The 144,179-nt window shown below is 36.9% G+C and overlaps 1 non-coding gene and 2 pseudogenes across 1 annotated transcript; 1 reads left to right on the top strand and 2 right to left on the bottom strand.

Moving 5' to 3' along the window:
• The first annotated feature begins 60,159 nt into the window (after positions 1-60,159).
• Positions 60,160-60,246, top strand: TRNAS-GGA (transfer RNA serine (anticodon GGA)). Its single transcript has one exon. It is a non-coding gene; the product is annotated as a tRNA-Ser (tRNA).
• A 1,491-nt stretch (positions 60,247-61,737) lies between these two features.
• LOC149207387 (ADP/ATP translocase-like) lies at positions 61,738-111,381 on the bottom strand (annotated as a pseudogene).
• Positions 111,382-111,504: 123 nt separating this feature from the next.
• LOC149207386 (ADP/ATP translocase 3, mitochondrial pseudogene) lies at positions 111,505-112,206 on the bottom strand (annotated as a pseudogene).
• Between the last annotated feature and the right edge of the window lie 31,973 nt (positions 112,207-144,179).

Genomic DNA, 144,179 nt, shown 5'->3' with positions numbered 1-144,179 from the left:
CAACTCTAACTGGGGATGATGTTCCCCTGCGTAGCATCAAGAAATACAAAAAGCCTTCCTATTGGGCATGAAGTCAAAAAAGGAAATTGAAGAGAAAAGAAGTACTAAAAGGAAAATCTTTTGCATCTTAAAGTTTCAGTCAATCGATAACAAGAATGAAATAGGAATAAATGTGAGGTCCTAGTAGGTATATATTAACGAATTCAATGATTATTCACATATATAAGACGTTTGTTTGTATACTAAGTGTATTGGGGTAGTTATGATAATTATTAGAGACAGATGATCATAAATGATAAATGTCTCACTACGTAAGAGCATTCAACACCATAACAAGTCATACCTACTTACAGTTAATGATTAATAAATTACATAAACCATGGAGCTAATTAAGATTAATAAGAGTGACTTCCATTTTTGAGTTTATTGAAACTAAGGAAGCTAACCATCAAGGATTTTAGTTCCCTTTTGGTCAAATGACATGAGTTTCTAGAATCAGATATCACTCTACTGCCAGCAAGCATCCATAGCCCCGATGGAATCATCCACTATACTTTCTGGATTCTTGTTTTCTCTTTGTGTTAGAGACCCCTCTTTCAATTTCTTTAGTAACATAACATTCACAGGATGGGAAGATTATGCACTAGACTTAGTCTAATACCACTGACCTTGCTCCACTGCCAGCGAGTGTTCATAGCTTCAGTGGAGATGTTAGCATGCCCATCGGAAGTTACCTCAACAAAAGGAGTGGGAGGATTACACACTAGATTTTAATCTATTTCCATTGGCCTTGCTCTGCTGCCAAGCGAGCATCTATAGCCTCGACGGAGATACCAGCATGCCCCACCCAAGAAAACATTGGTTCCTATCCCTAGGTAGTATGGTGATAAGGGAAGGTCTCATGCATGGTTATAATGTAACTAGTGCTACCAAAGTTTCAATTGAATTTTATGAAAGTTTAATCTTATGGTTATAGGTCTAGCCCTTATGAGTTAATGCGATCCCTTGATATTTATGTGTAAGTAGTATGAAAGAGGGATGTGGTGAGGAATATTTAATATGAAGTTGACATTAAAGAAATTGAGATTTGAGCCCTTTAAAGATTGTTACCCCTCAAACATGATTTACAAACTAAGTCTTTAAATATGTATTTAAAAATCTCGTTAATATAGTTCATACTAAGGACTCATATATGTGTATTCCATTCTATTTTGATCGCATAAAGACTCTTCAAGATGCAAAAACCTTCATCTTTATTCATTCTAAACCTAAGAAGCATAAAAGAGTTTATTTATGTACAAGGTTTATATACAATGTGTCTCAATAACAATTTTTATTAAAGTAGTTGAAAATCCAATGTAACTAGACACAAATATTGTTAATAGGAAACCTCCCGATTCTTCACTTCATTTTGATCAATAATAGTAATATATTTAACTGTTGAAAGAAACAAGGGATAAATTGTTTTACGAGGACATCAAGAAATATATTCGCGTTTGATTGTAAACAAAAAGAAACCTTTTCGAAGTATGCGCTCATCCATGTTTTAACGATGTCTTGCAAGCCTGTATGAACATCTAATGAAGAAAATCTTGAAATATTAGTAACATGTTGTACCATACGGTCATCATAAACATGTTCGTTATCATGTAGTGATGTTAAATCGGTTAAATCATTATGTTCAATATATTCATTTTCATCAACGGAATTGAAATAACAACATGATTGTAAATTTATCCTTGTAATTTGATTGTTATTTAATTCAAGATTGTGAGAAGAAATTGATAAGTTGTCTTCATATGCGTTGTATATGGGTGGTTTTGAAAAATCGCCATGACTCTCACATACAACAGAATAAAAAATACTAAAGATATCACTACATGTCCTTTTGTTAGATAAAACAAGATCTTCCACTACTGACGATTCATCTACATAATCATACATGTGTGACAGTGATACAATTATAGGTATAATTTCTTCTTTAACATCATTTACTTTGCAAACTTTATAAACACTACCCTTGGGAGAATCAAAAGAAAATAAATCAGATTTATCATTGGTGGTTAAACTATTAGATTCTTCAAGGTTTTCTTGACATTCAACACTAGATGTTACACCTAGTCCATCTAAACATTCATTTGGTAAACCAAGAGAGGGTAAGCATTTTTCGTTAGAATCACCATCTTGCCAACTCACTATTTCATCATTAATATAAGATTCATATTCCTAAACACTTGAATGATAATCATCACAATGTTCTTCTAGTAAACAACAAAAATTTCCAACAAGTGAAATAGAGGGATACATAGTTGCATAATGTTCATAGAAAACTATATGGAAATCCTTTAAAGATAAAATACATGCGGGAGGAAGTTTCCAATACCACTGTTGAGCTCTACCTTCCAATGACATCATGAATAATTTCATTCATACATCCTCATGTTCGACCCCCATCCTAGGAAGGGAATCATGAAATAGGAGCAAATGTTCAATCAGATCGTCATCTTCATCTTCGCGAAAATGGGGTAGGTAGGTATCCCATATGTCTATATCTGGTAACTCATTTGGAAACCCTACAATCTGAGAAAAATCCAAAGGAGAAAAACGTGATGCAATCCAAGAAATAACCATTAGTAATTATAAATCAGGGAGTCACCAAGTGAACAAATAAGTAAGAAAGATATACACTTGAAACACTTTTAAGGTGCATGCTACTGTGACCCTATCTACCAATAGATCACAAATTTAATTAATAAATTAGTTACCAAAGGAAACAAAAACTATACCTTCATTCCTTGACAACGACGCCAAAAGATGTTAGTGCTCAAATTGTTTCAGTAACTGAGGACAACCTAAGATCACATCATTGATGATCCTAGATCCTCCTACTCTAGGTGATAATGGCTATCCTCCCTTTCACCACAAGGGGTATTCCCTGGCGATAATCAAAATCGAATATTAGTTGTAAAGTAGTGGGAATTAAATAATTTTCTAATTAAACAAATAAATAGGCCAAATTTTTGCATAAAGAGTGTTTTAAATAAAATAATATTTTTTGAGAAAAAACGATGGTAGGTACATAACTCATAAAAAAGTATTAAATTAAAACTTCATTAAAGACAAAAGATTGGTTATGTGATTTTGCAGAAGACTATCTTAACAATAATATATATCATTTCACAAAGGTTAGTGACAAATAAAATTAAAATTTAAGAAAAGAGAGAAATTAAAGCACACTAATGTTAAATACATCTAAGTGAACTATGTGGTTTAAATAACACAACATCAAGTATTATCATTATTCAACCTGCATAACAATTTGAATAATTTAATTTAATGATTTCCAATAATAAATATTATAGAAACATTAAATTAAATGTAATGTATGAAACATTAAACAATCTGAACAAGTCAAATAATGGCTAATTATTTGGTGTTTTCCACTGAGGGATAATAATGAAAAGAATAATAAAATAAAAAAGGAAATAAAATTTAAAGAACTGGTTTTTTTGGCATCTAAATTTATGGTGCACATAACCCTAAATATCATGTATTCATGGGATTAAACTTGCAACAATAAACTCAAAATATGATTTTAAAACTAGATATCAAATATTCCAAAGTATTTAAAATCATTTAATGTGTTCGAAAATAATGCATAATCAATTTAAGCCACCATTATGGAATAATGATAGAGTGCATCGAATTGAAATTAAAATAGAACACCATGGAAGAAAGTAAAAGGAATAAATAAATAAATTATAATATTATTAATAAAACCTCCATGTTAGAATGAAGGAGACCATTTGCAACATGTGTAAGATGGTTGATATGTTGGATTTATATTAATATGCCCAATTTATAATACGTAAATTGGTAAACATGTAACATTAATATAGAGCCCAATGGAGATGTTGTAGTGTCCTTAAAAAGTTACAAGTAATAAAAATAGTTTTTACTAATAAAATTAGTAATAACTTTTTAGATTAAAAAAATCATAATATACATATTACATTAAAATATATAAGTAACAACAATAAGTTAAGATCCATTTTACCTTATAAAATAGAATAATGATTATGTAACCATATTTAAATTTAATTAATAAGCACATAAACTTACAATATAACAATATGTTTAACCATGGATATTCATGTCCACTTTGCCATAGATATTATTAACTTGTAAATAGGTTTTGTTACAATACCATGGGCCAATATCATGGCTCATCAATACAACATGCCCAAAAAACATCCCTTATTTGACAATCAAAATATTTTATAAATATTTTATTTGAATTTAATTTTATAATATTTTTTTTATTATTATTTTTTTTTCCAGTGGAAAAATCGGTAACCTTTTATTTAAAAAATGAAAAGTTACACATTGCAGATGCATTGAAGCATTTCCATAAGCTGCCCATTGGGCACGAGTGCTTTCGCACCCCTCGCAACGTTACAAAACTAACGTGCAATTTGAAGAAAAAGAAAGGAAAAGAGAGAAGAAAGGAGGAGGCAAGAAAAAACCGAGTTTCAGTAGTGAGTAAAACTCACACTTCATGTTTTTCTTCCCTTTTTCTTTTCGACCTTGCGCCACTCTCCTTGGGTGGGCTCGATCGAAGCTATGACTAACTGTGTTTCTGCTTTCTGCAAGCCTATTTCCTTGTCTGAATCTGAAGTATCTGATTGGTGGTGCCGTTTGATCCCTCCCATGCTCTGATCCTCGTTTGTCTTCTCTGCCTGATTTGGGTGAAGCTGTGAGGCCTTGTTGTCTGATGTGGTTTCCTTCTGGGTCCCCATTTCTTGGGATACTGAAGCATTCTCTGTGGTGGTATCTTCCTCTTCTGCTTCTGATTCTTCATCCTCTGAGTTAGGAGGGGGGAATTGCCATCCTTTCCTCTGCTTCCCTTTCTGCTTTCTTTTACTGTTTGCTTTCTTGGCTTCTAGACATGTGCTTTGCAAGTGTCCTGTTTGTCTGCAGAGCCTGCATCTGAAAGCAGTGTTTTCATAGTCTAGTGCTTGCAACCAATTTTGTTGTTTGTAGATCAGCTTTATGTTGTCTGGCAGCCCTTTACTTAGATCTACTTCCACACAAATGCGTGCAAAAGTGTAGACCCTTTCGTCAATCATTTCCAGATCTGTTTTGATGTATTTCCCTATGCTGTTCCCAATTCCTTCCAAAACTAGTTCACTCCAAAAGTGAAGGGGAAGGTTATATAGACGAACCCAGACCGGCACTTTGGATACAGTCATTTTGTTTGGATCGAAATCTGGAAACCATGGAGTCATGAACAGCCTCGACGTTCCCCAGAACCAAGGCCCAACACTGATGATTGTATCTCTGACTTCCCTGGATGCAAATCTAACTATAAAAAACCCTTTGGAGCATAAATGTATATCACATTCCATGGTCCAAGTGGTGAATATCCAATGAAATAGATCCATTGGTTTTGGCCAAAAACTGTTGAAACGACATATTAGTGCCTGCGTTTCATAGGACTTAACAAAATCATCGAGCCCTGTAGAGTCAAAGTTAAGGGTTGGAGTTTGCCCTAGCTGATCTACTATGTATGGCCTGGGTGTATATCCACCTTGATCTGGGGAGGACCCTGAATCTCTGTTACCTTGAAGAATGTTTTTGTAGGAGGAACCTCCCTTGGGTTGATGCTGAGGTGCTGTCTTTTTCCCCTTGTCTCCCCCTGAGCTGCTTGGCTGTCCCTGAGGTAGGGCCCCTCCTCTCAGCCTGAGGTTTAAAACAATGGTTTTTCCTGGACTAATCTCATAACTTCCCAAGGTTCTGATGTCCTGGAGAGACCACCTGCCACTGACTAAATGTTGGATCTGACCAGGATATCCGGTCAATGCCCAAATTTGCTGTTTTAGCTGCAAAATAGTATTTTCTGCATGTACCCATACTAAAAAGGATTTCCCCTCAGGGGTTTTAATGAAAATCTGAAATCGAGTTGTTGTTACCTGGTGTCTGAGTTTTGGCTGAGTTCCCGATCTGCCTAAACCAGTGTCGCTGCTGATTGCCATGTGTTCTGGCTGTAGGCAATCTTCCAGATCTGACCTCTTATTGGGTCGTTCTTCCGTTTGCATGTCACGGTCTGTGTACCCTCTTCTCAATCGATGCATGTTTCCACCGATCTGCTGCCTGGGTTCTGGGTATTCTTGAATCTTGATCAGATCGGATAGATCCGGCCCGGATCTGTCGAGTTTGGGCCATGTAATTGTGTGATGGAGCAGATCTGCAACATGCAGTCCCCCATCTTTGCATGCAGGAGGCGGGGGTAAACGGGCAGTGTTGGCGTGAGCAAAAGCCTGATGAACAACAGACTGGCGATGGAGACGGCCACCTTCCAGTGCCCTGATAAGCCTGTACTTGGGTTCATATTTCTTGGCGTGCTCCAAGCTGTCATAGATCAAGCCGGAACCTGACGATTTTCCACCTCCGAATTGGGTTCTGAGCCCAAAGACAAATATTGTCTGCAGATCTCTGACCTCATACAACTTCGCGAGCTTCTCCTTCAGTTCGGCCTTAGATACATTTGGCCGTTTATATGACCGGGAGAACGAATCGGCATATCATCTCCTCGCACTTTCGACAACCATCGCTTTACATCTCTGAGTCTCAGGCCGTTTAAAGCCGTTTGTTGAACTTTAATCAAATGCGGATGCTCGACCTGGCCTCCTCTGCTCAAGAAATACACGACATGAACCTTTCTGACCTCTTCGACTCTGGAATCCATTGCAGAAACCCTCATGTTTGTTTGCTCTTGTGTCAACTCTCAATCAATATTTTTTTTTTTATTAAATTCAAAAGAAAAAATATTATAATTACTTTTGAGATATATCTACACCTCTATCACAAGAAACTATATAAGATATAAATAGTAGTTATAAATTAAGTTCCATTTCACCATATAAAATAAAATAATAATTTTGTAACCATATTTAAATTTTATTAATAAGCACAAAAAAACCTTAATACTTATAATATAACAAGATTATTAACCATGAATATTCACTACCACTTTACAATGGATATTATTAACCATACCATACCATGGGCTAATATGATGGCTCATCAATACCACATGCCCAAAAACCATCCCTCATTAAAATAATAATTTTGTAACCATATTTAAATTTTATTAATAAGCACAAAAAAACCTTAATACTTATAATATAACAAGATTTTTAACCATGAGTATTCACTACCACTTTACAATGGAAATTATTAACCATACCATACCATGGGCCAATATGATGGCTCATCAATACCACATGCCCAAAAACCATTCCTCATTTCACAATCAAAATAATACTTACAATTAACAAGACTTTTAACCATGGATACTCACCCCACTTTACCATGGATATTATTAACCATACCATACCATGGGCCAATACCATGGCTCATCAATACCACATGCCCAAAATCCATCTCTCATTTCACAATCAAAATATTTTATAAATAATTTTTTATAATTTAATTTTATTACATTTTTGGGCCAAGAGACACTCTCCATCTATGGAAGAGTTGTTGTAATGTTCAATGATATTACGTTATCTAAACATATTGACCTAGATAAATTACATAGAAATTAAAATTAATTATTAATTAAAATATTTTGACTTAGAGAAATTATATAAAAATAAAAATAATAGTGAGAAATACTTTTGTTAGAAATCACATCATGAATGTTTGGTCGACAAGTTTCAAACCATCTAGTGTGGTTCATGGTTAGGACAAGATGGAGAATCATATCATGGCATCAAATTAAATAAGGAGAGTGTGATGCAAAGAAACTTAGTTTTAAGGTCTAGATTACAACAATTACTTTTGAACAAGATATATATATATATATATATATATATATATATATATATATATATATATATATATTTTGTAAACTTGGTGGTGCTTCCTCTGTTAATATTAACTATTCAAAATCATGGCATCAAATTAAATAAGGAGAGTGTGATGCAAAGAAACTTAGTTTTAAGGTCTAGATTACAACAATTACTTTTAAACAAGATTTTTTTTTTGTAAACTTGGTGGTGCTTCCTCTATTAATATTAACTATTCAAAATCAGAACTTCCATTTGTTCTAGGTGGCTTATCTGCCCGTAGGAAACCACATAGCCACTTGTCTGCATTAAACCCTGTCCAAAATTTGAAAAGGCCTTTCTCTATCCATCTAGCAACATTGTCTTTTCTATCTATACTATTGTTCCAATTAAACAAGTAAAAGATGTTCATCGAAATTACCTCTGCTTCAATCCTTGTTTGAGGATATTACTGGGCTGGTGCTTTAGTACTAGAGCCGAGCATCTCGCTCCTCTTCATGTCTTGAAGTGTTTGTTCAATTCTTCCCAATGCCAAGTTGTTTCTGTAAGTTTGTATCTGGACTGTTGCAATCTCCCTGAGGAGTTCTGCCCTGACGAGATCCTTTTCCTTGGTGTCCTCCTTTACCTTTGGTCCTCTGCTTGTTGCTTGTTCCTGATTAAGAGTCATGGCCCGTGCCACCACGTTCTTCATGACCCAATACTGTTGTATTGTCTATCTGAAGAGAGAGTGTCATCCTTGAGAGTTCCCTGGGTCCAGAACCATACTCTCTCATTCCTCCATGGGGATGTCTTGGTTCCTTATGTTGTTGTTTAGTTCTCGCTCCCATCCAACAATTTGGGCTCTAATGTCTGGTGGGTTCCCTGCCATGTAGGCATCAATGAGGGTTTTCATATGTTCACATCCAGACTTTCTCCCTTTCTTTCTTTGCTCTTTGTTTGAGCTGCTCGCCCCCTCTGCCATCTTTTTGTCTCTCTTGCCCTTCTTGGTCGCCATGTTGTCTGCATGCTTGCTGCTGGCTGCTTCTTTTTGTTTGTTGTCCTCCTCACTGTGCTGGGCGTGGTGTGAGGTGAGACCTATCACATAACCATTACGATTATCAGTTTGATAATAAACAAACATCCAAACAATTTCCCATTTACCTGTGTCCCATTTGTTATCCCTTTCAGTGCCAGAACTAATGCTTTGCGAGATTTCTTTTAGAATTTCCCATCTCCTCTCATAGTTATGGGTTCTTCCAATTCTTACTTCTCTTATTGTTTTTCCCTCTCGGCAACATACGTCGCTCAAATAGCACGACAGAGGCGTCCGCTTAGGTTCGCCTCCAGGGTAGGCTGGTTTATTGTTTCTTGCATCGCAGGGAGTCTTGGTCATGGGAATGTTTTCCAAGGATCTAGGCCTTAGAACACTGACCCTATTTTCTTCCACCCCTAGAGGTATTATGTTTCCTTGTTTCCCTCTTTTCTCGGTTCTAATTGCTCTCCGAGGTTCTTCATTTTTTCCTTCTAGTTTTATCTCAGAGTCCCCAACAGGGGTCATTATGATCTCGCTCTCTCGCGTTTCGTTTCGAGAGTTTACTGTGGTGGAGACCTTTCCATTCCTAGCTTACTCCCCAGGATTTTCGTTACCCATTCTACAGTTTTCGGCCAACCAGGGTCCCAGGAATTCCTGGGTTCCTCCTTACCAGACTCATTCCTTCTCCTGAACAAATTTCCTAGATTAATGCAGAAAGACATCCTATGCCTTACGAAGATGAGGGCTAGAGGATTAACATACCAACTTATAGAACTGGTTCTGCTTCCGTCCGCAGGCTGCAACGTCGTTCTTCGACCACCTTTCCTCTCTCTGGTTCTTGTCTCCTCCCTCTGCATGCGTCTGTCTATGGGCTGTTTTCCCTTATGTTTTATTCCCCTCCCCTTTCTGTCTTTTCCCTTTTCGTCCACCTGTCTGTCATCATTCCCTTCACTAATCCCTACGCCGTCACCTTGGAATGGTGACCCTCCGTCCTGACTTCCACTTCCTCGCATTAACACTCACTTACTCCCGGCTACTCTTGCCGTATGATCTCGTCCCTCGCCCTGCCACTTGCTGGCGTCCTTTTGCCCGCCCTCCTGCTGGCCCCCCTGCCATCCTCGCTGTCCTCCTTATCCGTCTCCACCATCCTTCTCTCGGGGTCTGTTCCTTCCTTGCCCTGACCGTCCACTTGCCTTTGCCCCTGTCCTCTCACTCCATTTCCCTCACCTGTCCTTTCGCACACTTGGACGCTTCCTCCCTCTTCTCGGTCCCATCTCCCTTGACACTTTTCCTTCCTTGTGTTACACCCCGATCGGGGGAACAAGAATTATTTTATTAGTAAGGAATATTTTTTTAGAAAAAATGATTATTATTATTCCTATTATATTATTATTTATTTAATTTATTAATATAATTTATATTTTAAAAATAAATTAAAAAAGAAAGATAATGACCAACCAATTCTATGAAAATAAAAGGAGGTAAAAATTAAAGAAATAAATGCAGGTCAAGATTTAAAAAAAAGTCTAGATTAAATGGAAGAAAAAAAAATCAAATAAATTATAATGGGCAAATTAAGGTCAAAATTAATGAACAAATGAAAAACAAATACGAAAAAATATAACATATATAACATAATCAAAAGTCCAGTCAAAATTGATAAATGCGGAAGAGACTAAAATATTAATTAATTAGTTAATTTTAATAATTTTAATTTTAATTATTATTAATTTTTATAAAAATTATGAATAAAAAATAGTGAAGAAAATAAATGAAAATTTGAAAACATATCGATATATAATGATGGCTGTCCTCACTGTTGGTTTGACAAACTGAGTTTGATAGGTTTTTCCACCTTTTGAAAAAAAAAAAAAGAAAAAAAAAAAAAATAATCATATAACTTAAAACATAATATAAACAAAAATACATGTTTTAACCAAAAAAATATAAATAAAGAAATAAGTAATTAAATAAAATAAATAAATAAATAAATAATTAAAAATAAATAAATTAAATAAAAATAAAAATAAAAATAAAAATAGATAACTAAATAAATAAATAAAATGAAAATATAAGTAAAAACAAAAATAATGGAAAGGAAAATATAAGCGATAAAAATTTCTTAGGAAGAAAGGGAAGGGACCTAACAACTACTAATTTTCCATCTATCATCTCTATTCTGATTACTTGGCCTCCAATAAACTAATCTAGATCCATCTTAACTCTGGATATGTCAAGCTTCGAGAGGGATCAAATTTCTCAAAGTGCAAATCTTTCTTCAAGTTTTGTAGTTCGAAAATATGTTTGCACCTTGAGAGATTTGATCTCTCTTGACGCTTGATATATCCAGGGTTAAGATGGATCTAGGCTGGTTATAGTTATAGTCTTCTTCCTTAAAGCTACCATTCTCTAACCTGCCAAAAATTTCTTGCCAAAAAGCTCTGGAAAAATCTTTTACATCTTCTTTTAAATGTCTGGAAATTCATTTCATTTTTTAGTTCTCGTAACTTCCTGAATGAATTACATCAATGATAATTATTTTGATTAAATATAATACATGTTCATCATTTAAATGAACTACAGCCCAGGTTAAAAATCCCATTAAATATATATATATATATTAATTCTCTAATATAAAACATTATAATAAATGAAATTAAAATATAATTCACTCTTTCATAATGTTCTCCTCGTAATATTGTCTTACGTCATTATTAATGAAATTTATTTTTTACCTTAGGTGAGGCCCAATAATTTTTTTTCTACTATATAAAACATTAGGTCATAAATGATGTATTTAACATGAATGTATTTTCCAAAAATGCAAGATAGAATCCAAAATATTAAATTTAATAAATTTAATGTGATTTTCCCTTTTAAATGCTTTCATTTTTACAAAATCTACCGTGAAATTTCAATGCTCCTTCCATGCTAACTTGAAACCTGCACAATAATTTTTTTTCCACTATGTAAAACATTAAGTCATAAATTATGTAATTAACATGAATGTATTTTCCAGAAATACAAGATAGAATTTAAAATATTAAATTTAATAAATTTAATATGATTTTCCCTTTTAAATATTTTCATTTTTACAAAATCTATCATGAAATTTTAATGCTCCTTCCATGCTAACTTAAAACCTGCACAATTTCTTCACTCAATAGTTAAAAATAATTTTTTTAAATTTAAATGAATAAAATAATATATATAAAACATTTTAGCTATAAGTTTCAGATTTGTATTTGATATTAGTTTCAAGTTAAATACATAAATAATATAATGTTGTAATGTATGCATAATAAGATGCATTTAAATATAAAATCTAGATTTCAAATAATATATATGTAAATTTTAATCATATAATTATATAAATATATGTGTAAAATATATCACATATTAAAACATTTATACAACAATATATATTATATATCAAAACTTATTATATACCATGCAACCCATATATATTAAACTTAATTATATATCATACAAATTCGAAAATCAGTTAGAGGAAACCGTTGGCATGGCATATTATATCTGATGCAATATGATCCGTCGAAAAGTTTTGATTTGACAGTTATCGGGTCAGAACATTTCATTGACAAAGTTAAAAAAAAAAAAAAAAAAACAAAGTTTTGAGAATTAATTTAATATTTATTATTATTTCATATCAATTTTTTAATATTCGTTGTATTAATTCACATGTTATATTTAATTTTAATATTTAATTCATTTATATTTTGTCTCATTCATAATTATTTTGTCTTTTTTTTTTTTTTTCTGAAGGTGGCAAAACCTATCAAACTCAGGTGTCAAACCAACAGTGAGGACAACCATCTCTGGCTGCTATCCGCGAATGTCGATTTGACTCATCACCCTTATCAAGGAAAACCATGCCACCTGTAATAACCCGTCGATTTGACTCATCACCCTTATCAAGGAAAACCATGCCACCTGTAATAACCCGCTGGTGGTCCGTAAGGGAGCAGGCTTTCACTCCTGCCAGATGCCTCTGGGTCTTGGGCCGTTAACCTGTTTCCTTACGTCCGAGGAAGATGAGCTCTTAGCCAAGCAGAAGCAGTTTTACGGCATACTCCAGGCCGATCATAATTATTTTGTTTATTTTATATAATGTTGTATTTATGTTATATTCAATTTATTATATTTATATTTATATTTAATTTATTTACATTTTGTTTCATTCATAATTATTTTGTTTATTTTAAAATTGGTTTGTTTTGGTTTAATTAAAAATTAATATTTTATTTAATTTTTATTTAATATTTTTTAATTTAATTATATTTTATTTGATTTTTTTTTTTAATATTTAATATTCAATAAATTATATTTTTTTTGAATTCAGGTTGGTTGTCAATGAATTATATCTTATTTAATTTGTATTATGTATTTTAATAAGTTCATATTTATTTTATTTGATTTTAATGCATTTTATTTGATTTTTTAATTTTTGTAATTATATTGATAATAATGGTTATTACAATGATAATTATACCTTATAGTTAGAGTATTTCTTATGCAAAAATTATTACAATGATAATTATACCTTATAGTATTTCTTATGCAAAAATTAATTTAAGATTAGAATTTCAAATCTTCATTTAATGTAATAATTTCTATAAGTTATAATGATTACTATAACAACCAACTTAATGCAGGGCAAACAAGAAAATTCAAGGGAACAATTTTCGATCACGAGAATATGAGAGGAAGTCATATGACGAAATTGACATAAGGAGCCAATATCTATTTGGGGTCAAATAGGAGACAACAAATTAGTAAATGAATGGTTAATGAATGTATGACCTAATAGGTGATAATGCAACTATTATGAGAGAGCATCAGTCCTTCTTGATGATTCTTAGATGAGTATGAGATCCCTATGTTTAGATATGTAACTATGACCTTTTGATTACATGTTCATGTAACTATGACCTTGTATGGACCAATATTTACGGGATGGGGTGAGTTCCTTGAAAGGGAGAGGTGTTGTAGTCGCAATAACACCACTTGTGGAGTTTGGAGGTTGGTTCTCTACGGGAGGGGTGGAGTGAATAAGAGGGGTTGGCTCACCAACCAGAGTTGCTACACGGTGAAGTATTTCAAGTTTGAGGACACAAAGCAACCTGCAAGAAAGTCCATTTGTGAGTGAAGAGGGGGAATAAAATGCTAGTAAAGCAAGTAGATTTCAAAAGGGACATAAAAGGAGAGGAAGGTGAGGGAGGTGGGGGGGAATGTGGAACATACAAATTTTGATGTACAAATGTGAATGAGCATTTTTTGAGGAGTACATTGGATCCTACTTGTAGGCCCTCAACTGTTGTAAAGGAATTGTGTGAAGAAGGAAGCAAGACCGCATGGTTGTGAATTCCATCAGAAAGTGAGAGCAAATAGCGAGGGGTTGTAGCCCTACCAGGGCAAATTTGTTTGATGACAATGACTTGGAGGAATGCTTGCATCTTGGTAGAACCAACAAACATCAACGAAAGTGCATTGCTAGTCAAGGTTGTATCCATTGTGATACAACTTTGTTGTTCGAAGAGAGGAGCTGCAAGTGAATATCAAATGTAAGTGCATAAAAACAAAAAGAAGGTTTTGTAGTAAAGTGAAGGAAAAGGCTAAAGAGTTTATCTTAAAAGACACGAAGGAACAATAGAAATTGAAGGGAAAAGTGTGGAATATCTAAAAGCATGAGAAAAAACAAAATGGACAGGAACGAAGGCGATATCACTAATGAAGAGATTTCTAGACTACTCTCCTTTTGATTTGTCCAATCTCTATGTGCCAAAGTAAAATGTTTCACGGGTAAGAAAACAAATTAAGGAAAAAAACGCGTATCATGGAATTAGTTTCTTTGAGTGTAGGAAAGTTTTGGAGGGAACAAAGGAGGGGTTAGACAATTTGAATGAGTTACCTAGTATACAATGAGGTCTTGCTCAATCAAAGAGGCCCTAGTAGTAGCAAGGAAAAGGAGGAAGAATAGTTTCAATTTTGTTAGTTGTTTGTGAAATAAAGTGCTTTTTTTTGCATTTATGTCAATTACAACTTTCTACCCTATTCAAAAGACCTTGTAACTTTTCTCACGAACTTAATTCATAGATTCAGTCTGTTAATATTCTATAAGAAAAATATAGGCTAGTCATTTTTGTGAGATCAAATCTCTCACTATATTAAATATACAAGAGCATGTGGCATTCTCCACAAAACAAAGTGTGTGAAGGAAAATATAGGTTAGAAATAAGGGATTGAAACGTGTCTTCAGATAACATGTAACATCACATAGATAACAACCATAAATTATGTAACATCACATAGATAACAACCATAAATTAAACACTTCTACAATAGAAAAAAATCCATTTAATTGTGAGGATAATAAGTTCATATGAGAAAGCCCCAAGAGTTAGCTCAATCGGTCAAATCAAGTGTCTCGCCAATGGGAGGTCACAGGGTCGAATCCCGAAAGCTCTTGGGGTTAGGTCAGTAAATAGGTCGAGGGGTGTTGATTCCTTCGGGTGCGTCCACTCAGTGTTGAACAACCCTGGATGTAGCGGCTACCCATTGACCCGGGTATCCGTGAACCAGAAGTGAAAAAAAAAAAAAAGTTCATATGAGAAGGGCGTATTTCAAGTAAGCTGAAATTATTTTACATTGATGAAAGGATTTGCCAAGTTCTACCAAGCTAGAGTTTTGCTACATATGCATCTATATGGTATTGTTAAAATATGATACTCATTTTTTTAGTTTTCCTGTATGGTTGATTAAGATGATTTAGAACATATTTTCTACATGATTGATATTAAGACGATTTGGAACATGTATTTGGATCAATATTTCCATAATATAATTAGAACATTAGGATGTTAGAGAACAATTGCCTGAAACTTCTAGTTGACAATGAAGTGACTATTGATGAAGTGGGTTGATATCTAAATGTTTTTCTAAGGAGAGGATTAAGCCGGAGCAAGTTGTTTAGAGGACAACCAAAAGTTTGAAAAAGACGGAACAAGTTGCAGAGCGTTCAGATGATACACATACCATACTTGCAATTACATTGGATATTGAGAAAAGAACTGAGGATGATGCACATACAACTATTTAAATAGACAAATGACCTGGTAAAACGTTGTAGTTTATTTCTACTTGTTTCTGAAATTAACTTCAACATATAAATGAATTGGAACTGGCCACCTAGAAAATTTGCTAATATCTTGCTTTTATAAATGTTGTTTATGTTTTCATTTCTTGATTTTAATTGTGTGCGCTCCCAGACGAAGAACAAAATGTTGAAATGTTGAAGAGATCTGAAATGTATCTTGCTAAATACTTAAAATGCTCTAAAGGAGTCATGTATCATTTAACTCCCTCATAAAAAAAATTCAAATGCACGTAAAGTTTTATGGAAAAATCTGAATTTGTTTTTTTGTATACAAAAATTTATGTTGAACAATCTCAAAGTGGAATTTAGAATATATATATATATATATATACCCCTAAAGGGGCCTCCTTTTTGTAAACCTTTGAGAAAAAAATAACTAATAAATCAATGTTAAACTAATTTCATAAGGATTAAACACTTTAGATGCATACCTCTCAACATGTAAAACACAATTTACTAATGATTAAGAACTTGAGATTCCTACCTCTCAACAGGGAACAACATAATATATCCTGCCAAGTTAACACAAATCTATGTTAGTTTATTATTATTTAAATATGATAAGTAAAATGACTAATCCAACTTTCCCAAGACATGGCTCTATTTTTAAACTTTTTAAAATACCATGACATCATCCCAAGACAAACGGGCCTAGAGTAATGTATTGTTATTTAAATATAATAAGTAAAATAAATAATTCATCCCTAGCAAGATATGGTTTTTATTTTTCACTCTAGTAAAATACCATCACATTATCCCCAGATAGGCCTAGATTACCTCCTTTCTCTATGTGCAATAGAAAAAGAAGAATTAGGCCTACAACACCTCCCTTGTCTATATGCAATAACAATTTCAATAAAAAATTAAACCCCTTGCTTAAGACAATATAGCTTCAGACCATTTCTCCATTGAAATAGGTGAAAAGATTAAGCAAAATCCTTTGATTCACACTTTAGAAAATTTACTATATCTCAATTGAAAGCATGTCAACAATAGTTTTTTTTGACAATGTTTCAATTGTATACTCTTTTATATTCCATCACTTGTTGGACTCCAAAAAAATGGTGAACTAATGTTCATACATAATCAATGGAAAAAAATTAGAAGATCTGATCCGTGTTATCATAGTACCTTATAAAAGTTTTCAGTGTAAAGACCTAAATATCCCATTTCACTGAGACCAATCAACATCAACATAAAATTTCCTCATCATGGAAGTTTTTTCAAGAAGGTTAGACCCATTGCAAGCAGATTGTGAAAATGTTTGGAAGAGCTTAGAGTACATGTGGGCAGAATCCCTAGCTAGAGGTGTTATATTCTATTACTAGGACATGAGTTCACTAATTTTGCTTAAAGGTTTTAATATCCAAATGACTAGTGCATATGCTTGCCATGAGTTACATTGCATATTCAGTGTTTCGAAGTTGAGACTAAGGTTTATGAAGATAAGATTAATGCTTTGATATCTTTTCTAGAGAAAACTTCCAATATGAGGTCAAGGTCTTTGAAGACAAGATTAATGCTGCGACATCTTTTCTAGAGAAAGCTTCAGTAAGGAATGAAGAGATGGAGCAAAAGTTGAAGTCGATTTAAGATAGCTCCTAAGAACATGAGTTACAAGCTAGTGCCTCGAGGTAAAGACACCTTGAGATTGAAGATTTAATTTCCAATTTTCATGATAAGGACGAAGAGACTACAAAGAAGTCAACGGAATTGGAATCACTACTAAAATTGGAAGAGAAAAGGAGTTATGATCTCAAAGAACAACTAACGTTGGCACAAACAAAGTGCAGTGAGGGTGAAACTGAAGAAAAACAATTTTCTAAGTAGGCATCTGAACTTAGAGGGAAGTTTGAGGACACTTTAGTAGAAGTTGAGGCAATTGTATGCGGTTCTTTGTCATTCTTTCCAATCCTTTTATGTGTTGGTATATCTACCAGGCTATTCTCGTATTTCATTTTAAACTTAAACTCATGTATTGCAAGTAACAAAGTTTGTTTTCCAAGTGTGCTACGTTGAGATGGAATTTTAATTGAAGGTCATTAAAATCTATTTGCTTTGCCATGCACCTTGTTCAACTTTAGCATACACAATTGTGAAGTTTCTATAAAATGTTTTGTAGATAACTTTAACATGTTCAATGCACACTAATTCTTTTTGTATCCATAACACAATTTTGACCAAAAGAAAGGTATTAACACCTCAACATCTAGACCGTACTAATAGCAAATCCTATTGTATTTTCCACTTTTATATTTAGAGTGGAAGGCTATTTATTGCACCATTATTTGTATTTATAGATAAGACAAACATTTTTTATCAGGTCGTATTCATTTTCAGCCCAATATAAAACAAACAAATGAGCAAAGAAAAAAAACGGAATATCATAGCTACTATTAGCTTAATGCGGCCGAATAGAAGTTCCATATTAAAGTTGACTTTGCAAAACATGAAAGAAAAGAAACCTACCATAACAACTCTTAAAAACACTAGTTTTTGTGCCACCTCATATATCAGAAGTGACCTGTTAAACATGAGATACATAGATACATAAATGCCATCTCTCTCACATAAATGTTTCAAATTACTTGATAGATGTCACATTTTTAGATCATTCTATAGACTGCACATATATCTAGAGGTCATTTCCTACAACAAATAAAGTAAGGAAAATGCAGTGGATTGAATTAGTTTTGGTTTGGATTTTCACAAGAGTTGCGTTAAAGCTAAGCCAACTAAATTTGACTGAACTCCGACACTCCTATTTCACAGGAAAACCACAAAGCATAATACACTGGATTGAAAATTCGATAAATATCATGGATTGAATTGAGTAAGCTCTCTTTCTGACTCGTTACTATCGAGTATCGAAATAGATTTGCACTAAAATGAAAATTCTTATTAGTTTCTCTCTTCTGGTAGACAATAGTTTTTTATGAACTATTTGCAACTAACATAGTGTATAATATAGATAGATTGACTTCAGGTCATAAAATTCAAATAATATTGATTCGGGTACACTTAGAGAAAAATACTGGCATGCCCCACCGAAGAAAACATCGGTTCCTATCCCTAGGTAGTATGGTGATAAGGGAAGGTCTCATGCATGGTTATTATGTAACCAGTGCTACCAAAGTTTCAATTGAATTTTATGACAGTTTAATCTTATGGTTATAGGTCTAGCCCTTATGAGTTAATGCGATCCCTTGATATTTATGTGTAAGTAGTATGAAAGAGGGATGTGGTGAGGAATATTCAATATGAAGTTGACATTAAAGAAATTGAGATTTGAGCCCTTTAAAGATTGTTACCCCTCAAACATGATTTACAAACTAAGTCTTTAAATATATATTTAAAAGTCTCGTTAATATAGTTCATACTAAGGACTCATATATGTGTATTCCATTCTACTTTGATCGCATAAAGACTCTTCAAGATGCAAAAACCTTCATCTTTATTCATTCTAAACCTAGGAAGCATAAAAGAGTTTATTTATGTACAAGGATTATATATAATGTGTCTCAATAACAATTTTTATTAAAGAAGTTGAAAATCCAATGTAACCAAACACAATTCTTGTCAATAGGAAACCTCCTGATTCTTCGCTTCATATTGATCAATAATAGTAATATATTTAACTGTTGAAAGAAGCAAAGGATAAATTGTTTTACGAGGACATCGAGAAATATATTTGCGTTTGATTGTAATAAAAAAGAAACCTTTTCGAAGTATGCACTCATCCATTTTTTAACGATGTCCTGCAAGCCTTATGAACATCTAATGAAGAAAATCTTGAAATATTAGTAACATGTTGTACCATATGGTCATCATAAACATGTTCATTATCATGTAGTGATGTTAAATCAGTTAAATCATTATGTTCAACATATTCATTTTCATCAACGGAATTGAAATAACAACATGATTGTAAATTTATCCTTTTAATTTGATTGTTATTTAATTCAAGATTGTGAGAAGAAATTGATAAGTTGTCTTCATATGCGTTGTATATGGGTGGTTTTGAAAAATCGCCATAACTCTCACATACAACAGAATAAAAAATACTAAAGATATCACTACATGTCCTTTTGTTAGATAAAACAAGATCTTCCACTACCGACGATTCATCTACATAATCATACATGTGTGATAGTGATACAATTATAGGTATAATTTCTTCTTTAACATCATTTACTTTGCAAACTTTATAAACACTACCTTTGGGAGAATCAAAAGAAAATAAATCAGATTTATCATTGGTGGTTAAACTATTAGATTCTTCAAGGTTTTCTTGACATTCAACACTAGATGTTACACCTCTTCCATCTAAACATTCATTTGGTAAACCGAGAGAGGGTAAGCATTTTTCGTTAGAATCACCATCTTGCCAACTCACTATTTCATCATTAATATAAGATTCATATTCCTAAAACCTTGAATGAGAATCATCACAATGTTCTTCTAGTAAACAACAACAATTTCCAACAAGTGAACTAGAGGGATACATAGTTGCATAACATTCATAGAAAGCTGTATGGAAATCCTTTAAAGATAAAGTACCTGCGGGAATAAGTTTGCGATACCAATGTCGAGCTCTACCTTCTAACGACATCATGAATAATTTCATTCATACATCCTCATGTTCAATCCCCATCCTAGGAAGGGAATCATGAAATAGGAGCAAATGTTCAATCAGATCGTCATCTCCGTCTTCACGAAAACGGGCTAGGTAGGTATCCCATATGTCTATATCTGGTAACTTATTTGGAAACCCTGCGATCTGAGAAAAATCCAAGGGAGAAAAACGTGATGAAATCCAAGAAAAAACCATTAGTAATTATAAATTAGGGAGTCACCAGGTGAACAAATAAGTAAGAAAGCTATACACTTGAAACACTTTTAAGATGCATGCAACTATGACCTTGTCTACCAACAGATCACAAATTTAATTAATAAATTAGTTACCAAAGGAAACAAAAACTATTCCTTCATTCCTCGACAATGACGCCAAAAGATGTTAGTGCTCAAATTGTCTCGGTAACTAAGGACAACCTAAGACCACATCATTGAGGATCCTATATCCTCCTGCTCTAGGTGATAATGGCTGTCCTCCCTTTCACCACAAGGGGGTATTCCCCGGTGATAATCAAAATCGAATATTAGTTGTAAAGTAGTGTGAATTAAATAATTTTCTAATTGAACAAATAAATAGGCCAAATTTTTGCATAAAGAGTGTTTTAAATAAAATAATATTTTTTGAGAAAAAACGATGGTAGGTACATAACTCATCAAAAAGTATTAAATTAAAACTTCATTAAAGACAAATAAGGTAAATTAATATATATCATAATTCACAAAGGTTAGTGACAAATAAAATTAAAATTTAAGAAAAGAGAGAAATTAAAGCGCACTAATGTTAATTACATCTAAGTGAACTATGTGGTTTAAATAACACAAAATCAAGTATTATCATTATTCACCCTGCATAACAATTAGAATAATTTAATTTAATGATTTCTAATAATAAATATTATAGAAACATTAAATTAAATGCAATGTATGAAACATTAGACAATCTGAACAAGTCAAATAATGGCTAATTATTTCATCTTTTCCATTCAGGGATAATAGTGAAAACAAGAATAAAATAAAAAAAGGAAATAAAATTTAAAAAACTGGTTTTTATGGCATTATGGTGCACATAACCTTAAATATCATGTATTCATGTGATTAAACATGCAACCAATAAACTCAAAATATGATTTTAAAACCCTAGATGTCAAATATTCCAAAGTATTTAAAATCATTTAATGTGTTCGAAAATAATGCATAATCAATTTAAGCCACCATTATGGAATAATGACAGAGTGCATCGAGTTGAAATTAAAATAGAACACCATGGAAGAAGGTAAAAGAAAGAAAGAAAGAAAGAAATTATAATATTATTAATAAAACCTCCATGTCACAATGAAGAAGACCATTTGCAACATGTGCAAGATGGTTGTTGCATCGAGAGACACTCTACAACGCAGTATAGGGGTAATGTGTAGATGTAATGTAAGAAAGCTTATAAACATTTTTATATGTCAGCTTAATATGTTGGATTTATATAAATATGTCCAATTTATAATACATAAATTGGTAAACATGTACATGTCGGTTAAAATTAATATAGAGCCCAAGGGAGATGTTGTATTGTCCTTAAAAAGTTAAAAGTAATAAAAATGGTTTTTACTAATAAAATTATGAATAACTTTTTAGATTAAATAAATCATAATATACATATTACATTAAAATATATAAGTAACAACAATAAGTTAAGATCCATTTTAGCTTATAAAATAGAATAATGATTATGCAACCATATTTAAATTTAATTAATAAGCACATCAACTTACAATATAACAATATGTCTAGCCATGGATATTCATGTCCACTTTGACATAGATATTATTAACTTGTAAATAGGTTTTGTTACAATACCATGGGCTAATACCATGGCTCATCAATATGTTAGGGTCCCACCCTAACCCCCTTATTTATGTAATAGGATCGAGTCATAGTTATAGTTAAGTAAAGAGTCAATAAAGCCCATATTAATAATTGTAAGTGGTTAACCCGCATTTAATGACGAGACCACAGTTAGTTGCAAATGGGCCATGGTATTAGATAGATGGTATTAATAAGAACCATGGTATTTCCCCATGGTATTGCATGTATGAATCCTATATAAAGGATAGAGACTCCCTGCGAGGGGCATTGTGTCTTATTTTGTAATCGAGCTCAGCTCTATTGGAGGTTGCCCCCTCGAAGAGGCAAGTGAACTTTGCTTTCTGAATAATAAAATACTTGCTGTTATTGCTCTTGTTCTATGTTCTGGGTATATTTTTTCGCATATTTGGTATTTTGGTATCATCTTGCAGGATTAAGAGCATAACAATTGGTATCAAAGTGCTTTCCAGGCCCGGTGGGATCTCCATTTTTTAGCAATTTTTTTTTTGGCTAGAGACGTGTTCCGGCGTCTTTAAACCACGAGATTTGTCATTGAGCGCATAAACCTACGGATTTGGGGAGGCATGCACGCAGGAAATACAAGAGGTGGTCATGCTTGTTGGACTCCCTTGTAACCCCTGTGGGTACCCCTTCGAGTAGTAGTGCATTAGACAGAATGCACACAAACTATCTTCCAAGTACCTTCTAGGTATATCAGAAGCTCCCTAGCTCCCTTGAAACCTCGCCATAGATAAACCGTTGGTCATCTTACTGCTATAGTAGACCGAGAACAGCACTCAGAGAGATTACTCGCCCGTACGATAGGGTAATCGGGTTGTACGACTAAGGGTACGGTTGATCCTCCTTGGTTAGTGCCTTGAAAAATTGGGTTGAGTACTACTGTCAGACCCTTATGTATATTGCGATTTGTAGCACTTGACACTCCTGGAGACCATAGTTCCCTGATCTCTCTCTGGATCATACATAATCTTTGCCAGATCAGATCTCGCAAGTGGGGTTTTTGCCGCCGCAACAACAATCAGTTTCGCAGTTCAGATCTATCAGATCAACCATCTAGATCTCTCAGATCCATTAGATCCACAACAACAATTAGTTCCACCATTTAGATCCATCGGATCCACCATCTAGATCTGAGTAGTTGTGTGGGTTCCTATACCTGGGCGTGATTTTCGCAGGACTTTTGGCAACATTGACATTTCAGGGATTCGACGACTGCAGTATTCCTAAGAGAGGAGTAAAACTCCGTTAGGAGACCCCCCGGGGCGCTTATTGGTGACTTAGCCCATAAGAATCAAGACGACGAGCTGAGAAAGGTGGTACCATTCAATTGTTAATGCCAAAAAAATAATAAAAAACAAAAATAAATAAATAAATAATTTTCAGGCAGTCCCAAATTTCAAGTAAATCGGCTCAGTGCATGGTAGAAACTAGAAATCAAGCTATGGCGAATGAAAGGATGGACAAACTTGAAGCATCCTTGAAAGAAATCCAAGATCAGCTGACGAAATTAACTACAACACTCTCTATGGGCAAGGTGGAAGCCTGTGAGGAGCCATATATTGGCAATGAACACAGTAAGGGTGAGTCTAGCCACTCTCTTCACCTCTAGGGCACCCACCAACAATCCCGTCTGTGACCTCCCAAGCTGGACATGCATAAATTTGATGGCTCTCACCTGGCAACATGGATAGCACAACTGGAGCAATATTTCAATCTGAATTACATCCTCGATAATGAAACTCAGCTTAGTGTGGGGATCATGTACTTGGACAATGAAAGATGGGAATGTTGGCAATGGCATCAATGTTGCTATGGAAGGCCCTTGACCTGGGACACATTCAAAAAAGCTCTTATGGATCATTTTGACCATGACTCTGCTTTTTTGGGTCGTCTCACTAAGCTCCGTTAGACTGGAACAATGGATGAATATATTACAGCCTTTGAAGCCTTAGCTTTCTACACTTTAGGTCTACAAGATCAGTTCTACACGGAATGCTTTATCAGTGGTCTTAAAGAGGCCATACAAGCCCACGTCTGATTGCACCACCCTCCATCATGGCTGGAGGCTTGCAAGATAGCTCGTGAAGTAGAACGTGCATTAGCAGCCCAGTCTAATCGCCCAAATTTCACCGCCAAGGGTCGCCCCCCACAGGCTCACAACACTACCCAAACACTCAAGGTTCAAAAGGTGTCACCTGCAGAAATGGCGGAAAAAAGAAAGCAAGGATTATGTTACTACTGTGATGAAAAATACTCCCCCGGGCATAAATGCAAGGAGCCCAAATTTTTTCAAATTGATGCTACTGATCACAACTCATTGGAGGAAGCCCCACCACTTGAGGAACCAGAGGAGGAAGAAGAGGACAACCAGAAGGACAATGTACCTAAAGAGCCAGATATTTCGCTGCATGCTTTGGCAAGGATTTCTTCACCTCAACTCTCAAAATCAGAGGTTTTATTAAGCATCGCCCAGTAGTAGTCTTAATTGATAGTGGAAGTACACATAATTTTATCCATCAAAGAGTCGCGAAAGCAGTGCATTGTTTTGTATGAGCAGTTTCTAACTTCCAAGTCCAAATTGCTGATGGGGGCACAATGAAATGTGAAGGCCGCTGTGAAAATTTCAAACTTCAAATGGGGGATTATCAGTTAAAGACCCACATGTTTGCCATACACATGGGAGGGTGCGGCATTGTCGTAGGTGCTGAATGGCTTGGCACACTTGGCCCAATCACAATGGATTTCCAGGAGTTATATATGAGCTTTAAGCAGAACAACCACACACATACCCTCCGCGGACTCCAGGCGGGAGCTCCCTCTATCATCAACTTACATCGGATGGAAAAATTGTTAAAAAAGGGCCATCATGGAGTTATAGCTCAATTTAATGCCATCCAGGCCTTCAAACCCAATTCTCTTCAAATTCATCCTGAGATGCAACAGATCTTAAATACCCATCAACCAGTCTTTGAAAAGCCTCATAAGCTTCCACCCTCGAGAGGGGAACATGATCATAGCATCACTTTGGTCCGAGGGGCATAACCACCAAATGTGCGCCCATATAGATATCCGTTCGCCCAAAAGAATGAAATAGAAAAAATAATCAAGGAACTTTTGGAAGCAGGCGTCATTCGTCCCAATATTAGTCCTTATTCATCACCAGTGGTCATGGTGCTCAAGAAAGATGGGGGATGGCGTATGTGTCCAGACTTCAGGGCCCTCAATAACTTGACAGTCAAGGATAAATTTCCCATTCCGGTTGTTGATGATTTGTTGGATGAACTAAATGGGGCTCAATTCTTCACTAAGCTTGATCTTCGCTCAGGCTACCACCAAATTCGCATGAAAGAAGTCGACATTCCAAAGACTGCTTTTAGAACTCATGAAGGCCATTATGAGTTCCTGGTCATGCCATTCAGTCTTTGTAATGCCCCATCCACTTTTCAGAGCCTTATGAACCACCTGCTCAAACCATATCTCAGAAAATTTGTCCTTGTTTTCTTCGATGGCATCCTCATCTACAATCGCACTTGGGCTGCACATCTTTAGCATGCAAATCTCCTCTTGCAACTGCTCCGCGAGCATAAATTGTTTGTTAAGATGTCCAAGTGTTCTTTTGGCATGGAAGAAGTTGAGTATTTGGGCCACATTGTGGGGTGTGAAGGTGTCAGGGTGGACCCCAAAAAGATCCAAGCAATGCAGGATTGGCCTCAACCTAAGAACTTGAAGAGCCTGAGAGGATTTTTGGGTCTCATGGGCTACTATCGCAAATTTGTCCGCAATTATGGTCGCATTACGAGGCCCCTCACTCAACTCCTCAGGAAAAATTCATTCCTCTAGAATGATGAAGCACAACAGGCCTTTACAGCTCTCAAAAATTCCATGTGTTCCACTCTAGTCTTAACACTACCCGACTTCACCAAATCTTTTGTCATTGAATGTGATGCTTTGGGTACGGGTATTGGGGTAGTCTTAATGCAGGAAGGTCGACCCTTGGCCTTCACAAGCCAATAACTAAGTGGAAAGAATTTGGGACAATCTACCTATGAGAAGGAGATGATGGCCATCTTACATGCAGTAGATACCTAGCGACCTTACTTATTGGGGAGACGCTTCCAAATCCGCACAGACCATCAAAGCTTTAAATATTTTTTGGAGCAACGCCTATCCTCACCACAACAAAATAATTGGCTCGCCAAAATGCTGGGATATGACTATGAGATAATTTACAAGAAAGGGCGCGAAAATATTGTAGCAGATGCATTGTCTCGCCAATTTGAGGAGGAAAGTACTCTGCTCACAATTTCCCTTCCCATTCCAGAATGGATTGAAGAGGCTCGCAAGGAATGGTTTTCACATCCCTGGCTCTCCAAACTCATTACTCAATTGTAGGCGGATCCAAATTCCACCGAGGGCTACTCGTGACAAGATGAGATTCTTCGCTACAAGGACTGAGTAGTAATATCACCAACATCCACCCTCAAAAGCCACATTTTGGCGGAGTTGCACTCATCTCCCATTGCAGGACATTCAGGCTTTCAGAAGACGTATGCTCGCACTCGAAGATCATTTTTTTGGATAGGCATGAAGAAGGACATTCTTACTTTTGTAGCTGAATGCGACGTATGTCAGCGCAACATAGGAGAGACAATCAAAGCACCAGATTGCCCATCCCGACATCAATATGGACAGAGGTTTCTATGGATTTCATTACAGGTCTTCCAAAGTCAGGAAACAAGTCAGTCATCATGGTGGTTGTGGACAGACTTTCTAAGTATGCTCATTTTTGCGCCCTACCCCACTCTTTTACATCGACTTTGGTCGCTTAATATTTCATGGATCAAATATTCAAATTGCATGGCATGCCCACTTCCATTGTGTCTGATTGTGACTCGATCTTCACCAGTAATTTTTGGCAGGAACTCTTTCGGCTACAAGGTACCCAACTAAAACTCAGTACTTCGTATCATCCACAAACTGATGGTCGAACTGAAGCAGTCAAAAAATCTTCCGGCTACAAGGTACCCAACTAAAACTCAGTACTTCGTATCATCCACAAACTGATGGTCGAACTGAAGCAGTCAAAAAATGTCTGGAAACCTACCTTAGGTGTTTCACTTCAGAAAAGCAACATCTCTGGGTACAGTGGTTACCTCTAGCTGAATGGTGGTATAACACCAACTATCATGCCACCACCAAAATGACTCCATATGAAGCAGTTTATGGTCAACTCCCTCCTTCCCCTACTTCTTATATCAAGGGGTGCTCAAAGGTAAAAGCAGTGAATCAACTCCTACAGAATTGCAAAACCATGCTCGCCCATCTTAGAGAGAATCTTCATCAAGCTCAAAACCGCATGAAGCAACAGGTAGATCAACATCGCTCAGAATGCCAATTTCAAGAAGGGGATCGGGTATTTTTGAGGCTGCAACCATATAAGCAAACATCACTCAAAGACAAGGGTTGCCAGAAACTATCTCCAAATTATACAGACTATTTCAAGTACTTCAGCGCATTGGAGAAGTGGCCTACAAGCTAGCTTTGCCACCCACTGCAAAAATCCATCCAGTTTTCCATGTCTCATGCCTCAAGAAAGTGATTGGGAACAATTGCAGGATTCAAACTAGTCTACCTGAACTGGAAGAAGAAGGGTCAATATGGCTCCAACCTGAACAGGTCCTGGACACACGAGAACAACACCTGCATGGTAGCCTGATCAAGGAAGTCCTCATCAAGTGGAAAGACACCTCTCCGGAAGATGCAACCTGAGAACCAACCACTATTCTTCAGCAGTTTCCGCAGTTTCAGCCTTGAGGACAAGGCTATTATTATGGGGGAGGGCATGTTAGGATCCCACCCTAACCCCCTTATTTATATAATAGGATCGAGTCATAGTTATAGTTAAGTAAAGAGTCAATAAAGCCCATATTAATAATTGTAAGTGGTTAACCCGCATTTAATGACGAGACCACAGTTAGTTGCAAATGGGCCATGGTATTAGATAGATGGTATTAATAAGAACCATGGTATTGCCCCATGGTATTGCATGTATGAATCCTATATAAAGGATAGAGACTCCCTGCGAGGAGCATCGTGTCTTATTTTGTAATCGAGCTCAGCTCTATTAGAGGTTGCCCCCTCGAAGAGGCAAGTGAACTTTGCTTTCTGAATAATAAAATACTTGCTGTTATTGCTCTTGTTCTATGTTCTGGGTATTTTTTTTCGCATATTTGGTATTCTGGTATCGTCTTGCACGATTAAGAGCATAACACAATACAACATGCCCAAAAACCATCTCTTATTTCACAATCAAAATATTTTATAAATATTTTATTTGAATTTAATTTTATAATATATTTTTATTAAATTCAAAAGAAAAATATTATAGTTACTTTTGAGATATATCTACACCTCTATCACATGAAACTATATAAGATATAAATAGTAGCTATAAATTAAGATCCATTTCACCATATAAATTAAAATTAATAACTTTGTAACCATTATTTAAATTTTATTGATAAGCACAAAACAAACCTTAATACTTATAATATAACAAGATTTTTAACTACGAATATTCACTACCACTTTACAATGGATATTATTAACTATACCATACCATGGGCTAATATGATGGCCCATCAATACCACAAAACCAGAAACCATCCCTCATTAAAATAATAATTTTGTGACCATATTTAAATTTTATTAATAAACACAAAAACCCTTAATACTTATAATATAACAAGATTTTTAACCATGAATATTCACTACCACTTTACAATGGATATTATTAGCCATACCATACCATGGGCTATTATGATGGCTCATTAGTACCACATGCCCAAAAACCATCCCTTATTTCACAATCAAAATAATACTTACAATTAACAAGACTTTTAACCATGGATACTCACCCCACTTTACCATGGATATTATTAACCATACCATACCATGGGCCAATACCATGGCTCATCAATACCACATGCCCAAAATCTATCTCTTATTTCACAATCAAAATATTTTATAAATAATTTTATTACATTTTTGGGCCAAGAGACACTTTCCATCTCTGGAAGAGTTGTGGTAATGTCCAGTGATATTACTTTATCTAAACATTTTGACCTAGATAAATTACATAAAAATAAAAAATAAATTATTAATTAAAATATTTTGACTTAGAGAAATTATATAAAAATAAAAATAAAAAAATAAAATTAATAATGAGAAATACTTTTGGTGGAAATCACATAGGAATGTTTAGTCGACACGTTTCAAACCATTAGTGTGGTTCATTGTCAGGACAAGATGGAGAATCAGATCATGACATCAGGAGAGTGAGATGCAAAGAAACTTAATTTTAAGGTCTAGATTACAACAATTACTTTTGAAAAAAATATTTTATTAATAAGGAATATTTTTTAGAAAAATAATTATTATTATTCCTATTATATTATATTATTTATTTAATTTATTAATATAATTTTATATTTTAAAAATAAATTAAAAAAGAAAGATAATGACCAACCAATTATATGAAAATAAAAAGACGTCAAAATTAAAGAAATAAATGCAGGTCAAGATTTAAAAAAATCTAGATTGAATGGAAGACAAAAAAAAGTCAAATAAATTCTAAGGGACAAATTAAAGCCATAATTAACGAACAAATGAAAAACAAATACGAAAAAATATTAAATAATGAAAAGTCCAGTCAAAATTGATAAATGCCGAAGAGACTAAAAAGTTAATTAACTAATAGTTTAAATTTTATTTATTATTATTATTAATTTTTATAAAAATTATGAATAAAAAATAGTAAGGAAAATATAGTAAGGAAAATAAAAGACATTTTGAAAACATATGGATATATAAATATATAACATAAAACATATTATAAACAAAAATACATGCTTTAACTAAAAAATATAAATAAATAAGTAATTAATTAATTAAAATAAATAAATAAATAAATAAAATAAAAACAAAAATAAAAATAGATAAATAAATAAAATGAAAATATAAGGAAAAATAAAAATAATGGAAAAGGAGAATACAAGTGATAAAATTTTTTTAGGAAGAAAGGGAAGGGACCTAATAACTACTGATTTTTCATCTATCATCTCTATTTAGATTACTTGGCCTCCAATAAACTAATCTAGATCCATCTTAACTTTGGATATGTCAATCTCCAAGAGGGATCAAATTTTTGGAGTCCGAAAATAGGTTTGCACGTTGAGAAATTTGATCACTCTCCACGGTTGATATATCCAGGGTTAAGATGGATCTAGTCTTCTTCCTAAAGCTACCATTCTCTAACTTGCCAGAAATTTCTTACATCTTCTTTTAAATGTCTGGAAATTCGTTTCATTTTTAGTTCTCGTAACTTCCTGAATGAATTACATCAATGATAATTATTTTGATTAAATATAATACATATTCATGATTTAGTTAAGATGGATCTAGTCTTCTTACTAAAGCTACCATTCTCTAACCTGCCAAAAATTTCTTACATCTTCTTTTAAATGTCTGGAAATTCGTTTCATTTTTAGTTCTCTTAACTTCCTGAATGAATTACATCAATGATAATTATTTTGATTAAATAAAATACATATTCATGATTTAAATGAACGTTAAAAATCTTTTAAATAATATTTCTTGCATTAAAAGAAAATATATAAATTAATTCTATAATATAAAACATTATAATAAATGAAATTAAAATAAAACTCACCCTTTCATAATGTTCTCCTCATAATATTCTCTTACGTACCTTAATAATGAAATTTATTTTTTACTTTAGGTGAGGCCCAATAATTTTTTTTTCTACTATATGAAACATTAGGTCATAAATTATGTAATTAACATGAACGTATTTCAGAAATGCAAGATAGAATCCAAAATATTAAATTTAATAAATTTAATGTGGTTTTCCCTTTTAAATGCTTTCATTTTTACTAAATCTACCATGAAATTTCAATGCTCCTTCCATGCTAACTTGATACCTGCACAATTTCTTCACTCAATCGTTAAAAATAATTTTTTTAAATTTAAATAATAAAATTATATATATATATATATATATATTTTGTAAGCTAAAATTGGTGGCCTCAACTCGCCCCGAAGGAAACAGAGTCTGTTGACCACCTTAGGTTTTTATAAGCCAACCAGTAACAAAAAAGAATAAGTCTGCTTATCCATGCCAAATAAACGATACTGCCAAAAATACTAATCTGATTTCCTATCGACATAATGACCTATAGACAGAAAAAGAGAACTTGTTCTCGGCGAACTAACAAGGAGAACCATAAGCATAGCTAGAAAGATTAATCTACCATATTTTCAGGTGGAGTGTCTTCATCTTTTGTCACTGGAACTATCTTCTTCAGTTGTTGTTGAATCTCCTCTAGCTTGCTGTCCTGCATGAGCAGAGTTATCTGAAGGTTCTTCATTTCTCTCCGCAAATTAGGAATGCCCTGAGCCATCTCTGCCATTTCCATCGCCACCTGTTCCATTGCCTTTGCCAGTAGTCTCTTCAACACCCAATATACATGTAAGGCCTGCTTGTATAAAGACAGGCGTCCCCTAGTATTACCTGGGTCAGGAATCAGGTTACCCCAGTCTTCCATCTCTGGATCTGAATCTTCCTGCATAGCAGTTGCTTCAAGTTCTTGGATTATCCTGCGGATATCAGCGTCGGTTCCTTCACTATAGGCTCTTTCTGCCCCCTGCACCATATGTTTCATAGTTTTCCTGCCGCGTCTCTGGCCAACTGGAGATGGGGTTCTCTGTTCCTGTCTGCTGGTTTGGCGACCTCTTCCTCTGCCTCTACACCCCTTTCCACGACCTGGGCGAACTGATTTATTCCTGATCGCTGCCTTGCTTCCCTGTCCAACGTCGAAGGAGGCGGTCCCTGTAAATCCTTCCCCTCCATGCCCCTTTGTTTTCTTTTCCAGGTTCATTTCCTCCCCTTGATGGTCTCCTTCAGGATACCTTACCTTCCCCACTCCTCCTTTCCTCGTATGGATTTGGTAACTCTGCTCAGGAGTTTTCTCCTCCTCCCACCTCGTCTGCTTTTCCATCTCCGACTACCCCTGCTCGTTAACCACCGAGGATCTTGCGTGCTCTTATCCTGACCTATCCAGGGCCCTTCCTTGCTCAATTCGGCCCCAGCCTTTCTCATTCTCCCACACTCTGTCTACTCACTGATATTACTATGGGTGAGTTTCCGGTCCCTATCCTTTCGCTGATCTTCTGCAACTGTTAAACCACTTCCCGTATCCTTAATCTTGCCGGTGATAGTACTGAGAGCAATGGACAATCTCACGTATTCATGCCTCTTTTCATGCCAAGTTGCAGAGTGTGCTAGCCAGCCTCTACCACCCTGTGCCTCTTTCCTTTGCCGCATGCGTTCTGCAGGTCCGCCTTCTCCTACCCTTATTAATCCTGTGCCAGCTACCCTGCGTCCCATCATTTGATCGTTGTCATTCTCACCACCTTCCTCCTTCATTAATCTGTCTTCTCTACTCCTCGGGATTCTACCTAGCCTGCATGCCGTCCTAACGTCCTGTGTAATTATGCTGTTGCGTGGTGACCTGCCTTGCCACCTTCTTACCTTCATAATGATCCCACACGTTGCCGCCTCTTCCACCCCGATCGGGGGTATATATATATATATATATATATAGATATATAGATATATATCATTTTAACTAGATTTATATTTGATATTAGTTTCAAGTTAAATACATAAATAATATAATGTTGTAATGTATGCATAATAAGATGCATTTAAATATAAAATCTAGATTTCAATAATATATATGTAAATTTTAATTATATAAATATATGTGTAAAATATATCTATATATTAAAACATTTATACAACAATATATATTATATCAATATATTAAAACATTTATACAACAATATATATTATATATCAAAACTTATTATATACCATGCAACCCATATATATTAAACTTAATTATATATCATACAAATTCGAAAATCACTGGAGTTAGAGGAAACCGTTGGCATGGCATATTATATCTGATGCAATATGATCCGTCGAAAAGTTTCGATTTGACAGTTATCGGGTCAGAACATTTCATTGACAAAGTTTAAAAAAAAAAAAAACAAAGTTTTGAGAATTAATTTAATATTTATTATTATTTCATATCAATTTTTTAATATTCGTTGTATTAATTCACATATAATGTTGTATTTATGTTATATTTAATTTTAAATTAATATTTAATTCATTTACATTTTGTTTCATTCATAATTATTTTGTTTATTTTATATAATGTTGTATTTATGTTATATTCAATTTATTATATTTAATTTTAATTTTAATTTAATATTTATTTCATTTTTGTTTCGTTCATAATTATTTTGTATTTATGTTATATTCAATTTATTATATTTAATTTTAATTTTAATTTAATATTTGTTTCATTTTTGTTTCGTTCATAATTATTTTGTTTATTTTAAGATTGGTTTGTTTTGGTTTAATTAATTTTTATTTAATTTTTGTTTATTAAATTTTATTTGAAATGTTTTTTTTTAAATATTTAATATTTAATGAATTATATTTTTTGTTTTTGTGATTTATGATAAAAAAATATTTTGGTCAAAATCTGGTTCCTTAGTTTGTCCTGATGATGAACTACACTTACACTGGTTGGTTCGAAACTCCTATGTGAATTATATCAAATTTAATTTGTATTTTGTATTTTAATAAATACATATTTATTTTATTTGATTTTTAAATTTTTGTAATTATATTGATAATAATGTTTATTACAATGATAATTATACCTTATAGTTAGAGTATTTCTTATGCAAAAATTAATTTAAGATTATAATTTCAAATCTTCATTTAATGTAATAATTTCTATAAGTTATAATGATTACTATAACAACCAACTTAATGCAGGGCAAACAAGAAAATTCAAGGGAACACTTTTCGATCACGAGAATATGAGAGGAAGTCATATGATGAAATTGACATATGGAGCCAAGATCTAATTGGGGTCAAATAGGAGACAACAAATTAACAAATGAATGCTTAATGAATGTATGACCTAATAGATGATAATGCAACTATTATGAGAGCACCAGTCCTTCTTGATGGTTGTCAAATGAGTATGAGATCCCTATGTTTATATATGTAATTATGACCTTTTCATTACATGTTCATGATGTGTTTGACGTAATGTCTATCATGGCTAAGCCTTGTTAGGTCAGTTCTTATCTAAGTTTTGTATGGAAGGTCTTATCCTTGTGTCATTTATCATTTCTGAGAGTTTCATTAAGTTTTGGGTAGAGGTCTCGAACCTAGTCCTAAAAAAGTGGCTTAGATCTTGCAGTCGTTGGCACAGAACTTAGCAAAAATTTTTGGAGTCACTCCCTTATAGGCTTGTGCATGCGACTAGAGAGTTGTAGTCGAAATCAGGCAGTGTAATGCCAGCGTTTAGGGGTCCAAATAAGTGAAAAAGAGGCTTAATTCAGGGTTTGGGCACCTGGAAGGGTGGGTTAGCCCTTGGGAGTCCTGTATCACTTGAGGGAGGTCAGTAAGGTTTGGTTGAGTCAATTCCACTTCCTTAAGGTGATATGGGAGGTCGAGTCATATCATAGTAACTCTTCATCACATATTTACCCCGGTGGAGCGATAATCTTGGGTTAGTGTGAGAGGAGGGTGTTACAGTGCATGAGGGTTGGGCGGAGGTGATCAATGCCATTGAAAGTGTCTATTTTGAAAGAGAGTGTGAAGAGGAATTGCCGCTCTTTGATCCTGTTGGGGATGTCTCTTATAGTTTCCAACTCTCTTGAGAGGAGGCAAAGGTCCTTTGCAGATATGCCCAAGAGTTCATTTGCAACATCCTTGAAAGCAACAACATTTTCAAGGTGGCCAGCGTGGTCATGCAATTCTACCCGAAGTACATAGCGATAGTCACATTCGAGGAAGGAGCCCTCACACTTTGAAGAATTCCACGTGTTGTCATCTTGTCGAAAATCCTTCTTCATACATTGCATCCCATTAATGCTAAGGGGGCATGCAAGGAAGTAAAAGTAGGCCAAGTATTGTTGTAGTAGTAGCACGAACGACAATTCACAGAGTTTTTTGTCGCGGGGGGGGGGGTTGTATGACAATTTCAACAATTTTTTTTTCTTTGAGGGACCTATTGGATGCACTTGAGTATTTCTGTCTTAATGATGGCGAGGATGAGTTGACGCCTTTTTTTGAAACCATTGTTTGAGTTGGCATGTTTCAATAATATCTGGATTTATAACAAGGTAGGTGGTGGGGATAGTTTCGATAGTTTGACCATTGAACTCGACGATCCAACCCCCTTTGATTGCAAGGATTGGAATGACACGTGCCATGGAGAGATTGGAAAGTTTGTGCCCTTAGGCATGGCATTGTGTGCCCCACAGGGTGACATCGATGTTGCTACCAGACATGTCGTGCAACGAGAATTTTTTTTTTTGGAGTCTTAGAGCCGTCACGCCTTCATACGATGGAGGTAGGAGAGGTTGAGCTAACACCATCAATAACATCAATAATTGAGTTGAGAGTCACAAGGTTGGGTGAACTTATTGGCAAAAAATGGAAGGTATGGGAAGGTATCCTGTGATCGTCATGTATGAACTGAGACACAGTCGATGCAGAGAAAAGGAGGATTCTGAATGAGCAGTTAAGATGATTGTAGGCATGGTTTAGAACCTTTATGGTGCCGTTTGAAATTGTGTAGACCTACCCAATTTGAACGAGACCATGAAGCGAGTCTGCCAAGTCATTGAAGGAAGATATGTGGATCTTGTTGCCATCACGGTTAACAAGGTCAAATATAAGCAATTTCCCAGTGTACTGTGCATTGGTGTATTCACGAAGGGGTGTTTTTGCGAGCACTCTCCCTTGTATGGACCAATTTTTACGGGATGGGGTGAGTTCCTTGAAAGGGAGAGGTGTTGTAGTCGCAATAGCACCACTTGTGGAGTTTGGAGGTTGGTTCTCTATGGGGGGGGGGGAGGGGTGGAGAGAATAAGAGGGGTTGGCTCACCAACCAGAGTTGCTACACAATGGAGTATTTCAAGTTTGAGGACACAAAGCGACCTGCAAGAAAGACCATTTGTGAGTGAAGAGGGGAAATAAAACACTAGTAAAGCAAGTAGATTTCAAAAGGGACATAAAAGGAGAGGAAGGTGAGGGAGGTGGGGGGGGGGATGTGAAACATACAAATTTTGATGTAAAAATGTGAATGAGCATTTTTTGAGGAGTACATGGGATCCTACTTGTAGGCCCTCAACTTTTGTAAAGGAATTGTGTGAAGAAGGTAGCAAGACCGCATGGCTGTGAATTCCATCAGAAAGTGAGAGCCAATAGCGAGGGGTTGTAGCCCTAGCAGGGCAAATTTGTTTGATGACAATGACTTGGAGGAATGCCTGCATCTTGGTAGAACCAACAACCATCAACGAAAGTGCATTGCTAGTCAAGGTTGTATCCATTGTGATACAACTTTGTTGTTCGAAGAGAGGAGCTACAAGTGAATATCAAATGTAAGTGCATAAAAACAAAAAGTAGTTTTTGTAGTAAATTGAAGGAAAAGGCTAAAGAGTTTATCTTAAATGACATGAAGGAACAATAGAAATTGAAGGGAAAAGTGTGGAATATCTAAAAGCATGAGAAAAAACAAAATGGACAGGAACAAAGGCGATATCACTAATGAAGACATTTCTAGACTACTCTCCTTTTGATTTGTCCAATCTCTATGTGCCAAAGTAAAATGTTTCACGGGTAAGAAAACAAATTAAGAAAAAAACAACGCCTATCATGGAATTAGTTTCTTTGAGTGTAGGAAAGTTTTGGAGGGAACAAAGGAGGGTTAGGCAATTTGAATGAGTTACCTAGCATACAATGAGGTCTTGCTCAATCAAAGAGGCCCTAGTAGTAGCAAGGCAAAGGAGGAAGAATAGTTTCAATTCTGTTAGTTATTTGTGAAATAAAGTTTTTTTTTTTGTATTTATGTCAATTACAACTGTCTACCCTATTCAAAAGACCTTGTAACTTTTCTCATGAACTTAATTCATAGATTCAGTCCGTTAATATTCTATAAGAAAAATATAGGCTAGTCATTTTTGTGAGAGCAAATTTCTCACTATATTAAAGATACAAGAGCATGTGGCATTCTCCACAAAACAAAGTGTCTGAATGAAAATATAGGTTAGAAATAAGGTATTGAAATGTGTCTTCAGATAACATGTAGCATCACATAGATAACAACCATAAATTATGTAACATCACATAGATAACAACCATAAATTAAACACTTCCACAATAGAAAAAAATCCATTTAATATGTGAGGATAATATGTTCATATGAGAAGGGCGTATTTCAAGTAAGCTGAAATTATTTTACATTGATGAAAGGATTTGACAAGTTCTACCAAGCTAGAGTTTTGCTATGTATTGTTAAAATATGATACTCATTTTTTCAGTTTTCCTGTATGGTTGATTAAGATGATTTAGAACATATTTTCTACATGATTGATATTAAGACGAGTTGGAAGATATATTTGGATCGATATTTCCATAATATAATTGGTACATTAGGATGTTAGAGAACACTATCCTGAAGCTTCTAGTTGACAATGAAGTGAATACTAATGAAATGGGTTGATATCTAAATGTTTTTCTACGGAGAGGATTAAGTCGGAGCAAGTTGTTTAGAGGACAACCAAAAGTTTGAAAAAGACGGAACAAGTTTTAGAGCGTTCAGATGATACACATACCATACTTTCAATTACATTGGATATTGAGAAAAGAACTTAGGACGATGCACATACAACTATTTAAATAGACAAATGACCTAGTAAAATGTTGTAATTTATTTCTACTTGTTTCTGAAATTAACTTCAACATATAAATAAATTGGAATTGGCCACCTATAAATTTTGCTAATATCTTGCTTTTATAAATGTTGTTTATGTTTTCATTTCTTGATTTTAATTGTGTGCACTCCCAAACGAAAGAACAAAATGTTGAAATGTTGAAGAGATCTGAAATGTGTGCTGCTAAATACTTAAAATGCTCTAAAGGAGTCATGTATCATTTAACTCCCCCATAAAAAAATTCAAATGCACGTAAAGTTTTATGGAAAAATCTGAATTTGTTTTTTTATACAAAAATTTATGTTGAACAATCTCAAAGTGGAATTTAGTGTGTGTGTGTGTATATATATATATATATATATACCCCTAAAGGGGCCTCTTTTTTGTAAACCTTTGAGAAAAAAATAACTAATAAATCAATGTTAAACTAATTTCCTAAGGATTAAACACTTTAGATGCATACCTCTCAACATGTAAAACACAATTTACTAATGATTAAGAACTTGAGATTCCTACCTCTCAACAGGGAACAACATAATATATCCTGCCAGGTTAACACAAATCTATGTTAGTTTATTATTTTTTAAATATGATACGTAAAATGACTAAACCAACTTTCCCAAGACATGGCTCTATTTTTAAACTTTTTAAAATACCATGACATCATCCCAAGACAGACGGGCCTAGAGTAATGTATTGTTATTTAAATATAATAAGTGAAATAAATAATTCATCCCTACCAAGATATGGTTGTATTTTTCATTCTAGTAAAATACCATCACATTATCCCCAGATAGACCTAGATTACCTCCTTTCTCTATGTGCAATAGAAAAAGAAGAATTAGGCTTACAACACCTCCCTTGTCTATATGCAATAACAATTTCAATAAAAAATTAAACCCCTTGCTTAAGACAATATAACTTCAGACCATTTCTCCATTGAAATAGGTGAAAAGATTCAGCAAAATCCTTTGATTCACATTTCAAAAAATTTGCTATATCTCAATTGAAAGCATGTCGACAATAGTTTTTGTTGACAATGTTTCAATTATATACTCTTTCATATTCCATCACGTGTTGGACTCCAAAAAAATGGTGAACTAATGTTCATACATAATCAATGGAAAAAAATTAGAAGATCTGATTCGTGTTATTATAGTACCTTAGAAAAGTTTTCAGTATAAAGACCTAAATATCCCATTTCACTGAGACCAACCAACATCGACATATAATTTCCTCATTATGGAAGTTTTTGCAAGAAGGTTAGACCCATTGCAAGTAGTTTGTGAAAATATTTGGAAGAGCTTCGAGTACATGTAGGAAGAAGCCCTAGCTAAAGGTGTATTATTCTATTTCTCGGACATGAGTTCACTAATTTTGCCTAAAGGTTTTAACATCCAAATGACTAGTGCATATGCTTGCCATGAGTTACATTGCATATTCAGCGTTTCGAAGTTGAGACTAAGGTCTATGAAGATAATATTAATGCTTTGATATCTTTTCTAGAGAAAGCTTCCAACATGAGGTCAAAGTCTCTGAAGACAAGATTAATGCTGCGACATCTTTTCTGGAGAAAGCTTCAGTAAGGAATGAAGAGATGGAGCAAAAGTTGAAGTCGATTCAAGATAGCTCCTAAGAACATGAGTTACAAGCTAGTGCCTCGAGGCAAAGACACCTTGAGCTTGAAGATTTAATTTCCAATTTTCACGATAAGGACGAAGAGACTACAAAGAAGTCAACAGAATTGGAATCACTACTAAAATTGGAAGAGCAAAGGAGTTATGATCTCAAAGAACAACTAACGTTGGCACAAACAAAGTGCAGTGAGGGTGAAACTGAAGAAAAACAATTTTATAAGTAGGCATCTGAACTCAGAGGGAGGTTTGAGGACACTTTAGTAGAAGTTGAGCAATTGTATGCCCTTCTTTGTCATTCTTTCCAATCCTTTTATGTGTTGGTATATCTACCAGGCTATTCTCCTATTTCATTTTAAACTTAAACTCATGTATTGCAAGTAAAAAATTTTGTTTTCCAAGTGTGCTACGTTGAGATGGAATTTTAATTGAAGGTCATTAAAATCTATTTGCTTTGCCATGCACCTTGTTCAACTTTAGCATACACAATTGTGAAGTTTCTATAAAATGTTTTCTAGATAACTTTAACATGTTCAATGCACACTAATTCTTTTTGTATCCATAACACAATTTTGACCAAAAGAAAGGTATTAACACCTCAATGTCCAGACCGTACAATTCTAATAGCAAATCCTATTTTATTTTCCACTTTTATATTTAGAGTGGAAGGCTATTTATTGCACCATTATTTGTATTTACAGATGAGACAAACATTTTTTTATCATGTCATATTCATTTTTAGCGCAATATAAAACAAACAAATGAGCAAAGAAAAAAACGGAATATCATAGCTACTATTAGCTTAATGCGGCTGAATAGAAGTTCCATATTAAAGTTGACTTTGCAAAACATGAAAGAAAAGAAACCTACCATAACAACACTTAAAAACACTAGTTTTTGTGCCACCTCATATATCAGAAGTGACCTGTTAAACATGAGATACATAGATACATAAATGCCATCTCTCTCACATAAATGTTTCAAATGACTTGATAGATGTCACATTTTTAGATCATTCTATAGACTACACATATATCTAGAGGTAATTTCCTACAACAGATAAAGTAAGGAAAATCCAGTGGATTGAATTAGTTTTGGTTTGGATTTTCACAAGAGTTGTGTTAAAGCTAAGCCAACTAAATTTGATTGAACTCACACACTCCTATTTCACAGGAAAACCACAAAGCATAATACACTGGATTGAAAATTCGATAAATATCATGGATTGAATTGAGTAAGCTCTCTTTCTGACTCGTTACTATCGAGTATCGAAATAGATTTGCACTAAAATGAAAATTCTGATTAGTTTCTCTCTTCTGGTAGACAATAGTTTTTTATGAACTATCTGCAACTAACATAGTGTATAATATAGATATATTGAACTTCAGGTCATAAACTTCAAATAATATTGATTAGGGTACACTTAGAGAAAAATAAATGCTTGCTGAAATTTACCCTAATTTATCACACAGAACCTGACAAGTTATTTTCTCACATTAACCTCCCGGAAGGTCCACTTTATTATTGGTTAGAATATATACATAAATTTATCTTAATCTATCAGGCAGAACATGACAAGCTTTGTAAACACATTAAGCTCCCAATAAATCCATTTTATTTGTAGTCCATTAAATTTTTTTCTGTAATTTCTATCAAAATACCTCATAAGCTATTTCAAGAGAAAATCCAAGTCATTTGTGGAAATCAAATAAACTTTAAAATGTCCCCCACCATACTTGATCAACAGAATGCACGTCGATGTTGGATGTTGAATTTAGTCTTATTTTTTTTTAATAAAGTCACCTGCCTCAAGTATTTTCCAAAAAAACCTGTTTCGATAGAGAACGCTGTGCATGGAAAGATTTGAATAAGAAGTCGCCTGCACAGAGGCTGCTATACTTTCGTTCGAACTAAAATTGAAGAGCAACAATGGTACTAAAGCTAGATCTAATTGGGATGACGTGGAAGGCTGACTACCAAATTTCAAACCTAAGCGTGGCCCATAAACAAGTGTAAAGCTGCATCAACGGGGATGTGGTTAGACATGGTTAGATAGCAAGACAGGGTACCAAAGTTCAAATATCTTGAGGCATGTTTAGTTTTTAGTGGCCTGCCTTTCTTTGGAACTGAGTTGTTTAAAGCGTTGAAGAAAAATGAAAATAAGGGAAAACTTTTCCATAACAAATGCCATGGAGACTACACATTCCCCTAAAGACTTCTTGACTGAAGATCTTTGTAAAATTCTATAAACCGATTGCAACTTATTGTAATATTCCCAAAGTAAAAAAGTTCAATTGACTACACTACAACGCGATAATCACATATTAGAAGAAGGGTCACATGCGGCATAGTGATAAAGGAAACATCCGGCATAGTGATAAAGGAAACATCTTGTAAAGGCAAGTTTGAACTCGTAAACAACTAGCACGCCATGTATCTTCGATACCACAATCACATTGATTTAAGAAACAAACCAAAATAGTTATAGATGTTATCTTTCTGACTACCCAAAACAACCCCTGAGTTCAAACATAAACCCACATTATACACTTTACACTAAGCACAAGTTTAAGGCAGAGGATATTTGCATCAATATTTAGCACAGACAAGTTACCTGGATTATTCAAAAAGTAATCCCTCACGTCCTTCAGTTTAGATGGTTTGATGTACCTCAAATCGGATGGTGTGAAATTTGAAGTCCGATGCTGTCAAATTTACCTCTTGAAACAATAATAGGTAAGAAGGAACCCTTGAGTATATATTGGTAGCTTAAAGTCCATCCAAAGCACTAAACACAACAGACAATAGTCCAGATGGGTTGGAGGTGGAGGTGAATATTGAATGTGAAGTGACCAAATGTGGGCAGTGAATGGCGTGTGAATACCCAAAGCTCAGTGCAATTCAATGTTGTAGAAATTGGCAGGTATGGTGGAGGGGGCTCGACTGACCGATGAGAAGGAGAGGGGTACAACGCTCTTTAAGACTAGTAAGGGGATGTGATGGAGATGGTGCCAGAGAAGAGTAGATGGCGTGGAAAAGTGGAATGATAAGTGAATATTTCTAAAGGTTCCATAGGGTGGGAACTAATGGGGGCAGTGATAGAGGGAACAAAGGGCAATGTTTAGGGGAGATATAAGAGAGAGTGAGCTCATGGTTTTAAGATCGACTACAAGGAGCATTAGGAAGAATAGTGTCTAAAGACCTAGACTGGGCATAAATGAGATCGAATTACTGATCTTTGAGGATAAATTCTTTCTCAGTTTGGGGCATGGTGATGTCATGTGAATTCCAAACACTCAATGCAATTCAATTTCGTAGAAACAGGAAAGTATGGCATGTGAATACACAATTGTCAATGCAATTCAATGCCGTAGAAACAGGCAGGTATGGCATGAGAACGTGGACACAAGGCAATAGTCCAGATGGAAAATTTTAATTAGTTGGAGGGACGAACAAATGGAATTTTTTAATTAGTTAGAGGGGTAAAAACCAAACTCTTCCATTAGCTCGGGTGAACAATGTTTGTCCCCCCAAGTCGACAAAGAAAACACCTATTGATGTGAATATTTAGTTGAATAAAATTAATATAGTTGGAGGGACGAACAAATGGAATTTTTTAATTAGTTAGAGGGGAAAAAACCAAACTCTTCCATTAGCTCGGGTGAACAATGTTTGTCCCCCCAAGTCGACAAAGAAAACACCTATTGATGTGAATATTTAGTTGAATAAAATTAAAATGATTATTAGAAATATTAGGAAGATAAAACTAATTATTACAATATTTATTTTATTTTATTTTAATTTTTTAATTTATAGTTAAAAAAGATGTTGATTAATTAGGCCGATAGGCCTTCCTATGCATCAACAATCGTCAACACTTTTACCCTGCTCCGTTCGATCAGGTGAGACACTTTCAACCGTTGATTTGAAGTGTGACTGCTTTTTCCAAATATCGGTTGAGTTGCCTTCTTTTCACCTCCGAGTTCTACTGTGCACTCCATGGCATGGCAAGATATTTTTATTGCTTTTTCCCATTCTTTTATGTCACTCTTGAAGATATTTTTACTGCTTTTTCCCATTCTTTTATGTCACTCTTGGCCTCAGAGTTAATCGTTTCTTTGGTCTGCCAGTTGTTGTTGCTGTTCTTCTTCCCTGGCTTTTGGCAAGCACTGATTAGTATTAAATTATATACCCCATACACCAATTAAAACTACCTGCAGCCAACTCTTTAGCTGTATCTCCGCAGACTTAATCCCCAAACCCCCAAAGCCGTGATCTGGTGCATCTTGAAGTAATAACTCTTTCTGATGCGGTGCCGATGTAACAATCCCTCGAGCATTCTAAAACACATAAATGTCGGTTTGAATCTCTGTAAAGAGCTTTTTGAAATTTGACTTCCATTCTCTGATTTGCCTCGAGAGGCTGGGCTTGCAGAGGAGACAATCAACGCAATGCTTCGGCGTTAGCGAGCGATCGATCAAATCTGTGGCCTTCCCAACTTCATTTTCCATCCTTCAGAAACAATTGTGTAAAGCATGGTTTGAGTTTGACAGGCAGTCAGTTGTGCCCTCCCATGCGCCTTCAAAATCTCCAAGGTGGAAAGCATTTTGGAGTGATTCTACATAAGAGAGGTCCAATTCTTCTCTCCACATCAGTCTTGAGACATCTGGTAGCTTTTTTTTCCTTGAGCTTTACTGTGTTATAAAAAATCCCTATTTCTTTCAAGATGAGTTTTTCTCAAGCGAGCGTGTTCGAAGATATCCACATGGATCTTTGGACATGGTCTTCAATTCTCTAAATTGGCAATTGGCTCCATGGTATGTTTGCATCTTCAAGATAGGTTTCTGAGCAAGATGAGCTCTTCGTTTCGTCATTTTTCCAGGGGAGCGTGAATCATTTCTTGATTGCATATCTGCTTCTAATCAGCAGATATGTTTGAATGTCTTCCTTGCCATTTTTATTGGGCAAGCGACAAGACCTTCCTGCCATTGTGAGACACAGCCTTCGATTATAAAGTAGAGGGTGCATAAAGTACCTGGTCCTATTATGCAAAAACTCTGATCAGATTGCCACTGGGGGAAATCTTAGGCAGATCCTATTTCCGGAACTGGGTTGTCCAATTTTGTTCCGCTGCAGGACAACGTTGCAGCTTTTGAAGTTGACATTCTTCTTTATGTGTGCGAGCATGAAGCCTCCTGGGCGAAAGGCGGCCGAAGAAGGCCAGAAAAAGGGTCACTATCATCTCCTTAACTGGTCATCATCTTTATTTTCTTGATTTTTCAGATGGCAATGATTGGTTTGCACAGTCAAGACTGTGGAACACTGGTGTTTATATTTGCTACTTCTTTGTTTTTGAATGGGGATAATGCTCTGGCATTGCAGGGCTGGGTTTTGTTTTTTGTGGTTCTGTTATGGCTCATGAATGGATGTGTTTATGGATTGAAATTTAAGGAAAATATGGGTTTACTGTAACATATGAATGGGATGCATCCAAGCATTAAAAATTCAGAAGTTGGGTTTATTGTGCATATGAAATGGCATGTGTTCGTTCTTTTGAAATTTTACTCAGAGAAAAGAAAAGATGGATTTGGTATTGCATATGAATGAGATGTATTCTTCGTATATGCTTGGCCATCTATAAAGGTTTCTTGATTTTGGGTAATTAACTTAACCTCTTGATTTTGGGTAATTAACTTACTCTAAAATGAAATAAGACATTCAATGTGTTCCTTGTAATATAGATATAAACAAAACATCTAGAGAAAAGTAATTGCACAATGATCCAGTCCAATAAAACAAGGATTTCCACAAACCAAATAACTCTTCTAGAAAAATTCAACAATTCCAATTTAATAATCCTATCGGCCTCTCTTTGTACCTTTTGGGACAATTGCTAGTTAATAGATGAAATGGTATTTTTCAAATACTTTTTCTAGTTAATTTTGTTCAAAATCCAATAGAAATTTTTAAAAATCAAAAGTTTTTTTTAAGGTGTTGAATCCATTTATACATTCAAAAGTGTTTTGTAAATAATAAAAAAATGCAATCTTTTTAAAAATTGTATTGTTGACTAGGCCATTAAAAAATGATGTAGTCTAACTTACGAAATGACCTTTTTTTCATGACATTTATTTTGGTTAATTTTAATCAAAATTTTTATAAACTTGAGTTTAAATTGTTTAATCTATATAATTTGAGTGCCCTAGGGTTTTTTAGGATTCTAAATCCATTTATACATTCAAAAATGTATTTCAAACAACAAAAAATTACATTCTTGCTTGAAATTGTATCACTAGATTTTCCTAAATTCTGGTACAAAAAACTATTTCGTCTATAAGTTAGACTACGCCTTAAAAAATAATTAAAAATATAAATACTTTATATTTAAAAATTATAATTTATATATAATAATTTGTGTAGATGTCCAAGTTAAATATTTATTATATATTAACTTCATGTTTTCATATTTATAACTTAAATACAAAGATTTATATAAATATTAAAGTTAAATATAAATTATATAAAGCTCGTTATTAAAGATTTGAATCTAATTAGTTTTTATTTTAAATATATTATTAGTCTCTGCCAAGGGAGAACTCTAGCAATCGTTAGTCTTATATTTGATTTGCATTGCAAGTTATAATGTTTGACTTTGAAAAAAAATATATTTATTTTACAATATTATCGAATTAGTCTTATATTTGATTTGCATTGACCAATGCAAGTTATAATGTTTGACTTCGAAAAAAAATTATTTATTTTACAATATTATTGAAAAAAATATTTTTCAAATAGATGATTGGATAATAACTTGAATTTTGCAACCTTTGCTAACACAATGCCATATGGATAAATGCCTCAAATTTTTTTGCCATATAGTTATCCCATGATTTTTATGTATTTTTGCAATGATTTTTCATTATTAAACCACCTAAAACTAAAATCAGTTAAAATAGCTCATACTCACATAAATAACATATTTACCATAATGTAAGCAAGTATTTGCCTGAAAATGGATGAGAACAAGATGTTTACTGCCCACCATTATTTATGTATTCTTCAACACTTTAACAAGTAGGAGTAAATGTGAAGACTCACTAGTGGTTATTATCCACCAAAATTTATGCAAATCCTTGTCCTTAGTAGGCAATTAATTTTTCCCCTTCATATATCAATTTGCAATTTTTTTGAAAGAATAATTTCTACTTGAATGACATGGAATAATTTTTACTTGAATGATAGGGAATACATGGCCTTGCAAAACTTGTTAGATTTTGTATATATTATGAATATGAACATCTGTTGTATGAATGTTTAAATGTAAGAAAATAAAAGGATTATAAAAATCTGTTATAAAGATTAAGATGTTTTTTTTTTATATGTTAATAATTTTTTTTAGGTAAGGTATTTTGGAATGGAAAATAGGTAGTATAAGTGTCAATAAACACAAGGGTAAGTGAGTAGAAGTAATGATCTTTTCACTCTTCGGCTACTTTTTACCAACATAAACTTACACCAAAAAGCTATACCAAATCCATGGAGGAGGCTTATAATTATTGACCAAAGCTGGATTAAACATTGAATTGGTTCAAGTGGAAATCCTAAACATTCCAACATGGGCTCCCATGTGCCCAAATTGACAAAAGGAGGGCCAAGTCTCCTTCCATTGATGAGAATGGCCAACTAGAGAATATTTGTGTTCATCCTCTAGTTGTATTAGATGACTTTGAGGACAAATGCATCATGGAAATTGTTATAGGTATCGCATGCCTAACGAAACAATCCCAACACAATCATATAACCAAATACAAAACAATTGTTTTGTGGTCATTCAATCAAATAAAATATTAGTTGTGCAACTCATGTGATGGTCAACTTTGTTAATTTTTGCGACCACGGTAAAATTCCACCTTGGAAAAATCAAATGACCAAGATAATGATTGCATTGGATTCCTATTTTCAAAAGGACCAAAATCGACCTAAATATCACCCAATTTGGTTAAGAAGAAGTTGAGTTATGAATTATTTTATTCATACATGTATTGTGGAATGGGTTGGCCCTAACCACATGAGTAATTGCTTGGGTCAGTTTTAATCCCAAGTGACCCCTCAAGAAAACCTATAAATAGAAGAGACCTCAATATCATTTGGACACATCTTCTCTTCTCTTTTTTCTTGGTTCGCACAGGTTCAACGGAAGGAGTTCGCTCAAGGGTCCGAAAGTACAAGCAAAAGGTTAGCTCTAGGTTAGGGTCTTCTGGATCTCGGTTGCTGGCACATAACGGGGCAATTTGGTCCCTGAACGTTGGCACATAAGCCTATGAGAGTGACTATAGACCCTTGGATGCTGGCACAAAGTCTTATGGGAGTGACTATGGCTTCAGATATGCATATGGAGGTATTGGTCCCCAGTTGCTCGCATAGAGTGGTCCTAACAACGACAAGGACATCTTGGTTGCTCGCACAACAACAGTAAGGGAGCGACTCTAGGTTTTAAGTGTATTGCACCCTGGTCACACACACAGAGTCTTATAGAGAGCGACCAAGTAATCATAGTCTCTCTCACACAATATCCAAGAGAGCGACCATGAAGTTTTAGTCGCACACAAACAATTTTGATGAGAGTGACCCGAGTTCAGATCTAAGGTTTGATATCTTGGCTTCAGTTGACTTTAGTGATCTGGTAGATCTGGGTTTCTCTCTACAGTTATACAATTATGTAGATATGATTTGTTAGTATTTGGTGCAAACATATGTATTGGGCTCATTGACAGTAACAACAATGCTCAGCAATGATCGACACATTGACAACAATATACAACAATTGACATCAGTTTGTGACAGCACATTACAACCATCAGTATGAGTATTCTTATTCCTAACATTCATAGATATCATTATTGTTTTGCTGCATAGACAAAGCTATGGATCATTGTACTCTCTTTTGCTGCATCATTTGATGACGATGTAATAAGAAGAAGAACAAGATTTGCAAGCGTTTTCCCCATAGTGGGTTTTGCCCTGGTCTTGGACCAATCCTGGTGTCCCTATATGTGTGCATGATTTCTTCTACTATTCATTTTATGTTCCACTGCATTGATGATGATGGTGATTTTGTTTCTTTCTATGTTATTGCACATGTTGATGTGTAATGGTGTAGATATGAATAATGTAATGATGATATGGGGTGAACTTAATGTATTAATGACGAAATGTAACTATAATAGCAAAGAACAATGTCACCTTATGAAAAATTAACATGGTACTAGAGATGGGTTGAAGAAAAGTCATGGAGATCACCCCGATGATGACACCTTTGATGGAAGCGAGAAGAGTATGGTGGAGACCTAAAAGAATTCTAGGGTTTGAACATAACCCTAGGCATATTGATGATTAGGTTTTGATGGATTATATGAGCTTAGGGTTGGAGAGAAAACCATGGTTTATGGAAAAAGCTTGTGATTTTATGTATGAAACTATAACATGATCTATGTAAAGATGCTCAAGCACTTGACGAAGATTCGATGAAGCCCTAGATGAGATAATCCCTAGCACATTTGTTGGACACTCAAAAGAAATATTGGCATATGGACCATGGACATTGATGGCTCTAGAAGATTGGTTCAAGAGGGAGAGGATCACCTCTCGTTGAAGATAATTATTTCTTGACTTATGATGCTTCTTACTTATTAGAATTATAGATCTGATGATTATGGTTATTGCTTGTACTTCCTACATATATCGGGATGTTTCTAACCTCCCGATGAGATGTGATGAGTAGATCCTTCTTGAGGATCATTGTGAGATGCAGATCTAGAAAGAGACAAAGAGGTACTTGATGAAAAAATGACAAAGTGCTTCAAGCAGTCTATGTCTAATAAAAATATTCACAGGTAATACCACAAGGTATGCATGTTATGTTTCATCTATTGGCTCGGTAAGCCCTAAGGTATGATGAAAATGTCTCTTTCTTCAATGGCTTATACATATATATGAAAGTGACTTGGATCTATGTCTCCTATAATGAAATGCTACTCCTAGTGTTGAATTATCTGAGGCTATATAATGTTGATACATTGATACACTTGATGCTTTTGCTAACATCTATGATGTATCCATTGGACATCTTGATAGAAAATGCTACTGTGTTCATAATCTTTGCGATATGATGTTGCATCTATATGCTGCTTTGAGTCTAACCTTTGATGAATTATTGATGTCATGATGCTAATAGCCATATGTTTATGATTTAACATATCTGTTGTTGCATGACTCAAGTAGAGACATGTTGCTTACATGAATGAAGATGGATGATGCAAATCCCCAGTCAGAGGGAGAATATCTTCTCAAGATTCTTACCCTTATTACTATTTTTATTCTATGCTACCGAAGTATGATTTATGTGTATTTGACATTATTGATCTACAACATAGTCTCAACCCATATAGAAATTAAGGTTTTCTCTCTGGACGTAGTCACAGATCTAGGATATATTGTCCCTAGAGGCATGCATGGTAAGGCCTAGACAACATCTAGGCAACTAAAGTCACTCTCATGCTAACCTTAGGGGAGTGATCAAAGGTTTAACTATTGTTGACCATCATCTGAAGCTTTCCGAAGTTGTTTGAATTATGAATCAAAGTATCTCTAACATATTCTACCACTATCAACTAATTTATGAAGTTGTCGGGTTCAATCGCTAATCATATAATGAAGTTTGTGCATGAAATCAGATAGTCACCTCGAAGATGTAAGTACCATAGTTGTATTGTAGATAACAACAAGATATGCTAGCAATAAAAGCTTGAATATTTTTCATAACACAAACATGCAGACTGAACTTGTGTTTGCAGGTGATCGGGACATACATATAAATATGTCACTATGTTTGTACTACATGAGGTTGGCATGATTCGTCTTACTGATATATATGAACAATGTTTTGTCATGATGCTTGAAAGATAACTCTGAATTGGTGATTGAGATGTGCTTTGAATATAGATCTCTCTACAATAGTAATTTGGACTCAACCTAATGTCTAGTGATCTGATTTGACGATTGTTGATTTTCTGTGATATCAAAGCTATGTGGGCATGACGACTTATGTGGAAATTGACCTCCTTGTTCTTATCACAATGGTTGAAAGAATGATAGTTATGATTATGAGAATGAATTGATGAAGCCTCAGAATTATATTGCATAATCGAATTCATACTTGATATGAGCTCTACCTGTCTCCTGGTTGAAAGTATTAATACTACGATAATGATGACTTTGATTATGGTCGTAATCTGGCTTCTAAACTCTGATGAGATGATTTTGCTAATATGATGATACAACATTGATTTATGTAAGGATGATTATGATGGCTTAGCAAGGCATTATGCTTAGAATCCAGATATGTCTATATTTGATAGTTATCTGATGAATTCAAGATGATGAGTTACAAGATATGGCTTTGATATTGATTATAGTTTTGATTTTATATCTTGATGATCTACTTGTGACAGGTGATGAGCCTCTGATGATCTAAATCAGAGGGAGATGGATTTTGAAGCCCGAAATGATGTATCATGGCATGATGAATTAATGTCTGGAATTTGATTCCATATTGCACAACTATTGAAAAATGTTTTTGTAAATCCTCGATACTTTGATTTGAAGTTGTTGAACTCAACATGGCATCCAATGGTTTATTGAAGTATTGTTGATTCCATTTTTGAACAACCATTTGTATATAAATGATGTGCATAGAACCCAAATAAATTAATGATTGAGCTACTTCACTCACATATAGTTGTCACTGAGCATGATTTGAAATATCTGCATGAGATATTATATTTTTAGAATGAGATATTTATCCTATGGTATGTGTCTGCATAGATGTATTACTGATATTTGAGATTATTGTTGATAAGCATATTTGGATGCTGCTTTAGTATGAGATCTGCCATGATTTCTTAGATGATAAGTCCATAGCATCCCATTTGTCATCCAATGATGACACTTTTCTTTTTTCCTCCAAAGATTGACGAAGTAAATTTATTTCCATTCCAGTGCTTGTCTCTTCTTCTCTCTCTGAATGAGACTCTTTCTCACCATAATAGTTCAGTCGGTACTATTACCTACCAGGAATCAAAATATAGATCAGATTTTAGATGGAGTAATATTATGTTGATTACTTTTTCTCTGTGGGGTATTATCATTGATACAATGACAATACCCCACAGAGAAATTGATGAAGAAGAATTAACCAAATTACTTGATGTAGAGGCAATTAAAAAAGCTGCATAAGTGAATATATAACCTACGGAAAAGTGAATTAATCTAACTAATCGTGCTTGAACAATGGAAAGGGCTACTGGCTTGTCTCTCCATCGAACTAAATTAGCTAAAGGCGTGCATTCATGGGCCCATGCAAGAGTTTCGATCAGTTCCTGCCAATATCCATGCTAGGAAATAAGGAACATAAATCCAGTAGCCCAAACAAGATGCCCGAATAAGAACATCCACGCCCAAACAGATAAATTGTTCATACCAAAAGGATTGTATCCATTAATAAGTTGTGAAGAATTTAACCATAGATAATCTCTTGACCATCCCATTAAATAAGTGGAAGACTCATTAAATTTTGCTACATTACCGTGCCATAATATTATATGCTTCCAATGCCAATAGAAAGTAACCGATCCAATAGTATTCAACATCTAGAAAACTGCTAAATAAAAAGCATCCCAGGCCGAGATATCGCAAGTACCACCCCGTCCTGGACCATCGCAAGGAAAACTATAACCAAAATATTTTTTATCTGGCATTAACCTGGAACCACGTGCATCCAAAGCACCTTTAACTAGGATCAATGTAGTTGTATGCAAACCTAGAGCAATAGCATGATGAATCAAAAAGTTTCTAGGACCAATTGTTGAGAACAATGAATTATTATTATCATTAATAGCATTTAACCAACCGGGTAACCATATGCTCTTACCTGCATCGAATGCTAGACCACTTGTTGAAGATAGGAGTATATCGAAACCATATAACATCTTACCATGAGCAGATTGTATCCACTGAGCAAATATGGGCTCGATCAAGATTTGTTTTTTTTGGAGTACCGAAAGCAAGCATGACATCATTATGGACATAAAGTCCCAAGGTATGGAAACCTAATAATAAACTAACCCAACTAAGATGAGATGTTATAGCTTCTTTCTGCTTCAACATTCTCGCCAATACATTATCCTTATTCTATTTCAGATTATAATCCCTAATGAGGAATATAGCTCCATGAGCAAAGACTCCTGTCATAATGAACCCGACAATGTATTGATGATGATTATATAATGCAGCTTGGGTGGTGAAGTCTTGGGCTATGAATGCATAAGCGGGTAAAGAATACATGTGTTGAGCTACCAAGGAAGTTATAACCCCCAAAGAAGCTAAAGAAAGACCCAATTGAAAATGAAGAGAATTATTGATTGTGTTATAAAGACCCTTATGTCCGCGTCCTAATAGGCCTCCTGGAGGAACATGTGCCTCCAAAATATCTTCCATATTGTGACCAATCCCAAAGTTGGTTCTATACATATGACCAGCAATTGAAAAAACAAATGCAATAGCTAAATGATGATGAGCCATATTAGTCAGCCATAAACTTTGAGTTTGTGGATGGAATCCTCTAAGAAGAGTTAGAATAGCAGTTCCCGCCCCTTGGGAGGTACCAAATAAGTGACTACTAGAATCAGGATTTTGAGCATAAATATTCCACTGACCTGTGAAAAGTGGTTCTAAACCTTCGTGATGCGGTAATACATCCAAAAAATTATCCCATATGACATGCACTCCCCTTGATTCAGGAATAGCGACATGAACTAAATGCCCTGTCCAAGCTAGAGAACTGACTCCGAAGAGTCCTGATAAATGATGATTGAGACAGGATTCGGCATTTTTGAACCATGAAACACTTGGTCTCCATTTAGGTTGTAGATGTAACCTACCCGCTACTAAAAAGATGACAGAAAGAAATAGCAAGAAAAGAGCTCCACTATAAAGATCTTCGTTAGTGCGTAAGCCAATTGTATACCACCACTGATAAACACCGGAATAAGAAATATTGACCGGATCGGGAGCACCTCCTCAGGTAAAGGCTTCTATAGCTAGTTGACCAAAATGAGGATCCCAAATTGCATGAGAAATGGGTCTTACATGTAAGGGATCGTGTACCCATGCTTCAAAATTGCCTTGCCAAGCCACATGGAACAAATTACCAGAGGTCCACAGAAAGATTATTGCCAACTGACCAAAGTGGGAAGCAAAATTTTTATGATAAAGGCGTTCTTTGGTAATATCATCATGACTCTCAAAGTCATGTGCAGTCGCAATACTAAACCAAATACGACGAGTAGTTGGGTCCTGGGCCAAGCCTTGGTTGAACTTTGGAAATCTTGATGCCATATACTTTTCAAATCCTCCTAGCCTTTATCCTACTACAATAATTCTTGCCAGGAAGAACGCCCATGTTGTGACGATTCCACCCAGAAGGTAATGAGCTACTCCTACAGCACGTCCCTGTACAATGCTCAAGGCTCTGGGCTGGATAGAAGGAGCAACCTTCAATTTGTTATGGGCCCAAACAATAGATTCAATGAGTTCTTGCCAATACCCACGACCGCTGAATAAGAACATTAAACTGAAGGCCCAAACAAAATGAGCACCTAAAAAGAAAAGACCATATGCAAATAATGAAGAACCATAAGATTGGATCACTTGAGAGGCTTGTGCCCATAGAAAGTCATGAAGCCACCCGTTAATCGTAATGGAACTTTGTGCAAAGTTTCCTCCCATAATATGAGTTACCACTCCCTGATCACTTATGTTACCCCAAACATCGGACTGCATTTTCCAGTTGAAATGGAATATTACTACCAAAATTGCATTGTACATCTAGAATAAACCAAGGAAGACATGATCCCAGGCAAATACTTGACATGTTCCTCCTCTACCAGGTCCATCACAAGGAAAGCGAAAACCCAGATTCGCTTTATCAGATATTAAACGGGAGCTACGGGCAAATAGAACACCTTTAAGTAGGATTAAAACAATCACATGGATAGTAAATGCATGAATGTGATGTACCAAAAAATCCGCGGTTCCTAATGGAATTGTTAACAAAGCCACTTTGGAACCTACTGTCACCAAATCACCACCTCCCCAGGTTAAGCTGGTACTCATTATTGCACCAGGAGCTGTTGAACCAGGTGCTGAAGCATGAGTGTTTTGTATCCTTTGCGCAAATATAGGTTGTAATTGTATAGCAGTATCTGAGAACATATCTTGAGGACATCCTAGAGCGCTCATAGTATCATCAGGAATATACAGACCAAAACTATGGAAACCTAAGAATATACATACCCAGTTGAGGTCTGATACAATTGCATCACGATGTCTAAGAACGTGATCTAATAAATTGTTGTATTGAGTAGTTGGGTCATAGTCTCTTACCATAAAAATCGCTGCATGTGCAGCAGTGCCAACTATGATAAACCCACCAATCCACATATGGTGTGTGAACAGAGAGAGTTGAGTACCATAATCAATAGCTAGGTATGGATAGGGAGGCATCGAATACATGTGGTGAGCTACAACAATAGTTAAAGATCCTAACATAGCTAGGTTAATAGCTAGCTGAGCATGCCACGAGGTAGTTAAGATCTCGTAAAGACCTTTATGGCCCTCCCCCGTAAATGGACCTTTATGAACTTCTAAAAGGTCCTTGAGGTTATGGCCAATGTGCCAATTGGTCTTATACATATGACCAGCTATCAGGAAAAGAACTGCAATAGCTAAATGATGATGCACAATATCGGTCAACCACAGACCCCCTGTTACTGGATTTAATCCTCCACGAAAAGTCAAAAAGTCTGAATATTCCGACCAATTCAGGGTTAAAAATGGGGTCAATCCCTCAGCAAAAATGGGATTGACCCCACTCCCAAAACTGGGATTGGGTCTGGGATTGAGCCAAAAGATCGCGATTGAAAATAAATTCATGAGGAAGTGTATCTCTTTAGGATCCACTCCAGCGTCTAGAAGTTGGTTAATGGGTAGAGAGACGTGTATTTGGTGTCCTGCCCAAGATAGAGATCCAAGTCCTAGTAACCCTACTAAATGATGGTTCAACATGGATTCTACTTCTTGGAACCAAGCCAATTTTGGGGCAGCTTTATGATAATGGAACCAACCAGCAAAAAGCATTAACGCTGCAAAGATCAATGCACTAATTGCAGTGCAGTAAAGTTGTAATTCACTGGTTATTCTAGATGCTCGCCAAATCTGGAAGAACCCAGAGGTTATTTGTATCCCTCAAAAACCTCCACCTACATCCCCATTCAATATTTCTTGGCCTACTATTGGCCAAACTACTTGGGCACTGGGTTTGATGTGAGTGGGATCAGCTAGCCATGCTTCATAATTGGAGAAACGAGCACCGTGAAAGTACATCCCACTTAGCCAAATAAAGATGATGGCTAGTTGACCAAAATGAGCGCTAAATACTTTGCGAGAAATCTCTTCCAAATTATTAGTATGGCTATCAAAATCATGAGCATCAGCATGTAAGTTCCAGATCCAAGTGGTAGTATCAGGGCCTTTAGCTAGCGTCCTTGAGAAATGACCAGGTTTGGCCCATTTTTCAAAAGAGGTTTTTACAGTATCTCTCTCCACTACGATATTTACTTCCTTTACTTCTGGTTCTGGTGAATGAATGGTCATTGAATTCTCCCCTTTTCGGATGGGACTTAAATAATAAGAAACCTGCCAATAGCAATTAGTGAACTTACGAGAGATATATCTCAACTCGTTTCTCCCTTTATTTTCTAGTTTATGACTGGAGCAAATATGATACGGGAGTCAATCTGAGGTAGGTGTTCAATTTTATTATGACATATCTTTGAGGTGCTCAATGGACTATGGGCTTTTATCATGCAAAAAAGCCTTTTTTTGTAATTTTAAAAGCAACAGTGATTATTACATTGTTTCTAGATGGATAAATAAATAAATAAATAAATATATATATATATATATATATATATATATATATATATATTTATTTATTTATTTATCCATCTATTGATACTCCTTCGTATGTCCCATATAAAAGGCCATCCATTATAAATCGTTATTCATGGATCATTAATGAAAAACATCTCCGGATGGATTTTCCCCTATTAAGAAGATCCATCAACAATCCAGAATCAGAAAATGTATTCTTTTTATATTGTAAATATATTCCTATAAGATGTCGACGAAATAGAATTTAATTTTTGGGAATATTCTGGAAAAATCCCATTGATTTCGAGTCAAATATTCAATAATGAAAACGATTTCCCAATAATAGAAACTCTCATTCTCCAAAACGTCCTGTAATCTTTAACCAATTTTGTGCTTTGATGTAATTGCGCGGAGCAAGTGCTATAGCTTGTTCCCAATACTCAGCAACTTGATCGAACCAAGCCTCCGCAGTTTTAGGATCTCCCTATTGAATGGCCTGTTCTCCTCGGTTGGGATAGGTAAACTTGGAAAATTTTTCTTCCCTCAGAACCGTACTTGAGAGTTTCCTACGACTCAATCCACTATTCTTTAGTCCTCTACCAAAATTTCCAAAGAATTGGAGATGATTCATTGAGAGTTCATATTAACCAAAGGACCAAAAAAAGTCAATGACATGAGTTTCTGATTTCACTTCCAATCAATTCAATGATTAGGTTCTATCTTTTCTCCTACCCTCAAAAAGATGAAGTATATCCCTTTCTATACTTCAGATTGATTGTCCAAATCAAAGTCTTTTTGCAAGGTAACTATCTCAGTTTCGTATAGAATTTTTGGAGAGTACTCTCTGGCTGGAGTACTTCACATCTTTAGGATATGATGCTACATCGCTGCTCAATAGCTTAGTAGATCAACTCTAATACATAATTTGATTCCTGATTCTTGTCAATGAGCAGATTTGATCGTATCAGTCGGAACCTTCTTTCAATAATTGATCTTTATGGTGCTTCCATCATCATTTGAATTTATTATCCATGGAATATTTAGGCTCTATATATTCATATTCGGGCTCCTATGAGAGATGCTTTTTTCGCTACAGCTGATAAAAACCGTTACTTGGGACGGTGCATATGTAGAAAGCCTTTTCTTTTGTCCTTACTCATAGTATTTATTAACTAAGTTATTCTATGGTACAGATATTCGCACGTAATGACAGATCAAGGCCATATTATTAAAAGCTTGTGGTAAGGATGGGTTCTGTTCTAATGCTTGGAAATAATACTCCAAAGCCTTCGTATGTTCCCCATTACCTGTATGCACAAGACCTATATTATATAGTATATAACTTCGATCATAAGGATCAGTTTCCAGTCGCATAGCTTCATAATAATTTTGTAAAGCTTCCACATATTCCCCTTCCGATTGAGCTGACATTCGTTACGATCGTTCATTCCATTGAAATGATCTCCGCTTCAAAACCGTACATGAGATTCCCACCTCATACGGCTCCTCCTTTCTTTACAGTAGGTAATATGGGGAGTAATCTGTGGAATTGAAAAAAAAAGATTCTGACCCAATATTATGAATTAACAGGGGCTATTATATTTCCAATGAATCTCTAGCCATCCTTATTGCAAAGATTCTTTTCCAAATACCAAGGATCTTACTACTAGGAATGGAACCTCTAACAATTTCTTTGTTCTTAACGCCCCGTATTCTCCGGGGATTAATCACTTCAACAATCTCCGATGGTTCCATTATAAGGGTATCCGAAGTACAAACGCGATGGATGTTTGTTGTCCCAACCATTCTCACTACCCTTCAGAAAAGGGTAATGCATATGGGCCATAACGAAGCTTTTGTGTTGTCGATTTCCATACGTAGTGCTTTCTCCCCTCATGCGCGCCTATCAAATAGGTTCAACTATACAAGCAAGGCCTACTGCATAGGTGTAACCTTTCACTCGGTACTAAAATCCTTAGGAGATGAAAGCATCTAAAGGTGCATTGACCAGGGATACACAACAAAAGGAATTGTTCTATCTCCAGAACTCACCTTCACTGAGCGTAAGTTTTATTTTACCCAATTTTTATTCCCAAATACCTTACCTTTTCTTTCCCCAAAAAAGAAGAACGGAAAAAGTATCAAATCACACCATCTCTGTAATAGGTAAATGCTTCTTTCTCCCCCGAAGCCATCGGGATTATTTGCAATAAGATATCTGCTACAGTTGTGAAGGTCTTATCAATAAAATTGTCATTTCTCCGAGATCTAGGCATAGTCAATTACAGATTTGATAATTTCCTTCATTCCCTTATGCAAATGATTCCATGAACGATTTTTTTTTTTTTTTCCTGGTGCACAATACCATAAAATGGATTTCCTTACAATCGTAAATATGTTCTCATTCTATCTATTCCAATCTATTCTTTAAAATTGGAATAGATAGGGAATAAATTGAATAATTGTTCATTAGTAATATGAATAACAATGGAAAAAGGCTCGTATTGAAAGAATAATAGATTGGGTAAACTCGGGAAGTCCAGTTCGATTATGATCCGAACAAAGAAAGAGTTAAATGATCAAGCATTGCATAATGAGGATGAAATTCCTACCCAGCAACCGTGTGCTTTATCCATATAGATAAAAGAATATCGGGAAAATATAGTCATCATGACACAGGATCATTGCCAAAGGATTAGTTCTTATACAATTGATAAGATGATCACTACAGATCTATATATGATCATAATATGGATTGGATCAGTTAATTCGTCTTAAATTATTGATTAGGCAATCCGAATAGGTCAGATTAACCTGGATGATTGAGGATTTCCTAAAATAAGAGGAAGTTGTAAAAAATGTCCTTTCGTCTTTCCGGGCCGGGGGGGGGGGGATTGAATCATTACCTTATTTATTATCTATTTATTTATGAAAGATTGAACTGTTCGTACCCGAAAAAAAAAGAATTTGTTTCATAAGGAAGTTGCTATTGACTCATTTTCTTAATTAGAACCAAGAGATCTCATAGGAAAGATGGCCGAGCGGTTCAAGGCGTAGCATTGGAACTGCTATGTAGGCTTCTACTTACCGAGGGTTCGAATCCCTCTCTTTCCATATCTTCGCCCTACTATCTATTTTATTCTCATCCATTGTTTTTCCAATCTATTGAATCCCAATAGGACTATTTCCTAATTCCAGGGTCAATCTACCTGTATTTGTAATAGAGAAAATATAATGAACATTGGTTCGTGGTATGGGAAAAGTCAAGACTATTTTAAGAAGCAATAAAAAAAAGTATCGCAGATAACAAGTAACGTACGTAAGGATTATAAAATGTCTCCTTCGGGGAAGGGAAAAAGAAGGGAGAAGAACATAATTTCCAGATGGCCAGCAACAAACCCACCCCTCTCTTTCATTTCATTCTCAATTCAAGCTTGACGGGAATAATACTCTACAACCAACAATTCATTAATCTTCAAATTGATCCATTTACTATCTATTATTTGATTGATGAATCCTTTATATTGTAAGGAATGAAAAGTCAAATGATTTTGCAATTTATCCCTCTGGAACAGATCTATATTCTTTTTAATGATAGTTCTCAATCTTTGTTGATCTCTTATAGTAACCACATCTTGAGGTTTACAAGGGTAACTTGGTATCTCTACCATATGGTCATTGACCCAGATATTTCCATGATTCACTAATTGTCTAGCTCCGGGAATGGTGGGAGCCATACCCAATTGAAAAAGAATATTATCCAAACGCATTTCAAGTAATTGCAATAGGACCTGACCCGTTGAGCCTTTGGCTCTTCTAGCAATACGAACATATTTAAGCAATTGTCGCTCCATTAGTCCGTTATGAAAACTCAATTTCTGTTTTTCTTCTAGCTGGATATGATATTGAGATATTTTCTTGGAAGAAGACCAGTTCATAGAATCCTTTCTGTTTTTGGGTCTTTTACTAGTGAGACCTGGTAAAGTTTTCAGATGACGTATTATTTTTAAATGAGGTCCCCCATAACGGGACATAGAAACTCCTTATTCAATTAACAAATAGTGCTAGAAAGAAGAAAGAATAGTATAACCCGTATGAGTACTACTGGAATTCTTTTATATGCAAAACGAAGATCTTTCTCCAATTTGTTATTGATCCTAATGGCTCCAATCATTTCATTCATCCCGTTCCTAGTTGGGAGTAAATGATCATGGCATGACGGACCCGACAAACGATCGTAAGAGTCTTCTCCATTCCATCTTGATCCTAACAAAACTTTGTGGATTATGGAACACTTTTACCCTGCTCTGTTCGATCAGGTGAGACACTTTCAATCGTCGATTTGAAGTGTGACTGCTTTTTCCAAATATCGGTTGAGTTGCCTTATTTTCACCTTCGAGTTTTGCTGTGCGCTCCATGGCATGGCAAGATATTTTTACTGCTTTTTCCCATTCTTTTATGTCACTCTTGGCCTTAGAGTTAATTGTTTCTTTGGTCTGCTAGTTGTTGTTGCTGTTCTTCTTCCCTGGCTTTTAGCAAGCACTGATTAGTATTAAATTATATACTCCATACACCAATTAAAACTACCCGCGGCCAACTCTTTAGCTATATCTTCGCAGACTTAATCCCCAAACCCCCAAAGCCGTGATCTGGTGCATCTTGAAGTAATAGCTCTTTCTGATGCGGTGCCGACATAACAATCCCTCGACGTAACAATCCCTCGAGCATTCTAAAACATAGAAATGTTGGTTTGAAGCTCTGTAAAGAGCTTTTCGAAATTTGACTTCCATTCTCTGATTTGCCTCGAGAGGCTGGGCTTGCAAAGGAGACAATTGAGGCAATGCTGCGGCATTAGCGAGCGATCGATTAAATTTGTGGCCTTCCCAACTTCATTTTCCATCCTTCGAAAACAATTGTGTAAAGCATGGTTTGAGTTTGACAGGCGGTCAGTTGTGCCCTCCCATGTGCCTTCAAAATCTCCAAGGTGGAAAGAATTTTGGAGTGATTATGCATAAGAGAGGTCCAATTCTTCTCTCCACATCATTCCTGAGACATCTGGTAGCTTTTTTTTCCTTGAGTTTTACTGTTTTATAAAAAATCCCTATTTCTTTCAAGATGAGTTCTTCTCAAGCGAGCGTGTTCGAAGATATCTACATGGATCTTTGGACATGGTATTCAATTCTCTAAATTGGCAATTGGCTCCATGGTATGTTTGCATCTTCAAGATAGGTTTTTGAGCAAGATGAGCTCTTCGTTTTGTCATTTTTCCAGGGGAGCGTGAATCATTTCTTGATTGCATATTTGCTTCTAATCAACGAATATGTCTGAATGTCTTCCTTGCCATTTTTATTGGGCAAGCGACAAGACCTTCCTGCCATTGTGAGACATAGCCTTCGATTATAAAGTAGAGAGCGCATAAAGTACCTGGCCCTATTATGAAAAAACTCTGATCAGATTGCCACTGGGGGAATCTTAGGCAGATCTTATTTCCGGAACTGGGTTGGCCAATTTTGTTCCTCCGCAGGACAACGTTGTAGCTTTTGAAGTCGACATTCTTCTTTATGTGTTCGAGCATGTAGCCTCCTGGGCGAAAGGCGACTAAAGAAGGCCATAAAAAGGGTCACTATCATCTCCTTAACTGGTCATCATCTTTATTTTCTTGATTTTTCAGATGGCAATGATTGGTTTGCGCAGTTAAGACTGTTTAACACTGGCATTTATATTTTCTACTTCTTTGTTTTTGAATGGGGATAATGCTCTGGCATTGCAGCGCTGGGTTTTGTTTTTTGTGGTTATGTTATGGCTCATGAATGGATGTGTTTATGGATTGAAATTTAAGGAAAATATGTGTTTACTGTAGCATATGAATGGGATGCATCCAAGCATTGAAATTTTAGAAGATGGGTTTATTGTGCATATGAAATGGCATGTGTTCATGCTTTTGAAATTTTACTCAGAGAAAAGAAAAGATGGATTTGGTATTGCATATGAATGAGATGTATTCTTCGTATATGCTTGGCCATCTATAGAGGTTTCTTGATTTTGGGTAATTAACTTAACCTTTTGATTTTGGGTAATTAACTTACTCTAAAATGAAATAAGACATTCAATGTGTTCCTTGTAATATAGATATAAACAAAACATCTAAAGAAAAGTAATTGCACAATGATCCAATCCAAGAAAACAAGGTTTTCCACAAGCCAAATAACTCTTCTAGAAAAATTCAACAATTCCAATTTAATAATCCTATCGGCCTCTCTTTGTACCTTTGGGACAATTACTAGTTAATAGATGAAATGGTAATTTTCAAATACTTTTTCTAGTTAATTTTGTTCAAAATCCAATATAAATTTTTAAAAATCAAAAGTTTTTTTTTAAGGTGTTGAATCCATTTATACATTCAAAAGTGTTTTGTAAATAATAAAAAAACACAATCTTTCTAAAAATTGTATTGTTGACTAGGCCATTAAAAAATGATGTAGTCTAACTTACGAAATGACCTTTTTTTCATGACATTTATTTTGGTTAATTTTAATCAAAATACGACAACGATTTTTATAAACTTGAGTTTAAATTGTTTAATCTATATAATTTGAGTGCCCTAGGGTTTTTCAGGGTTCTAAATCCATTTATACATTCAAAAATGTATTTCAAACAACAAAAAATTACATTCTTGCTTGAAATTGTATCACTAGATTTTCTTGAATTTTGGTACAAAAAACTATTTCGTCTATAAGTTAGACTAAGTCTTAAAAAATAATTAAAAATATAAATACATTATATTTAAAAATTATAATTTATATATAATAATTTGTGTAGATGTCCAAGTTAAATATTTATTATATATTAACTTCATGTTTTCATATTTATAACTTATATACAAATATTTATATAAATATTAAAGTTAAATATAAATTATATGAAGCTGGTTATTAAAGATTTGAATCTAATTAGTTTTTATTTTAAATATATTATTAGTCTGTGCCAAGGGAGAACTCTAGCAATCGTTAGTCTTATATTTGATTTGCATTGCAAGTTATAATGTTTGACTTTGAAAAACAAATATTTATTTTACAATATTATTGAATTAGTCTTATATTTGATTTGCATTGACCAATGCAAGTTATAATGTTTGACTTTGAAAAACAAATATTTATTTTACAATATTATTGAAAAAAATATTTTTCAAACAGATGGTTGGATAATAACTTGAATTTTTGTAACCTTTGCTAACACAATGCCATATGGATAAATGCCTCAATTTTTTTTGCCATATATTTATCCCATGATTTTTATGTATTTTTGCAATGATTTTTCATTATTAAACCACCTAAAACTAAAATCAATTAAAATAGCTCATACTCACATAAATAACATATTTACCACAATGTAAGCAAGTATTTGCCTAAAATGGATGAGAACAAGATGTAAATAAATATACTTACCATGAGTTACTGCCCACCATTATTTATGTGTTCTTCAACACTTTAACAAGTAGGAGTAAATGTGGAGACTCACTAGTGGTTATTATCCACCAAAATTAATGCAAATCCTTGTCCTTAGTAGGCAATTAATTTTTCCACTTAATATATCAATTTGCAATTTTTTTGAAAGCATAATTTCTACTTGAATGACAGGGAATAATTTTACTTGAATGATAGGGAATACATGGCCCTGCAAAACTTGTTAGATTTTGTATATATTATGAATATGAACATTTGTTGTATGAATGTTTAAATGTAAGAAAATAAAAGGATTATAAAAATGTGTTATAAAGATTAGGATGGTTTTTTTGATATGGTAATAATTTGGTAGTAATTTTTTTTAGGTAAAGGTATTTTGGAATGGAAAATAGGTAGTATAAATGTCAATAAACACAAGGGTAAGTGAGTAGAAGTAATGATCTTTTCACTCTTTGGCTACTTTTTACCAACATAAACTTACACCAAAAAGCTATACCAAATCCATGGAGGAGGCTTATAATTGTTGACCAAAGTTGGATTAAACATTGAATTGGTTCTAGTGGAAATCCTAAACATTCCAACGTGGGCTCCCATGTGCCCAAATTGACAAAAGGAGGGCCAAGTCCCCTTCCATTGATGAGAATGGCCAACTAGAGCATATTTGTGTTCATCCTCTAGTTGTATTAGATGACTTTGAGGATAAATGCATCATGGAAATTGTTATAGGTATGGCATGCCTAACGAAACAATCCCAACACAATCATAGAACCAAATACAAAACAATTGTTTTGTGGTCATTCAATCAAATAAAATATTAGTTGTGCAACTCATGTGATGGTCAACTTTGTTAATTTTTGCGACCACGGTAAAATTCCACCTTGGACAAATCAAATGACCAAGATAATGATTGCATTGGATTCCTCTTTTCGAAAGGACCAAAATCGACCTAAATATCACCCAATTTGGTTAAGAAGAAGTTGAGTTATGAATTATTTTATTCATACATGTATTATGGAATGGGTTGGCCCTAACCACATGAGTAATTTCTTGGGTCAGTCTTAATCCCAAGTGATCCCTCAAGAAAACTTATAAATAGAAGAGACTTCAATATCATTTGGACACATCTTCTCTTCTCTTTTTTCTTGGTTTGCACAGGTTTAACGGAAGGAGTTCGCTCAAGGGTCCGAAAGTACAAGCAAAAGGTTAGCTCTAGGTTAGGGTCTTCTGGATCTTGGTTGCTGGCACAGAGCGGGGTAATTTGGTCCCTGAACGTTGGCACATAAGCCTATGAGAGTGACTATAGACCCTTGGATGCTGGCACAAAGTCTTATGGGAGTGACTAGGGCTTCAGATATGGATATGGAGGTATCGGTCCCCAGTTTCTTGCACACAGAGTGGTCCTAAGAGCGACAAGGACATCTCGGTCGCTCGCACAACAATATAAGGGAGCGACTCTAGGTTTTAAGTGTATTTCACCCTGGTCACACGCACAGAGTCTTATAGAGAGCGACCAAGCAGTCACAGTCTCTCTCACACAATATCCAAGAGAGCGACCATGAAGTTTTAGTCACACACAAACAATTTTGATGAGAGCGACCTGAGTTCAGAGCTAAGGTTTGATATCTTGGCTTCAGTTGACTTTAGTGATCTGGTAGATCTGGGTTTCTCTCTACAGTTATATAGTTATGTAGATATGATTTGTTAGTATTTGGTGTAAACATATGTATTGGGCTCATTGACAGTGACAACAGTGCTCAGCAATGATCGACACATTGACAACAATATACAACAATTGACATCAGTTTGTGACAGCACATTACAACCATCAGTATGAGTATTCTTATTCCTAACATGATTAGATATGTTTCATAGATATCATTATTGTTTTGCTGCATAGACAAAGCTATGGATCATTGTACTCTCTTTTGCTGCATCATTTGATGACTATCTAAGAAGAAGAAGAAGAAGATTTGCAAGTGTTTTCCCCATAGTGGGTTTTGCCCTGGTCTTGGACCAATCTTGGTGTCCCTATTTGTGTGCATGATTTCTTCTACTGTTCCTTTTATGTTCCACTGCATTGATGATGATGGTGATTTTGTTTCTTTCTATGTTATTGCACATGTTGATGTATAATGTTGTAGATCTGAATAATGTAATGATGATATGGGGTGAAATTAATGTATTAATGATGAAATGTAACTATAATAGCAAAGAACAATGTCACCTTATGAAAAATTAACATGGTACTAGAGATGGGTTGAAGACAAGTCATGGAGATCACCCCGATGATGACACATTTGATGGAAATGAAAAGAGGATGGTGGAGACCTAAAAGAATTCTAGGGTTTGAATATAACTCTAGGCATCTTGATGATCAGGTTTTTATGGATTATATGAGCTTAGAGTTGGAGAGAAAACCCTGGTTTATGGAAAAAGCTTGTGATTTTATGTATGAAACTATAACATGATCTATGTGAAGATGCTCAAGCACTTGATGAAGATTCAATGAAGCCCTAGATAAGATAATCTCTAGCACATTTGGTTGGATACTCAAAGGAAACATTGGCATATGGACCATGGACATTGATGGCTCTTGAAGATTGGTTCAAGAGGGAGAGGATCACCTCTCGTTGAAGATAATTATTTCTTGACTTATGATGCTTCTTACTTATTAGAATTATAGATCTGATGATTATGGTTATTGCTTGTACTTCCTACATATATCAGGATGTTTCTAACCTCCCCGATGAGATGTGATGAGTAGATCCTTCTTGAGGATCATTGTGAGATGCAGATCTAGAAAGAGACAAAGAGGTACTTAATGAAAAAATGACAAAGTGCTTCAAGCAGTCTATGTCTAATAAAAATATTCACAGGTAATACGACAATGTATGCATGTTATGTTTCATCTATTGGCTCGGTAAGCCCTAAGGTATGATGAGAATGTCTTTCTTCAATGGCTTATACATATATGTGAAAGTGACTTGGATCTATGTCTCTTATAATGAAATGCTACTCCTAGTGTTGGATTATCTAAGGCTATCTAATGTTGATACATTGATACACTTGATGATTTTGCTAACATCTATGATCTGTCCATTGGACATCTAGATAGAAAATGCTATTGCGTTCATAATCTTTGCGATATGATGTTGCATCTATATGCTGCTTTGAGTCTAACCTTTGATGAAATATTGATGTCATGATGCTAATAGCCATATGTTTATGATCTAACATATCTATTTTTGCATGACTCAAGTAGAGACATGTTGCTTACATGAATGAAGATGGATGATGCAGATCCCCAGTCAGAGGGAGAATATCTTCTCAAGATTATTACCCTTATTACTATTTGTATTCTATGCTACCGAAGTATGATTTATGTGTATCTGACAGTATTGATCTGCAATATAGTCTCAACCCATATAGAAATTAAGGTTTTTTCTCTGGACGCAGTCACAGATCTAGGATATATTGTCCCTGGACGCACACATGCTAAGTCGCTCTCATGCTAACCTTAAGGGAGTGATCATAGGTTTAACTGTTGTTGAACATCATCTGAAGCTTTCCGAAGTTATTTGAATTATGAATCAAATTATCTCTAACATATTCTACCACTATCAACTAATTTATGAAGTTGTTGGGTTCAATTGCTAATCATATAATGAAGTTTGTGCATGAAATCAGATAGTCACCTAGAAGATGTAAGTACCATAGTTGTATTGCAGATAACAAAAAGATCTGCTAGCAATAAAATCTTGGATATTTTTCATAACACAAACATGCAGACTGAACTTGTGTTTGCAGGTGATCGAGACATACATATAAATATGTCACTATGTTTGTACTACATGAGGTTGGCATGATTCGTCTTACTAATATATATGAACAATGTTTTGTCATGATGCTTGAAAAATAACTCTGAGTTGGTGATTGAGATGTGCTTTGACTATAGATCTCTCTACAATAGTAATTTGGACTCAACCTAAAGTCTAGTGATCTGATTTGACGATTGTTGATTTTCTGTGATATCAAAGCTATGTGGGCATGATGACTTATGTGGAGATTGACCTCCCTGTTCTTAGCACAATGGTTGAAAGAATGATAGTTATGATTATGAGAATGACTTGATGAAGCCTCAAAATTATATTGCATAATCAAATTCATACTTGATATGAGCTCTACCTGACTCCTGGTTGAAAGTATTAATACTACGATAATGATTGCTTTGATTATGGTCGTTGTCTGGCTTCTAAACTCTGATGAGATTATTTTGCTAATATGATGATACAACATTGATTTATGTAAGGATGATTATGATGGCTTAGCAAGGCATTATGCTTAGAATCTAGATATGTCTAGATTTGATGAATTCAAGATGATGAGTTACAAGATATGGCTTTGATATTGATTATAGTTTTGATTTTATATCTTGATGATCTACTTGTGACAGGTTATAAGCCTTTGATGATCTAAATCAGAGGGAGATGGATTTTGAAGCCCGAAATGATGTACCATGGCATGATGAATTGATGTTTGGAATTTGGGAAAGAAATTCCATATTGCACAACTATTGAAAAATGTTTTTGTAAATCTTGATACTTTGATTTGAAGTTGTTGAACTCAGCATGGCATCCAATGGTTTATTGAAGTATTGTTGATTCCATTTTTGAACAACCATCTATATATAAATGATGTGCATAGAACTCGAATAAATTAATGATTGAGCTACTTCACTTACATAGAGTTGCCACTAAGCATGATTTGAAATATCTGCATGAGATATTATATTTTTAGAATGAGATATTTCTCCTATGGTATGTTTTTGCATAGATGTATTACTGATATTTGAGATTATTGTTGATAAGCACATTTGGATGCTACTTTAGTATTAGATCTGCCATGATATCTTGGATGATAAGTCCATAGCATGACTGAGGTTGATCATGATGCTGCTAGCATGGCTAGCTGTGAGGCATGATACATAAGCTACTTAGAGATTTGCTTAATCATGATCTCGATATGACATGGTTACATATGGGACCAAGATACTCTCACATATTGAAACAATGCAAGTGCGCAAAACAAACTAAAGATTTTGGTTGGCACCTCCTTGAGAGGGAGGATGATTATGGTATCCTTTTTTGATTTATGTGATTATACATAATCTGACATGATATTTTATTTGATGTTTTGTATGAACAAGAAACAACTGCTATTGAGACAAGCAGATTACAGATATTCTCACAAAGGCATTACCAAAGAGAAAATTCTTAGTTTTTAGAGAGCATCCCCTCCAGATGAGTAGCACCACTGATCGAGGACACCGAGCCAACTCTTCCTACTTTGTTTTAGCTCCCAGGGTGAGGAATCGAGATGGAGGGCTCCTAGGGTTGAGGTAACTCTAGACAATAGGGTGTTACCCTATCTGTCTCTGGACCATAGGGAGTTATCCCTATTTGTTACACATATGGAGTTATCCCTATTTGTTACCCATAGGGTTGGAGTTGTATCTCACCCTATCTTAGTATTTTCAAAGTATACCCCAGTTGGAATCATACCCACAATCTGGGATTGTTGGGAGTACCGCTCCTCATTTGGACAATGAGTCGAGAGTGTACTTGGTGGTGTATAACCCAAGGTGATTATGATGCAGGTGTTCTACCACATGACTATTCTGGGTCATCAATGGGAAGATTAGTAGGCAATAGGATGGGTTGAGATGACCTGATATGATTCTGGGTTGAGGGTATAGCTCCCTGATGAAATTCCAGGGTTGAGAGTTTACTCCCCTATGTGATAAGGTATCCTATTGCTTGGTATGGGTGGAAGCTATTACTCCCCATTGTGATTCCAAGTTGAGATGCGCTCCCTGATGATATTCTCTCCAATGATTGTCGATGATGATCCGGGTGGTAGCCCACTGGCAGAGATTCCAGATAGCAACATAATGGATAGAGGGTGGTAGCTTGACCTCCCCTCTGGTATCAAATTCTTCTTCTTCTAGATCCAAGAATGTTCAACATTTGAGCAAGAATAATTAAGAGATAAGCATGAATAAGAAAAGGATTGATCGAGAGGTACAATGATTTTTTGTGATAATGAGACACTTGAGATGGACATGGCATGATTACTACATGAAATATATGATACGTGATGACACTCGAAGATTCCAGAATGGCATATTGTTCGATGGATAAATATTGGCAGATGGAATTCTCGCTAGTTGGGAGGGAGTGTTAATTTTGGCAACTTCGGTGAATTCCACCCTGGAAAACTCAAATGATCGAGATAATGATTTCATTGGATTCCTATTTTCGAGAGGACCAAAATTGACCGAAAGATCACCCAATTTTGTTAAGTGGAAGTTGAGTTATGAATTATTTTATTCATACATGTATTATGGAATGGGTCGGCCCTAACCACATGAGTAACTGCTTGGGTCAATATTAACCCCAAGTGATCCCCTAGGAAACCTACAAATAGAAGAGAACTCAAGATCATTTTGACACATATTCTCTTTTCTTTTGTCTTAGTTCGCACAGTTTCGACGGAAGGAGTTCGCTCAAGGGTCTGAAAGTACAAGAGAAAGGTTCACTCTGGGTTAGGGTCTTCTGGATCTTGGTCGCTGGCACAAAACAGGGCAATCTGGTCCCTGGACACTGGCTCATAATCTTATGAGAATGATTGTAGACCCTTGGATGCTGGCACAAAATCTTATGGGAGAAAGTATGGCTTCAGAGACAGATTTGAAGGTATCAGTCCCCGGTCGCTCGCACTGAGTGGTCCTGAAAGTGACCATGACATCTCGGTCAATTGCACAACAACAATAAGAGAGTGACTCTAGGTTTTAAGTGTATTGCACCTGGGTCACACACACAAAGTCTTTTAGAGAGCAACCAAGAAGTCACAACCTCTCTCACACAGTATCTGAGAGAGTGACCAGGGAGTTTCAGTCGCACATAGATAGTTTTGATGAGAGTGACCTGAGTTTAGATCTAGGGTTTGATATCTTGGATTCAGTTGATTTCAATGATTTGGTAGATATGGGTTTCTCTCTACAGTTATATCTGATTTGTTAGTATCCACTACAAACATATATATTGTGCTCATTGACAATGACAATAGTGCTTAGTAGTGACCGACACAGTGAAAGTAGTATACAACAATTGACATTAGTTTGTGACATCACATTACAACCATCAGTGTGATTATTCTGATTCCTAACATGATTAGATCTATTTCATAGATATCATTATTGTTTTGCTGTGTAGAAAAAGTTATGGATCATTGTACTCTCTTTTGCTGCATCATTTGATGACGATCTAAGAAGAAGAAGATTTACAAGGGTTTTCCCCATAGTGGGTTTTTCCCTAGTCTTGGACCAATCCTGGTGTCTCTATATGTGTGCATGCTTTATTCTATTGTTCCTTTTATGTTCCGTTGCATTGATGATGATGGTGATGTTGTTTCTTTCTATTTTATTGCACATGTTGATGTATAATGGTGTAGATATGAATAATGTAATGATGATATGGGGTGAACTTAATGTATTAATGATGAAATGCAACTATCATAGCAAAGAACAATGTCTCCTTATGAAAAATTAACAAACTTAATGTTTGATTGGATTTGAGATGTTTAATTGTCCTATAGTTCACGTGGTGGGTGAATTAACTATAGAATATGTTGGTTTAGGATGTCTTCTATTGAAATTGAATAAAAATCCTAGGCAAATGAAATTGGTATGATAACATATATCCCCTGATGTAAAAGGTTAGGAGCACAACGTGTAGTTGAAATACATCACATTTTTCTTTATAACTATGAGAGAAAGATCCTAAACTCAAAGAAGAAACCCCAATGAAGACATAAGAGATCCCACCTACAAAACAAACAATAATGATGCGATATATGTATGCAATATCTTTATAAATGAGGTGAACATACCATGCTTATGAATAACCAAGAAAAGTACAATGTGGGACCATGGATAACGAAGCCAATTAATGATACATCTGAAAACAAATGTTTCTTAGGTTCAAAATGTGATGGAACAATGTCACATGGTGGAAAAGAGCTACAACGAATGTATCCCACTAGAAAGAGGCCAAAACATGTATATAACCAACTATATGTAATCTCATACTAGAGGCTCAAAGAAAATTAATGTTGTAAAAGGACCATGGCACCATGCATGCCCCTTGTCTTCAACTGGAAATGTTACCACCAAGTACGAAGCTACATGATGCAAGAATAAGTTATGGTCGAACATGGGAGACACCATTTGGCTATTAGATATTGATAAGAAAAATACCTATTGATTGTGGGGTGGAACCTTGATAATGATAACAAGTAGCACGATATGAATACAAACCATTGTGGTGCACATAAATGTGTTTGAAGTCAAACATTAGAAAGAAATATTTCATTAGGGATCGATGATGAAAATTTATTGTGACATGTAAGGAAAACAACCAAACATGAAAATGATAACCAAGACACTAGGCCTCTAAATAAAACCCCTTGAGTAAATGCATTGGTGTCTATTGGGGTAGATCCATTAGATAAAACAAAATAATGGTTTCCTATAAACTATCAAAAGAAGTAGAAGATACATATAATGATCCCAAACTTGACAAAATGAGACAAGGCAATGGTGTGAGACAAAACATTCCTTGAATGAAGCATATATGTTGGATGACCTAGGGAATGACCATGAACCAAGAAGATAATTTAACCAAATATCAAGGTTTTTGGATTCAAAATTATATTGAAGAGGAGGGGGGTGAATTAATATAAGACAATTTCATACTTATTTAAACATTCAAGAATCATAAGCAAACAATCTCACACGTGGAACACAAGAAATAAATGAAAACTTCTTTATAGAAAATATTTGTAGGTACCAACCTACAAGAGACACCAATCCCCTTTGTTGCAAGATTTGTAGGCACCAACCCATAGATGATTTAGATTGGATCATTATATTATTTTTTATCCAAATTAATGTTTTTAGAGTGGAAAAAGTGGAGGAATCAGCTCAGAGGACCTTTTTTACTGGTGGATCGGATTTAAAACATTCCAAAAGTATTTTTAGGCATCAGACATCTTTTTTTGATAGTAAAATTTTGTCTCTTAAATATTGTACCCCTAGCACTATTCTACACATAGATACCTTTCCAACATTGTAAGAATCCTCCCAATCAGAGTCTGTAAGTAAAAGTTATGTCATTCAGAAGTTGACCTTCCTATTTTGATCACCATGATTTAAGAGGATGCTATGTTAGCCCCCATTATTCATGGAAAAGGGGCTAATCATGTGATCACGAAGAAAAAGACTCTATAAGAGTCGATATTGCAACTCTAGTTAAGAGTTGAAGGATTTAAAATTAATCACTAGTAGGCTATTAGGTTGTGTTATGACTGGGCCACTCAGAGGAAAAGGGATTCCATTCTATTTGAGTGTATTTTGTTCCATAGATCAATAGAGTAGCAAAGAGGGGATAGGGAGAGAGCGAATATAGATGGTTTGTGCATTGTAACAACCCATGGGCCACAAGTTTTACTTATTTTCACTTGCATCCATTTTCCATTCAGAGAAAGAGAGTAGAGCAACCTCACTTCCCAACTAGGTTTTCTTCCAAATGGGTTTTGCAGGTTAGATATTGTGGCAATTGTTGTTTATTAGTTTTATTTTATTTTTATATATTTTCTAGATATTTTATCTATTGCATGCATAAGCATAACACATTAATTAATGAATCCGTATATATAAAGAGAAATTAATACCCATTGTGTAGATTTCATATTTTAATTATAATTTCATTAGATCTATTGTGATGAAATATCTAGTGGAATATCCATGGCAGTTTACGAATCGTATTGGCATCAAAGTAGGTTTCCTTGGGTATATTTTAGGGATTTGTAGGGGATCCAGATCGGTTAAGCCAAAAGTCATAAAATCCCGACCATGGCTGACAAAGATGTTAATAACCCTCAAGATCCCATAGAGGTGAGGTTTGCATTGTTGGAAGCACAAGTCATAGATATAAACCTTAATGTGAGCCTCTTCATGATGGCCCTAACTAATATGTTCTATTTATTTGGAGAAGATGGCGGTTCTAACATAGAGGTTGGAGGGGAGGGGAAATTGACAGATTGAGAATAAGCAAAGAGGGAATCTAAGAAATAACATGAAAAGGATCAACAGAGTTCAAGTGTTGTGAACCATTCACAACCCCTATTGAAAATGGAAGCAAAGGTTGACATCAAGATGTATCAAAGTGATATTGATGTTTTGAAGTTAAATAAATGGTTGAAACAATTATAAGTCTATTTTAGTGTCCATCAAATAGAGGAAGAATAGAAGATTTCCTTTGCTCGGTTGAAATTAGAAGGCCATGCCATGACCTAGTGGGAAATCCACATGAATACCTTTAGGTTAGAGGGAGATAATATAGTGACTAAGTGGGAGGATTCAAAAATCTTTATAAAGTCACAATTTTACCCTATCGGGTGTGTAGAGGACTAGTGGATTTGGTGGCATTACTTCAAGCAAAAGCAGGGACAAAGTGAACATGAGTACACCATAGAATTTAGAAATATGACTGTAATGTTAGGTATCTCCCCAAAGAACCCATATGTACTCATCAAGCATTGTGGGGTCTACATAGAAATCTTCAAAAACAAGTGATGTTATTCAAACCTAGATCAATGGATGCAGCTTGTGTAGAAGCATAATACTTAGAGGACATAGGCTAGAAGAAAGGGAGATAAATTGGGTCAAAGAAAAAGGAGAACCATGAAGCTTATAAGGAGGGGAAGAATAAGTGGAAAGTACAAAAATAAATTAGCCACAACACACCATTACAAATATCACAACAATCACTGCAACCACCATAACAATGACAGTGATACAAAGGAGAAGTGTTGGAAGTTGCATGTAGAGGTCAACCCAAAGGAAAAAAAAAGAGACTAAGAAGAAAAATATCATGGCCACAGAATAATCAGGTGGAAAGGAACTTAGACATGGATGAGAAGATTGTTTGTATATCAATGAACAATGGGTTGAATCTAAGTAGATGACTCTTCCATATTAAGATATGGGTCAAGAAGACAAAAATTGATGCCTTGTTCGCACATGATTATATGAAAACCTCATTGCAGTAGATCTAATCAACAAATTGGGATTGGAAGTTCGTGATCATCCAAGCTAATATCTATTGGGATGGGTAAATAAGCATACAAAAATAAAGGTAACTAAATAGTGAAAAATTATGTTTGCCACTAGTGTTGATTTTATTGGTGAAGTAGAACTAGATATAGTTCCCCTTGATGCATGTGAAGGGGTGTTTGGAAGTCCATATATCAACATGTGGGATGTAATTTTCATGCGAATATCCAACTAGTACCACCTCATCTAGGATGGAAAATCCTTCATCATCAATGCTTATAAGGGAAAGTCCAAAATATCACTATAAGTGTTAACCAAGCCAAGAAATTGATCAATTCTAGAAAGAAGTATGTTTTACTTTTTTTGAGAGAAAATTAGTTTGTAGAAGAGTTAGTGAGAGAAAATTCATCCCTGGTGTTGTACCTGTTTCTCGTAGGCATTTCCTGGCTGTAAAACAACGTTGAGAAACAAATTTGACTAGTCTTTAGGTTCAAGCTGGCCCTTGAACCAGAGGAGGCTCCCTCAAATGTCACGAGGTCTTTTTAACATTGTTCACTGTCACTCGACAACAACCTATGGAGCACAATGGACATATCTATAATTTATTGTGGGTGATTATTGATGATTAAGCAATCTCTATCCATGAATAAGTCACTCTCTTTCAGAGTCCTTGGTTAAAGTGCTAGCATCCAATTTGACAGAATAACATGATTTTAAAAGAATTTGAAAGAAGAATATAAGAGAATTCATGATAATTAAGCAGTCATACTAAATACTTAATCAACCAGACATAGTGGATGCATATAGAATATTTCTACAACCAAACAAAACACATTCAAGAGATGACAGAAGGCAACAACTAATAGATGTAGAGGAATTAACCAAGACAACCACTTCAGTGAATTAATCTCTTTAAATGATTATAAAAGTTAGAGTCAGTTAGTTTCCAGTTGTCGAATATCTTCAAATCCATAATTTTGCTGTCATGGAATAAGTCAAACTCACAAACATTTTTACTGTCATGAGTTCAACCGATCACTGTCTGAAAATCACAATGAATCTAGTCGTCAAAGTTTTTGGTTGATAACGTGAAGTGGTGTTGAGTCTTTGGGAGTCGTCGTCATATATTTTTGGGTCATGGGGTATATTGTCAAAGTGAAGGTTTGTTAAAGTTTTCATTTGAAAATCAACTATAGTCAAGGGTTTGTTGTTCAAAGCAACATGGTTTTTGGGACACTACACTTCTTTTCCTCTTCTAATATTCCTCATTTGCTCTATCCACCTATTCTACCTTTTAATCCCACCTATTCCATCATCCCTCATTCCATACAATTGTTGTATTTCCTATCATACTCTAAGCTTAATCCCCTTTAAAAAACCATCATGCATGAATACTACCCATTTACCCTAAGTCTCCATCCCCTCTATCCCCTAATGGTCATCATTTCAAATCACACTCGCATGCCTCACACTCACCTCCACTACCCAATAGTCATATCATACCTATGATTCGAAATCATTACCTAAGTCATCATATTGTTATATGCATGACTTACATCACTCAACCATAATGCCAAATTTTGAATTAAAATGGTATGCCGCCATTCCATCTCCATCATTGCCTGTGAAATTGTTTTCCAAGCTCGATTAAGTGTTTGTGGTTCAAATTTGAGGATGGTTCACAGTTTAACTGAGCCTAAGATTAGAACACATCACCATTAGCAGATACAAAGCAATGCACTATGCAAAGGTGCTATGTAGTTACACATAGAGCACTGTGCAACTTGCTATGCAACGTCTTCCTGGTGGTCACCCCAACATGGACATTGTTTAATCTTTTTTTTTGGAGGTAGGTTCGTGTCACTCAATTATCAGGCTATGTTTTGTTGCCTACTTCAAGTCTTGGTGAGCTGTGATCAAGTTGTGTTATTAAGTTGCTGCACACATCCTGTCTGCTACACACATAGTCACTTTTAATCTCAGAGTCAAGGTTATGTACAAATGTTGGTTGATTTTGAATGCTGAGTAGTCAGGGTGATTGTTAGTAAAGGTCATAAAGCTTTCCACTCACCCTGCAAATTGCTAAAACGCCCTGTCAGCACTGCAGATTACCCCTGTTTGTTGAATTTTGGTTGCTGGCATGAAAAGTGAAATCTCTCGCCTCTATTTGTGTACACGTAGTCTGTTACAGAAGGGAAAATTTCTAGGTGTTTTTAGGTCAAATGGCTCCCACTACAAGTGGGGGGGGGGTATGTTGTGCGTACAGAGCCTCAAACTTTGGCCCTTGTTAATTCTTCCCCATCCATTAGGGTTGCTTTTGAGAACATTGGGTGCATTCCATTTTTTCAAAAGGTCTAGAAGGTAGGTCATCACACTCGGTTAGCTAGCATGTTTTCTCTAAACTTTAAGAATGACAGGGTCAAATTGGGATATTTGGAGATAGTGGTCACAAAAAAACTTATTACCAATGCTACAGGGCTTCCTACAGCTGGTGAGAAGTGGTTTAAAGGGGATGATATGGATGTCTCAACCTTTAAGGATTTTGTTAAACCTAAGTTTAGCAACAAATTTGCTACAACCTTCCCAACTGTATATCTTCAAGACCATTATAGTGAGTTGTTGAAGGTAATACAAAGATATTTTACATGTGAAGGTAGATTTAGCCGGGCTTACCAATACCACCTAAGACTCCTGTTGCATTTCACAGATAAGAAGCCCATGAATTTAAAATTTTTCTTGCTTAAGAGTTAGGAAAGAATAGCAGGGAATGTTCAACTCCAAAAGGATAATCACATGTCAAGTTTGTTTCATTTTTCCCTTATCAAAATTCTTGTTAAGTTTGTAGTGGACAAAAAGAAGGTTCATTGGTCTGATTTTCTGTCTAGTCTTGGTATATCACCTCAGAAATACTCTTCATCAATCAAAATTTGTGAAGAAAAACAAGAAGCTCCTGGAATACATGAAGAAAAAGTAACTTAGACAGTGGAAGAGGCAAAGATAGGTGAGGAAATAAGTGAACAACCTAGTAAGAAACCTAAAGGAAAACCTGGCAAGAAGTTGAGTAAGGGACAAAGCACAAATCGTAAGGAGAAAGACTAAAAGCCAAAGGTTCATGTGGCACCATCCAAAACAAAGCAGATTTTAGTGACAACAGAGGAAACAATCAAGGATGAACAGTTTGTGCTAAGCCCTAGAACTAGGTCGAAAGTTAAGAAAGCTATGGAGGATTCAACTCCTGAAACAACTGTTAAGGTCTCAGAGGACAAACAAGAAAAGGAAGTGAAGGAGATTGAAGCAATGCAATTTAAATAAGAGGACCCCAAGATGGAAAAACGAAAGAGGCACATGCTAAGTACCAGTTGAGGATAACAGTTTTGAAAAGGCAAAACAAAGAGTTGAGAAAAATAACACAACAAGAAACTAAACAAAAGGAAAGGCCAATGTCTAAGGTTCAACCTGAATCAAAACCTCCCCAACTAGTGTCTACTAAAGAAAAAGACCCTCCTCCTAAAGTCATGGAAGGCAAAGCAGCCACTAGCAAAGCATCCAACAAGAGGAAAAGGAGGTAAAAATCGTTTGTCTGAAATTTTGCAATTTTTTTCATGAGTGAAAGTTGCTTATTCTGCATAGGAGGGGTCCATTTTTATTTATAAGCTGTAAATTGGTTTTTTTTTTAGCACGTTGGGATGGTTCTGGGTGTATGAAGGGTCCTACAATACTGTCGTTTTGTTTCATGAAGTCTAAAGATGTGAATAAGGTAGGGTGCCTATTTGAAATTCAGGTACGCAGCCAGTGTGAAACTGTTTCACACAGGTTGTTACAAGCTCTTGGAGACTTCCAGCTGTCATAAAGCTGAGTGGATGGATGTATACTGGATTTGGGAGCCACGTCAGACTGCCAGTCAACAACTAGGTGTCAACTTTGGAAGGAAAACATAACAGTGCAACGTGCTACCCAGCCAATGTGTAGCAGTCCCAGTTCACTGCCAGCGTTCTACTTTTCCAGTTTTTGTTATGCAATGGACATGTTTCGATGATTTAGACAACTGTTAGGACAATTTGTATTTAGAATAGTGATAATGATCATGATCTTTTTGTTTTTATCATTTAAGGAAAAGTACTGTAAACAACATTAAGTTTCCTCTTTTTTAGTTTGGTTTGATCCACTTCATGGATTGAGGGTGCACTGCATCCAGACATATTTTGATTTCCTAGTGTATGTCTAATTAAGATGGAAAACTGGAATGAAAATTGGTTGGATAGTATTGCAAACTAGCTTTCAGAGACTTGTGTAATGTGATCTAGTTTTTCATGAATAAAGGTGTTTTGTGCTCAGTGTTCCAGTGGATATTCATAGAGATACTTATGGTACTGTGCTTCAGATTTTTTTCATTCTTGTGATAATTATATTTTTATATTTATTTTACAGTCTTTCATCTTATGGGTATGTTGATTCAACTGTGTTAGAATTCAGTCTTGCATTGGTTTAATTAATATGTGCTAAATATTTCAGTTACAAATGGAATATATTATATCCTTGTTTTCTTCCCTTTCCTCTTAATACTTAGTCTCAAATATGAAGCACGAGAGCTTAATAATTTTTTGTTATGTGTGAACGAGTATTTTTCATATTCATCTTCAACTATATGATAATTGGTTTCCTATATCTGAGGTATATGCGAGATAAGCATATGTGTGTGTTATTAGTTGTTAAATGCATAAACATTAATGGTGAGTAGTATTGGGATCACAAATTTTCACTTCTCAGTAATCTTCGTTTACTTCCAGCAAACATTTTATCAAAGAATCCTTTCAGATATCGTCTTTGTCTTCTATTTACATTCAAAGTCCCCAATTTTAAGTTTTTTTGAGTGAGGGAGCCCCCTCTGGTTAGAGAAGACTAGTTTCTAATAAACCGGTCTGTGGTTACCTTCGTGGCCCTTTTCCTTCAACATAAAAGGAATCATGGAGTGCTAACATAGTGGCACTGTTGCCGGGGAATGAATGAAAGTGTTAATCTTCTCCGAGAAATATTGTCAAAGTTCGATATTGGATTGTTGACAGTGAGCAACAAACAGACGCAGATAGGCTGAATCATTCACTTGGCGACTCCGAGTTCAAAGGATCCAGTAGATTGAAATTTCACGGTGACTCCACTGGTCAAAGGTCAGTAATTTCAAGAATTATTGTTAACTGATTTCAAGATGGGTGCAAGAATGAATCCCAGGTATGCTCCTATGGAAAGATATCATATTCCTGGTTTTCTGAATCCCATGCCTCCTGTTGATTGGTCAACCTATCTCCCAATATTCATAGATGGAAAGGGAGAAGATGTTGCTCTACATTTAATTAAATTCCACAAGCATGTATGTAGACTAGAAGTTGTATTTCATGAGGATTCATTGATGAAAATGTTTATGGCAACTTTAGAGGGTAACATAATATCATGGTATAAAGGGTTTCCTATTGCTAGTCTATGTTATCTAATGGATTTTCATTCAGTGATGGATTTCTTTTCAGCATTTTGTATAAATTTTAAACAAACTCATCCTTCTATAGTGCTAATAATTTTTTTTTGTGGAAGATTTAATTATATGTTTCAGCTCATGGGTATTGACATCTATGATTAGGATATAATGACTGATGAAATTGAATAAACCTTTCCCGAGCTATCTTTTCCTCAAGATGAAACAAGAGAAATATAACAAGAAGTAGCTGAAAATGAAACTGACCAGCAAACAACAATTCCAACAGTTGAAGATGAAACTGGTCAGCTAGAGGTTGATGAAGAAATGCAACAGATTTATCCTCTTAAGCCTGATCAAGAAGAGGAGAGCAGTAAAGAAGAAGAGGTGATTCAAGGGCCTCTTGCAAAAGAAGATTTCATTCAGGGATATCTGCCTCCAAATTCAGAAAATGAAGGGTCTGCTGAAGAAGAGCAGGTTGTTTCAGATCTTGTGGATGTGCACATTATTACTGTGGTTGCCTCAATTTAAGAGGGAAAAATCAAAGAACAAAGTCCTCTTGTTGATCATCAAATGAACGTAAAAAATCATTTGTGTGAAGATCCTTTTACTGGCCTCTTGCAATCATTGAAGGAATAGGTTTCTCTTCCCATGGACATTTTACTGCAGGAATTATGGGAGGTTGTGATTTTTTTAGATTTTGGTTCTCAACATTAGTGGAATTTTGAGTTGCTAATCTCTTTTTCTTGATGCCTTCCTAAGGGAACTATGAGAAACATTCATTCAAGTAGACATTTTATTCACTAGTTACATTGGAGAGAAGAGGTTACCTCGTGTATATATCTTTAGCAGGTGGGTGGTTATCATTAGGATTTGAAGCCTGAAGTGAAGGCCCTAAGATCCTGATGGTTTGTTGCCAGAAGTAAGTTCATTTAGTAGTTAATTTTCAGTTTGTCAGTTAAGTTTCAGTTTTTAATTTTGACTCCATTGCCCAATGTTACGAAATAGACTAGTAGTCTGCGTTTTTGTTCTTGGAACCTTGCTAGGAGGCTGCCATCCCCATTGGAGACAATGTTAGAGTCAGTTAGTTTCCAGTTGTTGAATGTCTTTGAATCCATAATTTTGCTATCATAAAATAAGTCAAAATCACAAACATTTTTACTCTCATGAGTTCAGTCGATCAATGTTTGAAAATTGCCATGAATATGGTCGTCAAAGTTTTTGGTTGATAACGTGAAGTGGCGTTGAGTATTTGGGAGTCGTCGTCAAATTTTTTTGGGTCATGGGGTATGTTATCAAATTGAAGGTCTGTTAAAGGTTTCATTTGAAAATCAACTACAGTTAAGGGTCTGTTGTTCAAAGTAGCATGGTTTTTTGGATACTACACTTCTCTTCATCTTCTAATATTCCTCATTTTCTCTATCCCCCTATTCTACATTTTAAGCCCACCTATTCCCTCATCCCTCATTCCATACAGTTGTTGTATTTCCAGTCCTACTCTAAGCATAATCCCCTTTAAAAAACCATCATGGCCCATCATGTATGAATACTACCCATTTACCCTAAGCCTCCGTCCCCTCTATCCCCTAATGGTCATCATTTCAAATCACACTTGCATGCATCATGCTCACCTCCACTACCCAATAGTCATATCATACCTATGATTTGAAAGCATTACCTAAGTCATCACACTGTTATACACATGACCTACATCACTCAACCATAATGCCAAATTTTGAATTAAAACGGTATGCCGCCATTCCATCTCCATCATTTCCTGTGCAATTGTTTTCCAAGCTCGATTAAGTGTTCGTGGTTCATGTTTGAGGATGGCTCACAATTTAACCGAGCCTAGGATTAGAATGCATCACCATTAGTAGTTACAGAGCAGCACACTATGCAAAGGATATATTCAGTTTCACACAGAGCGTTGCACAACTTGCTACGCAATGTCTTCTCGGTGGTCACCCTAGCATGGACACAGTTTAATCTTGTTTTCTGGAGTAGGTTCATGTCACTCAATTCTCAGACTGTGTTTTGTTTCCTAATTCAAGTCTTGGTGAGTTGTGATCAAGTTGTTGCGCACACCTTGTCTGCTACAAACATATTCGCTTTTAATCTCAGAGTCAACGTTATGTACAAATGTTGGTTAATTTTGAATGCTGAGTAGTTAGGGTGCTTGTTAGTAAAGGTATGTTGATGGTGATGGACCCACCAACATTCAAGGGATCACCCCGGTATGAAGTCCCAACTAGAACTCACACCATTTGGTGTGGGAGTCCCATCCAGTATGATGGATCAGTTTCCATTATCTTAAAGATTTGCCTCAGCTCTTGCTTTTCAGCATAGGAGAGTGGTCTGCTTTGTCTTCGAGTAGTGAGGTTTGCGTGCCTGGTGATTGCTAGTGTTACTTGTGTCAATGGTTCTTTCACCGTAGAGGGAGAAGGTGGGTGTGAGTCCAAGTCGGATGGGAGGAAGCCCAAACTCAGTTAGGAACACACAACACAACAAGACATGCACAACTTCCAGAGGAGAAGTCCACATGGATGCGGAAATCACCACACACAAAGAAAGATAACACGTACAACACACAACAAAGGAGACCATGCGAGTTCATTATAGCAAGTTTTCGTGAATGGTCTGTCTGATGTCTAGAGAGGTAACCAACACGGGCAGGACAATGTTAACGACTCATACAAAACATTTTTATTAACATATATGTATTACAAAAAATGAATGAGCTCAAGTGTTAAACACAGGTTAAAGCAACATGTATTACAAGTGTTCAAGATTAGTCTTACAACAGTTACAAAACATGTGTGAAAATGTGTTGGCCTGTTAGTAGGATTTTGAATTAAGTGAAAGTTTCAAGACACATCGTTACACCATACATCACTAACCCCGTGGGCAGGGCGTTGGAGCCATTACTTACTCCTCAAATAAAAGTTTACAGACTCTGAATGCTATGTGGGAGAAGCCGAGTTGAAAAGTCCTTTGCATGTACAAATGAGGGGGTATTTATAACTAAGGGTGACACTGACCCCTTGTGGCTGTTCGACTTCCCTCATGACCATTTGACTTTCATGACCTTTCAACTTTACATGACTCTTCATATGACAAGTGGGTCTCTTTTCCACGTTACATTACATTGATTGACAATATGGCCCATAATAGAGATGTGGACGACATGAATCAACACAAGACTCGACATGACAGTACTGGTACATCAATGCTGCTACTAGTGTGCATGTTGAGCTACAGTGTTGCTGGGTGATGGATGTCCTTATGTTGTGTCACAACTTCACCTCTGCGTGGTAGAATGCGCGGAGTCTTCGATGGTCATTGGGTTTGCTTGATGTTTAATTCACACGTTGCTCCTTGCTTGTATATTGGCATGCTTGACAGGTTCATTTGTTTGCCAAAAGTGCATGTTGCTTCATCCGTTCGTCCATGAACACATCTTTGCATGATCGTCCATTTGCGAGCACATATTTTTCCATGCATCCTTTATTTATCCATTGGTAAACATGTCCTTCTGCATGTACTCCCTTTGTTCATCCCATCTGTCGTCACACCATGTTTGTTTGTGTACCTGTATCTGCAGTCACTCATGACAAGACGACATCAAATCCATAAAACTCCTACTCTACCATGATGCATGATCGTATCAGATGTAGGTGATTAGGAGAGAAGACAAGGTTGTGAGCTTTGAATTGGGATGGAGGCTTCAGGCACTACTGGTGAGAACTGCGCAGAAGTCACTGAGAGGTGGAGACGGGAAATCCAAATCAGCAGTGACTGTCTGCGGGGTCTAGGTCAGCTGGAGGAAAAAACTGCACAATTTTTGGGAGGAGTAATCCAGGCTGCGGGAAGGTTGGGTAGACAAAATTTGCACAATTTTTGGAGGGAGCAGGTAGTGGTAGCCTGGAAGCAAAAACTGCACAAATCCTTGAGGGAATTGGCAACTGGCTACAGGGACCTTGGCAACAAAAACTGTGCAATTCCTAGAGGTAACCGACAGTTGGCTACTGGGACCTTGGCAACAAAAACTGTGCAATTCCTGTAGGGAATTGGTAGTCAGCTGCTTGGAGTTGCTGGCGGGAAAAACTGCGTTGATACTAGGAGGTTGGCCTGTTGATCACCCCTGCGAAATTTCTGAGCTAAGCGGACTACTGGGTAGCAGAGGGCTTGCTCATGAAACCTGTGTAGTTTTCCAGGTGAGCAGTCGGCCGACTGACTGGTGGGCTAGCTGGGAAAATTGCACAATTTTTTGAGGGAGAAAGGGATGGGAAATGGGTGTCTATCCAGCCTGTCTGCTCAATTTTCTTACCCCATGGACATACATGGCTTGCCTTTTTCCAACTCATCAAACATAACAAAAGTTTAGCTTGATCATAGTGTTTCAAAATCGGGAAGGGTAGTTTAGCTCGCGAGTTGAATATTTTCAGAGTATAAGTTTTCATCTCTTGTGTTGCTCCATTGCCAGCAAGCCTAGACAGTACCCTGGTGGAGTCACGTAGGAACACACACATTTCTCCACTGCAGGCGAGGCTGGTCTATACCCCGGTGGAGTTGCATGCTTCACCTCTCTCCGTAGGAAGCCTTTCTCTTCTTTCGCCTTTGTATTTTTTTCAATAGGATTGTGCATAGGAACTTATTTATTTTTGGGGTGGAAGAGGGATCCAGACTTATTGAGAGAAAAAGAGGTTGTTCCTTTAGAGAAGCATGTAAGACTTCTGACACAGGTTTGCTCGTTTACATTTTCCCCTTCTCCATTTATACTAGTTGGATGAGCTTGAACACACATAGCAGAAGGCTGAGTACAGGCATAAGGCTTCCTAGTGTGGACATAGGTTCATGGTTGGACAAAAACTCCCCTTGTAGATGACTCATATTTTCCGTCAAGACTTCATTAGCCAAAGTTTATAACCAAGCACAGAGAAGACGAACACAAGATTGGCCAAGTGCTGCAGTGTCACAAATATCTTCATATCTCAACCACATACTCATTCAAAAGCCAAAACTCAGTAGATGGCAACACTTATTTCCGGAAACAAAAATAGAAAGGTATTAAGCAAACAAAACAAACTAAGATAGAAATAGTAAGAAAGGGAAACAAAATGAAAACAACAAGCAACAAGTAGACTATGTACATGGCACGGGACGTGGGCTGACCTACTGGAAGTAGTGCTTGAGATCTTGGCCGTTGATAGGAAGGTTGTCAATCCTCCCATCAAGTGACTGCAGATGGTACGTGTGTGGGCCAAGCTTCTCGTGGACTATATACGGACCAATCCATAGGGACTGGAACTTCATATGCTTTCCTTTGTCTTCATGGGACTTATCCCATTTCAGAACCAAGTCACCGATATTGAAGTTAGCTTTCCTTGTAGACCTCTTATCGAACCATCTCTTGATACGGTTCTGGTGGAGTGTAAATTTTTATTTTGTTTTCATCCTTTCTTCCTTAATCTTGTGGAGTGTATCCATCCTATGTTGAACTAGTTGGCAACTTGCCTTGGGATTCTTGGGATAGCTGAAGTGCAGGCAAGTAGATATTAGGTGGAAGGATGGCTTCTTTAACATAGACTACGAAGTACAGTGAGGTATTAAGAGTTTAGGTGTTACGCGGTCAGCCTATAATGCATTTGTTAGGGAAGAATGCCAGTTGCGCTACTCAGAGAAAATGTCTTTTTGATTATGCGGATAAGGTTTTTGCTGGTTTCATAACACTGTGAGACCGTTTCCTTGCGGGTAGTAGTTAGATGAGTGTTTCAACACAATACCATTCTATAATGAAAAATCATAAAGTTTCAAAGACGAAAAGTAAATTGCATTATAAAAAACAAGTGATACCGGAACACTGAAGCATGAGATGATGTTCTGTTAGAGGAAGCTGATGACCTCCTGGTCATTCACTTGTTTGAGCGGAACTGCTTCTGTCCACTGTGTGAAATAGTTAGTCAGTGTTAGAATGCAGTGGTGCTATTTTGATGAATGTGGGAAAATATCCCCAATGATGTCCAGGCCTCATTGTTGGAATGGTTCGGTCACTACAATAGGGTGTAGTGGGGTTGCTGACCTTTGTGCTCTACCGGTGCATCGCTGACAGACTGGGCACTTGCAGGCATAAGCGTGTGCATCCTTGAATAATGTGGGCCAGTAGAAACTAGATTGCATAACTTTGTGTGTAGTGGTGTTTCTCGCAAAGTGACCCCCAATAGGTCCGTCATGCAGATCTTGTAACACCTTCTTTGATTCATGTGCCTCGAGGCACCTGAGAAAAACTCTGTTGCTATGCTTCTTGTAAAGCACTTTGTGCGATATGCTAAATATTTGAGGCGCAATGCCCTCTTCTATCTGATGGAAAAGTGAGAGGGTACAATGCCGTGCTCAAGGTACTGGCACACATCTGTATACCAAGAGGTTCTGTCTTCAGTGGGTGTTGCTCGCCTTATATCATACATCTCAACTTCCTGCTCCCAGCCGATGAGCTCTTCTTCTCCCTCCAGTGCATGTACTGCTTCAGCTGCAAGTCTGCAGATCCCATGTCCTTTGACTATGTGAACTGGCTTGATTTCAAGATCATACTCTTGCAAGCCTATCATCCAGTTCACATGTCATTCACCCAGTTCTTATTGTACAAGCAGTGTGCGGACTGCTGGGTGAGGGACGTAGACTATGCAGTGGTTCTTCAGAAAGTAGGGCCTGAAGTGTTTCGCCGCCTTGTAAACTGCATAAGCTTACTTGTCAATGACGGGGTAGTTAAGCTCTAGTACCTGCATGCTTGCGCTCATGAAGGAGATGGGACATTCACCATTCATCTCATCCTTCTGAGTGAGTACTGTAGTGAGTGAATTATCGGAGGCAAAGGTGTATAGCAAGAAGTCCTTCTCGAGGTCTGTGTTATAGAGTGTAGGTGCTTTTACAATAGCCTGCTTGATACAGGTGAATGCATACTTTTCCCTCTTTCCCCAGCTGTAGACTACATCTTTCTTGATCATGTCCTACATGGGCTTGACTATCTGCGCATAATCTGAGATGAATTTCCGGATGAAGTTAATCTTTCCCAGGAAGGACTGCATGACTTTCTTGTTGGATGGGTGAGGGATATATGTAATAGTCTTGACCTGGTATGGATCAACCTTGATCCCAATTTTGGCAGAAATGTGTCCAAGAAGGTTCCCCTTAGACACTTCGAATACACTCTTTTTGGGATTAAAGGAAATCCTGTATTTCCAACATTTCTCAAATTTTTTCTTCAGATGGTGTATATGGTCCTCACATCTCCTTGAGAACACAATCACATCATCGAGGTATACCACTATGCTCTATCTGATGAGTTCGCGAAAAGTGATGTCCATGGTGCACTTAAAGGTTGTGCCTACATTCACAAGCCCAAACAACATTTGTCTGTATGTGAACATACGCCACTTGGTACAGAAAGTAGTCTTAAGTCTGTCAGGTTCTACTACCAGAACCTGATTGTATCCTGAAAAACCATCGAGTAGGGAAAACATCTGTGCCCCAGATACTGTTTGCAGAATGTGGTCCATAGACAGCACGGGGTAGTTGTCTTTGTCTGAGGTGTGGTTCACATTCCGGAAATCAACACACAAGCGGATTTCCCTGAACTTCTTGCGTACAGGAACAAGGTTTGAAACCCACGTGGAATGATGAACTTTGTATATGATCCATGCATCTACCAAGTTAGTGATCTCTTTATGTATGAGGGGTTCAAGTGACAGATGTAATTTCCTCAGCTTTTGTTGATATGGCTTGACCCCTTCTTTGATCGGAATGATTTGTTGGATTATTCACGTGTCATAAGTTTTTAGATCATTGTATGTCCATGCGAACACATCTCAGTACTGTTTGAACAAGCGGACAAAGGCTTTTCACTCTTTCTGTGTGCAACATGTACCGAGATTGACGAACTTCAGATCTTGTTCTGTTCCAAAGTTGATCAGGTCGTGCATCATGGTGGAATTGTGGGTTTTGCTGTTCCTCGAACCTTGAAAGTGTTCTTGCAAGTCATAAAGCTTTTCTAATGATACCACTCCCTTCTGGATGGGGTGGCCTTTCTGTCTACCAGATTCTTCTTGCAGAGATTGCTCGTGCTTGTATTCTTCTATCGCTGCATCCTTGAAGGTGTCAGTGTTGGCCATGAAATGCAGTTACTGTTGATCATCATCAAATACGAGTAAGTTAGTTATGTTATCCGATATAGATGGTCTATACAAAATTTCAATAGTAAATCTATCCCCAATCGGTGACATCCTAGAGGCTGCGTTTTCAAGAGCATTGGCAGTTGCATTACACGTACATGGTACAACAATGATGTTAAATTCTTGGAAGTTAGAGATAAGTCACCATACCTCTTGCTAGTAACTTTTGAGATGCAGTGACAAACAGTGAATGGTGTTACGTACTTACCATACCACTATATTTGAATCACCTACCACTTTGAGCGTGACCACGTTGAGGCTGATGGATTTCTGCAAGCCTAACACGAGTGCTTCACACTCAACAATGTTGTTCGTGCACTCGAACTCCAAGTGAATTGAAGCCAGATGGTTCCTGTTGTTTGGGTCGATAAAGACACACTCGAATCCTGAGCCATCCTATGTCCTTGATCCGTCAAAGTACATGGTCCATAACTCGTCTGTCTTGCTCCATTGTGCATTGATCCTTTTAGAAATGGAGAGCGGCATGACGTTGGATGCCGTGCAATAATCAACCAAACAGTTGTGAACATTACAGTTAAAAAATTCAAATGAGAGCAGGAATGGAGGACAACCCGAGTTTTCTTCTTCCATCTGGAGTGTGTTTAGCACAGTGGAAAGTGATCCTGTAGGTGTGTTTGCTCCCTTGTTGGTAGAGGCCGTGCTGTACATTACTGTCTGTCCTAATGTGTGTAGTAGGATGTCTCATTAACTCTGGATCTTAGTTAGCTCGAACAAATTGAGGTTTGCACGAGTTTTCTTCATGTCATCCATAATGTTGTAGTCTAGAGGTGGTAGACACATCGAGGTGTCCAGGGTAAGACTAATGTTCGTGTTGTCCGGTGGAGTGTTCTGCAGTTTGCTGCTCATGGACATACTCTTGTCCACCGCTGTCTTCCCGGACATGTTCTGTGTTTTCTGCTTTGGGGCTGCTGTTGGATACAATCTTAGGGGTGCCCCTTTACTCCTAAGATTGTAACGACCTTTTTGCTTTGGGTTGTTTCTTCGTGTTCACCTTCAACGCTGCTTTTGAGCATTGATACATGTCACCGCATGCCCGAAACTTGATGCTTCATTAGGTGCAACATCTTCATCATTATCTATGTCTTCCAGCTGTTCCTGCTTATTGTTTTTTGTGTCAAATGTATGACTGCATATAGATCTTGCGACTCGCTTCCCGTCTAAACAAGAATTCTCTAGGTGATGTTCTTTGTGGAATGAACATAATTCAGAGTTTGCACACTAATCGAGCTGGAAAACAGAGCTCTATGTAGTTTTTGCAGGGTACTTATTACTACTTGATGACATGCTTCCTTGCCTTTGTCTGGGTGGATGGTTTCTTGCAGACGTGTTCGTTTTCCATTGTTAAGCTCAGACACTTCTGTTGTCAATTTCTTGATGAGGCAAGTGAGGGTTTTAATATCATTTGTTTCCTTGTCTCTACCTTTGCTCGCCATCACCTGGGACTTCCTGCTTGATCTTTGGAGTCCTTTGCTAGTTCATCATCCTTGATGACTCCAATTGCGCACAGATCTTTCTCAATAGCAATAGCCTCTTCGCAGTTTTCCAATAGTGTTGGTTTCGCAGCTCGCTTGACGAACTGCGCAATGCTGGTCGGCAGTGCAGACGTGTAGTAATCAACAGTGATGGAGTCATGAGGTTTGGTGTCCACTGCAAACTTGTTCAATATGCGTGTAAACCTATTATTGAATTCTTTTACCTTTTCTTTCCCCTCCATCTTCAGGCTTCCCAATTCTTTGAGTAACATGGCTGGGGTCTTGTCGTTAGATTTTTTTTTTAAGAAACATGTGTTTGAACGCACCCCAGTTATGTATGGAGTTGGTTGGAAGGCTGTGATACCATGCAGCTGCACGACCGTCCAAGGTACATGGAAACAATCTACATGCTACATCATCGTACCGTACCTCAAGGGTCTGCAACTATAGGTAGAAGTTGTCCAAATGGTCTTCTGCCTTCACTATGCTGTCAGGGTTGAACTTGATGTTCATTCTCTCCGCCTGCTTGGGCATCTTGTGCAAAGCACTCGGGAGAGCCAATGGTCCCTGAGTCATCCATTCCAGATTTTGGTTAGCCATCTCTTCTTCTTCTTCGTCCTCCTCCTCTTCTTCATAATTTGATGGTTCCGGCTCTGAGTCTGTTGGTTCATCTCCGCCTCCGCCTCCTCCGATGCCTTCCACTCTGCCTCCTGTACCAGAATCTGAGCCCAAGATCATGAGGGTGTCTTGTTCCCCCTATCGGAAGACCGGAGGTTCCTCTCCATCTTCAATAGCTTATGCCACACCTTCAAGTGTGGCAAGAATTACTTCTTCCATTGATGATACAACAACCCCTGTGGGAGTGGCTTTTGCCTTCCTTGATGCGTATGGAAGATGTTGTATGCCTGGGATTAGTCTGACTGCTTTTGCGAACTGGCGGGTGATGGGATGGATAGAGCGAAGGTGATGATATGGAATTTCGTGCTCAGTTCTACGAGGTGAGAAGTAACCAATTGCAGAGTTTCACGTAGGTGAGAGGGAGTGTGAGTTACTGCCTTGAACAGGTGGTTGATGAGTGAGTGTGAGAGGATGTTCAACCATAAACAACTGGCTGCCCCCAGAAATGTTGACAGTGCTAGACCCACCAACATTTAGGGGATCACCGCGGTATGAAGTTCCAACTAGACCTCACACCATTTGGGTTGGGATTCCCATCCGGTATGATGGCTTGGTTGCCATTATCTTAAAGATTTTCCTCAGCTCTTGCTTATCAGCATAGGAGAGTGGTCTACTGTTTCTTCGAGTAGTGAGGTTTGTGTGCGTAGTGATTGCTAGTGTTACTTGTGTCAATGGTTCTTTCACCGTAGAGGGAGAGGGTGGGAGTGAGTCCCAAGTTGGATGGGAGGAAGCCCAAAATCTGTTAGGAACACACAACACAACAAGACGTGCACAACTTCCGGAGGAGTAGTCCACATGGATGCGACAGTCAGTACACACAAAGAAAGATAACACATACAACGCACATCAGAAGAGTTTGCGCGAGTGTGACAATCGTTATAGCAAGTTTTCGTGAAAGATGTATTTGATGTTCGGGGAGGTAACCAACATGGGCAAGATAACATTAACAGCTCATACAACACATTTTCATTAACATATATGTATTACAACAAATGAATGAGTTCAAGTGTTAAACACAGGTTAAAGCAACATGTATTACAAGTGTTCAAGATTAGTCTTACAACAGTTACAACACATGTGTGAAAACGTGCTGGCCTGTTAGCAGGCTTCTGAATTAAGTGAAAGTTCCAAGACACATCGTTACACCATACATCACTAACCCCATGGGCGGGGCATTGGAGCCACTACTTACTCCTTAAAGAAAATATTACAGAATCTCAAGGCTATGTAGGAGGAGCTGAGGTGAAAATTCCTTTGCATGTACAAATGAAGGGGTATATATAGCCAAGGGTGAAACTGACCCCTTGTCGCTGTTCGACTTCCCTCATGACTGTTTGACTTCCATGACCTTTCAAATTTACATGACTCTTCATATGACAAGTGGGTCTCTTGGACTTCCACGTTACATTACATTGATTGACAGTATGGCCCATAGTAGAGATGTGGACGACATGACTCATGACAAGAATCAACATGATAGTGTTGGTACATTTGTGTTGCTGCTAGTGTGCATGTCGAGTTGCAGTGTTGTTGGGTGATGGATGTCCTCATGGTGTGTCACAACTTCACCTCCGCATGGTAGAGTGCGCGAATTCTTTGATGGTCGTTGGGTTTGCTTGATTTTGCATTCGCATGTTGCTCCTTGCTTGTATTTTGGCATGCTTGACAAGTTCGTCCATTCGCAAAAAGTTCATGTTCGTTCGTTTGTTCATCCACGAACACATATTTGCATAATCGTCCATTCGCGATCACATCTCTTTGCATGTATCGTTTGTGATATGATATTCACCCTATGAGTGACATTAGTTGAAGATTTATTGAACAAAGGTATTATAGACTCATGTGCTGGTGTGTGTCTATGTTATTTAAGCAACGAATCGATCAAACTGCCAATACACAGACATTTAAATGGAAATACAACAGAGAAATACAGTAAGCAAATACAAGAACACAAAAATTTAATAAGGAGTTCACCTTATTCTCCAGGGCTACATCTCCGGTCCAGCTTTCAGTGGTGGCCTTATTTTATTGTGTCTTAAGCAGAGAATTACAATACAGGGACTCAATATGAGTTCTCCTGAAGCAGATTTGCTTGGAAGGGTGGTTCTTGGATTCCCCAAGCCACTTGAGTGCACAAACTTCTTCTTCCTACCAGCTCTGTGACCTTCTGCTCTACAGTGGGGAGCCCAATGTGGTGCTCAACCCGGACAGATCCTCTCTGGGATGGCTCGGATCTCTCAAGCCTCTGGTGCTCGATGCTGCCTCTAGTCAGGTCGGACCTCTGTCCTCTTTATGCTTTGCTTTACTGCCTTCTTTCTATGTTTTCTGTCTCTTTGTGTTCAGTCCTGCTCTCGAGGTTCACTGTTCCACTTCTCTGTGTGTGTTCTGTCTTTGTTCATGGCTTTTAGCCATTCATTCCAAGACTGTTCAGTTCCTCTTCTTCCTCTGTCGATTCACCTTCTGCAGTTGTGCTTGGAGTTCCCTGTTCGGCGTCATCATTAGCGCCCAGGGAGTGGCCACATGTCCTCCTCTAATCGCCGCCAACTTGCTTCGTTGGTTCGTTTCTTCAGTTACATCATGGATGAAGTCTTTCTCCACCGTGGTGGTCAAATGGACTTCAAATCTTTCAAGAACGTGGCTCATTCCTTCGTCGATTCCGCTTCCTCCATCGGGCGTAATCTCAACCGTCTGATTTGGGTCCCCCAGATCCAATGTCATACGCACGTTTCGCGTGGTTGACTTGCTCGAGCGTTAGCGCGCGATCAACGACAGTTTTCTCTCACCTCCGCTTGCCACGCGTTGACCGTTGAGTGGGATCACTCCGCTTCCATCCAAAACCGCTTACCGTTTGAGGGTGCCCCGATCAATATCGCCGGTTTCCAGAGCGCGGGTCCCGCCTTTGTCCTTTTAGTGCTTTTTCCTTTTCGCCCACGGTTCTCCGGCTTCCCATGCGTCCGAGTGCTCGGGCTTCCTCTATTATGGCCCTGTTTGCCCAACGAGCGCTAATTGCACATCAAAAATCACCTCCTTTTCCCATTCCGAGGCTCCCAGGGGCTACTTTGACCTCCTATGCAGTCTCCATGGGCCTTGGTTAGCGTACTTTGACCAAGGTCCTTGTCGTTCCATGCTGGTTGCAATTGCCACTGGTTCAGGGTGTTTTTGATCGCTGTTTTGGAATTCTTTAGAGATTTGTCTCGCCCTGATACAGTCATGGTTCTTTGACAGTCTTTATGGATCCAATTCGGATCACAGCCTTCCCATTGAAAAAGCTTTTGGACCACCAAAAGTTGGTTTTCAAGCATCGACTAAGTGAGGGTATTGCTTTCTCACTTGTCCAATCTCAATCCACTTTGCACTGCTTGGCTTCAAACCTTTGAGCCCAATCCTGAGGTACTCCACATCTCCCCTGTGCATCGTCTTCACCTTCCTGTCCAGCACTGTGTCTTCCTACAACTCATTAAGATATTCAGGTAGCAGGCCATCAATAGAAGGCAATTGACTCTGCTCTTCAGGGTCCTCAATAATTGAAGGTTCAAACAATCTCAAGAAATCTGCATTTACGACTGAGTAGATATGCATGTACGCTGGTAGATCAAGGCGAAAATAATTTTCACCAATCTTCTCAAGTATCCTAAAAGGTCCATACCTGATAGGCTTTAGCTTTTTACCTTCACCTTGCCTCCTGTCCTTGCTGATATATAGCCAGATTTGGTCTCCAACTTGGAAACTATGCTCCATCCGATGCTTATCATGCCTAGCCTTGTACTTGGCTTGGATATTTTCTAGCTGTTCCTGTACTACTTGGTGGATCTCCTGGATCTGTTCAATGAACCTAGTTGCCTTGTCCACATCACTGTGTCCATCAACCATGGTATCTTTACCAAAGACAAAATCCAAATGAGACCTTGGTGTGAAACCAAAACAGGTCTCAAAAGGAGATCTCTGTGTAGAAGAGTGTTTTGCTCTGTTGTAAGCATGCTGCACATAACATAAGTGTTCATCCCAAAGCTTAGGATGTTTGCTGCAATATCCTCTCAGTAACTGGATCACTATCCTGTTTACTATTTCTGTCTCGCCATCTGTTTGTGGATGAAAAGCTGTGCTTTTCTTCAGTTTGGTGTCCATCAGTTCCCATAGACTCGACCAAAACTTCCCCACAAATCGAGTGTCTCGATCAGATACAATAGAAGTGGGTAATCCAAAATGAACCCATACATGTTCAAAGAACAATTTTGTAGTCTGTTCAACTGTAATTTGTTTATTACAAGGTATCAAAATACACATTTTGCTGAACCTATCCACAACAACATATAGATAATCATGACCTTTCCTAGATTTAGGCAGTCCTCCAACAAAATCCATGGAAACACTTTCCCAAGGGTGAGAAGGAACTGGCAATGGAGTGTACAAGCCTAGTTTTCTGTTACTGGGCTTGCTTTTAGCACACATAGCACACCCTCTTACATATCTAGAAACTGTCTTGTTCATTTTCGGCCAATAGAAGAACCTTTGCAGCTGTGCAACTGTTTTACTTACCCCAAAGTGACCTGATATCAGAGAAGTGTGGGCTTCCCTAAATATCTTTATTCTCTCATTTTGTGGAATGCAGAGTTTCCCACAATGATATAAGAGTCGGTCCTTCATGTGATAGTCCAATTCTTCTACTCTTTTGCCTTGACTCAAAGTTGCATATACATCTTTAAAGTCCATATCCTGAGCATATTGTTCAATGTAGCTTTCATGTAGCACTGAATTATGCCTAAGTATGGTAGATGCATTTATAATGGGTCTAGATAACATGTCTGCAACCTTGTTATGTATGCCCTTTTTATATCTGATGACTAAGTGAAACTGTTGTAGAAAACCCATCCATCTGTAATGTCTTGATTGCTGCAACTTAGTTTGGGAGTGTAGATATTGAAGTGGTTGATGATCAATATGTATTAATGTCTCTTTGCCCATTAAGTAATGTTTCCACTTTTTCACACTCTGAACTAATGCATACAATTCTTTATCATATGTAGGATAGTTAACTACTGCAGGATTAAAAGTCACATAATGATAACATATGGGTTTACCATGCTGTGTCAACACTGCTCCCATGGCATAGTCACTGGCATCAGTTTGGATCTCAAATGGTCTTTGTAGATCTAGCAGTGCTAGTACAGGTGCTGTACTATTCTTTTCTTTCAAGGTGTCGAAGGCTTTCTGATGTTTTCCTCCCCAATGAAACACCTTATTCAATCATGTTAAAGCATGTAAGGGAGCTGCAATCTAGGAGAAGTTAGAAATGAACTTCCTCCAATATTGTGCTACTCCTAAGAAGCTTCTCACTTCTATAACAGACCTGGGTTTAGGCCAGTTCATAATGACTGCCACTTTAGAGGGATCTATTTTCAATTCACCTCCCCCTACTATATGACCCAAGTAGTTTAGAGATGTTTTGCCAAATTCACATTTTGAGAGTTTAACATAAAGTTTTTCTCTTTCCAAAACATCTAATGTCTGCTTAACATGCTTTAAATGTTCTTCCCACGTTTTACTAAAAATTAGAATGTCATCCAGGTACACAATAACAAAATCATCAAGAAAAGGTATGAGTACATCATTCATTAATCTCATGAAAGTAGCAGGAGCATTAGTTAAGCTAAAAGGCATAGCCAGCCATTCATACAATCCCTGCGTTGTTTTGAAAGTAGTCTTCCATGCATCTTGCTCTGCAACTCTGACCTGATGGTATCCACTGTGCAAATCCAGCTTGGTGAAATAAACAACTTCCTTTAACTGATCTAAAAGATCATCTATGCGAGGAAGGGGATAACGATTTTTGATTGTTATCTTATTTAGTGCTCGGTAATCAATGCACATTCTCCACGAGCCATCTTTCTTTCTCACCAAAACGATTGGTGACCCACATGGTGATGTGCTAGGCCTGATGAACCCTTTCTCGAGCAACTCCTGCACTTGCTTCTTGATTTTAACATTCTCTAAAGCAAACAACCTGTACATCCCAATGTTAGGCAATGGAACATCTTGCTGCAAAATAATATCATGTACTATCCCGTTTTTGGGTGGAAGACCTTTAGGTTCTTGAAACAAGACATCGTACTCTGAAAAAACCTTTTCTATATCAGCTTGTTGTTCACCATTACAACCCTCAAATACATTGGTTTTATCAGGTTTCTTTTCCTTTACAACCATCAATAAGAATTGTTTGAATGAATTTATCATTCTTTTCATCTGCCCTAAGTTTATGAGAGTATAATTATCTTGAGCTTATGAGCTCTTACAAAATATTCGATTCCATATTTAACAAGTAGATACTTGTTCTCAGCTCTATAGAAAATAGCTTTTCTATCATACAAGTAAGGACTTCCTAAAACAATTCCACATATATCCAAAGGAATTATGTCTAACTCAACCTCATCTACAAATGCTTATCCAAAAGAAAACTTGAGTTTGCACTGTCTAGTCACTTGTAGTTGTGCTTTATCATTCAACCATCCTAATGGGTATGGTTTCTTGTGAGGTGTAGTTGCTAATCCCAATTTCTTTACAATTGCTTCAGAAATTAGATTTACTTGTGAGCCACTATCAAACAAAGTATCAATCTTTTGATTTTTGGAAATAACTCGAATATGGAAAAGCTCATGTCTTTTTCTCTCATTTTCTTCATCAATAATAGATTAAGCAGAATTACTAGTAGATGCTTCAGAATTCTTACCTTTTATACCTGTGGCTGCTATAGTTGTTTCATCTCCCGAGTCTGACCCCAAATCTTTCTAAATAGCTGCAACAGTCTTCTTCTTCTTGCCCTCGGACTTCTTAGGTCTCAGCTCTGGATGCAGAATCCAACAATGCTCATCATCATGCCCATCCTTTTTATAGTGAGTGCATGAAGCTTTGGCTTTTTGTGTAGTGTTAGCCTTCCTTGCTTTCCACTTCTGATTTCTTTTCTCCTTGCTCTTGCTTACAGTGGGTTGGGATGGTCCCCCAACTTCTGAATTTCCATTCTTTCCTCTAGCTTCTAAATGAGTAGCTTGTATAGATACCTCATCTATACTAGTGGGATTAAACATGAGGATGGTGTGCCTCATGTAGCTGTGTAGTCCACCAATGTACTTCAAAAGAGTCTCTGGTGAGTCTAATGAGATACCCAACATCAATGCTCTCTTTCTGAATTCTTGAGTATACCTTTGCACACTTTTCCCCTTCAACTGTCGAAGAGTTTTCCAACTCATCATGGCTTGTTGCATGTAGGCCAATGGATAGAACTGCTTTTTGATTGCAGCAACAAATTCACTCCAGATAGAGATGGTCTTACCATGTCTTTTCATATTAGCTTAGGTTCTTCCTTCCCACCAAACCAAGGCAGTGCCTCCTAGGCGTAGGCTTGCCAGCTGAATCTTACTCTTGTCTGAGTCTATGTTCTGTACCCTACAATACACATGAATTTGTCTAATCCAATTGCCCAACTTTTCAGCATTTAGCTCTCCATCATATATAGGAAAATCAAATTTAACATCTAACTTGATCAAAGATGCTTTCTTATTATGCACAGGGCTATTAGGAGGTGTGAGAAATCTTTCCTCTTTCCCCTTTCCTTTGGAGTGGTCATGGAAGTGAGACTCATCTTCTTCCTTATCTTACTTAGAGCCTGATGAATCTTCCACCTTATGCTTTCTAAAGTCCTTATACATTTCTTGTACCATAGACTTTATAGCTAGGAAACTTTCTATGAATTGAGGGTCTGGCCCCATAGAACCTTCCTTTGACATGGTCTTCCGAGGATAGACTCTCCCAATTTCAGGATTAGTTTCCACGAACTCTCCTTCTCCTAATTTGAGCTTTGATCTAGTGATCATTCACAGCTAAACCAACACAATCTTGTCTAACCTTACAACCTAGAGCTCTTATACCACTTGATCTGATATTCACCCTATGAGTGACATCGGTTGAATATTTATTAAACAAAGGTATTACAGACTCATGTGCTGGTGTGTGTCTATGTTATTTAAGCAACAGATCGATCAGATTGCCAGTAAACAGAAATTTAAATGGAAAGACAACAGAGGAATATAGTAAGCAAATAAAAGAACACAAAAATTTAATAAGGAGTTCACCCTATTCTCTAGGGCTACATCTCCGGTCTAGCTTTCAGTGGTGGCCTTATTTTATTGTGTCTTAAGCAAAGAATTACAATACAGGGACTCAATATGAGTTCTCCTGAAGCAGATTTTCTTGGCAGGGTGGTTCTTGGATTCCCCAAGCCACTTGAGTACACAGACTTCTTCTTCCTACCAGCTCTGTGACCTTCTAGTCTACAGTGGAGAGCCCAATGTGGTGCTCAGCCCGGACAAATCCTCTCTGGGATGGCTCGGATCTCTCAAGCCTCTGGTGCTCGACGCTGCCTCTGGTCAGCTCGGCCCTCTGTCCTCTTTCTACTTTGCTTTACTGCCTTCTTTCTCTGTTTTCTATCTCTCTGTGTTCAGTCCTCCTCTCGGGGTTCACTGTTCCACTTCTCTGTGTGTGTTCTGTCTCTGTTCATGGATTTTAGCCATTCGTTCCAAGACTGTTCGGTTCATCTTCTGCCTTTGTCAATTCACCTTCTGCAGTTGCGCTTGGAGTTCCTTGTTCGGTGTCATCATTAGTGCTTAGGGCGTGGCCACATGTCCTCCTCTAATCGTCGCCGACCTGCTTCGTCGGTTCGTTTCTTCAGTTACGTCATGGATGAAGTCTTTCTCCACCGTGGCGGTTAGACGGACTTCAAATCTTTCAAGAACGTGGCTCATTCCTTCGTCTATTCCACTTCCTCCATCGGGTGCGATCTCAGCTGTCCGATCTGGGTCCCCCAGATCCAATGTCATACGCACGTTTCGCGCGGTTGACTTGCTCGACCATTAACACGCGATCAACGACGGTTTTCTCTCACCTCCGCTTGCCACAAGTCGACCGTTGAGTGGGATCACTCCGCTTCCATCCAAAACCGCTTACCGTTTGAGGGCGCCGCGATCAATATCGTCGGTTTCCAGAGCGCAAGTCCCGCCTTTGTCCTTTTAGCACTTTTTACTTTTTGCCCACGGTTCTCCGGCTTCCCATGCATCCGAGTGCTCATCTTCCTCCATTATGGCCCTATTCGCCCATCAATGTGCGATTAACGCTAAGTGCTAATCGCGCATCAAAATCACCTCCTTTTCCCGTTTCGGGGCTCCCAGGGGCTACTTTGACCTCCTACGCAGTCTCCATGGGCCTCGGTCAACGTGCTTTGACCGAGGTCCTCGTTGTTCCACGTTGGCTGCCACTGCCACTGGTTCAGGGTGTTTTTGATCGCTGTTTTGGAATTCTATAGAGATTTGTCCCGACCTGATACAATCATGGTTCTTTGACAGTCTTTATGAATCCAATTTGGATCAGTTTGTTCATCCGTTGGCGAACATGTCCTTCTGCATGTACTCCCTTTATTCATCCCATCTGTCATCGCACCATGTTTGTTTGTGTACCTGTATCTTTAGTCACTCATGAAGAGACGATATCAAATCCATAAACCTCCTAGTCTACCATGATGCATGATCGTTTCGGATGCAGGTGACCGAGAGAGAAGACAAGGGTGCAAGATTCGAGTTGGGATGGAGGCTCTAGGCACTGCTGGTGAAAATTGCGTAGAATTCAATGGGAGGTGTAGACGGGAAATTTGGATCAATAGTGACTATCCGCAGGATCTGGTTCTGCTAGAGGACAAAACTGCACAATTTTTGGGAAGAGCAGTTTGGGTTGCAGGAAGGCTGGGTAGACAAAATCTGCGCATTTTTTGGAGGGAACAGGTAGCGGGAGCCAGGTAGCCAAAATTGCCCAATTCCTGAAGGGAAGTAGCAGCTAGCTGTTGGGACCTTGGCAGCAAAAACTACACAATTCCTGGAGGGAACCGATAGTTGGCTGCTGGGACCTTGGCAGCAAAAACTGCGCAATTCCTGGGGGGAACTGGCAGTTAGTTGCCGGTGGGAAAAACAATGCTGATGCTGGGAGGCTGGCTTGCTTATCACCTCTGTGTAGTTTCTGAGCTGAGTGGACTGCTGGGCAATAAAGGGCTTGCTCATGAAATTTGCGCAGTTTTCCAAGTGAGCAGCTGGCCAGCTGACTAGTGGGCTGGCTGGAAAAACTGTGCAATTTTCTGAGGGAGACAAGGATGGGCACTAAGTTTCTATCCGGCCTGTCTGTGAAATTTTATTAGTCAGTGGAGTGGGCAAGGTTTGTAGCCTCTGCACAATTTTTGAGGGGAATCAGTCCCGGGGTGACTGCCAGGTCAAATTCTCGGTTGACCAGAAGGAAGGTTGATTGATCAGCCTGTGGGTAGCGCAACCTAAAATGGCTTACTTGGTGCTTCTGCGCTGTTTTGGCGACAGTCGATCGAGTCGATGGTGGGGTGAAGGTCTAACTGTCAGAGGGGAATCCGGTCATCAAAACTTCAACAAAATGACTAAGTGTGTGAGTGAGTGAATTGGTACATACACAGACTTGCAAATACACACTTACACGACTCGACGACGAGATGACTCAAAACATCCAGGCACATATGCTCAACATGACTGAACGACAGTGTGAGCGTTAGGCGCGATGCTTGTGATTGATCGTTGGATGACCGCGACAACGCTTGCACGACAATGTATATGAATTCATGTGTGAACGCGACGAATGTTTACATAGTGAACACAACATGTACACTCAAAGCGAAGACCTTGTGTATGACAAGAACATGGTCGCAAGCATGACATTGACATCACATGAAAAAGTTATCTGCGATCAAGCAAGGTGGGGGCGAAGACTCACACGAGATCACCGAGTGATCTTGAGTGCATGTAGAAATCAAGTGAAACTCTCAAAGGAGGCTCCAAAATTGGATACACGCCAAAATTTTGGAGGGTGTTGCAGCCGCTAGAACAAGGTCATAAATCTTGCTAATCACCCTCCAAATTGCTAGAACTCCCTGTCAGCACTGTGCAATACCCCTGTTTGTTGAATTTTGGTTGTTGTCACGAAAAGTGAAATCTCCTGCCTCTATTTGTGTACACATAGTCTGTTACAGAAGGTAAACTTGCCAGGTGTTTTTAGGTCAAATGGCTCCCACTACAAGCAAAAAGGGAGGGGATGTTGTGCATATAGAGCCTCAAACTTTAGTCCTAGTTAATTCTTCCCCAGCCATTAGGGTTGCTTTTGAGAATGTTGGGTGCATTCCATTTTGTCAAAAGGTCCAGAAGGTAGGTCATCACACTCATCAACCTAGCCTGTTTGATCTGAACTTTAAGAATGACATGGTCAAATTGGGAGATTTGGGGATAGTGGTCTCAAAAAACTTATTCCCGATGCTACAGGGCTTCCTACAACTGGTGAGAGGTAGTTTAAAGGGGATGATATGTATGTCTCAGCCTTTAAGGAGTTTGTCAAACTTGAGTTTAGCAACAAATTTGCTACAACGTTCCCAGCTGTATATCTTGAAGACCATTACAGTGAGTTGATGAAGGTTATACTTCACATGTGAAGGTAGATTTAGCTGCATTTACCAATACCACCTAAGACTCCTGTTGCATTTCACAGATAAGAAGCCAATGAATTTAACTTTTTTCTTGCTCAAAAGTTTGGAAAGAATGGCAGGGAAGGTTCAACTCCAAAAGGATAATCACATGTCAAGTTTGTTTCATTTTCCCCTTATCAAGATTCTTGTTAAGTTTGTAGTGGACAAACAAAAGGTTCATTGGTCTGATTTTCTGTTTAGTCTCCTCAGACAGACTCTTAATCAATCAAAATTCGTGAATAAAAACAAGAAGCTCATGGAAAACATGAAGAAAAAGTAACTCATAGAGTGGAAGAGGCAAAGACAAGTGAGGAAATAAGTGAACAACCCAGCAAGAAACCTAAAGGCAAACTTGTCAAGCAGTTGAGTAAGGGACAAAGCACAAAGGGTAAGGAGAAAGATCGAAATCCAACATTTCATTTGGTACCATCCCAAACAACGAAGATTTCAGTGACAATAGAGGAAACAATCAAGGATGAATAGTTTGTGATAAGACCTAGAACTAGGTCGAAAGTTAAGAAAGGTATGGAGGAGTCAACTCCTCAAAAAATTGTTAAGGTTTCAGAGGAAAAACAAGAAAAGGAAGTGGAGGAGATTGAACCAATGAAATTTAAAGAAGAGGACCCCAAGATGGCCAAAACAAAAGAGGAAATTTTTAAGTACCAGTTGAAGATATCATTTTTGAAAAGGCAAAATTGAGAGTTGAGAGAAACAACACAACAAGCAGCTAAAAAAAAGGAAAGGCCAAGGTATAAGGTTCAACCTAAATCAAAACCTCCCGAACTAGTGTCTACTGAAGAAAAATAACCTCCTCCTAAAGTCACAGAAGGAAAAGCATCCATTGGCAAAGCATCCACTAGAAAAGCATTCACTAGCAAAGCATCCACTATCAAAGCATCCAACAAGAGGAAAAGGAGGTAAAAATCCTTTTTCATCCAACATGAAAAATGAACCTGCAGATGGTGGTTTTGTTAGCATGTTGGGATGATTTTGGGTGTATGGAGGGTCCTACAGTACTATGGTTTTATTTCATGAAGTCTAGTGGTGTGAAGAAGGCAGGGTGCCTATTTGAAATTCAACTACGTAGTTGTTGCGCAACTGTTGTACACAAGTTGTTACAAGCTCTTGGAGACTTCCAGCTGTCATAAAACTGAGTGGATGGATCTGTGGTGGAGTTGGGAGCCAGGTTAGTCCACTAGTCAATAGCTAGGTGTCAACTTTGGAAGGAAAACATAGCAGTGAAACTTGCTACCTAGCCAATGCACAACAATCCCAGTTCACTGCCAGTGTTCTACTTTTTCTTTTTTTGTTATGCAATGGATATGTTTCAATGATTTAGACAGCTGTTAGGACACTTTGTATTTAGAATAGTGATAATGATCATGATCTTTTTGTTTTTATCATTTAAGGAAAAGTATTGTAAACAACATTATGTTTCCTCTTTTTTAGTTTGGTTTGATCCACTTCGTGGATCGAGGAGGGTGCATTGCATCCAAACATATTTTGATTTCATAGTGTATGTCTATTTAAGATGGAAAATTGGAATGAAAATAGGCTGGATAATATTGCGAACTAGTTTTCAGAGACTCGTGTACTATGGTCTAGTTTTTCATGAATAAAGGTGTTTTCTGCTCAATGTTCCAATGGATATTCTTAGAGATACTTGTGGTATTGTGCTTCAAATTTATTCCTTCTTGTGGTAATTATATTATTATATATCTTTTACAATCTTTCATCTTATGGGTATGCTGAGTCAACAGTTTTAGAATTCAATCTTGCATTGCTCTAATTAAGTTGTGTCAATTATTTCAATTGCAAATGGAATATAGTATACACTTGTTTTTATGCTTTCCTCTTAATACTTAGTCTCAAATATGCAACACCAGAGCTAAATCTTTTTGTGTTATGTGTGAATGCGTATTTTTCATGTTTATCTTCCACTATACGATAATTGGTTTCCTTTATTTGAAGTATATGCCATATAAGTCTATGTGTGTTTTATTTCTTGTTAAATGCATAAAAATCATTGGCCGATAGTATTAGGATCACAAATTTTCACTTCTCAGTAATCTTCGTTTACTTCCAGCAAACATTTTCTCAAAGAATCCCTTCAAATCCGGTCTCTGTCTTGTAAGTGCTTGCAAAGTCCCCAATTTTAAGTTTTCTGAGTGAGGGAGCCCCCTCTAGTTAGAAAAGACCAGTTTCTAACCAAAAGCAGTTAGTGGTTACCTCTGTGACCCTTTTCCTTCAGCCTAAAAGGAATCATGGAGTGCTGACAATAACTTTGCAGGGGATTTCAAAGAGATTGACAATCAATCTATTCTTACCCAGATCTCCTATGTTACCTTGAACACGTGAAAAAATAAGGTATAAAAGTACTGGAAAATTAACAGGAAAAATAATTTATGTCAGGAACTGGAGCTAGAATACTTCAATTAGGAATTCTGTAATAATTTTCTTACAAAGTGTCAGGGTTTTGGCATCAAAAGCCAACCCTTTTACATTACAAATGAAACAATATATAGAATAAATATCTCCTAAACTATTACAATATTTATGGAATAAAATCCAGAACAATAATTAAAAATAAAATAATATATCTGATTTATCTGCTAGAAACTTTGAACTATTTGCAAGTATTGTGCCTTGAAATCTGGAATTGGTTCACTAGTGCTAATATTCTGCCTTTGTTTGTTGAATTACTTGATTCAAATTCCTTGGAATTGAATTTGGAATTCTCTACCACTTGTCTCCTTTCTCAAAAGATAAATTCACCCCTTTTCTTAGTAACAATTTAAACATTCATAACAAGTTCATATTTCACTTCAAAAAATTGAATAAAGATGCCAGAGTATGGCCATTGATGATTAGAATTAAGGGACTGATATTTTGTAATGTTCCTAAACTTTTTTTTGTAGGAACTTGATATAATCAATTGCTTCATCTCACATGTTTGCAGCTTTGGTTTTCTTGTCTATGTTTTGCACAACTTGCTGCAAATTTCTCATCTTTTCTTTAATGCATGTTCTTCAGATCGTTCATGGATGTGTTGCACAACCTCGCTTTGCTCAAAGCTTTCAAGGAACCGAGTCCTTGTGTAACTTCTTCATTACAATTTCAGAAGGTGATTTGGTTAGACTGAACTAACTATTTAATCCCATGGGAGCATGACTACTTGGCTCTCCCTTATGTGAAAGGCACTATGATATTCCAGTCAAAGGAGGTAGCATACCACATAAGGCAATTACTGTTCCCTGAGTTGCCAGCTTCAACATAATCGAATTCCTAGCAATAAGGGTAGGAATAGTCTTAGACACATAACAATATACAAAATAGTTGAAATAGGAAATAGCTATAACGACACCTAGAGGAAAATTTGAAGATATGTTTCAATTATTTCCAGGGAAACTCTTTGATCCTTCATTGCCTTAACAAAACAATCTCGGATCCCTTTGTACGATTCAAATAAATGTCAAGACTTTAATATTTCATCCTGGTTTTGTATCAATAGTTTGACATGCTCAATAGGGGCAATTGTAGTTTTGGATACTACAACAGAAACCCCTCCCATGAGAAAGTCAATCATGAAACTAGTAAAACCTTTCTCTTCAGGCACTTAAATAAAGACAGATGAATAGTCAAGAGCCAAAGCTACATTTCTTACACGCGAAGTATGTAAAAATGTACTCTACAAGCCACCATAACTCTGGACAGGGGCTGATAATGCTCCATCATACTTAAAGGGTTGAAGAGAACCATTTTGGCGAGCATGCTAACTTGGTGTAATCCTTGAACCAAGATAGGTTTGATGATAAAACATCTTCTATACAACAGAATGATACTTGGGCCGCTCTGCCATTCTAACTTGTCAATATTTGCCGTTCAAAGTTTGGCTAATGAGACTTAGGTGCATCCAAGAGAGGCTGAGATTCCAATGGAAGGAGCCCTGTTGATGCACGATCTTAAGATACCACACACCACTGCTCCTCTCATTCGTCTTTTCCCTAGAAGCCCTAACTCCTCGTATAACCAACACCACAACTTTAACTCCTCACCGATCATTATTCTCCTTCGTACAATATCTATAGGATATGATGCAAGACAAACACCAATTGTAATACCCAACCAAGAAGAAAACTTGCAAGGAAATTATTTTCAAGATCACCAATCAAAACAACAGGCTTCAGAGAATCATACATTCCAAAGTATAAACCATGATAGACTATAATTCCCACACAGGAATTGTTGAACCCATGATAGAGACCAACAATTCCATTAGATTTCAATGTATTCTTGTAGACATCAACAAGCCCATTAAATTGCCTCACCCCTCCTTTCTTTGCAACCTTGTTATCATTAGCCAACCGATTTTGAGCATAATCCAAAGAATAAACAAAAAGGAGAGAAGATGCACCAACTGCACCACCAGAGTCCAGGTTTCTATCAAACAATTTCCAATAACCATCCCCGTTTTTGTTGAAATTAAAGAGTTTCTTATTGAGAAAATAACGAATAACTTTTGCAGTGTTTCCTCTCCATAACACAATGATACCTTCATACGAGAAGTTTTCCTTCATTAAGAATCCTCATTTTCTCCTCATCGCAATAAGAAATGAAATCTTCAAACCCTACACTTTGTGATAAAACCATAATTGCATTTCGGTGGTCGGGGGTGGGGGGGGGGGGGGGGGGGGGGGGTGCTGCTGCTAAGCAGTTTGTCATGTGGGGGTACCTAATTTCACTAGAGATTGCCACGTAATTAAATGTGGTTTTGTCAAAACAAGATTTCAGACCCGCCGGGGCCTAACTGTTGTTAAAGCTCGGATGACCTTGGGGGTGCTGAAATGGAATATGAACCGTTGATTCACAAGAGCCAACATTTGCCACTGAAAACTACGAGAAATTTAATGGTTGAATTAAAAAAGAATGTTTTAATTTTAAACTTAATATTTTATAAAAATATATTTAATGATATATTTTAATAAAAATAAAATAATTTAAAATAAAAATTATTATAACAAAATAACCCAACATCGCATATTAAACCAATTTTTCCATGACAATTTGTATATGCGTGATAATGTGGCCATGAAAAATTGGTAAATTTCAAAATTTTCTTGTAACTTTTAATGGTGTCAAAATAAGTTACAACATAGGCTCCATTTGGGGACTGCTTCCCCTGTGGGACATAGAGAGCTTGGTAAAGCAATTGCCTTGAGTGTTGGGCATGGATTCATACAATAAAACCATCAACCATTCATCTGCAATCATGTAGAAGTATAACCAATCCCCATGAATCAATCTTGTCATTTGAATATCCTGCAACTGCACACTAAAACATGTGACTGTGAATTGCAACCATGCTAAACTCTGAAAACTGCAAATTGCTGAAGTGAAACAACTAACACTGCAAGTGGAAATAAGCACAACAATCCCTAATTCATTTGGATATGGAGTTAATCTGTCAATAAATAATAAATTTACTCCTTTAAATCCCCTGCAGGTCATTGCACTCAACCAAGTCCAACTTCATACTGCAAACTTGAAACACAAAATGAAACAACTATTGATCTACTGCATTAATCCATAAATTGAAAACTCACTGATCTACTCCACAGCACAACTGAATGATCTACTAGATATTGAATTTGAAAATCAAACTGAAACAATCCCACACACCTCTATCTAGCTGAGCTGAAAATTTTCACTGTTAGGTGTAATCAAATTTCCAGTGTAACCATGTGGGAAGTGGATTAACTAGCATATCACTTTGTATACAACTAAAGATGTGAAAAATATTTACAATATGAAAGACAAACTATATAGGTAACTAATACTTATATGTAAACTTGGAAAGTTGCATCATCTGTAAGCTTCTGAATTTTTTGATCATAGTAGAAAGAAAGAGAAATATGCTACTGAATGCTACCATCGCTATGAAGAAGAAAAACATGCAATTGCATGATATTGTCATAGCCATAGTCGCACTTATCATTTTGAACCAGCTGAATTCAGAAATTAGTGAAATCACCATATGACAAAGTGGAGTCGCCAGGCGAAATCAATGCAACCAATATCAACTGTCTAGTATTTTTTTACCAAGAAAGAGTAGATCTAATCATGATCGTGATCCAGGGAAAAAATTCTTCCTTACTTTGTTCCCTAGCAATGACGCCAAGTGTTGTTGTACTTGTTTCTCATAGAAAATTCTTGGCTGCAAAACTACGTCGAGAAAACAACTGGACCAGTCTTTAGGTTCAAGCTGGTCCTTGAACTAGAGGGGGCTACCTCAAATGTCATGAGGCATTTTGTAACACTGTTCACTGTCACTCGACAAAACCCTATGGAGCACAATGGCTAGATCTATGATTTATTTTGGGTGGTTGTTGATGATTGTCCAGTATTTGTTCATAAAGAAATTCCTCTCTTGCAGAATCCTTGGTCAAAGTGCCAGCATCCAGTTTGACAGAATAACATGATTTTTAGAGAATTTGACAGAAGAATATAAGGGAATTCATGATAATTAAGCAGTCATACTGAATACTTAATCAACTAGACATAGTGGATGCGTATAGAATATTTATACAGCCAAACAAAACACATTCAAGAGATGACAGAAGGAAAAAGTTAAAAGATGTAGAGGAACTAACCAAGACAAACAATTCAATAAATTAATCTCTTTAAATGATTATAAATTTGCAGGGTATTTTAGAGAAATTGACACTCAATCTATTCTTACCCAGATCTCCTATATTACCTTGAACATGTGCATAAATAAGGTATGAAATCACTGGAAAAACAACAGGAAAAAAAAATTCTGTCAAGAACTAGAGCTAGAATATTTCAATTAGGAATTTTTTAATAAAAGTTTTACAAAGTGATAGGGTTTTAGCATCAAAAGACAACCTTTTTACATTACAAATGAAACAATATATAGAATAAATCTCTCCTAAATTATTACAATATTTTTGGAATAAAATCCTGAACAATAACTAAAAATAAAATAATATCTCTAATTTATCTACTGGAAACTTTGAACTGTTTGCAAGTGTTGTGCCTTGAAATCTAGAATTGGTTCACTAGTGCTAATATTCTGCCTTTGTTTTTTGAATTGCTTGAGTCAAATTCCTTGGAATTGAATTTGGAATGCTCTGCCACTTGTCTCTTTTGTCAAAAGATAAATTCACCCCTTTTCTTAGTAACAACTTAAACATTCATAACGGGTTCGTATTTCACATCAAACCATTGAATAAAGATGCCAGAGTATGGCCATTGATGATTAGAATTAAGGGATTGATATTTCAGAAAGTTCCTGAACTTGTTTTTGAAGGAACTTGATATAATCAACTTCTTCGTCTAACATGTTTGTAGTGTTGATTTGCTTGTCTATGTTTTGCACAACTTGCTGCAAATTTTTTATCTTTTCACTGATGCGTGTTCTTTAGACCCTTCGTGGATGTGTTGCACATACTCGATTTGCTCGAATCTTGCAAGGAACCGAGTCTTGGAGTAAATTCTCCATTGCAATTTCGGAAGGTGATTTGGTTAGGCTGAACTGATGATTTAATCCGATGGGAACACGACTACTTGGCTCTCCCTTATGTGACTTTATTGATAAAGCATTCTAATATTCCAATCAAAGGAGGTAGCATACCATATAAGGCTATTACTATTCCCTAAGTTGTTGACTTCAACATAATCGAATTCCTCGCAATAAGGGTAAGACTAGTCTTAGACACAACACGATTTACAAAATAGTTGAAATAGGAAATAACTATAACGACAACCAAAGGAAAATTTGAAGATATGTTTCAATTATTGCCAGGAAAACTCTTTGATCCTTCATTGTCTTCAAAAAACAATCCCCAATCCCTTTGTATGATTCAACAAGACATCCAGACTTCAATATTTCATCCTCGTTTTGTATCAATAGTTTGACATGCTCAATAGGGCCAACTACAATTTTAGATATTGCAGTAGAAACCCCTCCCATGAGAAATTCAATCATGAAACCAATAAAACCTTTCTCTGCAGGCGCTAAAATAAATACAGATGAATGACCCGGAGACAAAGCTACATTGCTTGCATGAGAAGCATGTAAAAATGTACTCTACAAGCCACCATAACTCTGGACTGGGCTCGATAATGCTCCATCATACTTAAAGGGATAGAGAGCACCATTCTGGCAAGCCTGCTAACTTGGTGTAATCCTTGAACCAAGATAGGTTTGATGATAAAACATCTTCTATACAAAAAAAGAATACTTGGGTCACTCTACCATTGTAACCTGTCAAGATTTACTGTTCAAAGTTTCGCAAATGAGACATAGGCACATCCAAGAGAGGTCGAGATCCTGACGGAAGGAGCCTCACCGCTGCACGATCTTAAGATACCACACACTGCTGCTTCTCTCCTTTGTCTTTGCCCTAGAATCCCTAACTCCTCGTATAACCAACAGCATGGATTTAACTCCTCATTGGAAGTCATAATCATTCTTCTTCGTACAATATCTATAGGATACGATGCAAGACCAACATCAATTGTAATACCCCAACCAAGAAGAAAACTTGCAAGGAAATTATTCTAAATATCACCAATAAAAACAATAGGCTTCAAAGAATCATACATTCCAAATTATAAACCACGATAGACTATAATTTCCACACAAGAATTGTTGAACCCACGATAAAGACCAACAATTCCATCAGATTTCAATGTAATCTTGTAGACATCAACAAGCCCATTAGATTGCCTCTCCCCTCCTTTATTTGCAGCCTTGTTATCATTAGCTAGCTGAGTTTGAGCATAATCCAAAGAATAAACAAAAAGGAGAGAAGATGCACTAGCTGCACCACCAGAGTCCAGGTTTCCAACAAACCATTTCCAATAACCATCCCCGTTTTTGATGAAATTAAAGAGTCTCTTAGTGGGAAAATAATAGATAGCATTTGCAGTGTTTCCTCTCCATAACGCAATGATACCTTCATATGAGAAGTTTGCCTTCATTGAGAATCTTCATCTTCTCCTCAGCACAATAAGAAATGAAATCTTCGAACCCTACACTTTGTAATAAAACCACAATTGGATTTCGGGGGGGTGCTGCTGGTAAGAAGTTTCTTGCCTGGGGGTACCAAATTTCACCACAGATTGCCATGTAATCAAAGGTGGTTTTGTCAAAACAAGACTTCGGACCCCCCCCCAGCTATTAAAGCTCAGATGACCTTGGGGGTGCCGAAATGGAATATGAACCATTGATTCACAAGAGCCAACATCTGCCATTGAAAACTGCGAGAAATTTAATGGTTGAATTAAAACAACAATTTTAAACTTAAAATTTTACAAAAATATATTCGATGATATATTTCAATAAAATTAAAATCATTTAAAATTAAAATTATTATTATTATAACAAAATAACCCAACATCGTGTATTAAACCATTTTATCCATGACAATTCGCATATGCATGATAATGTGGCCATGAATCATTGGTAAATTTCAAAAACTTCTTGTAACTTTTAATGGTGTCAAAATAAGTTACAACATAGTGGAGTCAATAAGTCAATCAACAATAATTTTATTCCTTTCAATCCCCTGGAAGTCATTGCACTCAACCAAACCAAACTTCATACAACAAACTTGAAACACAAGCTGAAACAATTGTTGATCTGCTGCATTAATTAATAAACTGCAAAATCATTGATCTACTGCACATTAAATCTGAAAACAATTAAATCAATCCCACACAAAATGTACCTAACTGAACTAAAAATATGCACTATTAGGTGTAATCAAATTTCCAGTGTAACCACGTGGGAAGTGGATTAACTGGCAGATCACTTTGCATGCAACTGAAGATGTGAAAAATATTTACAATATGAAAGAAAAACTCCATAGGTAACTGATACTTACAACTGAAATTGGAAAGCTACATCTTTTGTAAGATTTTGAATTTTCTAATCATAGTAGATAGGAAGAGAAATACACTACTAAATGCTACCATCGCTATGAAGAAGAAAAACATGTAGTTGCATGCTATTATCATAGCTAGAGATGCACTTATCATTTTGAACTAGCTGAATCCGAAAACTAGGGGAATCACCATATGACAAAGTGGAGTCACTAAGTGAAATCAATGCAATCAATATCAACTGTCTAGTCTTTGTTCACGAGCAAAGAGTAGATCTAATCGTGATCGTTATCTAGGGAAAAATTTCTTCGTCACTTCGTCCTCGAAAACGACACCAAATAGGAAACCAACTCGACCAGTCTTTAGGTTCAAGATGGGCATTGAACTAGAGGGGGCTCCCTCAAATGTCATGAGGCCTTTTTTAACGTTGTTCACTATCACTGGACAACAGTCCATGGAGCACAATGGCCAGATCTATGATTTATTTTGGGTGGTTGTTGATGATTATCCAATATCTGTTCATAAATAAATCCCTCTCTTGCAGAGTCCTTGGTCAAAGTGCTAACATCCATTTTGACAGAATAACATGATTTTTAGATAATTTGACAGAAGAATATAAGAGAATCCATGATAATTAAGCAGTCATACTGAATACTTAATCAACCAACCATAGTGGATGCGTGCAGAAAATTTCTACAAATAAATAGAACACATTCAAGACATGACAAAAGGCAACAATTAACAAATGTAGAGGAATTAACCAAGATAGGCAATTCAATTAATCAATCTCTTTAAATTAGTACAACTTTGCAAGGGGATTTCAGAGAGATTGACTCTCAATCTATTCTTTCCCATATCTCCTATGCTACCTTGAACATGTGCAGAAATAAGATATGAAAGTACAGGAAAAATAAATAGGAAAAACAAATTCTGTCATTAACTGGATCTAGAATACTTCAATTAGGAATTATGCAATAAAAGTTTTACCAAACAACAGGGGTTTGGCATCAAAATCCAATAAATTTACATTACAATTGAAATAATATATAGAACATTACATTAAGTTGTTTGTGTCTAGCTTTTTGGAATAAAAATATGAACAATAAACTAAAATAAAAAGAATCTCTGAAAAACTGTAGGAAGTTTGGAGCTGTTTGCAAGTCTTCGGCCTTGAACTCTTGAGTTGCTTAAACTGTCTGCTGGAAAACTGTACTTTGATGCCAATTTGTTGATCTTTGGCTGCTAGGTGTCCTTTGAATGCTGATATCTCTACCTCTAATTCTGAATAAGAATGATTGATGATCTTCCTCCTTCTTCAAATGCTAAGATCATGTCTATAATCTAGTTGACTGATGTTTTTTGCCAGGTTTCATTTGAATCTCCAATGCTTGAATTGACCAATAATTTTATGTCACCTTCAAAAATAGGCAAGGTTTGTATAGTGGTTAGTCATGTTGTTTTTCCTATCGAATGCACTAACTATGTTTATGAGGTCAACGAATGATATATTGTGCCCTTTTATAATTTCATTTGTTATTTTCTATTTGGATGATATACTTATACATAATGGTACGTGGGAGGGGCCCATCTAACATTTGATGCAGGTGTTAGAGACATTAAAGAAGCACCAACTGCTGGAAAATCTCAATAAGTGTGAGTTTGCACAACAATATTTGGCGTATCTGGGGTATGTGATAGGTGGAGGAGATATGAAAATAGATATTTCCAATATGGAGGCCATCATGAAGTGGCTAGTGCCTAATAATGTTTATGAGGTCAAGATTTTTGTTGGGGAAGCACAATACCTGAGGAAATTTCATAACCTCATTCTTAGAAATAGCAGAATCACTCCACAGCATAACAACAAGTGGCAAGGGTTTCTAGTTGGGAAAGGGTCAACAAAGGGCCTTTGAGGAGTTAAAGAATAAGATCAATCAAAAACCAATTCTGGAGTTACCAAACTTGCAACAACCCTTCAAAGTGGAGACAAATGTGAGTGGGTATGTTATGGGAGTGGTCATAATGCAGGGAGGAAGTCTTGTATGCTACCATTCTAAATTATTTCTTGGGGCAGTTCTTAACTACCCTACCTATGACAAGGAGCTCTATGCCTTGGTGCATTTATTTAAGAAGTGGAAACACTATCTAATGGTAAAGGGGATAATAATCCACATAGATCACCGAACACTATAGTACCTCCAAGCATAGAGTAAGCTACAATAGGCCCAGGAATTACAAGTGGGTGGGGTTTCTACAATAGTTTCATTTAGTGATCAAGTGTAAGAATGACAACACAAAAAAGTCGGCCAACATGTTTTCAAGGATACCCGCATTAAATATCACAACTTCAAGAACTCTTATGCACTTGGACCCATTCATCCTTGATGCATACAAAGAGGCATATTCAAAGGATGAGGAATTCAAGGAGGCATTTCAATGATCGTTGAGTTAGAATCATGTACACGATGGCAATATCATAGTTGACTACCATCTATAAGATGGGTTACTCTACAGGATGAATAAGTTATGTGCTCCTAAAGGTGAGTGATTGTAGCTCATTAAAGAGAGTCACACCTCCAAGGTTGCAGGGAACTTTGGTGTAGCGAAGACAATGACCAACTTGCAAAGGTATGGATATTGGCTCAGGATGCAAGAAAATGTAGCTAGGTTCATAAGATGATATATTATTTGTTATACCAACAAGCCTAGTAATATGAAACAATGTATATATCATCCCTTTCTTATATCCACTTGTCCCTGGGAAAGCATGTCGATGGAATTTTTGGGAGGTTTACCAATAACTAGGAAAGGACACGAAAATTTAGTAAGATGTGTGTTCTAATGCCCTGAAAATGGACCATTACTAGGCAAGAAGCAACAAACTTTTTCTTTGGATAGGTCAAGTGCACTTTGGGATACCAAGGAAAATCATTTTAGATAGGGACATAAGATTTCTTAGTGAATTTTGTGCAACATTATGGAAGAAAATGGACACAAATTTAAAGAGATCTACAACATTCCATCCACAAACATATGGGAAAATAGAAGTAGTCAATAGGAATTTGGTGTAGCTTTTGAGGGGTTACAATCAAAAGCATTTGAATAATTGGGACAAAAATATGGTATATATACAACTCCCTTATAAAGGGTAGTCCAAACTTATATTGGTAAGTTCCCATTTGAAACTTGTTTTAGATATTTACTACCTTCACCTTTGGATATCATATGGATAACACAAAGGAATGAGGGAGGATCTCACAAGTGATCCATATGTAGGTATAGGAGACACTATAGAATTCATAAGAAATATACAAGGCTAGACATGATCAACACAAAACAAAAATATTGTTCAAGGTGGAAGATATAGTATGGTTACAATTGAACAAGGATATGATACAAAGTCTTGGTAAGAAAAAAAAGGCTTTGTGATATGACCCCTTTGAGATACTAAAAAAGGTGGGAGATTGTGCCTATATACTCAGTCTACCCCCATACATTCACATTTACTTAATGGTGAATGTAGAGAATTTGAAACTCTATAAGCTTTCGATGCTGGATTACGAAGAGGAATGCGTACCAGATGCTCAAGTAGAGTTGATAAAAGATATAGTTTTGTAGAATAATTCCAAAACTACAAGACAATGGTAGCATGACTTTTGACAAATTGGGTTGAAAGGAAAACTTCTAGTCAAGGCTAAATGGTAGACCCAAGAGAAGGTTGAGGAAAAATTTCATCACCTCATTTGAATAGAATCTTTTTGGGACCAAAATCCTCCCAAAATGGGAGGGTATGACATGGATTGGATCATTATATTATTTTTCATAGATATAGATGCTTTTAGATTGGCAAAAGTGGAGGAATCAACTCAAGAGACCATTTTTATTGCCGAGTCCCAGTTTGAAAAATTGGGGTTTAAAAAATTAGAGAAGTAGTTTGAGGCATCAAATGACACTTTTGGGGCAGATTGATGCATCGATCACAAGTACCTAGAGGTCTCGTCTCTATCTCCTCAATATTTCACATTATGAAACATCTCAATTAGAAAGTTCTAGCAAAAATGCCATGTTTGAAGAAAAATTTAGGAGCATTCAAGAAGCCTAACTTCCTCAAAGAATATATCTGAAATTATAGCAAACAAAAGTCTTAGATTTCTATTATACATGCCTAGATATCTTATATTTGTCTCCTCAAGATTTCACAATCTAAATCATCTTATAAAGAAAGTTATAGTGAAAATGCCAAATTGACATGTTTGAAGCAAATTTCAGGAGCACTCAAGATGCCTAACTTCCTCAAATCAAATCTCCAAAATAGTGAACTAATTTCTATCATTTTTACCACATTTACAAAATATATTCCTGCGTATCCTCCAAGTCTCACAGTTATGAAACATCCCAAAAAATAGTTATAACGAAAATGTGAAGCTGACCTGTTTGAAGCATATTTCAAGAGCATACAAGAAGCCTAACTTCCTCAGACCATATGTCTGAAATTATAGAAAACTAGAATATGTAATTTGTACCATAATTACACAAATATCTTGCCTCCATCTCCTCCAAGTTTCACAATCTGAAGCATCCCATAAGAAAAGTTATAGCAAAAATTCCAAGATGGCTCATTCACTCCACAAATCACATTTGTGCTTATATTTAAGACCACAAGAGTATTCCCCAATTTATGTTACATACCTTATATATCTTTTTGCTTTTATGGTCTTAAAATGCATTCATATCTCCTTTATTTATAGTGTTTCTACATTCATTTATGGTGTTGAATTCTAAAATTAGTTGGGTCTAAATGACAAAATATTTCATATCTTCTCATTCTTATGGAGTTAGAGGAAGGGCCATATATCATTGGAAAGGTCTCATAATAAGTTATTCAACCATATATCCTCTATTCACATTTAAACTAGGAATTTAGAGTTAAAATGCATTCATAGATATGGTATCCAAACTAGGCATCAAGAAAAAGTTGGGTATCCAAACAATATTTCTAGCTATCTTCATCTTACAATATCTATATATGAAATTAATGAAAAAAATATTTCCAACAATAGACCCTTTGTCATTGATGACAACCCTTAATAAAGTCTGCAACAATATGTAATTGATCCAAAATGGATCTTGAATAGACTTCTAAGTCTATGAATTTTCCTCACAGAGGAAAAATAAAAGTCAAAGGATGCTCCTGGAAATAGTCTCATTGCAGAGATCTATTAATTCTGAACCTAGCACAATTTGAATGGGCGAAAACGGACTTCAGATGAAGAAGTTATTGTAGAAAGAAATTGCCCATTATCCTTTGAAAAGGAGGAATTTTCTTATTAAATGGGACTTAGGAGAAATGAAGGCTTTCTAAAGAAAATCACATCAGAAAGGGTTAAAAGGGTGGACTTAGACCAAAGGCCTTAAGAACCCCTGATTAGTGATCTCTGACTTGTCACAACGGAGGTAGGCCTTCGCCCAATATCGGGACCCCAGGCATAGCGACATTGCGATTGCAATTAAAGCGATAAGCCAATTGCGATTAAAGCGATAAGATGATTGTGATATGCGATGATCGGATTGGCGAATCGGCATCGATGATATATATTGGGTCGGCACAGTCCATGGTATATCGAAAGAACACCCAGGTGTTGCGATAGCAATATGCTATGAGAAATACAGACCGTCGGATCGAGGAGCAGAATCAACGGTCAGGATCTGCTCGGAGTGATCGACGATTGAGAGATTGGTGAATCCCCGATACAAAGGGCCAATGCACATTGCGATATGCGACTTGCAATATGCCGATAAAAGGCGGACTCGATGGGGATTATAAGCACGATTACATATTATTTGAAGTCCAAATTTTCGAATTTTCTGTGTATTCCCGTGTATTTGAGGTTTTGACCTCCCGCCTATGCGATTTCGATATTGCGACCAAAGGTGGACCCAATGGGAATATAAATGCGATCCTATATTATTTGAAGTCTGGTTAAATGCCCATGATGGGTTTTCCATGTGTTTCTTGTGTATTTCCATTATTTTGGCTATCACGGCCAGAGGAAGGCAAAACGATCGGGTCTCCCGTGCTGACGGTTCATTTCCACTGTGAACGGATTCTTGTGGTGAAATAGTCGGGTTTTCCATGATGGAGAACTGTAACTGATGCCACACAAATACACAAAGATCTCAATTGACGAGCAGTAGAGAGAGTTTTTGGGAGGTCGCTAGAAGGTTGCTAAGAGTCGCTTGGAGGTCAAGCGAACTACAAAGGCACGCAGAGGCTGAGAGAAGCCCATAGATGTTTGCATGCTGAGGAATCCATTGGAAAGCTCAGCATATGCCAGGAGGCAGTTTGCGGAGTCGGGGTGACTCAGAAGTAGAGGGTCGCTTGGAGGTCAAGCGAAACTAGAAGCTCATAAGAGCCAAGAGCTGAAGTAAGAGCCAGAGCTAGAGCGAGAGCCAAGAGCCAGAGCCAGAGTCAGAGCCAGAGCCAGAGAGCTCAAAACAGACTTCTAAGAGCCATGGAGCTGTAATGAAGCTGTAGAACAACAAAAAGATCGAAATGATCAAGCTGTTGCTGGTGCCCATAGTGTGCTGAAGAGAGAAGAAGGAGTTCCAGAGACAATACAGAATTCTGAGGGAGTCAGAGAAGCCAGAAGCTCAAGAAGCTCAGAGCACTGACTGAAAGAGTCAAGTCCAGAGAACTTATGCAATAATCTCAGAGAGCCTAGTCGAGTTGACTAGAGCTCAAGGAGACGTAGCCCAAGAGTTTTGGGTGAACTCCATATTAATATTGCTGTTACGCGTGTTTGTTTATTTGCTGCATTATTTACTATCACACGTATTTAAATATCAGCATAAGCAATAGAACTTAAAGCACTTAACAGTTAAAAACAAGCACAAGCACACACCTATTTTCAAGCATTTTTTAATTCCGCAACTGGTTAATCATAAGGTCTTGGAAATATATAAGCTTTGGAGTGGGAGAGGTTTTTGCAAGCTTGACAAGAAGCCTTTAGTCCCCATTTCAGATTAGGTGGTATTAGAGCCTGAAATTGATTAACCCCACCTTCAGGAAGGTGATATCAAAGCTGGTTATACTAGAGCAAGTGGTATCAGATCAGAATGCTTGATTGACAGAGCAAAGATTGCTTGTCTGAAAGGTGTTTAAACGGTCAGAGGTTTATTGTATGCTTGTTTGCAGACTGACTATTGTTTGAGTTTGCAGAGGTGAAGGGAAAGCTATTGATAGCTCAGTCGAGGAGAGGACAAAAAGGAAGAAGGGTTGAAGGCATTCTTCTTATCCCAAAGGACCTCAAAACAATCCTAGAAGCACAAGAGGTTTGTTGCAAAAGGTTGCTGAATAAAGCTCTTTGTTAATCTTGTTTGAAGTTCTTTTGTTCATTTTGATAATGACAACTTCTACAAGTGAGTCCTAAAATTCTACTTTCTTCACAAGATTCTTTGATGAAGACATGAAGCAAGACTTGTTAACCATGATGGATATGGTGAGAGAAATGTATGAGGATGGAAGGAAGAGCAACATACTTAGAGAGAAGTTGAATTCCGTGGAGGAAGAGAAGCAATTGCTTTCTGACAAATTGTAGGAAATGGAGAGGCAAATTCATATTACAAATATGAACCTGGAAAGGATGCATGAGTTGGAGACAACTCTTTGTTGCCAAAGAATCGTTGGTCAAATATCAGCTTGAAGAAGAGGTAAATAATTCCAGTTTGTCTTCAATTTCCTCTAAGAATGTTTATATTGGTTCTTTTGAAAAACATACCAGAGGCATAGGTTCCAAGTTAATGTCCAAGATGGGCTATGAAGGAAAAGGCTTGGGTAAACATTCACAGGGTATTATTGAGCCAATAATAGTTGAGGATAGGCCTAAGTATTTGGGTCTTGGCTAAGGACAGTCTTATGGAGAAAGTTCCAAAGTTGCCATGAAGACCATTGAAACAGTTCGAAGAAGGAGTTTCAGTTCAGGTCTTCTACCTCAAGAGTGTGAAGAATGTATTCATGGAGAATGCAATAGCTTGAAACATCATTTGCAGGATGTAGGTGTTCATAAGCATGCACTTGAACCAAAAATTTTTGGAAACTCTAAAAGCCTTGAAGAGGTTGATGGTGTTCCAAAGGGAGTCGCTTCTTCATTTGATTCACCTCCTCATGAAGGCAATAAAGGTGAAAGAGAAAGGTATAAATCTGGTTCTAATAATATTCCTTTTTATTATGTTCAACATGATAAATTTCCATGTAAGCATTGGAAAAGAATTGCATGTTCCTTTTGTGGTTTGGATAACCATAATGTTTTTAGATGTTGGAAGAGAATTTCCACATACAGGAAACTTTTGAAGGAAAGGAAGCATCAAGTCAAAGGTCCATTGGACAAGGCAAAGCATGTTGTCAAGAGGATGCACATGTGTTGCACTTACTGCCATAAGCAAGGACACATTGCTGGAAAGTGTTGGACTCTGAATCCAACAATGCTTCCATGAAACTTGAAGAAGGTGGAAAGAGAAAATGGCAGGAATGGAAAGAAAGATTCCATGGTTGATGTGTTTCAGGATGATTCACATGTTGATGCTGATGTGCAGAAAAAGGTAACACCTTTGAAATGGATTGGTAAGAAATGGTTAGAATTCTTATCCAATTAAGGTTGCATGTCTTTTTGAAAATGCATCTATTTGCATTTCTTTGTTAATGAGATGCAAGTTGCAAGATTTTACCAAGAAGGTGAATGGAAAAGTTGAGTAGGAGACTCACTTTATTGCTGCAACATTATATTTCATTTCAGCTTCGAAAGTACAGTGTGCTTAAGCAAAAGTTGAAGGATGAAATGCATGCATGAGAATGATATGCATGAACACAGGGATGCTGATGATTTCCTTGTATTTGAACATGTATGTGTAATTAACTTGAAGGGTTGATTTCTTTGGCATGCATGTAATGTTAATGTTGACTTGGAAAAAGTTGATTGGTCTCCAAGATGGAGATAATGATGAAGTGTTTCATCTTTTGAAAAAGAGTCCTAAAGGTCTTTTTCTACATGCTTGACTTGAAGGGTCATTTGTTTTAAAGGCATGTTTGTGGGCTTGTTATCTAGTCCATCATTTGTACGCAGATGTAAGACATGGAGGTGTTCACAAGATGTGAAAATCTGTTTCTTTCATTGAAGTAGAAGTTTAGGCCATCCAGTTGTTGTCTATATTTCTATTGTTGTTAACAGTTGTTGTTGATAGCTTTTCGAACAGGTACAAATGAAAATTTTGTGAAGCATATGTAACTTCACATTGGTTTGAGCCACCTTGGATCAATGATCAAGGCAGAGAAGTTCAAACTACCTTCTATAACTTTCTCAGCAGGAGTTCTGTAGGAAGTCAAGGAGGAAGACAGTTCTTCCCAAGAGGACAAGCACATCCAGGAAGGAGAGTGGTCAAAGGCTTTGGTTCAAAGGCACTAGCCATGTAGGCAAGTGTATGAAGTCTAAAAGAAGAGGGTGATGTACTCTCATTTACTGTTCAGATCAATATATCAGACTTTTGGATACCAAAATCTTTTTAGTAGGAAGGCGTGATCCAAAATGGACCTTGAATAGACTTCTAAGTCTATGAATTTTCCTCACAGAGGAAAAATTAAAATCAGAGGATTCTCCTGGAAATGGTCTCATTGCAGAGATCTCTTCATTCTAAACCTAACACAATTTGAATGGGTGAAAATGGACTTCGGATGAAGAAGTTATTGTAAAAAGAAATTGCCCATTGTCCTTTGAAAAGGAGGCATTTTCTTATTAAATGGGACTTAGGAGAAATAAAGGCTTTCTAAAGAAAATCACATCGGAAAGGGTTAAAAGGGCAGACTTAGACCAAAGGCCTTAAGAACCCCCAATCAACGATCTCCGACTTATCGCATCGGAGGTAGGCCTTCGCCCGATATCGGGACCCCAGGCATAGCGACATTGCGATTAAAGTGATAAGCCGATTGCGATTAAAGCGATGAGCCGATTGCGATATGCGATGATCGGATTGGCGAATCGGCATCGACGATATATATCGGGTCGGCACAGTCCATGGTATATGGAAAGAACCCCCGGGCCATTGCGATAGCGATATGCGATGAGAAATACCGACTGTCGGATCGAGGAGCAGAATCAACGGTCAGGATCTAATCGGAGTGATCGGTGATTGGGAGATCGGCAAATCCCCAATACAAAGGGCCAATGCACATTGCGATATGCGACTTGTGATATGCCGATAAAAGGTGGACCCGATGGGGATTATAGGCATGATTGCATATTATTTGAAGTCCAAATTTTCAGATTTTCTGTGCATTCCCGTGTATTTGAGGTTTTGACCTCCCGCTTATGCGATTACAATATTGTGACCAAAGGCGGACCCGATGGGAATACAAATGCACTCCTATATTATTTGAAGTCCGGTTAAATGCTCATGATGGTTTTTTCATGCGTTTCCTGTGTATTTCTATTATTTTGGCTGTTACGGCCAGAGGAAGGCAAAACGATCGGGTCTCCCGTGCCGATGGTTCCTTTCCACTGTGAACGGATTCTTGTGGTGAAACAGTTGGGTTTTCCATGATGGAGGACTGTAACCGATGCCACACAAATACACAGAGAGCTCAATTAATGAGCAGTAGAGAGAGTTTTTGGGAGGTCGTTGGAAGGTTGCTGAGAGTTGCTTGGAGGTCGAGCGAACTACAGAGGCACGCAAAGGCCGAGAGAAGCCCAAAGATGTTTGCATTCTGAGGAATCCATTGGAAAGCTCAGTATATGCCAGGAGGCAGTCTGCGGAGTCGGGGTGATTCAGAAGTAGAGGGCCGCTTGGAGGTCAAGTGAAACTAGAAGCTCGTAAGAGCCAAGAGCCAGAGCAAGAGCCAGAGCCAAAGCGAGAGCCAAGAGCCAGAGCCAGAGCTAGAGCCAGAGCCAGAGCCAGAGCTAGAGCTAGAGAGCTCACAACAGACTTCTAAGAGCCATGGAGCTGTAATGAAGCTGCAGAACAACAAAGAGATCGAAATGATCAAGCTGTTGCTGGTGTCCAGAGTGTGCTGAAGATAGAAGAAGGAGTTCTAGAGACAATACAAAATTATGAGGGAGTCAGAGAAGCCAGAAGCTTAAGAAGCTCAGAGCACTGACTGAAGGAGTCAAGTCTAGAGAAGCCTAGATCTGTCTGCAGAGTGAGGACAACAAGTGGGATAAAATGGTATTTCTAAACCCATAGGTTCTGTGTAAACCAATGGAGTTGAGAGTGGAGCTTGTAAAAGAACTTATGCCATAATCCCATAGAGCTTAGTTGAGTTGACTAGAGCTCAAGGAGACGTAGCTCAAGAGTTTTGGGTGAACTCCATATTAATATTGCTGTTATGTGTGTTTGTTTATTTGCTGCATTATTTACTGTCACATGTATTTAAATATCAACAAAAGCAACCGAACTTAAAGCACTTAACAATTAAAAACAAGCACAAGCATACACCTATTTTCAAGCACTTTTTAATTCCGCAATTGGTTAATCATAAGTTCTTGGAAATATATAAGCTTTGGAGTGGGAGAGGTTCTTGTAAGCTTGACAAGAAGCCTTTAGTGCCCCATTTCAGATCGGTAATACTCCCTAACTTTTAATTGGAAATCCATCTTGGTCACCCCCTAACTTTGACATTCTTGGTCTCCCCCTATCTTTGACATCAACGACAACACAAGATTCAACAATCTTAATTTTTACATTGATTGAAACCCAAAAAATGTGAGCATTATTGCTAAAGTACTCTTGTTGTTTGCAATTTATCCTCCTTTGACATTAATGGCAAAGGGATACTCCCCTTGTCTACAAATTCTCCCCCTTTGACATCAAAGGAAAAGGGCTACTCCCCCTAAGCTTACTATTTCATTTACTAATGATTTGAGAGGAACATCACAACAATTTCTCGTTTAACTTCATTGAAGACATATACATTACTTGAGGTCCTTATTATTTTTTCCACCAAACTTCCTAAACATGTGTTACTTATTTCACATTCTTTAGAATGAAATATGAGATCATTTCCTTGATCACATATTTGACTTATTCTTATAATAGTTTGATTCAGACCTTCAACATACATGAAATTTTGAGTTTTATTCTTTTCATGCTCCATGCTAATTGTTCCCTTTCAAGTGATTCTTGTTGATGCATTATCTCCAAAGTTAACACTACCTCCTAACAATAATTTTACTATGATCTCATGTCATGTGTTTTGAACATCCACTATCAATAAACCATTTGATTCCTTTCCTTTGGGCATATAGAGCAAGTCCACATTCCTCCTATATTTCTTGTTTCCTTTTTCATTCCTTTGTACATTATTCTCTGTGCCTATTAATATAGTCTTCCTTGCTTTTCTTAGGAAATTTTATTGTGTTTCTTGTGTTGGCACCAAAAATATTTTGGTTGGCATTGATGTCAACCTTGTTAGCATGTGATTGATTGGTTTCAGGTGTTAGCATGTGATCGATTGGTTGTAGGTGTTTGGTTATGCAATGTTGAGTGTGTATGATTGGTTGCATACGTTTGGCTAACATTACCAAGGAATTTTTCGATGGTATTTGGTGTGAGAGGTTAATGGTTAATTAACTTAATTTAATTTTGATATGGTCATTATGAGGAATGGAAGGCAATTATGTTTTTATTTGGTCCATTGTGACAAAAAGAAAATTATAAATGTATTATGCTAGCATTGGAGGAGGTGTGAGTGTGTGTGAGAGAGCTATAATGCATAGTTATTCTTCTTGTATACCTACAACATTGATCACTAGGGTTTTCAGAGATTAATTTTCGGACTTAAGATTTTGTTGTTGCATTCATGTTGAGCACATCATTGGACTCAGTCTAAATTTTTTGAAACGAGATTTGCATATAGGTTGAGAAGGTTGGGGACTCCAGTAAGTAGTGGCTTGCTAAGATAGGAGTCTGGATTCTTGTTGGCAGTGGTTAGAAAACAATTGAGAGGAGGTTGGGGTCTTCTAGCTGGTGGTGGCAAAAAAATTGTAGTTGGGGTCGTGTCTCCTAGCTGGTAGTGATCAATTGATCTATGTATAGATTTTCTTGACTAATAATAAAATTTAAAGCAACATAACAACATGGTGGTTTTTCTCCCCTTGAGGGTTTCCACCAGAAAACTTTGTGTCTCTTTGTGCATGTTTTTCTTGACATATGTTATGGAATTTATGTGTTAAATTTATGCTGAGTTTACATATTTCAGATCTATTGTATTATGCTGGTTTACTAATTGTTTAACATTGTGGAGATTTTTTTTTTAAATTTTATAAACCCCAACACAACTAATTCACCCCCCCCATCTTAGTAGTGATTTGATATCCAACAAGTGGTATTAGAGCGGGTGCCTTTTGTTGCATCTTATTCGCTACAAAGTGTATCTGGGCAAATCATGGGTTATCAAGATGCTCCACTGCTTAAAGCCACAAGTTTTTTGAGCATGGAGAGAGAAGGTAAAGTCATAAATTTTTGCTCAAGGACTTGAGGTTTGGAAAATGGTGACAAATGGTTATCACGATAAACCTTTTTCACAACAATCTCATCTACTGGATCCACAAGTTAGATGTGTAATTTATGATAATCTTCACGATCAAGACATTGATAAAATCATGGATCTAAATACTGCAAGCAAGATCTGGAACAGGTTGTGTGCACTACATGAAAAATAAATATGGAGAAATGATGGAGAAAAGGAGAAATCTATTGAAGATAAATCTCAACTTAGCTCAGCATTGGAAAAATTAGAGCAAATCCCAGTAGAGAATAAATATATGAAAAATATTCTACAATTTCTTTGAAGAAAGAGAGTATAATTTTAAGAAAGAAATTGTAGATCTAAAAACCCAATTAGAGGAAGCAAGAAGAACTTAAGAGGAGATTGACATTCAACTCAAAGATCATATCAGTCATTGTGAAAAATTAAAGGTTGAGGCAGTTTCATCAAGGGAAGAGTTTGAAAAGAGTAGATCCAACTCAAAAGGAGCTAATGAAGCGATAATGAAAAAGTCTAAAGTAGAAGCTTGTAGCAGCAAGGGAACCAACATCAAAATTGGGAGCCAAAGAATGTGTCAAGTAAAAGTGTTAGATGTTTTAGTTGTCAAAAACTTAGACACATTTTAGCTGATTGCAGAGGTGAAAAGATCAAATCCTCTAAGAAAAATAAGCAACCAAATAAGGAGCATTTTTGTAGGTCTCATCGGCTTTTAGGTATAAAAATCTCTTTTATGGCTATTTTTATTTTTGTAACGATTTTGGGCATAAAGTTGTGGATTGCAGGGTTGATGTAAAGAAGATGAAGAAGATTAGAAGGCAAATCAACAAAAGATCTAAGCCTTTTCCTCTATTTCTTGGGCACATAAGATGTTTTACATGTGACAATCTTGGCCATATGGCCAAAGATTGCAAGTTTCCTGTGACTCTTAAGGAGTCTAGTCAAAAGAAGGATTTTGTTCAAAGAAGAATCTGGAGAAGAAAAGTAAAAACGGAAGGAGATTAAACCAAACAACAACACATTAGGGTTTGGAAAAAGAAGGAGCATCAATAAGCTTTAAAGAGAAATTGAAAACAACTTGGTCTTAGGGAGAGCGTGTAGATGATGGTACATGAACTTAGGGAGAGTTCGTCCAAGAAAATAAGTATGTATTTGAGGTTTGTTTTCACTTTGTTCTGATCGCAATTTGCATAATTTTTTCATGGATATCAAGAGAGTAAGTTGTTCATTGGTATGCTCTTCCTAATGGTGGCGATCTTTTGGAACTTTTTTATTAGTGCACGTCTCTTGCAACACAAATCTTGTGGAATTGAAAATGATCAAGCTAGGATGGCCTCTTATGATTGTAGTGTGCAACTATAGAAAACAAAAAGTTCAGTTATCATGCTAAATTTTGAAATTGTAGAAAATAAACAAAGCATTTTATATTGAATATAATAATTAGATATGTTAGGTGTATTCCCTCATTTGTATTGTTAGTGTAGCCCCATTATTATTATTGTTGTGCCCATGTAGTCCCAATATTGTTATTATTGTGCCCCTTAGAAGCCCACTATTGTTATTGTTGTGCCCTTACATTATTATTGTTATGTGATCGTCTCTGATTATATTGTGACCCCTTAGACTCCTATATATATAAAGAAGGTTTTGTTATTTGAATCATCGAAGAATTTTTCATTTATCTAATGTAAATGAGTTTTTCCCCTTGAAGAGTATAATTTTTAAGTTGTTGATCTATTTATTTGTGAGTTGGTTGCATAACATTTGGTATTAGAGCTTTGGATTTTAGGATTTCGATTCTTCAAACATGGCATCTTGGAATTTTCACTATAATTTTTTTTATATGAGGTTTCAGAAGCTGAAATTTTTACTACGTGGAGAAAAAATATCATAGAACTTTGTGTAAACATTTTAGATCTTGGTTTGCTATATTTTCGGAGATATGATCTGAGGAAGTTAGGGTTTTTGCGGGCTCCAGAATTATGTCTCAAATAGGTGACCTAGGGAAAATCATCATAAACTTTTTTTATAAAAGGATTCAAAAGCTGAATTTTTTACCACGTGGAGCTGGAGTTTTATAGAAATTTGTATAAACATTTCAGATCTTGGTTCGCTATATTTTTGGATATAAGCTCTGAGGAAGTTAGGGTTTTTGTAGCTCCAAACTTCTGCCTCAAACAGGTGACCTAGGGAAAATAGTCATAACTTTCATTTTAGGCATCAAATTTGAATTATGTAAAAACTGGCTAAAATTGTACGAAATATGCTTTTCATGTAACAATTTCAGGGACAAAGGTTGAAAGAATGACACATAGCATCCCGTAAAAATTCGCTCTATTGAACCAGTCCATAATCAGGGCATCGCAGGATACTTGGCATAATTCTTTCTGAAGAATCCAATCTCAATAAAACTTGTGGGGTTAGAAAGAGGACTCAGAGAGATACCACAGGAAGAAATTTTAGAACTTGGAGATTCTAAATTACAGAGTTACAATCGTTACAAGATCGAGCTCCTAAAAGCAAGAAAAATGTGTGTATTTTTTAAAAAAATTTCATAACTTTTATTTGAAAAATCAGTTTGAAGTGATTCAAAGGGCATAGTGAAGATATATATCATTGTTTGATTTGAAAATTCCTCGAAGCAACCTAGTAAGAAACCAGAAATATCTACTATGATGCATGAAGAAGAGGAAGAAATGCAACATGATATATCAAAATTACGAGACCAAGTGCAACAAATTTCGCTATCGCAAAGGGTAACCAAAAATGAAATGGAAGGAAATATCGATGGTTTGAAGAATGGTATGGAGTTAAGATGAATGTTATAGAAGAAAAAAATAAAGGTAACATGGAAGAATTGAATAATGGTTTAAAAGCAGACATGGAGGGTTTGAAGGAATGTTTGACAAAGTTGCTACAAGAAATGCTTCCTAATGGTGAAAAGGTATTAGATGAAAATCATGATGAGAAAAAAAGTAATGTTAATCATGATTCCATAGAATCTAACTTTGGATTGAAGACTTACCATATTCAAAAGATTGATATGAGGAAGTTTGATGGCAAGGATTCAGTAACATGGATACTACAGGTGGAGCAATATTTCGATCTCCATAATGTGCAACACACACAAAAGGTACGAATTGCAACTTTATATTTAGAACCCAATCAATTTATATGGTATCGATGGATTTGTTCTCGTAAATGACTTGTCACTTGGTCAATTTTTACGGAGGAAATGATAACAGATTATGATGATACAAAAAGCAACACCTTCTTTAGCCAATTGATAAATCTCAAACAAAAGGGTTCATTGGCAGAGGACATTGAGGACTTCCAAAAATTGAATATAAGGATAAATGATATTCTAAAGGAGAATAGGATTGATGTATTCATAGGGACTTTAAAGGATAACATCTAATATGAGGTTCACCTTTGGGAACCTGATTCATTGGAGAAGGCATTCAGGTTGGCAAGAAAAATTGAAAGCAAAATTATGGAAACAAGGAAGCCTACCACTCACAACTATAAATATGGAAGTGTTGTTTCTCATAGCCTTCCACAACCTACAAGGTTGACACCACAACAATTGGAAGAAAAAAGAGAAAAAGGGCTTTGTTACAATTGTGATAGCAAATACACTAAAGGTCATAAGTGTGTTGAGAAGAAATTAATTTACATAGATTGTGAAGAGGAGGAAGAAAAGGAACAAGAAACGTCAAAATAAGAGGATATACACCAGGAACCAACCTTAGAGAAAGAAGAAATGAATATGACCATATGTTGTAATTTACTGGCAGGAATTACCACTCCTCAAACTCTCAAGATAGAAGGACATATCAAGAAGAAAAAGGTAATAGTGTTGATTGATTTAGGTAGTCCCCGTAATTTTATTCATTGTAAGATAGCCAAGGAATTGAATTGCTTCCTATATCCAACACCAAAGTCTGAAGTGATGGTTGCAAATGGAGGAACCATAAATTTCTCTAGAAAGTGCCATAATATCAATCTATCCATGGGAGAATATGTATTGAATAGTCCAATGCATTCCATTCCAATGGGTGGTGCTGATGTTGTACTAGGAGTCCAATGGTGACAATCTTGGTTACGATAAATTTTAAATTTAAAAAACTTTTCTTGAATTTTTTTTGGGAAGGAAAGGAAGTTGAATTAAGGGGTATCACAGGGAAACCAGGAAATATAATTAGCTCTAATGGCATGACAAAGATTCTAAAGAAATAACAACGAAGTGTAATTGCACAATTATGTTCACTAGAGGTCCAAACATCGAAATCATCCATTTCTCCAGATCTCCAAAAAGTATTGGACAGTCATTCTAAGGTTCAAGCATTGTAAGATCACATCGAGCATCAACAACAAGTTCTCCAACTCTTATAGGATAACCTCACTTTGGCACATAATAGAATGAAACAATAGGTAGATCAACATCACAACGAAATAAGTTTTGATGTAGGTGACTGGGCATTTTTATGGCTACAACCATACGAACAAATGTCCCTCAAGAAAGCTAAGAAGGATAATAAATTATTACCAAAGTATTATGGTCCTTACAAGTGTTGCAAAAGATTGGTATTATGAGATACAAATTGGAGCTTCCTACATATTCCCGAGTGCACCCAATTTTCCATGTTTCATGCTTAAAGAAGGTTATATGTGATAAGCTCCGAGTTCAAACAATATTTCCAGAACTTGACGAGGAAAGAAAAATCATATCAGAACCTGAAGTAGTCACAGAAACAAGAACTCGACAACTACATCAATTTCAGAGTATCTCATCAAGTGGAAGAACTTACCTGTTGAAGATTCCACATGGGAGGATGAGAATATTATATAGAAGCATCCAGAACTATTCAAGTGTTGAGGACAACACTTTTATGAAGGAGAAGGGCATGTTAGGTCCCTATAATACTAGTGTATTCCTTCATTGTTATTGTTAGCGTAGCCCCCTTATTGTTATTATTGTGCCCCTCAGAAGCCCACTATTGTTATTGTTGTGCTCTTACATTATTATTGTTATGTCGACTCTGATTATATTGTAGCCTCTTAGACTCCTATATATAGAAATGAGAGTTTTTCATTTGAATCATCGAAGAATTGTTCATTTATGTAATGTAAAGGAGGTTTCCCCCTCGAAGAGGATAATTTTTAAGTTGTTGATCTATCTATTTGTGACCTGGTTCCATAAAAAAATAAAAGAAAAAGGTGCCCATTGAAGAAAAACAAATTGATTTAGAATGTGCTCATAGTTTAAATGTGCAATGGAGAGTTGAGGTTTAAAAAAAAAAGAAAAATAAGAAGAATAAAAAAGGTATGTGTGTGTGGGCAAGGTTAGAGGTGTGAATATAATGAAAATTGAATTTCTCATAAAGCTCTAGATCGAGTCAAGCAACGTTAGTGAGTTGCCCTCATCACATGGATTTGGTCTTCCAAATATTTTGAACACCTTGATGGTGTGGTAGTGGATGTAAATAAATGAGTTAGTTGTTTGATAGTTAATCAATTTTGCTTTTGTTGAACTATGTGTGAATGCATTGATCTTTTCATTGTAGAATTGAGAATGGATCAAGGTTAATATAACGTTGATATGGTCCACAAATGTTCTGGGTTGATTTGGTCTCCATGTTCGATGGATATGGTCATTGTTATGTGAAATCAGGCCTCCCAATGGTGTAAATGCATTAACTAATCGATTTATGGTGGATTTGGTCATGAGAATTGATTCACATTGTTATAACCTAACACAATGGCCGATTTGGTAAATTATATGAGAGGCATCGGATCAAAGAAAGTGTATTTCCGTGTAAAAGACAGAAGCCAAGAAGGATATAGAGCACAGGGGTTTTGAAAGTGATACACATTGCTATGGAATGTGTTGGAACCACAAATGTATAGTTTAGAACAAAGCTTGTGCACTCTTGAAAGTTTCATAGAGTATGGAATCGTGACAAGGGGCAAAGGCATAATTCCCATTGCACTTCCAAACAAAACAAATGCCATGAATGTCAAGGTTGGTGTAGGGGATGTATTTTAGGTTCCTTAGTATTACCCTATTTACCAGATTGGTGCCAAAAGCAAACCTTTCTAATTCTTCAGATTTAGATGTCACGATCGTATTATTTGCTAAGTTGATCGTAGTGGATAGATATCACAATATCGCAATGGTTGAGCCAAAACATTTCAACAGGAAAGTGTTACAAGATCACAGTGGAAAGACATCACGAGATCATAGAGGATGAGATACGAGATAATTATTACATGATATTGCAAAACTGCAATGAGATCGTAGTGTTTATGCCATAGAAGATTCAACTAAAACTTCTCACAAACTTAGCACAAATTGAGGCTCAAGACCGTTTTTAAAAGTTATTCTATCGAAAAAATTCTAAAAAGGTGTCACAAGATTTCCTATTTAAGTACATTGAGATTCATATGGTTTTTGAGGATGCATATGGAGATTTTCACGTTTTGACAATGCCATGCAAGACTACCTTTTATTTATGGGGATACAATGATAGTGGCTAGACAACGCAGGTTGCTAGGTGATGCCACTTACGTATCCCGAGGAATCTTGCTCCTAATCTCTTCAAAGGCAAAGGATGCTCAAATTTTTTAGTTGGCAGATATTGCATGTGGTCGTGAACATACAACTGGTGTGGCCTCTAATGGATTGCTATTAATTCAGGGTTCAAATGGATTTAGTCAATTAGGAGATGGAAGTGACGAGGAGGAGAATGAGCATGATAGATGACTCTGGAAGTCAAACAACAAACTGTAGAACTGTCACTTTTGTACAAATGAGAACAGTGAATGTAATAGCCTTTCCTTGGGGATGATGTTTTACACCCATATTTTATAGGGAAACCTGGCTGATCTTCGCTAGTAGCTGTAAAGTTTGCCTCAACGATCTCTATAGGGCCATTGTGTGCCAAATTGGGTGTAAAAGGCATACAATAATCCCTCTTCTACATGCATTTTATGTGAAACGACTGCTGCACTTTTCTTTTTATTTTGTAAAATACTTCTTAAATATGTTTTTCATTAGAAAAAAAAGGGTAACAAATGAGAGCCATGTCAAAGGTTTGCCGGATTCGATTTGAAGTGCTATAGTTCATTGTGTGAATATTCAAGTGAAGTTGTAACAATCATCTGTGGTGCAAACTTAGACAAGCTCTTGCAATGACTTCCAGTTTGTGCTAGTCGTCATCTCAATTCAAAAAGTAACAAAAAAAAGATTGTGAGAGCAAAATTCACTGTGCCTCAGACATCCTTAGAATTATTGCCTTACTATTCAAGAATGGTGGTGTTGTGCCCTACAACAACCCCCAATTTCATATCATTTATATTTACAAAATATTATATGAAATGGGTCCCTTTAGAATTCAATTGGTATCAATATTGCATTATTTGTAAAAGGTCCGCAAACCAAATGAAGGCATTATATAAAACCTTTTGAATAACCCATATTGAATCAAATATAACAATCTTTTGTCATTGCGATAAAGCGATCGCAAGATCGCATATCGCAATGACATAGAAAACACAAATAAGTGACATATGGGATCCCGCCGATGCGCAATCGGCGATAAGATATCGTCGATACTTTATATGCAGGCTAAGCACCTTAAGTCATTCACCCCGGTCCGATGCGATTTCGCAATCGGCAATATCCCATGTATAATAATAAGGCGCCCTGATTCTACCCCCGATGCGATGCGATATCGGCAATCGGCAATAGGAAATCGGCGAGACACTATCTATGCACATTGTCATACCCCTTCATTCCGATGCGATGTGATTTCGCTATCGGCGATCGACGTTTCAAAATTGTCGACATAAAGATTTAAAGTGTTCCCGATGCCCGATTGCGATATAGCGTGGATTTCGAAAAAGCCGTTAAATGGAGGGATATTATGATCCATTCGTATTTAAAGTTTGATCTCTTAAATAATCAATCACCTGCACTCAACCGCCAAAATATCCATAGCACGCTTAAGCGGGCCATTCGGCCGAATAATGGTGTAATGAGCATTTAAGGGGTGACAGGTCTTAAACGGTCATTTAATGTAACAGTAAGATCTTCCCATGGATTGTATCCGCAGCCATTTTTAAGAGTTAATCTCTCAGCACACTTTGATTAATATATCGTTCCCATATTGGATTTTCATTAGCATATCTCTGTGTTACGTTATTTTCGCCGCTGTGCAGAATTCATCCATAGAAGGAAGCTCAAGCAAGATGGGGAAGAAATCCAAGAAGACCACGGGCACTTCCGCTACACCAGCTGCAGGACAAGCTGCCGTGGACAAAAAGAAGGGCTTGATATCTGATACTACATGTACGGGTCTCACCAGAGTTACTTGGCAAGGCACATACAACCTGATTGAAGCCGAAGAACCAGTAAAGACAGTAACAGAAGCTAGCGTGGATTTACTTCGGAAGTCTGAGAATACTCTCAAGGATTTAGCCGACTCTTTCCTTCACAGGATAGCGGCCAGGGAGCAAATTCTCCCATACACAAATGTCGTGCGGTGGGCGATTGAAGAAATCCCAATTTTAGATAGAACTTTCAGCACCAGAGACGGGAGAATTTTCGGGTCATTCAAGGCAGATGATCTAAGGCAAATGTATCATTTGCCCGAGCCAGAGAAGATATATAACAAGGCGTTCCTGGAGAAGTTTGCAAGCGATAATGAAGTTGAATCCGAACCCATCCGGGATTGGAGACAAAATCCAGCCAAACACAAACACGAATCTTCCGGTAAGTACTCGGTTGATTCTCTGGCTTCTCCTTATTGCTATGCGGGAATAATGATGTGTAGATTATGGGGATTGCATGACTCTGCTAATTTTACCATAGAAATGGTTCCTCTAATGGAAGCGGCAGTAAACAGTATAATTATGGATTGGGCCACTATTCTTTCTGACAAATTAGCACAGGCTGTGCTTGAGTTTAGAAGCAAGACCCGTATTTCTGAAAGGGTAATTCCCCCATTTTACTACAGTGCCTATATTCTAGATACCCTCTGTTTTAACTCTGAATTCCCCGTACTCGGCTGGAGGTGGACTGCACAAGACCCCTCGCCCATTCATATATATCACCAGAAATTGTGGAAGTCTTCTTACAAGCAACATTTGTACCAAGTCTGTAATGGCTTTATGGTGCCTATTTATTATTCTATTTTTGATAAACCCATTCCCAAGATTTCCTACCAAGCTTCGTTTGATTTAACATCGGTAGGGAGTTGGTTTGGAGAGGAGAGATTTACCTACATAAGAGTTTTCGGCAGCCAAGCCAACCCACATGTTCTCCCTTTGTATATACCAGATAAACTGTTGGCTAGAGAAATTGCTTACCAGATTACGGCTGAGAGTGTTACTCAGACTCTCAAGAAAGAAAAGAAGAGGGGCTGGCCCTCTTTTCCCTTGAGGTGTGGTGTCTATACTCTGCATGATCTCAAACATGCAGAAAAGGAAGCCACGAAAATTCAATCCTTAACTCTGGCGACTATCCCAAATAGGCACTATGATCCAAAGAAAGTTGCCTATAATGCACTAGAACAGGCCAAACTGACAAGATTTGATCATAAGGAAGATATCTTTGATGACCTGTTCTCCTCAGCTGAGTCAATAAGCCAGGTTAGGCAATTCGCCCTAGCAAAGTATAAGGATGAAGGGTTGACTGAATTTAATAAACTTAGAGAACAGAGGTTGCAAACTCTGCCTCTAGATTTATTAGCAACAACCCCAGCGACATCATCAAGCGAGCCTGGTCGGCGACAGTCAAGGGAACCTCCTGTTATAACAAAAGATCATAAAAAGGAACAGGAGGAAAGGCAGAGGAAAGAACAGGAAGAAAAGCAGCAGAGAGCGCAAGAGGAAAGACAGAGGAAAGAACAAGAGGAGCAACTGAAGAAACAACAGGAAGAAGCACGCAAGGAATCTCAAGCTGAAAAGGAAAAACAAACCACCAGTGATGCTCATGTTGACCCTATATTGATCCAGGAATGGAAACAGTTTGATTCCATCATCAGTGGGTTGGAATGTTCCAAGGATACAGACACTTCCAAGCCAAACGACACACAGGACATCACTTCACCTCAGGTTCTAAGTGGAACCAGCGGCCCACCCATTTCTAAGGATGTTGAAGTAATACCAAAGGACCCCTCCGACCAAATCATTCTTCAGGTAGAAGATATTCCTCCCCTGGATGTTTTCTACAGCCCGAGGCATAAAGCAGTGGTAAAACGACAAAGGAAAAGAAGGAGGATTGATCAACCTTCCCTTTTCCCAGAACAAACTGTTACGGGCAGCGTGGTTTGGAAGGAGGAATTCGACCCCTCCGATGACCTGACAAAACTATCGCAGTATGCAGGAGCCTATTCGGCAGCAACAATCGATAAGGCATCGGAGGTAAGTCTTTTACTGAAAACTAAGGACCAAGAAATTTTCGCATTACAGGCAGAGTTGGCTGAGACAAAGCAGAAGGCAGAACAGGCAGAGCAGCAATTGTTGACACAACAACAAGTGAACAGTGAATTGACTCAGCAATTGTAGGCAGAAAAGCAAAGGATCGACCAAAGTGCGATCCAGAAACAGAAGGAATTATCGGAGGCATTGGCACAATTGAGGGCAGCAAACGAGCAAATGATGAAAACAAAAGATGAGCAAATCGCTCAATTGTCATCGCAGCTCGAAATAATAAAGGTCGCTCCACAAGTGGATGAATTCAGAGCAGAAGCAGTGCAAATAAACACTGCATTAATATCCCAGATTAGGCTTCTGTGTCAACAAATCGCTCAGGCAGAGCCATTGTGTGAGCTAACGACATCCATAAATCAGCAGGTAGAGAAGGCCAGGAATGAGTTAGACCAAGCCGAAGAGATCATAACCGCATATCTTGACTGGCAAGATTCTGATCAAGGGAAAGCAACAAATTTGCCCAGGATCCTAGAAACACATAAGGATATACTCTTCACAGAATGGCACACTCAGGTGATGAAAGCGGAGAGGGCGGCTTCAAGATGTAAATCAACTTCCAGCAATCTAGTTGATCTAGTTAACAACACTCTCTACTTAGCAAATATGATTTCCCAATGTACACCAGGAAAGATGACAACAACAAACATGTTGGAGCAATCATGTTATCCTGATTTAGAGGAAAAGGGGAGATTAATCGCCGGGATTAACAGTTTAACCTTCGATGCATATTGGCTTTTCCTGATTAAGCCGCACACATAGAGAGCCGCCCTTAAGTGCCTAACAGATGCGATCGGGTATATAATTCCCGATATTCAAGATGCCACCTATGCCGCACAGCTCAGTTCGCGCCTCAACAAACCTCCTGAAGTAGAGCCAATGCTTGCGATAAGTCAGCTAAGATTTAAAGGCAAGCAGCCTACTTGATGAATCATGCCGCCGATTGCCAGATCGCTGAGGAGAATAGGATCAAGATTTATTGATACCAATTTAGTAGGATTTCAGTTTAGTAGATATTTAGATTAATTTAGTATTTATAGACCCTTTCATTGTTTTGGAAAGGGTCGTAAAGTTTTGTACCAGACTAAAAGACTGAAGTTTGCACTATTGTGCTTCAGTCATATTCTTTTATGAAACTGGACCAGTTATTCTTAATTCGATAAGGAAGCTTTTTATGCGATTGTGCACTATTGTCTTTGTATGGAAATGTTTCTGCGTTGAAGGAAGAATTACAAGTAGCGATTGATATCGGGAGTGTCAAAGCAGCTCATATGGTATTTTTATCTATGTCTGAATCCATTCCTGTTATGTGAATCGTTATTTGATTATCCTTGCTATTGTTGATTATATGCATGCGCTGTAACAACAGATCTATATTTCTTCCACTATTGGATGTTTTATGAAATGCTTTCCTTTTAATCATGTATATGTCGATAATATAAATGATGAGTGTGGTAATATCGCTTTAATCGCTCTGCTTAACTATTTATGCACAGCGATCTTGAATGAATTATCATCTATGTATGACAAATGGAGTCATCTATATGCCTGTCTTTAGACATAGACCATCAAACGCTACACTCTAAAGCTCAATAGATTCCCGGGATAGGTTATAGTTATTTTTATTCTTGTCAATAGATTTAGTTATTCACCCATCGCTAGCTTAGTTTTATAAATCATCCATTCATCCCGTTTATCTACTTTTGGGAAACTGGTCCCATTATCCCCAGTCGGAGCCACTATTCCAAACGGAAAAGGAGCTGTACTAAGGTCCGGACCGGGTGGTTATCCCCGATGTTGTTGCAGCGATTTTCGAGGCATCAACATTTTTGGCGCTAGAAGGAGGGCCATCGACTGTGAATGGCACATAAGCCAAAACCTATAAGCCATTCTAAGAGTAATTCTCCCTCCGAATCCCCTCGATCTTCCTATTTGCATACTGGTTCTCCAGTACCCAAACAAGAAGAAGAGGAATCAACTACCACTGCTCAAACCCATCATACTCCAGAACAATTAAGTCTTGAATCACCTGAAGTCCAGTCTCTTATCCACAAACTTCAGAGCTTCTCGATTTCACCACAGAAATCTGAGGTATCACAAAGCAGTGCGACTTCGCAGTTCAATTTACCTCACCCTCTCACCAGACTTCAGAGCGAAAAGCTCGGTATTGAACCCACTGAGTTCCCTTTACCCAAAAGGAAAAAGGCGAAGAAAAATACTGAAGAATCTGACAGTGAAGAGCTTTCATCCATATCCTCCATTGCATCTCCCCCTCTGCAAAGTCAACCATCCACTCCCCCATTACATATTGTTGTTCACCAGGGATTAGGAGCTTCAACATCCCAATCTGCTCACTCTTCAGCATTATCTCCTTCCCATACATCTGGAATACCAACAGTAGTATCAACCACTGTTGCTATTATACTGGCAGATCCATGGACCAGGCTTGGTGTAGTCAATATGCCTGCACCGTTGCATCCATTACTAGATGCTCCTGAAAAATGGCTACCCAAATTCAATCTAGATGATGGGACCCAGGCTGAGGAACACATTAATAATTTCATGTTGGCAGTCAACTTGAAAGGAGTAACAGAACAAGATGTTGTTGTTAGACTTTTCCCTTACACCTTGCAAGGATCAGCAAGATCCTGGTATTTCTCTTTACCCTCTGGTTCCATTACCAGTTGGAACACTTGCCAAGAGCAGTTTCTTACCAAATATGGAGATGATAGGTCTTTGGCTACTTTAATAAACGATCTCTCCAATTTGAGAATAGAGCATAGGGAACCAATTAAGGAATTTAATGCTCGCTTCAATAAACTCCTGAATAAAATCCCTACAGCTTCCAAACCAAGTGAACAAATTCGAAGCGAATGGTATATCACCGCCCTACCTGCCAACATAGCCATTTTTGTAGACAGGGCTGGGAAACCTACCTTAGCTGAAAACATGAAAGAAGCACTTGCTGTGGAAAAGCGCATAAATGCTCTAGAGAAGAAAGCTGCTCTGGAAGACAGAAAAGCCAAAAAAGTCTCTTTCAAAGATGATTCTAAGAAGAAAACCTCAAAAGATCCATACGACATGGAGGGTTTGCAAAAGGTCCTGAAAACTTTGTCTAACGAAATGGTTGAAATAAAGAAACAGGTGGCCGAAACCTCAACCAAAAAACCCTTCAGGACTTATAAGAGAACTGAATCAAAGCCACCGAATGTCATATCTAACGCAGATTCAGAGCAAGAAGAAGAGGAGGAGGAAGCAACCTCACCAACTGATGATGAAGAAGAAGTAGCTGAATGTCATGGAATGTGGGATTTTATACTCCCCAACTCCGATACCGACAACGAAGAAGAAGCATTCCCGGTCACTACTAGAAGCAAAAGTACTCCCGAGCCCGTTCAAGTAACATCCAAGAAAAGGAGTGCTGGTGCCGCTACAACTAAAGAAAAAACGCCTGCTAAGAAATCACCTGCAGCTGTTCCCCAGAACCAGCCTTCAACTTCTAACACTCCTTCAACATCTAAAACATTAGTGGTATCCGATTCAATGGAGTATAACATCGTTGATGACATGAAGAAAACTAAAGCAAACATTACCATGTTTGAACTTAGTAAATTAAAGCATCAACAGAAATTACTTCTTAAAGAATTGAATGCTGTTCCCTCTACACCTCTTCCCAGTGCGAAAGCTGCTAATGATTCAGGCCAACCTCCTCCAGGCATGGTTGAAGCTACCGATTCAGTTCTGATTGGAGATAGATCAAATTCTCATACTCCACCCTTTCTTTTAACCTATGAGATTTACAACAGAAACTTGCACAACTGTTTAATTGACTCAGGGGCATCATCTAACATAATGCCAGCTTCAGTTTGTTCTAAACTGAACATAGAACCCCAAAAGTCTGCTATTCATATTGTACAGTTGGACAGGACAAAAGTCCAGGTGTTAGGAGAAATCAACTCTGTAACCATTAGGTTATCTGCTGATCCAAGAATAGTACAGAGGATTGATATCCTAATAGCTGATATACCTGAATTTTACGGTTTAATTTTGAGCAGGGATTGGTCTGAGAAATTGCATGGGTATATTTCCACTGATTGGTCGCATATGTGGCTTCCCTACAAGGGCAAGCCAAATCAAATAAGGATCGATCGAGAGAAACATATGACCCATACGGTTACTGAATTTGAGCAAGAAAACCAGCCGGTAGCATTCAACAACAACATTTTGGGGAATTATTCGTCAGAGTCATTCTTTGGTAACTTTGTTGCCCAACCATCCCCTTTCTCTGTTAATCATTTTACATCTCAGATTGAGAATTTTTCACAAACAGATAGGTCTAGATGTTTCAATGATACTGAGAAAACTGTAAATACATTTGTTAATACCTCTTTATTTTGGTCTTTATATTTCGATGGGTCCAAGTCTAGCGAGGGCTCAGGAGCAGGATGTATTTTGGTTAGCCCACTAGGAGAAAAGACAATGCTGTCTTGTAGGCTAGAATTTGAATGCACTAATAATACAGCCGAATATGAAGCTTTAGTTCAGGGATTATATAAAGCAATCGGCCTTAAAGTGCAATATCTAAAAGTATTTGGCGATTCTGAAATCATTGTGAAGCAGGTGAGGAATGCAATTCATTGTCTTTCGAATCACCTCAAGCATTATCAATCGCTAGTACAAGAACTTACTTCGCACTTTTCCGCATTCAACATTTCCTCCATCCCCAGGTCTCAAAACTCAGCAGCCGATCTCCTAGCCAATGTAGCTTCCAAGCTCCTACCCTCTGAAGACTATAGCCCAGATAGATTTTCTGTAGAATTGCTTTTTAGGCCTCCAATTCCTAACAATGTCACTAATTGGAGAGTATTCAATCATGATGAAGATATTTTACAATTCTTAACTTCTGAAAAGTCCTATGATAATCAAATCATTGAGGAAGATGAGCATGACTCCCAAATGAGAGAAACACCTCAGGGAAATGCAATTCCTAAGCCTGTGGTAAAGCTGGAAGATCTTTATGATATTAAAGACAGGTTTAAACCTGTAACTAATGCAAAGCTCCAAAGCTCTACCCTTAGGTTTGAATTGATAAATTTAGGCACTGAACAAGATCCTCAAAATATTAATTTAGGATTAGGATTTTCTTTTGAAGAGAAGGAGGCATTCATTAGACTGTTAAGGAAAAACAAACAGGTTTTTGCTTGGAAGTACGATGATTTGAAGACTTATGATACATCCATTATCCAGCATACCATTCCAATGATTCCCGACCAGAAACCAATTCAGCAGAAGTTAAGAAAAATACATCCAAATTTAGAGAGCCAGATAAAATCAGAACTTAATAAACTCTTGAAAGCCAAGATTATTTTTCCTGTCCGACATTCAAACTGGGTCTCTAATATGGTGCCAGTCAGAAAGAAAAATGGCGACATTCGAATTTGTATTGATTTCAGAAATTTGAACAAAGCAAGCTTGAAAGACAATTTCCCATTACCTACTATGGAGCAAATACTCCAATCAGTAGCAGGCTCTGAATTGATGTCCTTTCTAGATGGTTTCTCAGGATATAACCAAGTCCTGGTTCATCCTGATGACCAGCTTAAAACTACATTCAGAACAAAATGGGGAACGTATGCATATCAGAAAATGCCTTTCGGACTTATGAATGCAGGAGCGACATTCCAAAGAGCTATGGATATAGCTTTTAGAGGGTTGATTAATAAAACAGTAGTCGTCTATCTGGACGATATTACTGTATTCTCTAAGGAGAGGTATAATCATTTGCATGATCTAAATCAAAATTTTCAGCGTTGCAGAAGATATGGTATTTCTCTTAACCCTAAAAAATCTTTCTTTGCTCTTGATCAGGGAAAGCTCTTGGGATTTATTGTGTCCAAAGATGGCATTTATATTGATCCTGATCGGATCAAAGAAATCTCTGAAATCCCTTTCCCACACAATAAAAAATCGATGCAGTCATTTTTATGCCAGATCAATTTTGTTAAAAGATTTGTTCCAGATTTTTCTCAAATTATTTTGCCACTTCAAATAATGATTAAGAAGAATTCAGTCTTTAAGTGGGGATCAGCAGAAAAGGAAGCTTTTGATCTAATCAAGCAATCAATAATCAATGCCCCAGCCTTGAATACTCCAAATTTTTCTAATAATTTTACATTGTATACCATTGCATCCGACTTGTCTTATGCTGCAGTACTCACGCAACTAAATGATCACAATTTGGAAGCACCCATTTCGTTTTTTAGCTCAAATCTTCAGGGTGCTGAATTAAATTACTCCGATGTAGAAAAACAAGCCTTTGCTGTATTTAAAGCAGTCAAGCATTATAGACCCTTCCTTTTGAAAACCCACACAAAAGTGATAGTTCCTTTCCCCGCAGTTAGGCAACTATTAATCCAAAAAGAACTGGGTGAAAAAAGGGCAAATTGGGTCACAGCGCTTCAAGAATATGACTTAGAAATTAAACCAGCAAATATTGTCAGGGGTCAAGGTTTTTGCAGAATATTGGCAGGAGCATCCAACATTCCAGAATCAGGCGATACAAGTCAAACTGAAGAAATCAACCAGATAAGTTCCACTGATTCTCAATCTCAATATGCAGATTTAATCTTTTATTTGAAGAATGGTTATGCTCCTCCAAACCTGTCTTATAAAAACAAAAGGGCCCTTAGGTTAAAAGCAAAGAATTTTACAATTATTGATGACGTGCTTTTTAAGCAGAATTATGATTCCATCTTATTAAGATGCCTTGAGAAAACTGAAGCACAAAAGGTTTTGCAGGAGTTACATGATGGACCAGCGGGAGGACATTTTGGAGCTGACACAACAGCTCACAAAATTATTCATGCTGGTTACTATTGGCCAACTTTGTTTAAAGATGCCCACGAGTATGTAAGGAAATGCCTCAATTGTCAAACTTCGAGTGGAAGACAATGTAAACCAGCTTTCCCTCTGCAACCAGTCAACATTGAACAACCATTTGAGCAATGGGGATTGGATATCATTGGGGAAATCACTCCACCGTCTTCCA

Source organism: Pinus tabuliformis, chromosome 1_2, assembly GCF_031772625.1.
Source record: "Pinus tabuliformis cultivar Carrire ecotype Pingquan chromosome 1_2, CPIR1, whole genome shotgun sequence".
Taxonomy (NCBI): Eukaryota; Viridiplantae; Streptophyta; class Pinopsida; order Pinales; family Pinaceae; genus Pinus; species Pinus tabuliformis.
Note: the sequence above shows the minus strand (reverse complement) of the source record. Positions and strands in the feature narration are given on the sequence as shown.